This window comes from Glossina fuscipes, unplaced genomic scaffold (assembly GCF_014805625.2).
Source record: "Glossina fuscipes isolate IAEA_lab_2018 unplaced genomic scaffold, Yale_Gfus_2 2, whole genome shotgun sequence".
Taxonomy (NCBI): Eukaryota; Metazoa; Arthropoda; class Insecta; order Diptera; family Glossinidae; genus Glossina; species Glossina fuscipes.
In genome coordinates, this window is record NW_023998416.1 from 31,013,654 (window position 1) to 31,157,832 (window position 144,179).

Consider the following 144,179-nt stretch of genomic DNA (forward strand, 5'->3'; position numbering starts at 1 on the left):
AACTGTTTCGCGGGAAAAAATACGCCCTTATTTTTGTATATATTATTGTTGTTATTATGATCATCACAACTGACGTATAAGAGAGATAAATTCTAGTACTACAACTAGGATGAATGAAAGCAATCAAGACTGTCGGCTCAATTCACACAGACAGACTGGATGGTCAGTTTAGCCGTTTTATCCAAGTTGAATATTTTATTGATATTACGTTCTCCAGACGCTTTACAGATGTCACAGGCTTGGTAGCTTCAAAAGCGAACTGTCGAATATTGGCAAGATTTTGACATTTCCAGAAGATGTGTTTAGACTTCTTAGGGATATATTCGTGCGTTGCAATAGCACGACTAAAGAGAATTCTTGCAAAGATTTTGATTTTGATTTTCTCAATGTTGATTAGACAGAGAGAAGGCACGAGAGTTGAATTAACTTGCAAGAAGTGTGGATAATAGTACTGTCGATGTTTCTCATCAATTTTCTCTTTTATTTTTTTTAACATATTTTTGAAAAATATCGTTTTCAGTTTTGCTTTATATATAAACCTAGAAAAATTAACCCATTTTTAGTAAATAGAAGATGTGATCCACTTTTTTCTGTAATCAGTCAGACCCGTTCGTGCACATAGTGACGCTCAGAGTTTAATAAGTAGGCACAGAAGGAAAAACTTGGAGCAATATGGCCGCAATAGTAAGTGTTATGACTTTATCGATAAAGCATTCGCTATATATACCGCTTCATACCAATCGTATTTAAAGTATTTTACGGGCCAAATATGCCGACTTGATAATTATTAATATTTACTCTCAGAGAGCAATAATTGGCAACGAAACTAAAACTTCTTCTTGGCGTCTTCTTACACTTATTGATAGGAGCTAGATGCAAATAGGTTTGGGAATATCTGATTATGTAGAGATTTTCGATCTTTCACTGGCTGACCCGGCGCTGGAACTGAGACAAATGTAGGGATGCACTATAAACTCACCTATATGTGTAGTATAGATACGTGAAAAAGGAGACAATAATTGTTTGGTAGTCACAAAGATACATCTGACTGTTAATACAATTCGCTTCTTTTTTTTTTGTTAAATAAATTTTTTTTAGATACGATTCGTTTTTTTCTCTTTTTTTTTTTTTTTTTGTAAACGAAGCTTTTGTGGTTTCCCTGTACAAAGGCCAGACAAATATCTGAGATCACTTTTGTTTTTCCTTTTTTGAGTGTAATGCTCTGACTGCTGGCGGGACTTATGGTGCTTGATCGTCGCTTAAAGATCATCTCATTAAGTTTAACACTGAAATTGCAGTGTTGCATGCAACACAGTTTCACAGCTAAAGCAAGATATAGCCGTGTGTGTGCGTGTATGTACGTGAACGAAACAAAGGCTTATTTTAAGAATCTCTGCATATTATTTCGTAAATACCTGAAAAGGGGGAAGAAAGGCGAGGTAGATGGTAAAGATCAAACATTGATTGGACAGACATACAAATACATACACACACACACACACACATATTTATATATATACTCAGGAGAATGGTTAGCATGCTTTGGCTATAGCTTACAATATATGTGTGTTTATGTATCCATTAAGAAGGTTATGTGATGACAAATATGTGCGCCACCGTTTTTTTTTTCTCAGTTTTCTCTTTTCATTGCTTATTTTCGGGGTACGTGACATCGCCAGGCATATACATATTTTGCATTATCTCTTAGTCGACAATGAGACATAAGCAACTTACAACTTATTTGCCTTCTGTGGAAGCTGAACAAACATTTTAAATAAGTTGTTGCAATGTTTTATTTTAATCCGGCTGTTATTGTTATTGTTGTTGTTGTGGTTGTTGTTGTGGTTGTTGTTTTTGTAGGCTATTTAATGTCTCATTACCTTAGTTGCAGATGAAGTGTTGCAGATTGCATGCCATTGTTCGATCAGTCGTTTTTTTTCTTTTTTGGGTTTTTCTCTTTGCTTTTGTTGTTTGTCTTCCAACATCGACGCCGTCGTGGTCAGTATGCTTGCGTTTGGTTACGCACGATAAGAGTATTTAATAGTCATTTAATGCCTTTATTGTTAACTGATGCTTCAACTATACCACTGATTTGGTTGTTATCTTATGGCAACGAGAAGAAAAAAACGCCACAAAATTTCCCCAAAAAAAAATATTATTTTTATTTAATGACTTTTTCAGATAAATTTCTTTTATCGTTGTATCGCTTCGATATATTTTTTCTCCATATTTGGCTCTCTTACATTTATCAATAGGAATGATGGCGCATAACAAGTTTGCTAAATATCATTTAATTGCTTTTAGATTTTAGATCTTTCCGTTTGCACGACTCTGCCGGAATAGCTGTGTCTCGTTCAGAACTCATTGCAATGTTGTGTTCTGCATGTGTGTTTCACTTGTTAAAGAAATTCATATTCATACCATGATCGACAAACACGACCCAAACAGTCTGTAGAGTATTTCATATTCGCACTGAGTCAAATATGCCGTCATTTTTAGCGTCATTTTACATTTATGAGAAAGTCGAGCATACTTCTTCCGGCCTTAGCATACACTACACATAAGTTTACTTCACTTCATCTAAGCTTCTCAATGCTCTACAGCCTACACATAAATTCGTCATTTTTGTGGATCTTTTTTTGCATAACCACGCTTCGTAAATACCACGTCATAGTGAATGGGTTAATTTCGAGGCTAGGCCTTCTTATATGTGATATTAGATATAGCAATGGTAGAGAGAAAAGTTTCGAATGCAAAAAGTCTCCTCAATCAAATTTCAACATACAATTTTGCTCATCATATTTTTGTTGTACCACGTGTACAAGCACAATCTTACCTCAAGAAAACACTACAAGATATTTAAAGTATCGTGCTTGGCGTTTGTCTTTGAAATCTCTCTGGAAATTTGTTAAATCCCGCCCAGACAGAGGAATGCCCCGAAATGCTCTTTTTCTTCTTTTCTCTCTGCCTGCTGAGAATTTAATTGTATTCCGTAGATCTTATTTGTCTTTTTTTTTTAAAACATGAGCATAAATTTCGGCTGACAGCATTAAGTTCGGAATGGCATTCTATATATGACATACATACGACATTTGTCAGAGAGAAACTTCAACTACACGAGTTATTGAAATTTTTCTAAACAACATTGTAAGGACCAACTTTGCATTTGCTGAATGACCGTGAATGGCGAAATGGCATTAACGGTGCCTCTCTGCGCGTTTGTTTGCATATAATAGGATACTTTTGAATGTAAACTGTGCTACAATATACATGCGGGAATAGTCCTCCTATTACCATAAGGAATTAAAGTGGTATCTAAGAATTGCTAAGAGAAGTTGGTGTGGGGAATGGTAACATTCATGGTAAAGTCACAATAACTGCTTATGCTGGTTATGCTTGTAGCGGCTTGCTACCTAACGGACGTCTAAGGGAACATTTTGGTAGAATATGTATTATAGACAGGGTCCAAATGTAAAAAAGGTTTTAGGCTCGTGCTTATGTATGCAACATCTAGAATGAGTTGAGGTAAGATGAAGGTTTGGAAATCGATTTTTGAATCCATTTATCCCTTCACGTATATTTATGTTTTGGAGATATTTTGCTGAAATTTGCTATGCTGGCCTGATTACGGTCCAAGACGAAACCTATTCAAAACAACAACAATTTCTCAATTCCCTTTAACATCCTCAAGTGAACTCTGCTTTCACAATACAAACCGAAAGAGAACAATCCTTTTAATCTATTTAAACTTATCTGTCTGAATTTTTGCGATATTTTGCTGAAATTTACTACATTAGCTTTTTTAGTTTTTGAACATACACGAAATCCATTCAAAATGCGTTGATTCAGATAATTTTTCGACCACTTCTTTTATAATACGTTATTTTACAACACTTGGCACGAGTTGATATAAACCTCTCTTTTTTCTTGTACCAATGATTGCGAATCATTCTTTGAATCCATTTATCAATCCTGCTATCTTGTGTCCCGACACCAGAATTTCACGATTTTTTGCTAAAGTTTGCTACATTCAAAATGGGGTCATTTTTCGGACATTGCTCACATAACGGCGTAGCATGAATCAGTTATTCCAGATAATCGTCCTTTGAGCATGTTTAAAGGCAAAAAAATAGAAGAAGCAATTGTTGAATACCGAACGATTTGGTCTAAATCGAATATAATCACTTGATTATGTCTCTTGTAATTATGAAACATTTTTCCATTTCCCTCACGAATTTGTTACACAAGAATTATGTGTGCGCAAGTATGTGTGTAGTATATGGTCACCATGAAAATTCGGATAAATAATATTTTTTTTAAAAAAGACATTTTCGTGCAAACAAGAATTATATTAGCAGCGAAAGTCGTATGAAATCATTGCTGCTCTGTAGTTTTGCTATCTAAAAAAATTCATGTAAATCAAATGATCAAAGATAGGATGTAAATAAGTTCTGTAGTGAACTGTGATTCTATTGCTAAATATTAATTCTTGCAAAAAGTCTCGAGAGAATATTTCATAAGAGTGTTAAACAAATTCAAGAGATTGATTACTCACGCGTTACAACGTTACTGATAACTAATTAATCGAGTGTAAATAATGCTTAGACGACAACAGGTCATAAATCGATTAATTTGGGAAAAATTGTCTAAAGCATTCTCCTAATAATGACTTGAACTTGGCTGCAATCTATAGCATAATAATACCCGTGATTGCTGTGAAACGATTGAAAGTTAAATAAAGGTCGGTTGTAATTACACGATAGCAAGAATTTGCGTAAATAAAAACAGCATCAATAACATGCCACATGCGGTGGTATTAAAAAATAAAACGCATATTAATTTAAAGAACTATTAAAGACATCACTCAAATTCGTCAGTCGTGATTACAACTTAGCAGCAGCATCGCAACTCAACGAAATGAGAGAAGTTCAACTATAGGCAGAAATGGAACGAAATAAATATCTTGCTGGGTAAAGCGAAGCTGATAATGGCGAAGATTAGGCTGAGAGTGTAAGTTTTTTTATTTATTTATTTTTTTTATTTTTAATTTCTATAATAAAGCAAGCAATGGGTGGGAGCTAGAGCTTAGCATTGTAGGAGAGATCAACGACATTTAATATATTAATGCATTATCTTGTTTGAAGCTTCCTTAGCTTCTTTTAAATATAATTCGATTTAGTCGTTTCTACCTCTGTTTCTGTTCCTTATTTTTCTTTGCCTTTTTGCTGCCTCCTTTTGTATCCTAAACATAAAAGTTTTGTGCGGAACAAACGTTATAATTTAAATCAACAACATTTACGTGGCAATATATCACATTTATGTCAGCACTGATTTTGTTTGCATGCATTGCTTTTTTTCAGTTTCAGTTTCAGTTTCAGATTTAGTTTTAGTATTGTTTTTTTTTCATTTTCTGCGTTTATGTTTTTTTTTTTTTTTTTTTTTTTTTAAATTTTTTAAAAAAAATATGCTTGGCACATAATATGCATGTGTATCTAATAAGTACATAACATAGATGCATTCATTCTCTTTTAGGATAGCAAAAGTATACAAAATATTCGCAGCAGGTTGTCCCCTTGGTTGGGTGCGAGTGTGTTTGATGTGCGTGCCAATCGTTGTCTCAGCAAGCAATTGTACCGATTGTAAGTGCGTGCGCACGCGTACAACATCAAAACAAATTAATACCAAACTGATATTTAACTGATTATTTAATTTTGATTTTTTTTCCATTTACTCACACATAAACACCTAAACACTATAAACTACATACACAACACGCACATACACACAAACACACAATATATATATATATACACACTTGCCCATTACAAAGCTTATAGCATTAAAAATTTATTTTCAATTTCCAAGCACGCAAATCAATTACCTTTTTTTTTGTCCATTCTTTCCTTTGTGGCATTTTATCATTCGTTCTCGACAATTCTTTAACTTCGATTTGTGATGATAACATATCTCTGCTAAGCACGCAATATTTGTAACCTTGTCAAGCATTACGCATTAGTATGTAGCTGTGTACAAGAGTCCATATATGCCGGTACGGTTGTCACAGTTCTCAATTGATTGTGTGTAAAGGTTCCCGAAAGCATATGATTTTTTCTTGTTATTGTTGTTGCTGCTTTCCTCCCTGTTAGCTGCAACCCTTGCGACTTTTTTTTTTTTGCCAAATCATTTTCATGAACTCAGCTGCTGGCAAAAGGAAACCAAGACAAAAAAAAAGAGCACAAGTAAAACGTATTTAAAAAATTCTATATCAAATTTATTCATAAACTATATGTCAAAGAAAATTTACAAATCATGATGATGTATCACTTTGTACACATGCGGTGTAGCATTATTATCTAACTGTTAACGGTGAAATTACTTAATATTATCTTAGTGTAAAGGTACACGTCATGCAAGTATGCGAAGGGTTGTAAAGGGTTTTCATTCAAAAGATTTATATATTAATTCATTTGTAAATGTTTGCTGACATCAATTTATTAATTTGAAGTCTTTCACTAGATTTTTGAAAAAAGATTTGCAAACTTTAAACATTCCAAGATGCTTCATGTCGTGTTGTACCCTGTAAACAAAGATAGACTTCATACCTGAATCGAAAATACTGGAAACATTTATCTTGCTCTCGGTGTTCTAAATTGTTGTGAAAAGTTTGGGCCAACTGAGGCAACCTTTTGGACCCCTCTCCTATCACCGTTCCTATGAAAACCAAATTTTTACATGGTAAGAAGATCTAATTCCTAATATTTCATGGTGAAAGCCTTATGAAATTTGGAAGAGTTTAGGAGCAGAGCAACGCACTCTTACTTTCAGTCTAATTAAAATACGTATGTTATATGGAAAGTTAATCAACTCAACAGAGACGCATATGGATAAATCGACTCTCAGTTTCACTCTGATCGAAAATACGTATACTCCTCGAAGAGGTAGTCAGCAAAGAGACGCATGTATGCAAACCAACTCTTAAGGTTATCCCGGTTGAAAACGTGTTTACTATAAGAAAAGTTAATGAATAGAGGAACGCGTAGGGGTAAATCGACTCTTAGTTGTATTATGATTGAAAACATACTTTACGCGTATGCGTACGCGTCCGCATGGACAAATATACTTCTTGTCTTGCCTTGTACTTTGCCAAGTATCCGATACGTTTCCCATACGTGATAATAAAAAGATTATGATGAGCAATTCCGCTTTGGTGAAAGAAGAAGCAAAGACGTTAATATCACCTATGGCCAATCGAAAATGCTTACTAGCTTCAGCAAATATATTATAGACGGCCATAAATTTTGCTGGTTGTGTAGGAGTCGAGGAGAGGAAACGATTTAATAGATTTTGAGCCTGAATTTGCTTATAGTCCTGGTTATACAAAAGAAAAGATGCACTAACATTGTCAATCCAACTCAGTTCGCCACAACATCTGTCTGCTTATGAAAATTGCACAAATCCTTTTTTATAATCGAAGTAAAATTTTTATATTTACTCGAATAGAAAAAACAAAATCATTTGGATCTTTTCGAAATTGAATAGAAACGAATAAAAAAATTTGCCAGCATATTGAGCGGGAACAAAGGAAGGAACCAAAGTAATCGAAATGAAAACACAAAAGAAGTAACATATGCTGCTATCGAAGTTGTAACGATCGTTTAAAAAGCAACTAATACGCGCGGTCTACTTATAAAGCCAAAGAGACCAGGCAAGCGGATCAAAAAGGTTTCTCTTATTATTGCCATTCAAAATGCGTTATTAACGAATATTTTTTTTTTTTTTTCAGTTGATTTGTGTGGTTAACGGACTCCCTTTTTATATTGCGTAACATTTGCTCAAGTAAGGCTTGTTGTTCCTGCTTTTTTGTGCTCCTTTCTAAATCACGTCTTATGTAATATTTGAGCACCTGACATCTATGCACTTATACACACGCAATGATAAGCATTCGTAGGTAATCTTAGCTATTGAGAAAATATTGAATTATTTGTATTATTATTAGTTTTGCCGTATGAGTGTATATAGCACACTCCCACTGGGATCGCAAAAGAATTGATTGTCTAGATAGGTACGTGAGTTTGTTTGTGTGTGTGTGTTGTGTGTCTATGTTTGACTATATAAAAAATAATCAACCATAAATCGTTTGTCCGTCTGTCCAAAACGTATCATTGCATCGTTGTCTAAGGCAGCAAAACGCAATTAAACGCCGTCTTCCTCTGCTAAACAATTTGTTATTGTTTGCGGTTGCTACTGCTACGGCTGGATCTATTTTTGCTTTGCTTTGCTTTGTGGCAATTACAATTAATCGCCGTACATTGATATTTCTTTGATTGCAGACAATCGTTAAACACAATACGTAATATTTAAACATTTTTTTTTTCTCTTCTTCTGAGTTGCATGGATAGATGTAGGTGTGTGCGGTTTTGCCGGTATAACTTTAATAGCAATCTCTTGCTGCCGTTACTAAATGACTGACTGACTGACTGACTGACTGACTGACTGACTTAGTTAATAACTAACAAACTGACCAACTAACTAACCAACTAACCGGTGATCACATTGCAAGAAATCTATGAAAACAAAAAAAACAAATATTTACACAAAACCCTCAGCCGAAATGCAAGAAAGAAAACAGCAAAAAAAAAAAAAAGCCAACAAAATAATAGAAAAACTTTCAATTAATGTTAAGCTGCATTAACAATTTATCGCCAACATTTGCACCGGCATGCACCTGAACACCATCCACACATGCCTAGTAACTCTTTGCTGTCTATGCTTTTAGGCAAGCAAGCAAGCAACGCTTACTTACGCAGTACTGTAATCACATTTCAGATGGGGCGTGTCACAGAAATCATCGTTATATGAAATTAATTTAAAATCATTGTTATCAACAACAAATATTGCAATTCTCCAGTTATTTGCACATCCACATTTAATTCTTTTTCTATTCCCGGTATTTTCATCTGTTAATGCGCAACAATTGAGAAGAGGTAGCCTTTTAAATTGCGTGCCATGTCCCATTTGTTTTACCAACATTTGTGTGGGTTTCTCTCTCATTCTCTCTCTCTTTCCCGTTTCCTTTGTTTTTGTTCTCTACGCTGGTATTTTCTCACTTTTATTTCTACCTCGTACTGATTGTAAACGTAATTTGTAATATTTTGGCATTTCTATCTATTCTCGGTAAAATTTGTAGCGGTACGCTATACGCTATACGTTTAAATCACTTAGGTTTAGTGCGCTTGCAATAGTGTTTCTAAGCCTTACAGACATCCAGTTATAATAGATAAGATTCGAAAACTTGATTATCGGATCCATTATTTCCAATGTGCCATGTGAGAGAATGAGCCATTTTTTGCTACAGATGGTGTTTTGACGATACCTTAGCGCATTTAGAACTGTTTTCTTTTGCAGGTTTATAATCGGTCCGTTAGTAATTAATATTCGGGTACTATTGGTTGTTAGGTTCATGCGGTCAAGGCCAAAAATTTAATTCTTTATGAATATATTATATGAAGGTATTAAGTTATTAAACGGTAAGTCGAGGCTAAAAGGACCTCGAAAATAATACGAACTTTGCAAAGCGAGTAAATATTGAGAATAACCAGGAAAATTTCTTAGACAATACCGAGCGGATTTCCTTGCGTAGCCTCCAACGAATTTTGAAAGTAGTCGTTGAGAAAAAAGAATGCCCAATATTCTGTTGATTTAAAGCAGGTGTGGGTTCTCCATACCAGGCTAAGCAATCGAGTACAACGGCACGAGTTGGAGCCAAAGAAATCTGCGGAATTCTCATTAGCATTGTGTTGTAGTAATCACTAATGTCAGGACCGGGAAATGAATTGTTCCATTGTCGAGTACATGGAAACGGAAGCTTCCCAATACTTACGTCCCCTTCATACCAGGACTACATTATGTTGAAGTTAATTTAACCAAAAAATAGCGACAACTGCAAAGGCTCCCGAATATGAACCGACCAAAAGAAAAGCAAAATGATCGGAAAGAAAAGTAAAGTATTTAACATTCAATGTCCTTTATACACGGAATGGTTCACATGTTATATGTGTACGTTCTTTTCTACAGCACGAGAGTAGCACCGCTTTAGTGTTAAGTCTTCAGCTTAGCTACAACGCTTCATGATAGTCAAAAATTGAAATTTTTACAAAATCTGGCATCACTTAAGAACGGGTTCTAGCTAAGCTGGAGCCCTAACATCATTTTCGGCGAGAAAAAGTTGTGAAAGAAAGTCGTTTATAAGTTATTATTATTATTTGGTAGGGCATTGTCTAAGTCGTATATACGAAAAGATCATTTCATTATTTGAAAATAATTTTATTCTAGTATTTGTTTGCATTGCTATGTTTGGCTTTAAACGCCTATTTTTAATAAATTGTTAATTTAATTTTTTTTTCTTTAGTTTAAATGTAATTGAATTTCTTCAGCGCAAATGTAGTAAAATCCGTTGGCGAAAAGAAAAGAAAACTGCATAAAAACTGTTAATGCCTTCTTACTTGCTTACTAGTTTCGTTATCTTATCTTTTCTCTAATATGTCTGTTTGGTATGTGTGTTCGTCGAATGCTATTTTCTATGAAGAGAGGAAAAAACTCCTATTTAGGAACTTTGCTTAAAGAGCATATATAGATGCGTGCGGCACATATCTGGATTAATAAAGTGATCAGTAACTTTTATGACCAAGCGAGGTGTGGAAGACAAGAAATAGGTAGAGAGGAAAGTTAAGAAACCTATTGAAACTATTTTAAACAGTAATTAGTTTTTTATTTTTTTCAAGCATAGAATATCCCTCTTGATTGGTCTAACATACACATGCGCATATGGCCGCATATAAACAATATGGAGAAAAGTTTGGAAAGTTTTACATAGAATTTTTTTCTGGTCTAATGTCCGCATACCGTGGATCACCTCAGCCAGTTCTTACATAACTCTACCTGTTGAACATTGCAAATGTTCACTTGCTTCAGTAAACCCATACGCAGCCGCTTATCGTTGCACAAAGTTGATTTTCTTCTTTCTCCTTCGATTTTTTTTTGTTTTATCCGAATTTTTTTCGGTCATTGCAAATTTTTTTTAGTCATAGGATATAAAATGATAGTCTTTGGTTTGTTTTTTCGAAATCGTTTACCGATAACAAAACCATAGCTTGTCCCTGTCAGCAAATAGCAAAAAGAAAATCAATTCTCCAACATTGTCCATCGAACATTATTGTGTCCTATATTTACCTTATGAAAGGATATCCTTACGTGTTACTGCACTAGTGATACATATTACATTAAGTTTGAACTGTACATGGAAGCCAGAAGGAGCTCAGACCATCTGTCTGTCTGACCCTACGTGGTTGTTTTCAACATACAGGTCCCAATTGTTGAGATGTGTTGACGAGATCGGATACATCTGGAAAATGCGTTAAATACGATTATTTTTACGAATGTTCCTCTTAGTCCCTTACTATACAAGTTAGGAGTACGATAGCAAGTTTTGTGTACTTTATAATATCGATATGGTTATGATCGCATGCCAGTAAGTATATACTAGCAAGACTTGCAGTGGTAAGCCTTTGCAATAAGGTGCGTACGATGACATGAGCGCGAACAAGTTAAAGTGGTGGGTGTCTTAGGTTTCACCTTTCGCCTTAAATTAAATTAATAAGGGCAGCTCCCGTTAGCATGACATTGCCGTCTTACCAATAATATCGAAAACTGTGGTACATATTATGCAACCAAAAACGACTAATGTGATATTGCTTGTGTGTATTTTATTCACATAACAGTAAAAGCCGGCGCATACCAAATATTAAATCAAGTGAAATTGCAACGAAGTACTTCGCCCATTCCTACAGTGGAGATGCAATGTAAATGAACAACTTTTACGGTTACCCTGCTATTTGCCATGTAAATGTGCCGACCAAAGTTCGAAACAAAGAATTTCTTCACAAGCTAAAGACGTTACACGATATTCACAAAGTATATGAAATAATATAAATTTGATACTTTTCTTCAATGATTGAATTTTAATAATAATTTGAAGACGAAACAAAAGAAAAAAAAAGAATAAAAATAAGTTTTGCAAGAATCCGAAATTTTATAAAGCAGGGAATAAAAATTTTCTTGTTTTTTTTTTTTTTTTTGGAATTGCAATACGATATTTAATGATTATTAGTATATACATATTCACATGTATGCTTTCTTTCTATGTATTAGTAAAAGATAAAGAATTTAAAAAAAAAAAATATTTTTTTTTTTATTTTATAGATAACATGAACATAAGAAGCAACAATGAAATATGAAAGAGCCATTACATGCTTATAGTAACCTCTGTGTGTGTGCGTGTGTGTGTGTGTGTGCTTAAGAATTTAGTGTAAAGAAAATAATTCATAGTAAAGGTTTTATTATATTATATATAAAAATATGGCTATAAGGGAATCTAAAGATAAAATGCTTGCATATACACACATACATGTCAAACTCATATATACGAATAAATATTTATGTACATATATTGTATGCATACGTGTATGTGTAAAGTAAAGCTATAACAAACTACGCTCGTATAGTATAACTGCGGGCCATAAGTGATACGTATGATGATGAGATCAATGCCTCGGTTGGTTTGCTGGTATGGTTACTATTTATGCATGTACTACTAAAGATGTGTATGCATATACATTACATAATACGGTTGCGATATTTTATGTTACTGCTGCTGCCGTTGCTGTAGTTGTTGCTGCCGTTTTTCAATAGCCATAGTTCCAGCTTCTGTGCGAAGGGTGAAGAGTAAGAGGGTGAACAAATTTACTGCATATGATTATAATATTTCACCGTTACTATTATAAATAACAATTCTATTTTCACATACGAACATACATGCACGCACACATTTTTATATACATCATAGAAGCATATATCGTTTGTCTTGTGCTATGTCTTTCTCTCTATCTCTCTGCTCAAACCTAAGAGAAAATATTTTTTCTATGAAAGCGTGCAAAGTGGGAGAAGTCTTTTATGTTCTATAAACAAACCAAAGGTAAAAGGATTTGCTAATATTAATGAATTAATTGCTCGTGGAAACTAATATTATTTTATTCCCTTTTTTTAATAAAAAGCTTTAAAATGATTGCAAATCCTTTGAAGAGTTTTGTGAACACATAAGAATTAAATTGACTATCGATTATCTAAAATTCGTCTTCTGCCGTTATCAGTAGAGAAGAGATACCTTTTTATGTCTTTCTTTTTTTTGTTGTTTGCCTTTTTTTTTTTTTTTTGGTTGTTTTACTTTTTCACATATACTGTGGGTGACAATCGACCGCACATTATGCTTAAAATTGCAGTGATTTACTGTTTTGCCGCTCTCTCACTCTCTCTCCTTTCCTCCTCGCCCCTTTAATATTTTTTTTCTTTTCCAAATTGTCTTTCTTGCATGTATTTGCCATTGTTATCTTCTTTTTTGGTTCAATTTTGCATAATTTTATGAAAATTACTCTTTTGTTGGTCACTTGTTACAGACGCCAGGCAAAAGCCTGATGACAGGTGACAACAGATGTCATTGAAATATAGCCTCTCATGTGAAGGCAGCAAAGTTCTTGTAAAATACATTCGATGGGAGTTTGGTGGCAGCTGGTAAGCAAAGTATTGTTCTGAAAATTATTGCAGTAATTGTGAGATACGTGAGAAAAACTGGAGTTTTTAAGTTTAACATAAAAAAAAAAAAAGTTATAATCGATTTAAGAGTTAAATCTTTTGATACTCAATGCATCGTTTTTTTTTTTTTTACTCATCTCATAAACAAGCCTCTGAGAACTGCTGAAATTTAAAGGTAACGAGCTCTCTAAACTTAACTAAAAGAGACTATGCACATTAGCCCAGATCTTTCAATTATAAGTTATCCTGTGTAACTAACTTCTACTATATTAGATACAAAAGCACTTTGTTCATGCAAGCGAGAAGTAAGCTACTTAACAGAAATAGTAACTTAATGGAAAGATTCTTTCAGACGGACCGGTAGACTTTTACTTTTTAAGTTCTTTTTACATAACAACGTCCTCTCCAGTTTACGTGGTAGCTGTGCTTACACGCATTAAGCGCCTGTTTGGTTGGCTTTTGAATCTACGTATAACGGTGTAAAAAGAAGAAATTCAGTTTACGCCCGATATTCTAGACAGATAGATAGATCTAAGATTCCAATAGATAAACAACCACAGAGAAGGCTTAATTGATTTTGTTGACATTCTAGTGAGAAGATTTTTCATTTTAAATATTTTCCTAATTGTAAACCGCACAAAAAATTAATTTGACTCATTTCTCTCCCTAAGTTGGCTGTGATAAAATCCGCTATTTTGCTTGCAATGTGTTATTTCAATCAACGCTTAGACTTACCCAAATTGATTATATATTATTACTGCTGTTGTTTTCTATTATTATTCTTTTTATTCTATTTCTATTAGTCCTCTCGTTAATTTCAAATTAATGTGCCAGTTGAAAAACTAACTTATCACCGATTTAATAACGAAAAAAGCAAGAAATCTCTGTCTGGCTCTCTCTCTCCCTCTCTCTCTCTCGGTCTCTGTCTCTGTCTGTCTGTCTGTCTGTCTCTCTCTCTCTCTCTCTCTCTCTCTCTCTCTCACTCCCTCTCTCTCTCTCTCTCTCTCTCTCTCTCTCTCTCACTCTCTCTCTCTCTCCTTCTCTCGCTCTCTGTCTGGAAAGCTTAAGAGATTCACTCTTCATGTAAGTGTCAGTTTCACATATGTTCACGCAAAACGAAACCACCCATCCTCTGGAAAAAAAGGTTAGGGAATCTCTTGAATAACTATGTCTGTGCACTGCAAATGCATATAGCTATATGCTTGGCTGTACCTCTAAGATAGGAATGAAATCGTGGTATGAAGTTATAGTAAAAATTGCGTTTAACCTTACAGTCTCTAAAAGAAAGTTTTATTGAATTCTCAATATTTTCATATATTTTGAATATTGTTTTTTTAAATGAAATGTTAGTTCCGTTTTGAAATTATTCCGAAAAATCCGACTACCGCTCTTTAATTTAACATAAAGATTGTATCAAACTTTTAATAAATATATAAAATATCCCTGAGAGGATTAGTTTTGCTTTGTATATTTCAACGCTTATTAATATTATCATCGATCAAAGTTGACAAAATATAAAAAAAAAAAAAATGAATATATTCGAATTAATAACAATTTCTACAAATTGTATGCAAATAATATAAATAATTTTCAACCCCTTACTGTACCCTAGAAAATATACAGTAAAACCTTGATCATGATACGTTACTATTCACATCAGCAAAATATGTACTTTTATAGCAAGCACGGTCAGACTAAGCTGAAGTCTGTTCTTATGGCAAATACTATTTGATCGTTGCTCTGTGATATTTGCAATGACGCTTCCACTTCGTTTAAAAAAAAAAAAAATTTGATTAATTGCCTAATAAACATCTTATTCGTATCTGAATATAAAAGCTATCTATCTCATAGAGGTACGTGAAACCACAAACACACTTCTTTCTGGTTTATCGTCCTGACTAGATCCTGAATATATATTTTTCCTTATTATTTCTTTTGTTGACTAAGATCTCTTCAAATTCCTGAGGAAGTTTGCCAGGAACTACCGTTAAGTACTATACGTCGGAATGTTAAGTACACGTGCACTTCAAAAAATTAAGAGATTGCAGAAAAAGCCAAAGACTTTTATCGTCTTTCACTAAAAACTTCCACCCTCCCAAAAGTAACTCCGAAAGTTACCTTGTATGTAATTTATGTATGTAATTTGAATCGACCTACATATAAAAGTTGGTTTGGCTCATTTTTGACGACAAGATACCTACAATCTTACGGAGAGTGCATTTTCGATAACCTTACCACATTGCTTGTGTCTATTTTGCTACAGCAATTATTCACGGCTTAAGTCCTACAGCTCGCCCGGTAAAGACATAAAGCGACGCACATCACGTAGGCTACGACCCATTTCCTATCCATTTCTCTTCATCACCTGGCCATCACAGTAATATGCGCACAGGGGACATCTCCTTAGCGATTGATCTAAGCATATATCTACATATGTAGGTTTAGCAACACTTATCGAGATCAGACTCTAAAGAGCAGCCTTTATAAATTTTCTGAAGAAACCAAGGTTTGACTTTCAAAGTTCTTTCGCCAAATCGCTATGCAACCATCCAGGAGTTTAAAACGTTGTCTAGCGAAAAACAATTTCTTTTTATATGTCAGGTTTTACTGTCATCATCTAAGCCATGTGCTACATGAAGAAAGAAAATTTTTTATTGATATGAAATGTATAGAAAAAAGTCCGAAAAACAAAATCTCGAAAGATGGATCACTTTGCATGACTTCTTAAAAAGTAATCCGCAACGTACGCAGGCATACACTTCCAATATATATAACAAGAAGACTTAGAAAAAAAAAACGTAGAGTGAGAGAAAATTGTGTATAGCAAACTATGATGCGAGAAAAAAACGAATCGATGAGATGGGCTTCAAGTAGCAGTAGTTATTCAGCTATTGTTTATTATTGACAAATTGATAGAATGAAAGAAAAGTATTGAGTCAGCGTGAAGTGCTTCAGATATATTCAAATATCAGTGTGTCTATCCATGAAATGCACGGGCGGAACATTTTCAACTCTTCGTCCTCTTCCTCTAAACTTCTCACATGTAACTGATTTGATTGTGTTCACTGAGTTCAATTGCTTTATAGACTGGGTATACATGTGTTAATTTTGAGAAAGCCATTAAACGGCTGCTCTTTAAAAGCCAATTCATATGGTTCATAGGTCATGACACTGCAGTTTATATTGTCTGGTTTTAAACATATAACATGCAAAGAAAAACATTTCATTTCATTTTACTTTTCTTTCTTTTTTTTTTTTTTCTTTTTTTTTTTGAAATATTAACGATTGGCATGTCACTCAGTGTGGATTTCCTTTCATCAACTCTCTTGTCAGATAATAGTTTCTATGCTTAATCTTAGAGAACATTACGCCGCTAAAATAGCAGTCACTTGGAAAAGGCATAAAAAGAGTTTACAAGATTTAAAGAAAAAAAAAAAAAAAAAAAAAATGAAAAAAACTTTAAAAGAAAGAAGCAAAAAATGAAAAGAAAAGCTATTAATGAATGGCGGATGACAGTGATGATTTGTTCAAAATGGAAATAAGAAAAACGAAAACTTCATTTACAATAAAAAATTATCAAGGAAAACCGGAAATTGATTTCCATGTAATACTTAATGAAACCGAAATAAGGCTAATAGAGAGACAGAGAGATTGAATGAATGAAAATGTAGTCAATGAAAGATGAATTCTTAGTCATGGCGCCATGATTGGTTAATCCTTTCGTTGTTAAGGAAAACAAAAATTTTTTTATTTATTTTTTTTTTCATTAATATAAATGTATATGTGATCATCTTTTTTATACAAATCCATCATCCAAGGATGCGGGGAATATTCATTTTATCAAAACGTTTGTAAAATCCAAAAGGATGTTTCAGAGACCACACAAAGTATATATATATACTTGATCAAGGTCAAATTCAGAACCGATTTAAGCACGTCCGTTTGTCCGGTTGTCCGGTTGCGTAATATTTGTTCTCCTCCCCGCAAAAAGCTATCGACTTTAAATTGGCAGAAATTTTGGAAGTTCCCTGCATTTGGAACAAACCTAAACGCCTAAACGCATTCTGTTCGCCTGTCCATCTGTCCGTCCACACAACAGTCTAGTATCTGTGATGAAAAACCGATTTGGAAGGGATCTAAACATTTCAAGGACAAGGTCTGCAAAGACCAAACGGTCAAGAAATACTTTCAGTTCGCAAAAAGACCAAATCAGCCGCGTCCAATCAATATTATACAGCGCGAAAATTGAGCCTTTTTACTTGCTTTACCGTGTTTAGGATGACGGGGATTGGTATAAAAGATTCGGCCACGAGCGAATGTAGTCTTCTTCACTTCGTATATTTAGAGACTTCTTTTAAGAAAGTTTAAAATCATTCAATACACACACACACATAAATCATTTTTACTTTTCTCATAGTTAATTCCTTTTATAGGCAGCATTTGAGAATAAGGCAGCGTTTAGTAGAATTTTCGATAAAATTGCAATGATTAGCCTAAGTACTTTTGCTTATGCAATTATCATCGTTCATTGTAAAATAAATACATCTTTTCAAGCATACATCCGCATTTGAAGGATTTCTTCCTTTAATATGCGTTCACGAGACTTTAGAGAATTCACTAAACAACACAACAATAGCGAGATAACTCTCGTCAGTCAATTGTATCTTTTACATAATTTAAAAAGAAAGAAAATGCTAAAGTGAAACCACAACTTGGGCACGTTTCACTTCTACCATAGTAGAGTAGCATATAAAGTACAAAAATCAGCATTACATCATGTATGAGTGTAGATTATTGTATGTTTCATACTTTCTCTAATTCTCTTCAAAAATTCCTTCACAAGTTCTTCTAAAAAACACCGCCTACGATAGTGCATACAGAAATCTTGCTACGCAAAAATGTCTTTCAGGTGTTGATGTTATTACGTAATTAGGGAAGAAGGTTATATTCCGCTGGATCGACTGATTTTTCTATACCCACTCTCGATCATCTTATCATAATGCTGTCGTTTATTTCCATTTTTGTGATAGCAAAGGTACCCTAGATATAATGACCTTGATACATATTCCAATGCAATAGCGTGACCGCATTTAGTTAACGTAGTTAAACTATGTAATAAGAACTTCTAGCAGTAAGTAAAAAGAGTCATTAATAATTACTTGACCGATCGTTAACGTACATGTAACAAATGAAAGTTAGTGGATTTTTAAAACAACATCGTGCAACGATCTTTCCATTGCAACTTCAACATGATGAGTAAAAGAATATGAAAAGCTAAACCAATTTAATTTTTGTATTTTATAATAATTAGGGGGCGTGTTCAATTTTTTTTTTTCTTGACAATTAAAGGTCAACGTACCTTCAGATGTAGAATCTACAAAACAATTTTCAAAAATCTCTCTGATTTACCTCTGGAGTAATAAGTAGAAAAAGTGAAAATATGTGAAAAAGAAAAATTTGAGTATATAAATCTTTGCGTGGGCGTGGTTAATTTGTTCTTTTTAAAATAAGTTTGGCAAACTTCAGCCTTCAAACTTTGATGAAATACTTTACGCTTCATTGTGGGCTTGCCTTTCGCCCAATTCGCCCTTTTTCAAGAACTTCCAATATTTCTGCCAGCAGAGCGTTAAAAACATACATCCACACAAACGCATTGGCAGACAGATGCACGGACATGGTTGGTCAGTTCAGCGTTTAACGTTGATCGCGCTTACATATACTTGATAAGATCTCTGAAGATCCTTTTCGGGTGTTGCAAAAGTTATGGTAAAGTGAGTGTACGTCCCTTCTTCGGTAATTAGGCTCTTATTTTTCAAAATGTATTTAAAAGCAGAATTACCAAGAAGTTGTAAGGAACACTCGTTAAAAATTTTGCTACAAGAGCTCGTTTAAAACTCCTTGTCCGTCTATCGTACAAACTACTTTTTGTAACATACCAGAAATGTATTAAAAAAAAATTTTTAACCTTTTTATGGAAAAGTTTACTCTAACTTGATTGTTTAATAAAAATGTTATTTCATTTTCTTATTTATTAAAAAATTTCCAATAAGGAATAAGGAAAATATTTTTTTTAAACAAATTTTATTTAAAGAACTTCTATATGGCTGTGGTGAAGTCAGTTTAGGTATAGTTATACTTTTATAACTATCGATCATAGTTCACTGCATAGTTTATATCAAACAAAATGAAAAACATAAGCCATACAAATAATTGTAAGCCGACGTAGTTTGTATCATGTTTGTTTTTATATTTTTCATCGTTCAGCGTAGAGCAGCATCATCCCATCAATCGAATACAACCCCTTGCCTTTAGTTTGAGATGTTTCGCTGCTACAGAGGTCATACGTTCTTATCTCAATCTATCATATTTCCGAGATACTTATCCTTTTAGAGAGAAGGAAGATGATTCGTTTATGAATTTATTAAGTTGAAAGAAATTTCTTATGGGTATGGGGACTACGCTCTTTACAACTGTTAGCAAACTTCTTTCCTAGCATAAAATGGGAAGACGTAGGTTGATATAATTTTGATTTCGAATCATCAGCCGTTCAGTTACCAGAAATATTTTTTGGTGAACCTGCTTCTCAACGCTCGGCTAACACAGCCTCACACAACAGCCAGTTTACTAGATCACACTAAGTTTTTCTTAGGCTTCTGACAGAATGAAGTCGCGCCTTTTTTCCCGGCCCAGCAGTAACAGGTTAACACATGGTAAATGCTGTAAACAAGCGGACTGAGAAAAAAGGCGCCCCCTCGTTGTTTTTAGGCACTTAGGGCTTTGAGAACGTTTACAAGAAACCCCTTGTTACCGTCATTTTACAAAACTCATCGACAATAATTAGCTGCGATGTCTGCATGTATGTGAATTTAAATAAAACCACTTGCGCACTGTTTATTAGCGATGCTACTGACATCTCTTATATTTGGAAACATATCCTTTGCGGCCTGAAATAAACAAATAATGGGGCTAGCTATAAAATCGTAATATATGTAATTATTAAGTCTGAGGGAGGAAACGTAGTTATCTAAATATAAAAAAGAGAACTTTCACAAATCTTACTAAAGATGAGAGAGTTTCCCAGGAAACCATTTACATAAAAACGTTATGCCTAAGCGACTAAGCCTGTAAAGGATGTCATTATTTTCTCGCACTTTATTAATGCATTAAAATTTGAAAAGTTTGATTCTTTGCTCGACGCTTTTACAATTTTAGAAATAACATAATTCTACGACCTTGTATTATCTTGTAACACATCACTCAATAAGCCTGCAATACGACCCATATATGACAACACTTTTGGCAGATCCATACGATCTCTAAATAGTACCGATATTCAAAGTTTCATTTACAGCGGTTACAATCGTTCGTGACCCCGCTTATGAAATTTTCAAAGCAATGGATAAAAATAAATTTATTTTTTGATAAGGAAACAATAAGATGTCGGCTTCAAGTTACGCGTAAAAATTGATATTGAAAATGGACCAAACCGGTCAAGCGACAAGCCCACAGTGCAACGTAAAATGAGAACAACTAGCTTTAAAAAAAAAAAAAAAAATAGGTTTTTAGTCCTTACTTAAAAACCATAATTGATAGAGAAATAAAAGTTTGCACGTATGGTGTATAACAGATCCTTTTTAAACAGGAAAATCAAAAATGAAACACATTTGTTCTTGTTATCTAAACTTACATCTTTTAGTGGAATAAACACCACAGAAAAAAAAAAAAAAAAAACGGGTTTAATCTATAGTCCAATGTCATCATAATAATTAACGTTTTATATAAACACCTCATAAAACACTTTAACCGCAAGTTATCTAAATATTTAGTGTTTTATTTAAAAGAGAATAAAAAAAAGGAAAACAAAATTATGATAAACAAGAACAATTAACATAATTTTATGGAAAATTTTTGTACTAAAATATAAAAAGCTGCTAAACCATGAAGGTGTTTGTTGTTCGCTTAGATATGCAAAACTTAGCGGCAATTCAAACAACGAATTCCTAAAATAATAACAAACTAACGAAAAAAATATATAAATAACTTAAAAATTTTTAATTTTCGTAAGCGCCATCATTTCGCTATCGTTCGGTTACGAAGAAACAATAAACATACAAAAAGGAAAACCTATTGCGACGAGCAGCGAACGAGAGAGATATAAATCATATAAATAAATTTGTTTAGAAAATCGGGAAAAATATTTGCGATGCAAATAAATGTTGTCGTAACTCTATGGAAAATATATGCGAAATATAGACCTCACAGCATTATTTATGCGCAACACACATTAATATCGTCGAGATTATTAGCCTTGCGGTCCAAGCAACAAATGTTTAGCTTGTATTTTAATGATTTTTCTTCTTCATTTTAACCCTATACATATGCGCGTATATGAGTATATGCGGGAACAATTTCACAATGTATTGTATAATATATCACATCTCATGGATAAATGGTTGTTTAACATCGTCAAGTTCTTAATGCATTCGAATGTTTTCATTTCGCTGTTAATGCTGAACTTAATTAAAAGAGAGCAATAAATATTAAATAAGAAAATTGTATTCGGTCGTGACCGAGTCTTTTATACCCATCATCGTTACTCTAAAAAATACAAAAAAAGCAAAAAATGCATTTTCATGCTCTGTAGTAGTGAGTGGAGGCGACTGATTTTTTCTATTTTTAAAATGAACGCTTTCTTGCACAAGCTTATCGGCGTTTGAGGCGTGTCCTTTTAAAAGGTTTAGGTCACCTTCATATTCCATATTTTGCAAATTTGTAGGCGATATTTTCCTTTTCGCTAAAAGCAGAATGTTCATCACAGATACTATACGCTATAATATTGGGTAGCTGTGGTCAACTCTTTCCATTTTTGTACAGGTGCTACAGCATGGGCCATAGAATATGCGTTCAAATTTTTCTACATTTATCGGCTGGAATTTATAAGTTGTGTCATGATCAAAAAGTCAATTTTTTATTTTCTTTTGAAAAACAGAAGTGTTCGCATTTTACGTGATATTGTGGGCGTGCTCGGCGATAGATTTGGGTCATTTTCAATACCGACATGCATGCAGGGAACTTCCAATGTTTCTGCCAAATTGCAAGTTGATAACTTCATTTTTGCCAGGAGAATGTTTAGAACAGACATTACACAGACGGAGAGGTGATCTAACAGACAAACGCGGACAGATTGTCTAAACCAATTTATCATTTGAGGTTGATCCAGATTCTATATGCTTTGTGGGGCCTCTGCAGTTTCCTTCCTTTTTACAAAATGAATATACCTCTCATCCTTCGGGGATTGTTTCAAAAAAAAGCAACTAAAGGCATTATAGTCAGGCAAGGCCGGCTATTAGGTACTGTTCACCACTTCACCTAGTCGTTTTGGTAATAATACATCCAAAAATTACACATTATTCTCATACAAAGACACACTTTTCATGAAAGCCCGCATGGTGGAGGATGCCCGAAACCTCACTTGACGTGCTTTAAATTTAGGCAATTTGCTCTGATGAACCAATTTTGACCACGAAATATTGAAAGTAAGATCTTTCTGTCATATAACGGTTCAGTTTTCGTAGGAATGATTATATGAAAGAGTGTTTCAAAAATTTGCCCCTGCCGAACCAAATTTTTTGTAACCATTTGATAGAACGGCGTTTTAAAATACGGCAAAAGTGGACCGATTCGAACAGTATTCGTGCTGTGATCAAAGCAAAAGTTCCGAATAGTAGGTTGAACAAAAAAGTACGTGGATGCTCGTTAGATGGACAGACAAGCTTGAATCGGAAAGTGGGTCTACTATGAACATTTCTGAGTGTTACATACGTCCGCACAAACTTAATAAGGCATAAAGAAGAAACTGTTTTAAAACATCAATTAAAACTAATTTATAGTCCCTTTATGGAAAAGGAGGAACGTAAAGGGAAAGCGTATGAATTCTGAAGCAACCAATATAAGATTATTCGCCCACCCATCTTCACGGGTGTTAAATTTATTTGTTTACTACATTTTTCTTGTTATCATTATTGCGATTGCCGCACATTAAAATCATTTTGTCTACACTCAAAATAAACAAATCGAAATGATGTTTCTATTCAAGGCATTTGTCGTATTCGTCGTCATTCTGGATGATGTTTGTTCGCATTGCTTTATAGATCTTCGCTCTTACAAGAGATAACACTATACAAACACGCATAAAACGGTTATTACAACTCTTAAAATTTTCAATAAAAATGTTTATACCCTACACCGTTTGTGGTACAAGGGTGTATTAAGTTGGTGCGGATATATGCAGCATCCAGGAGGGCTTGAGGTAAACTCACTTTTTATGATACCGCTCGTCCGTCTGTCTCTGCTGTTCCCTTGTGTGCAACCTATAAATCGCAATTTGTGAGATATTTTGATGATATTTGGTACAGTGAGACATTCTGGATCAAGAACGGACACTTTTCGGATCGGAACAGATATTTATACGACCAGTTCTATTTAACGAAGTGATGTAGAGCTTTTGATGTACTATAGTGTCCAGTATAGTGCTTTTATTCACTTTATTGCGCATTTGCTAGCAGAAAAACAAAATTAATTTATTCGACTAAAATTTTCAACGAATCTCACAAATGTTACTGTAAATAAGTAAAATATGTCAAATAACATCTTTGGAAAGCCGTTGATATCCACTTCCTAAACAATTTATGACACTAAGCGAAGCTCCGCTATTGAGTTGAAATCCGATTTCAAGTTTACTCCACCGTTTTGCATATAATTTCGTAGATAATTTCGATCTGTTGATAGAGTACGCTATGCTTAGGGGAATGCAAAGCTAGAAAGAATATAAGAACACGCAAGAAAAATAAATAAAAATTATATAAAAATTTGACTCTCATACCCCTATTCCCCGCATCGTCGTTGTTGTAAAAAAAAGATATCTATTGATGCTTTTATTATCTGATATGCTCGTAATCAACCCATAAAGTTCGCTAACTTCAAAAGCTTGAAAATTTGTGTTTAATTAAAAAAGAATAGGAATTAAAGAAAAAGATTCCGACTTCCCTTCGCCCCTAAATATCCTAAGCTTTAGTTTCAGTTTTACAACTTCTTATAACGCTGTCAACCACAGTTAACCACAGTGGAGGTTAAAACAGGGTCCCTAAGAGTTAGACAGGCTTTGGATTAGCCGTCCGAATCGGAGAACAGCAAACAGTTCAACTCAGTCAACTTCTGCGTTTAGAGTCAAAGAAGAGAAGAGACGATTGGCTGCATGTCGTAGCAAGGGAAACATATAAGAATTTCAGGGTATTTTCGTACGTTACAAAGTAGAGTCATCAGAATGTACGGAAATTCTGACTTCGTCGAAATTTTGATTACCTGGCTAAGATTACAAAAAAAAAGAACATGTTGACTTAATAAAGCGTGTAATGCGTAAATAGAAAAATTTTGAAATTTTCTCGGGCTTTGTTTTCATTCTTGAGCATTCATTAAAGTGCTTGCAAAAACATTATAACTATTGTCAAGTTTTTTAATATGATTAAACCAATAATAGACACGAAAAGTCAGTTTTTATTGCTTTGGAAATTTCTATAACAGACCATTTACCAGCAGGCTAATGGATGATGAAATGAGTGACGAAGAGAACGCTGAACGAAGTGTTAGAGGAGACAGAAGCGCATTGCTAAATCTCGGACTCTTCTTTAACATTTGAGCCCCTCTTGTTCTTTATTATTCTGAAAATCGAATATGGATTGATTACGTCTGCAGAGCTCTATCAACTAAGTTAATAAATACTAGAAATAAAAGACATACTGCACAAACTCATAGGTGCTCTATCCTATTGTTGTACATATGTACATATACACATTTACGTGCATATATATATGTATATGTATTTTATAAATACGACGGCGACGTCGATTAAAATGATGATAAGGTTGTGTGAACCAATTGAGTTAAAAATAAAAATAAAAAAATACCCTATAATCTAATGCCGTTTGTTCACAAATTCGAAACTAAGCAAAAAAAACTTAAATACAAACCAAAAGCATTCCTTTGAAATTGGACCAAAAATGTTCACCTCAACACTTTTACTATAAAAATATAAGAAAGAAAGAAAATACAAAAAAAAAAAAAAAAAATGCAAAAAAAAAACCCATGAAATGAAATAAAATTAAAAGCTGAAACGTGTTTCATATCTTAAGAGTATTGTTTCTGTCTGCAACTAAGTGGACGAACTCACAAATACGTACAAGTCCGCTATGAGGAGAAGAAGCCAAGGAGAGAGGAGAAAATACACATAAAATGAAAACCAATAATAAACTTAAATCGATAATTGAGGTCAATTTTTTTCTGCCTTTCTTTCTTATTCAGCTCCATTCATCTCTTTTAGCAAAGGTTATAATTTCATTTATATTGTTGAAAAATATCTAATATATATAGATATGATCGAGCGTCGTCCTTCAGCTCTCCTCTTAAGTTCTTTTTCTACTTTTTCAACTCAGTTATATCGCGAATGCGTTAAAACGTTTTGTGTACGTGATCGTTTAACTGTAAATTAAATATAATTTCAACAATAATTATAATCAAAACTCAATCAAAGAATAAAAAGAAAAAGAAAAGAAATAAAAAAACTGATTTCTGATTTCTTTCTTATGCAAGAAAGAAACCCAAAAAATTCTTATTTGATTTGATTTTGAGGGAGTAATGGGAAAACAAATCTCTTGGAATTGTTGTGGCAAACGTTCATATACTCTCATATGCTCTCGGGTTTGAAAAGATTCCATAAATCATTCTACCTTAAATAATAAATAAAAAAGATCGATTTGCTTCAATCTGCGTTTAAAGTTCGAGGGAATTATCAAAACTCCGCTTAAAGGATTAATTTAGTTTACTTTTCTTTTCTTTTCGTCTTGCATACACAATAGAAAAGAAGAAAGAAAATTTAATTCGTCCTCAATTTTAATATAAAATCGTTTAAGACGGTTTATATGTAAATTTGTTAGCCATGAAATTGAGATCTGCTTAAAGGTATGTCTGTTAGGTTTGATCTTGAGGCAAAATATCATGTGATGCTCTTTTTTCCCGTAGATATGCAGAAATTTTTGATTTTGCAAATTGGTGAAGAGCCCTTTGGCATTAGGTGTACAGATTGCCATTACATAGATTGGCGTCATAAATCTGATTAAAGAACTCATTGATCATATTCGACGGTCTAGCGTGTTGACAATTTTGTAACATTTTTGCTAAGTGGAAATTGCTTGGTTGCGACAATCAAGTTAACATAACATAACATAGGATGTAAAAAAAGTTTTTCGTGCAAAAGAGCAAAGATTAAACCTCTGAACATATACCGTGAAGGCCCTGAAGAGCAGACAAACTATTCTGAGTCTTTATCGATCAAAACTTTATTAAAAAAAAACAAGAAAAGAATAGAAAATTGTGGAGAGCCCGCCCCCTCACAATAGGCTTTGTAGGTTACGATTCAAGACTCTTCGTCTTGGGAATGGCTTCACCTCCTGTCATATACTATGGTGCAGATTACTCATTCACAGGTCTGAAGATATTTTCTCAAGCCAGCATTGATTTTGATAGAACCAAATAAATGATACTTCGGCTTAGCCATCTTATCAATTAAAGAAAAGAAGAATATTTTATAGCACGTGCTAATAAGAAACCTATTTCGAATCTAAGCTTTTAAAGTCAGGGTTTTCGAATAATATTAGGGGAAGAAGAGAAATGTCATTTTATTCTTGTTCAGATTTTCTAAATGGAACATAAAGTCCTAATCAGTACTCAATGGTAGACACCGCTCTTATCATATTTTACGGCAAACAAGCAAGCTTTGCTCAGAACTTTTCCATTCGCTGTAGGAGGTGTGTTAAGTTCGTCAAGCGATTGTAACGCAAACAAATACGCTTTGAAGACAAGACAAACAGCATATTTTGAAAGGGATGGTGTCATTATTGTTCATCCGTTCGCCTGTCTGTAATTCTAATTAAATCTATTTGTTCGAATATCCATGTCCGTCCGTCCGTCAATTGAGCTGTACTTTAATCTATTTTTGCGAAAGTTTATTTGCCTTTGGCTTTTCTTTTCTAAATGTTCCTCTCTCTCTCTTTCTCTCTCTCTCTCTCTCTCTCTCGATCTGTCGACCGTCTTTTGTATTTATTACAAGATTCTTATTAAGATTATGAAGAGAATTCAAGGAAACAGGCATCAAAGACACATAAGCTTATACAGGTGAAATGGTCGTGGATATGCAGTGGGCCATGATTATCCGTGCTTTTGGCCACATTCACGCCGCCTGTACGTCCATCTAATTTCCTTTCCTTTCCTAAAGGAATTTCTTAAGCCTACAGCTTCTAACGAGAGAAATGCTTTCCATTGCTTTTACTCACTTTTGTAAGTTCTTCTTCTTTTTCTTCTCATAAGCCGTCTTTTGATGTAGGGTTTGTAGAGACGTGTACACTAACTATCAAAGCAAGCATTAATTAGACAGATCAATAGGGCCGTATTCGAGAAATGTGTTTGTTAAAAAGTTAATGATGCGGTGTGGCTTCGGATTAAGTCACATGTAATTCCTTTCTTACTTTTCGTTAATGAAAACTAAATTTTTATTTCTTGTTACCCACACTGCACTCAAGATATTTATTTCAAGTTCGACACAATCGATACAATTATATGAGCCTTTCTCTCCAGGAAAAGTGGGTATGAATTTAATTTTTTTATCAATAACTATTGAAAAAGAAATTGAAATCTACATATGTTATTTTGTAATGTAAATATTTTCGAAGGAAACTCGCAAACAATCAACATATTCGAGGGTATGCAAGTTAAAACTTAGGTTCAGATAGATTTCTCGGACAATGAAAGGTACAAAAAAACCGCCTTAATCGGTCATAAATGATCTCATATTTTATTTTTTAACCTGTGTTATAAATCAGTTCTGTTTCTCATTAGTTTTTGTTGTTGTATAGTCTTCTATATATATATATTTTATAGATTGTAACAAATGTAAGCGAGACGCACGTTTTCCTCTAATATGGAAGAAAGACCATATATAAACATTTACTAGCAGCGTCGTCACCACCGTCATCATCACCATCGTCATCATTATCGAAGCATAATAACAAATATAATAAAAATAATAATAATAATAACAAAAACAACAACAAGAGCAAACATGCTGATCATAGAACATTTGTAAGCACATGTTACAAGAGTGAAGTGTGCTTAGGCGCGCACAACATATACTAAAATTTATAGAATTTTGTAAGAAAGACACAACATACAGATCGCGTGTAAGAACTCTTTCTCATGCATACATATAAACAAAATGAAGCTTTACCCTCTTATAAAGTGCACATACAAACCTTTCATGACAACAATAACATCAACAGCTACATACATATATAATACAATTTACTTAAAAGATCTCTTTGGTAATCCTTTGAATTATTATTATATTTTTCTGCGCTTTTTTTTTTTTTTTTTTTTTGTATTTTGTTTTCTTGACGCTCGCTTTACTTTTGTGCATTATTCTCTAGCACTATAGCATGCGTTTTTAGTGTGTTCGCGATATTTATTTTTCCTTTACTTCTTTAATGCTATTGTTTGCACAATTCTTAAAGTTTTGCTTATTGTTTTTCAAGCGTCACCATGTGGCAGTGTTTGTGCCTGCTGTTGCCACTTTTCTTGCAATTTTACATCACTTGAAATTGAATACACATTCAAACTCATGTATAACTGATATGTTGTAATTGTAAGCTTGCTTATCAATAAGAAAAGAAGCACTTAAGCCAGGTATATGTTTAATTACGACCACCGCCAGAAGCCCATGTAGTAATTATAAACATTAGTAGTGAGTAACAACAAATTACAAAATTGCTGCAGAGAGTATTAAGGTTACACAAAACCAGGCAAGCCCTTTAAGCATGAATGCTAAAGTAATCAAAAGAAACACGACTCTAATCGAATTTATCTTTCTATCCGGTAAACTCTTGCTGGGATAGTGCAAACTGTATATGCATTTGAAAAAAAATTTTGCATAAAAAAATACTTAGAAAATCAGAAAAAACTTTATTCTGTTACTCTAAGTGAATTATAAAAAAAAAAAAATATCCTTATATCAGTTAATACAACAAAGTTTAATTTTTAAACAAGCAAAAGTACTATAGTGGGCTCCGGGCCATCATTAAATACTTCACTCCATCCCGCAGATATTCACATAAAGGCTTTTCGAGACGAGGCGTTTTATGCAAAACGGACGAAAAAGTGAAAATTTCATCGAAATGTAAGTTGAATACAAGAAAACAATACTGACAAACAGACAGACACGCTTAAATCCGTTCAGAAAATGATCTTCGATCAATCAGTATAACAAAAGGTGACACTATAAATACAGTAAAGGTTGCTACGGTACTTGCCATAATAATGCGCAAGAGTGACGTCGCTTTCGAATCAAGTTGTTTCGGGCATTCCTAGCTTACGTCGTACCTCACTAAATTCGCTTTGATGTAAACTCAACAGTCAGTGTGCATTCTAATCACGATCAAACAAAACTTGACTTCCTTCGATCGATAAAAAGCTGACCAGAAATTTCTTAACTGAAACGGAATTGAATTTTTTGACACTTAATAGGAAGGATGGGATATAATAAATTTTTCGATTCATTCGTAAACATGGTAGGTTCGTATTATTGATTCTATAAGCTACGATTTTAAATCAATAACGTAAACCTATAAAGTAAGATTGTAATAAGGAGAGATCCCTTGTCCATCCATCCATCTATACTCCGTTATTGGAATCCGTTATACAAAATTTGAAAAACCCTATTAAGCAAGACTTTGGATAGATTCACACTGATTGATCCATTTGTCCATCTTTTTCTATTGTTGGAATTCGGCCTGACGTCGAGTAGGTATTAAATCGTTTCATCGGCTTGTAGTTCTTTAGAAAACTCGTGTATAAAAACTTTCAATGGATTAACTCTACTCATTGGTCCATCCGTCCACTCGTCTATCCATCCGTCTACATACTTATACCTATGCAATGACCGTGGATTAAGTTCAGAAATGGTGATGGTACGCTGACGGCCATCCAAGTAATGAACAAAAATACATCATCTGCAGTTTTTATTGATCCGATGCTTTATAAAACTATTTACGGGTATCATCTACAATGTTAACGGAAGTTTGAACGCGATCAGCCTACAACCATATCCTCGATAGGATAAAACCGGTAATTCGTTGCTTGCAAGAGATACTCAACCAATGAGACCAATGGGAAAATGGTTCAACTCGACCAGCTGATAGACACAGCTGATGCAATATTTCGCAATTCCAATATGTTGGTTTGAGTGGCTGGCAAAATTCGCAAAATTATGGTCAACTTTTCTGCTTTTCTTTCTCTGTATTAGTAGCTCCAGTCTTTTTATATGGTCAAACGTTGCAACAGTTAAAAACAAGATAAAGCGCTTTAAGAAACCAAAACAACGCGACGGAAGAACAGACGAAACGCATATAGTTCTCGAAGAAGAAAACGTAAAAGGCACATCTCGGCAAACTTTCGCCCGAGGGAGAGATTAAGCAAATTTTGCATTAGCATCACTAACCAACAGCAAAATTGCTGCGAATTCGTATGATATGCCGAACTGAGTGTTTTGAATAATGGACTTTTAAGATGTGCTCTGAGAACAAAGTGCAGCCAGCCAACGAGAAAATGCCGGTTTTCGTGCTCTTACCCATTGCTCAGGTTATTCAGTCTTTTGGCCACAAAAGCCAAGAACATCATGCTAGAATTAAAAACTCTCCTCTGTAGTGGAAATATGGGTTTGTTTTGCAGCGCGACTTTTAAAGAGACCGATTCAGATATTATTAAAAAAAAAAAAAAAATGTTCTCAAACTAAATTAAAAAAACATCAACTTTTGTTCTGTTTACATTTTAAATATTAATAATTTATTTATTTCATATTATTTTCCTTTAATATATTATATGTATATATGTGTAATATTATAATTAAGTATGTATTTTGTGTTGTTTATATGTGTAATGGTAGTATATATATCATTAGATTAATTACGGTAGTAAACTTAATTATAATTATAATCATTACTATGTTATTGTTTGAGTTTCAGTTTTTTTTTTTGCGCTTTTGTTTATTAAGCGTAGCTTTTTTTTTATTATTATTATCGATAGAAAGCGTTTAACTATTTTTGTTTTTTTACATTTATGTACGATCTCTGCCTAATTGTTTTTTGTTTTCCATGATTGTGATGGTGAATTGGTGTTACGGCTGCTGCTTAAATTATAAGTCATCTCTTTTTCATTACCCACCACCAACGACGAATGAACGAACATTTTTATGTAGTCGCGGACAATAGCTTGAACTTTTTTCTAAAGAAGGAAAAAGAAGACAAGATATTTGCCTCTACACATACGTTTCGGACAAAGTTATCTGCGATAAAATCATTTACAAGACAACACATTCGCCAACAGTAGAGGCCGGTTTATTGTCGACCGTAATTTGAGTATCTTCCTCGGCAACAATTTTACAATCAAAAGAATTTTCATTCAATGATATGAAAAAGGCGCATTTTATCGACAGCCGGAAACTTTTCGTTTCTTAACCCACAACTATCGAGAGACATCGATAATCCTTAAACCGGCCTCTGGTTCCAATTTGTCTTTTAGGAATTAAGGATGGATACGGGTTTTATGTGATTAAAATTAGACTTGAGATGAACCACCCAACAAATATATAACCCGTCCATACATTGTTGCCTACTATTATTCATGTTCTCAAACGTAAACAGAATTGAGATGGAAAGTGTTGAATCACGGTACCTATGTAGCTTACTTAGGTTCACAAATCTATTTCGTCTAAGATACCAAGCCAAGCATCCGAAAGTAGAGCGAAGAGAAAAGTAAAGGAAGCTTCAAGATGTGTAGATAATTAATGTTAGTGACCTGGTAGCCTCGAACAAATATGGATCTTGGATTTGATAGAATATCTTCGGTCAAATAAAATGCTGTCTATTTGTAAAATGCTGTATATATCCGTTGGCTTGAGGTGATAGTGGGTATTCGATGTTCGCTCCAAGAGCGAGCACAACTAACTTTGTTGCATGTAGTTTTAATTACTTTTGTGATTGTTGCTGCTATTGTTTTATATTTTATTGTTTAGCTATTAAAATTTTACAATTATTTTAAAATGTGTTTTTTTTTTTTTTTTTTTGTTATTATTTAGTATTTATTTATGATCGATTTAATTAAGAAAGCTATTCATACAAATGATTGAATGAATGAATTTTATACAAATATATATATACAAATATATATACAAAAGTATATATATATGTATGTTATTTAAATATTAAAAACCGTTCTAATTATAATAAATATTTAGGCGAACAAGCCTAGCGTTTATTATCATCATACTTCGTTTGGGCGAAGAAGAGGGAAACTATAATCTTATTATTTGTTAATTTAAGTGTAATAAAAACCATTTTATTATTAAAATGCTAAAATTCTAAATTATCTAAAGGCTAAAAAATATATATTTATCGGCTGCTAAAATTTCATGATTTAAGCTTAACTTTCTTCTTCTTGCTCTTTTTTTTTGTTTTTCCTTTGATAATACTTATATATTACCATAGTAATTAATAGTTAGGCCATTGAAGGGTGTTTTGCGGCATACATGCCTCTATATACATATAATAAAATAAATAAATAATAATATAGTATTTATTAAATAATAAAATCGTTAATAATAATAAGCATTTCTTTTTTTTGTTTTAATATTTTAACTTAACCTTAATATTTACAAATATTTTTAAAGAAAACATATCTCTACTTAAGCTGTTTAATCATCTCAACTTATTCTCTCTGTATATACAGTAGGGATTTTTGCGTTTTGTTCCTTATTATTATTGTTATTCGAATTTCACAAATTTTGTATGAATCCATAAAAAAAATGTAATAATAATGATAAGAATTAATATTTACATCATCTGTTCCCTTTTTACACCCACCACTGTAAGATGGGGGTACACTCATTTTGCTCTTTTCCCTAGTGTATGCAGCTGCCAAAAGGTAGCTTCAGAGACTCTATAAAGTACATATATATTCTTAATCAGCGTGAAATTCTGAATTGATTTAGCCATGCCTATCCGTTTGTATGCCTGTGTGGTTTTTGTTGAAATGAAGATATCGACTCGAAGTTTGATAGCAGGTTTGAGCAGGTGGGTTTTAAAAATGGGCCGAATTGGTCAGAGCAAAAGCGCGCAGTAGAGCGCAAAATGAACGTAACTCCGCTTTTCTTAACAAAAATTATAGGCAAACAAGACAAGGCAGGACAGAATGTTTAAATCGAATATGTTATCCACCTCTAAAATGAAAATGGCAGACGCCGCGATCAATTTTTTCTGAATAATACCAGTGATGTGGCTATCAAATAAAAGAACTTGGAGAGCAGAATGCAAAAAGCGTAGTGGTGGGTATGCGAGATTCGGCCCGTACCGAATATAACTTTCTTACTTCTTTTTATTTTGTTTTGAAAAAGATTTTCTGAAATTTACTTGAATTTTCCCAACTGCTACAGCTGCCTTTCTTTTCAGCAATTACACTTTGAGATCCGATTTCATATTTCTTTTCTAAAATTTTTCATCTTTTATTCGTCTTTCTTCTTCTTCCTCTTAATATTGATTTCTCCATCGTCCTAATTGCATTTATTCACTTAAGCCAGTTGTTGTTTACTTTGTTTATTACTTTTTCGTTTTGATATTTTTCGCAGTTTGTCTCCCCACATATCGTTTATTATTAAATCACAAGTTTATTCGTATTTGTAAGGATGCGCTTTTAATTCGCGCTACCAAAAAGTACGGAGTTCTTATAATAGGCTGTCGGATGCTCAGCCAAAGGACTTTTGACATCGCGTTCAGCATTCGCGCTACGCGTTTTACGTTCCAGTTCGATTTCTTGAGCTAAAGATTCTGCAAAAAAAAGAAGAGCACATAAAGAGAAAAGCAAATAAGCTACGTAAGAGTTTTCTACATTCGACTTTTATCAGATCATTTTTTAAGGGCAACGAGATAAGATAAATCGAAGAATAGTTTAACGAAGGAAGCCATTGTGAATTTTTTTTCAGGGTAATAGAAGCTTTGAACCCTTTGGAATCTTGTGAAAAATATTGAATACTTCAAAAAAATTTTTCGCTGTTAGCTCCAAAAAAAGTCTCTGTTATGTAGTCACAGCTTAATCCCCGATCTGTTGATTTCGAATATCTTTAATGCACTAACAAAGGTCTTTGAAAGGAGTTTATCTTCATTTAAAAACATTTCCAAGCAACAATGCACATATTCGCACAAAACGGATTCGTATAACATGGCGGGAAAATTACGGCCATGCCCTCATCACATACTAAAATGTTTAATCCGGTGAAATAATACCACGGTTTTAATACGTTTTAGATCCAATAACTAATATAACGTTCAAAGTCCATAAAAGAAAAGGTAAACAATATCTGTTCACAAATTTTTATACACTTCTTCATTCATCAGCGCAGAATATCCCTTTAATTTTTTTCTTTTTTTTCATTAATTAAATTACTACATGTGCGAAAATAAGTTGCAAGATAAGTGAGTGTACCAGTAAGCTAGATAGATAGAAATGTAATCACCTTGCTTCTTAAGCTCTGCAATCATGACTTCCTATCAGCAACAAACTATGAATTATGAGTTTAGCAGTGCGGTCAACTTTTTTCTAAACGCCTTCAATTAGTCATTTTGTCAAAGCGTTTTCAACGTTCAGGAACACGCCTCAGAGACCATATGAAGCAGAAGCATTCTTCATCAATATCAAAAGCTCACTCGATATAGGCATGTCCTACCGTTCATTTGTCTCTCTGTCTTTGTTTACTAAACCGCCTGCGTAGCGAAAGTTTTTGTACTCAGTTAAGCGTTGAATATGGCCCAAATCGATCAGAGAACACGCCCACGATATGACATAAGCCCAGAACACTTTTGCATTAAAAGGAATGCATTTTTTCCTCATTACCCCCGAACTGCACCAATAAAAATATGTAAGCACTACGGGCTTTCCACAATATCTTCCCAAAAAGGTGAGGATATATAGAAGAGACGGTCATAACGTATAATTTTTTGCTTTTTTTTAACACTTGATGAACTACTCTACAGATGTGTAACGTTTTATGGACTTAACTTAATTATGAAAAATTTATAAATATTTTCTAAGTGAATGAATATGTAAATTAACAAAGGCTTGGCTGGTTGTCTTTATATTTTTTATCAAAAGTAAGCCAGCATTTCGGATGAGATCTTTGCTTTTCTTTCAAACTTACCGGAATAATTTTGCCAAAATGCTCCAGTGGCCATTAAATCAATGCCCGGATAATTCCACTGGCCTTTACTATTAGCGGCAGCAGCCGCAGCGGCTGCAGCAGCTACTGCCAGGCTGTTTTCAGCCTGAGACGTAGGTGGATGATTAGATTCCCGATCGATGGAGTTACGTCGTTCGTTGCGTTCATCTCTATCGTCCAAAGAGCGCCGTTCGTGATCGTTGTGCTGGTCGGAAAGTTGCTGTGATTGTTGTTGCTGGTGTTGGGTGAGACCGTGATGATGAAGATGTTGTATGTGATGATGACGCAGATTATTATCGGCACTGTGACGGCCACCATTTGAACCGCTCTCATGATCGGACGTCGGTTCACGTTTGAAATTCGGACTTTCCGAACTTTCACGTAAATGTTGACGATGCTGATGGTGTAATTGTTGTTGATGGTGATTCTTGTTGTTATTGTTATTGTTGCTATTGTTGTTGTTGTTGTTATTGTTATTGTTGTTGTTGATGTTGTTATTATTATTATTATTGTAATTATGTTGTTGATCGTCTTGTGTATTTAGGGAGGAGGATATGGTAGATGATGATTTATCAGACTTTTCACTTTCTTTACAATCAGTATCTATGGGGGTAAAGGGAAAGCAGAAGAAACAGAGGACGCTGTGTTGGTTAAAAAGGAGGATTCAAAATAAATGGAACACGCATTAGGGCGTATTTTTTTACATAACAAAAAAAGTTTTAAAATAAATTATATTTTTATTTTTTTTTTTTAATGCCAACAGTAAAACAACAAATAATTTTGAATGAAATATTTAATGGGTATATTAATTAGTTATTTGGAAATTTTAAGATTTTTTGTTTTTTTTTTTTTTTCTTTTTGATGTTGTTCTAGATAGATGTTGATGTTGTTTTTGCAGTTGTTGTTAAATAAAATACACACCTTGTTCGGATTTGCGTGCCAAATCCGAAACACTGCCACTGTGTTTACTGTGCAATGAATCGGAACCCGATGAACGCACCTCATCGTTGACCAGATTAGTGGAACAATTAAGATTCGTTGAAGGACCACCACCATTGCCGCCGCCATTATTGCTATTGTTGTTATTATTATTATTATTATTACTGCTACCATTACCCGAACTACTGGTCGTTGAGCCATTAGATGATTTACTTTTGCCACCGCCCTCCAGTTGCTGTTGAAAACGTATGCGCAATTTACGTTCACGCCGATAACGCTTCTGATATAAAACTGTATGAGCAAATAAACAGAAAAGAAATTCAATATTTATTAATAGAGCAACAGCATAATTTTTTTTTTTTGTTCTCTGTGTTTGTTTCTAAAGGCTGATCAAGTTACACAAATGCCAGCATTTGGATTTTAAAGAAACAATTGCATGTAAAGGTTTAAATGATTGTGTGCAGTAGGTGAGCCTGACAGGCAGACTCTGACACATGCGTGTGTGTGGTCAGTTAAGATAATTTGAAGCAAAAAACAGGGGAGAATTTTTTCTGTTGATGTCTGTTAATCTTTCAATTGGATTGTTTTAGATTTAATGGTTAGTTATCGACGCTCAATGATATCTTATTTTTTCTGTGATGTAAATTCCTAAAGAGGGATTTTTCAATCTATGAAAAGAAATAGTTTTGCGTTTTTGTTCTTCTCTTTTTTACAAAAATAAAAAAAAATTTCTTTATGAATAATCTGCTAGAGGTAAATTCAAATTGCTGGTGACACTCCCAATCAGCCGTAGTCAGTCAAGTGTGAATAATTCCGAACGAACCGCACCGCACGTTTCTGTTATTCTTTAAAAAAACCAGCCTCTCTCTCTATGTTTTCAAAACAAAACTGCATTTAATTTTATTCATTTAGAACCTTGTATACAAACAAGGCTCCATGCATATATATATATATATATATATATATATTTAGTTCAATTTGAACATGCACAAGTAGATGTGCATGTGCACACACAATCGTTCAGTGTCTCCTTTGCGTCATTGCTACACACATGTCTTTCCATGTTTATCTGTCTATATGCCATTAACTGCAATTAGTTGATTCGGTTCGTTTTCTATTTTAGTTGCATTTCTCCACCCAATTCATATGTGATTGTGTGTGCCTAACTTTAAATGTTCGTTTGCAATTTTTATGCGGCAGAATCGCATTTTTTGTGGTTGGTTGATTCGCCGTCACTGAAACCACACTATATCTGTGGGTGTCTAAGTGAGCGTGTGTATGCTTTCATGATGAATATTATTCTTTTGGTTCCTCCGACAAATTTTGCCATAATAAACATTTGTTTCTATTTATTTGAATGCGTCCGTATGTGGCACAATTGTTGTAATGTTACAGTTTTCAGTTTTGTTAATATTATAAAATATAATTTATAATGATTACATGGTTGGATTTACGTTTATATTTGTTTATTTATTTTTTTTTTTGTTCTGAGTATATATTGCAAACATTCTTTGCGTGCTTGTATACATGCACCCAATTTAATGAGAATCAAATTATAGGTCTAAGCATGAAATGCTGCAAGATGACTAAACTCTACAGTTATGACATTTATTTCGAATTTGAAAGCAATGTTGAAGGAAAAACGAACAGTTATATAGGAGCTTGTAGTAGTTCATAAAGTCAAATTGATTAGAATCAAATTAGAAGAATGCTGAGCGAAAGAGGCTCGAGTGATATATGTGCAAGCACGTGCTTATAATTTCTTAAAATTGGACTTTGCAGCAAATGATTTAGAATCGTATCATCGAAACGAATACCATACAGTACAGTGGCAAGTATTTTACCACAATTTTGGTCTGGAAGCCCAACCACTTTTCGAATCAACTGAATTATATGTATAAATAAATGAAATTCGCATATATGAAGGGTCCGCAAACATTAGCCGAAATTCCTTTAAGCGCCCATTATCATGGAAATCAAACATAATTTTTTCCTAGCCCTACAGCTTGGATTATGTAGGCGAGAGAAAAAAAAAAAAACCTTAGTTAAGCCACTCACTACACATTATCTGAATCTAAGTGTATTTTTGCGTCGCTACGTTGCGATGTATTCCGCTCAACGGGTTATAATCCAAATTAATTTATTCAATATATCTTTTACAACCACTTACGTTAACACGTCACTTAAAAATATTTTAACACAAAAACTTCAAGCCCATAATTAATCTTGAAATTTCTTGGGTAAATATGATAGCCTAAGAGATAATAACAACTATCAAGCGGATATCAATAAGGGATAATAATTTATACAAAGTACTAGTCATCGTTGGCTGCATATTCTTCTTATCCATTCAAAAATACATGAATTCTCTAAGAAAATGAACAACTGATCCTTTGAGACTGTGATAATAGAGTGTAAGCGCTCAGATAGACGATATATGGTCGGTTAAAAAAGTTTTTCATCTGAAAAAGGAATCTGTGGCAAATCCCACTTCAGTCCCGGTAGCATCACCTGGACAAGTTTAGCGATATGAGGCCGAATTTACAATGAATTTGCTTTTTCGGTCACTAAGGCCTGATAGCTTTCTCGAAGGATAGTTGGACAGCAGACCATGACAAATTACATGATGTTGATTGACCCATCTTTCGTCATGGGTTAGAAATCCATGCAGCGCTTCCCATCAAATTAAGCAGATATAATAATGTTTCCCGTATCTAGCGTATTGTTTGGTGCAAAATTATTAAAAGGTTCCAAAAGCTATGTAGTGCACATTAGTCTGATACTATCGCATAAAGTCCATCGAAGAAGAAACCATGGGAAACCAGATGCTCGCAGACACAGCAAACTCATCTTTTAAGAAAACGATGTAACGACGCTTTTTGCACATACAGCATAGCTACATTAATTATATAACACTTTAGTTCGACCAAAAAGTAACGGAAATTCGTAAATCGCGCCTGCCGAACCTTTACGTTTTATTTATGTGGCGGTAGCACTTTCCGCAACATCCATGACAAGTTGCGGGCACATTTTATTTTAGATAGTCTTTTGCCAGTGAATGTATTAGAGACTCGGCATGCTAACCTATTTAACAGAGATTGAGTAGAAAGTCCACATTTTTTAACCACGGGCGGTGAGTCACTAGCAAATATTCAGCGAAAAGTCATATTGTATTAAATTTACAAAAGATGACTTGATCACATATTCGCAGAAGACGTGAAAGATGAGAAGAAGCCATCTGTGTCTGCAAATTCAACGCTAAGAAAGATGTAAAAAAAGTTAAGAGCTTCAGAGGAGTCAGAGATTTACGAGGACTTAGTTGATCGCCTTTTTTCCCCAATTCATAAGCGATTGCTTATAAAAGTTTATCCAGAAATTGGCTCGAATGGTGTCGTAATCTCCCTGTTACTACCGATTACTTAAATCCTGCTTTATTCTGACTTGGCTTAATTTCTCACACGGACGAAGACACAGTTTTTAAATATTCGTGGCGAAAGGCAAAAGGCAGATAGCTTGCGATCAAGAACTACGCAGTACAACATTTGCCAGACTGTACGGATCCAGGGCTAGAAGCGCTCCAAGAAAGTACTCGATGGTCATACCAATTCACTGCTTCATTAAGTATTGAGAAAATAAAAAGAAAGTCCAATTCAATAGACTTCCCCGACGTTATTTTGAAGCCATAATCTACAGTGATACTTCACGAGCGGAAGGCGAAGCATAGGTGGTTTTAGAGGATTAGAGTACTGTCCGAACGACGGCTGGTGGGTTTTCAACGTGTTTCCAAAACAACACTTTGCTCTATTTCGCAAACTTGGAACGACATCGTTTTGAGAAGCTAATGTACATCCAAAGAAGATTTCTTTCCAGAATTTTTCTAAACAAATCGTCAAAATGCACTTTTAAACAGAGAGAAAGAGTGAGAAGAAGTTATTGAAAAATTAATTTTTAAAAAAATCACAAATTTTCTCTGTCTTCATATACGTTATCAGCAATGATTCCTTTACCGAATCGAAGACGCTCTTATATTGTGAGCACTGTAGAAAATCAATCCTATTCATGTGTTATTAACTAATCAAATGATATTAAATTTATTTGAATTATAATTTCTGTTGAAAAATAACACAAAAACGTTGTGTACCGTGTGTTTACTGAATCGAATCAATGGCAGAACATTTAAAGATATTAAATTATATTTAAAAAAAAAAAGAGTACTAAGAAAGAAAAAAACTTTTCTTTTTCATTCTTCTTCTTCATTTTTTATACGTATATCTGTCTACATATTACTATAAGGTCCCCCTTTCAAATCATTATCAGAGATATCAGGTGTCGTTTTGGGACAACATTTGAGTCAATACGAATTATAAACACTTGAACGAAGAGACAACAAACATTAAGACATATATGTATGTATATACAAATGTATGCATAATTGATTGGATAGATTGACTGTTATTCCATAAAGACACCGACTAGGCAAACGAAAGATTAACAAAAAGAAAAAAAAAATGTAGAAATAAATAAAACAAATTTATTTATCGATCGCTTTATCGATCTTTTTGCTTTTTATTCTTCCTAATCCGGTGTTGCTGCCATAAGTTATACCGAAATGTAGTGCACTTACCTCTTAGTTTTCGTTCATCTACTAATTGTCTTTCTAGCGAATCCTTGACTTCACGTTCACGTAATACATCCATTTTTAACTCAGCTAAGTAAAGCAAAAGAGGAAATATAGAGAAAAGGTTTTTTTTTTTTTTTTTTTAATATATTTGTAAAAAATACCAAAGCAGAGTCGAGATGATATAAATAAAAAGTTGACAAAGCAAAATTTCTCACTTACCTTTTTCATAGGTTATTTGTCTCTCTTGTTGCCTAGCATTATCCGCCGCTACCTTAAGTAAGCTTTGTATATTTCTTAAGAGCGTTTCAGTTGATGAGGGTACACCCGGATCCATGGCTAAGGGACCTAAGGTTATGGTACCGACAGCTAAAGCAGCTGCTGCCGAAGAGGCATCACCGGCAGATAATAAAGCTTCGCTTGGTGTCATAGGCACAGCGCCGCCACCACTAACTGGAACCGCAACGGGACCATTAGGACCAGCGGCCCCATTTGCTACAGCAGCTGCCGCCGCTAAAGTTGAATAATTCAAAGCCCTTTGATGTTGTAAAGCCGCCACAGCAGCATTATGCGAAGGTGAACCATGCGTTAAGCTGGGTAAAGCAGAGTCACGATCATTTAAACCACCGCTACCCACACATTCAACGCCGCCTCCGCTCACCCCAGCGCCATGATGAGACATATTGTGCGGCAGACTAAGACGTTGTGTTGATGATGAGGAAAGATTATCGCGTTCATTATCACTTAAATCTAAGAAAAGAAAGAAAAGAAAAAAAAAAAAACGATTCATAACAAAAAATATGCTTACAAGTAATATCAACAAAGTGGTAATCAAAAATTGGAAAAAAACGCACTCCTCCCCCTAATTACCTTCTTCATCTTTGCCTAAACGATCTTCGACATCGGAAACGTTATCTTCACTTAAATTTTCATCATCATCGTCGTCAACACCTATAATACCACTGCCGCCGTGACCGCTGCCCATGCCACCACCACCACCGCCGCCGCCGCCGCCAATACTGCGTCGACTGTTGCGCTCCACACTGTCGTCACGTATTGTATGCGATGGAGAATGCATATCACTACGTTCACTACGTTCATCACAATTACTGCCTTGATCTGTATTGCCGCCGGACTTTGATAAATTCAATACAGGACTTTGACGATTAGGAGAACCTGTTAACGTAAAGCGTAAAATAAAAATAAAAATAAAAATACTCATGCGATAGAGTAAAAAATGCAAAAGAAAATTTAAATTAAACTTACAATTACGTGAGCTTAAATCTCGTGGCTTTTGTTCGCCGCCAACGCCGCCGACACCGCTACCTCCCAGTTGTTGCCGTTCATCCGTGCGTTCCTCACGCAATCTGTGAAGGAACCAATCGAAAATACAAAATGTAGTTGCGTTTAAAGCCTTTGTTTTCGTTCGTACACAAAGTAAAAGGAATACCTTTCCAGATGTTTGACTATATCCTCGTAGGCCGCACGACAATTTTCCCAAATACCGGATCTTGCTAAAGCATCCATATTTGCCGCTGACATACCACTTTGAGCGGCGGCCTTAAGCATTTGTGAATCGGGACGTGCATGTAAGCCATGCGGCGGCATACCCGGTGACATTAATGCCGAACCGGGATGATGATTAATTTGCATAAAGGCCATATGATTAATAGGCGGGGGATTGTAACCGTTCGCCAGCAAAGGTGATTTCTCTAAACGATTCATATCTAGAATATACAAATAAGTTATATGAAACGAAGTGAGGAAAAGGTCAAGCCATTGGTAACTGCTTTCATTGCTTATCAGTAGAAAAATATTCTATGTAAGAAGAAGAACTGTTTTGCAACTCTTGCTAAAGATTTCATTTAATTTTCAATGGCATGAGACAAGCAAACAATATGCTTTAAGGTTTTCTTTCTAATTGAACTCTCGTTTAAATTTATTAAGTGAATAACGATCCAACGACCATTAGTATTATAATTACATGGCTGCATGCTTGCGTTTATGTTCGCTTCATATTTATTAAAATTTCATTTTCTCTTTGTGTGTGTGTGTGTGTGTGTGTGTGTATATACAAATTATATTTTCTAAATGATATTATAATTCTATAACATTTGCGGCGCCTCCTCTTCTTTCTCATTTTGTAAATACAGAAGAGAAAACGCACCTGTACGAAAGGACATTTTATAGTCGCTTCTATCATAGATATCTCTTCTTACTCATACAAAAAACCAGAAAGAAAAAGTGCAATAATTTTTTATATGTACGTGCATGTGTACACGTACATGAAAAACGTTTGTATAGGGCATTCTTGCCGGCTTTACATAATCTGACATACGTTTTCCAGACGCTTGACTTGAGGGGAACAAAATCCCCCTAATGCAAAAACTAAACAAGTACTTAGCTGCAATTTCAGTGTACATAGGTCAATATGTCTTAATTTCAATTGCGGTATGGACTCCTGCAACATTGGTTGGTTATTATAATCTGAAGCACTTGTGGTACAAGAGTATATTAAGTTCGGCCAAATGTATGCAACGCCCAGATAGATAGATAGAAACACCTCCCATTGTCTAAAGTTATTTTTTTGTTCGTTCATTCGTCGGCCTGATGTCCTTGCTTGTGTTTTGTATTCAACATACATGTCACAATATTTGATGAACGCTATTGGAAATGGATCGGACTTCTTATCTTGAAAAGTTGTTGTAGTCATTTTACTCATTTTAATAATAAAAACAAAATATATTTCAGTTTCATAAAAATGTTTATTCATTTGGTATAACTATCGCACCAGGGATACGCGAGTAATTGATTTTCCAAAATTGCATTCGCTTGTAGATGAATTTGTGATCAATGGTAATTAGTTCATCGTCGCTGGACTGAGCAATTTTTATTCACATTAAGGCCAAGTTTGTTAATATTCTGGTCAATGCACACATCACTAGGTTTGTCGCATTCTGTAAACTTTCCTTTCGATCCTTTCGACACTACGGTTTCATCGCTAACATGCAGGTTAGCTTGCTCTTACCGCAATAAGGACCCATTCCTCTTATTACGTTCAGTTGATACCGTTAGCTTAAGACAAGTGCCGTTTGTAAATCCAAGGAGAAATCAAAATATTTCGTCGGATTTTTTACAGCCACAACCCTCTGTCTTCTTTTAACGGTAGTCAGTTCGGCATGCATCAAGTGAATTTCAAGTGAATAAGATCGACTTGAATCACTCTTTAATATAAGCATATGCAGCTAAAACTTCCATCTTCGACATTTTAGGGAACTTGAATTTTTTTGACTATAAACTGTTTCCAAATAAAACGGTCTTGTTAAGCTCTATCTATAAATATCGTTATCTCCATTTTTTTCAAAAATGGGCTTGCCCGACATAGGAAATGAACTGCTCCTGCACTCTTAATTGGTATTAAATTGCTAATCGATTGAAATATGTGACTCTGTTGGTCCGTCCCTCTGTCCACTTGTAAGAAATAATTTCCTGATCAAAAAACTAAAAATATCGCCTTCGAACTTGGCGAAAGCATGGGAAGTTCTTACACGCAGATTGATCTTGAAAATGGGGCAAATCGGTCAAAGCAGAAGCTCACAATACAACAACAAACTGAGAACAGACCTATCTGTAAAAGCAAAAATAATTTGATTTTTTTCTCTTAATTTTTACTTATAAACTGCACAAATGCAGTCAGGAACATTTGCAAATATATGCTATAGGTTACTTTGCAGTATCTGTACAAAAATGGAAAAGATGTGCCAATTCCATCCAACGTCATCGAGTAACAAAAATTCATTTCCTTCAAGGTTTTTTTAAGGTAAATCTGGTGATTGCAGTCGATACGGCTGAATATAATTTCCTTACTTGCTGATAAGCTGATTATTTTGATTTCAACAAGAAGTACGCACTACATTTTTGAAACTAAAACGCGTTCCAATTGCTTTTCGAAAGTAGTAGTGAGTGACTATCCATTATATTTTCGGAATTTCCAAAGGCGTCTCTCTAATTTGCTGCATATATGGTACTTATGCTTATTGTATTAGCTATATAAAAAGAAATGAATTTCAAGACTAAACACAATGTCAATAAAATTAAAATTGGTTTGGGCGTCATTCACATATAAGCAGTCGACAGTTATTATAAACTCAAGCTCTTAGACGAACTCCATGACAAATGCTAACATTAAATCTCATCAAAAGAAGAAAGAATGACACTTATCCCTCTCTTTAGAGATCTTAGAAATGCTACAGCCGATGAGATATATTACTTATTAAGAACACAAATAAAGGTAGTCTTCTTTCTTCTGCCTATTGCTGGCATCTTCACAAGCAGCTCACAACTTTACCAACCAGACTAAAAAACTACATGAGGGATTTCAATCTCTCATCACTTGAATCATTCGCCGCTAATTCCCCTAAATTCCACAATAATTGAATAATGATTTTATCACGAAAACGAGAAAAGACTGCCTATCGATCATTGTGACGCATATTTAATTTAACAAATTTTATTTAAAAGGCAAGAAAAACTTTTTGTGTTTATTTTGATGAAAAAACGCCACGAAATTTTCCTTATCTCATATCAAAGGGAGGAATAGTTTGAAAATTCAATTGTAAAAGCCTTCAGCTTTTTCCGTCTTAGCAAATCTGCATATAAAATGATTACATTGGATGATTTCTTTCACTTGGAAAAAAATTACGGGATATATGAAGTTTTATGCGAATGATTTTAAGAAATGTTAACAACTATCTTACAGATAGCTGTCGGTTTCAGAGCGGAAAATGATAGAAATATTTCGATATGACAACGTCATAGCAAAAGAGTAGCAAAAGAGAGTTTGGCTCTTAATTTAAAGGATTAAGAGGGTTCTGAGAGGTCAGACGGGTGATGACGAGCGGCCAAATCAACACGGGTTTCGCAGAAAGCATTTGATAAGGTCTCCATCGACTGTCTGTCTGACACAAACAAGTCACCTTAGAATATCCTAATGATATAATGGTAGATCTTAAAAAAATCTCATGGAAGTGAGTTCATTTTATCAACATGCTTGCAATATCCAGAAAGAAACTTCAAAGACTCTATGAGGGATATATATATATATATATATATTGTTGAACAGCAACAAATTCTGATTCGATCCAAGAATGTCCGTATGTCCGTTTAACTGTCCGAGTAATGGCGATGGTAAATATTTTCGTGAGCGTAAAAGTGAAAACATCGGAACAAAAATTGGAACCTGTTGCGAACCGGTTGACTGGTTGGTATTGACAATGAACTAACTCGGTAAAAGTGTACACCATGGGGCAACTTAGACTGAGAAAGTAAAAATGATTGAAATTTTCGCTCAGAATCAAGAAACTATAACATATACAGAGCCAAAAATTTGCACATAGACGAACCTTTAATATCTGTGGAAAAGTTGGAAAAAGTCGTTCACTCTCCTCTAATATTAAAGGATATGAAATTTTCATTTTTACAATTTTTTTTTTTTCCTTTTTTTTTTAAGATGACAGCGATGGATATAGAAGATTTGGCTGCATCTGAATGCAATTTCCTTGCTTATCACAGTTGTTACCCATTCTGCTTTTCATATTTATCGGCGACATGTTACTATACAAGACCTATTTTGGATATTATTTCTGTGGGCGATTCCCTATGCTTCAAATAGTAATAAAGAGTTGCTTTCCTATCCTCTACTTTATATTGAGGAAAATTTGTCCGTGACGTTGTCTGTGCGCATTTCTCTATTCTTCAAACTGCATACCTTGCCTTTGTAATATTTTTTTGTGTATTTAAAAAATTTTCAATTACTTTTTAATACGATTTGATTTAAAACAATAAAATCTAATCAATTAATCAATTATATATGAAATATTTTCAAAATGAATTAAAACTAATATGAAAAATTTAATTGTGTCTGCTGTGATTGCTCTTTGTTTTGTTTTAAAGAAACGAGCCAACAATAATTATCTCTCTTATTACAAATTATATTACAATAGGAAATCATTAAATTAAACTGCTATTATTATTAAGTGTAAAGCGACATTAGTTATTATCCAGTATAATGATAATGAAGTGTAATTAAAAAAAAAAAAAAAATTATTTTTTGTTTCATGTAACTGTCGGTTCAAAGAAGATTTTCGAGGTTTTTGGTTAGAAATAAATCCCCATTTACCAATTGAAGCAAAAATTTCAACATGTTTCACCATTAATTTATAAGACTCTCATTGAAAGTGAAGGAAAAAGTATTTTTTCCGATGTTTACTATGTCTGTGAATTAATGAGTTCTGAATATGCGGACGTCATAAAACGCATTATCATCCGTAATTAGACTTGGATGTACGCATACGACCCGGAAATCACCGGTCAATTGTTCGAATCGAGGTGCGAGAGGTGAGCCAAGACCGAAAAACCACCTTAAAGTCCCTCAAAATTCAACGTGATGTTAAAAGTATTCTCCGATTATCGTGGAGTTGTACGCTATGAAGTGCCAAATTGTTAACAAGGAATTTTTTTTGAGTGTCAAGCGTTGTTTGCCTGAAATTACTCACAAAAAACGGCCGGAATAGATTTGAAAAAAAAAAAAAAATTAAATTGGTCTTACTTTCTGGACTTAGTAGTAAACCATATTATTGGATCGATCCACCTGAATGCGAACTAAAGGAGATGGATGAACGAATTGTGTTGATTCCTTCTTTTTACATCTATCACTCAATTCAGGTTTGAATGGTGCCAATAAATTTGTTACGGAGAACATGATTTTTTGTTTTTGTTTTAAACAAAAAATTTTATTTAAATGTCATTATTTTATTTGCTTTTTATAATTCTTGAGAATGTTTTTCGCTTATTTTAGATTTCGAAAAAGAAATAATTCTGCATATCACCGAACCTTCAACGCCCATAACATACTGACATTGCTTTCGTGAAGAAAAGTCTTTTAAAGACGATCAACTGTTACAAGAAAGAAAGAAAACAAAGACAGGAGAAAAAGAAGCCGCTTATGGAAGATGTGAGAATAAGTTAAGATAGCGCCACACAAATCAAATGGAATGTGCAGTATTGTGTAAGATTGCTGCTGATCTGTTAAGCCGACAAATTGAACGGTGAGTAAGCAGAAAATTTCTTAAAAGTCGATTATATCTACATCTGATTGCAAGCATTAGCGGGTATTTATGATATTTTTCTCTTTTTGCCTTTAATTGAAAGAATTGATACTTCATGATATATATATATATATATATATATATATATAAAGAGAGAAATCAACAAATCATTCAACACATTCAACGCATTAAAGGTTAAAGAATTATTTATAAAAATATATTTTCTTTAAAGTCTGGAAAGCGTTAAAACCGGTAGGTGGAGTTGAAATGTCAAAAGAAACACAAGTCTCTCGTCGTGTAGACCTGTGTGCTAAGTAATGAAAATCAATTAATTTTAAAAAGTTTTTCTCTGTATGTCTTATAGTTTTCTTGCTCAAGTCATAATTGAAGACTTCCTATAAAAGAAAATCTGGTTTTAAGTATGTATGCGTACGCCTATATAGTCTTGTATATATATTTATATATACATATGGACACAAAAATGACTGCACATTGAAGATACCTATAACCATCAATTGTGTGTTTGCAAGAAAACAAAAAAACGAAATAAAACCAACAACAACAACAACAATAATAAAGAAAAGGCAAAACGAAATAATAAAAAGAAATTACATATAAACCTAATGAAACTGCAAATCATTTCTTAGCCACCACTAAACATCAACATCAATAACCATGTCTTTGATACAATGCCAGGCAGCAATTGAAACCAGCACGATTGTTGATTTCTGCCAGGCTTAAAATAATTTCAGTTGTTTTTATATATGCATAAACATCCAAGCATGCATGTATGTATATGCCGTTCATACATTCATTTGTACCGACAATTCCGTTGCAATTGCTCAAGACGATTGTACATTCATTCATATGTACATTCGTATATAACCTCATATTAAATGGTCATATTTCAACAACTCTCGCAACTCTCGCAAACTCTCTCGACAAGATTATATAGTAAAAGCAACATTTAAAATTGTAATTACGGAAAAAGATACAACAATGTATGTAGATATGTTGCATATTTGTGTTAACGTGTGTTCTGAATATTGCTTTTCAACAGTAACAACAACAACAACAACAACAACAGCAACGCTAATAATAGTAAAAGTTCAATATAACTGAAAAATGATTTTTAATTTATTTCTTCTTTTTTGTTTTTTTCCTTTTTTTTTTTTTGCTTTCGTTACGAGTTTTTTTTTTTTAATATAAAAATTGCTTACCGGTTATGTGACCGTTCTCGTAGGCATAATCACCGTTATCCAGGCGATGTTTTTTAAGTTGAGGATGTTGCGTTAGATGCGTTGGTGGTAGCGAGAGGCCCACAGGTCCACGTTTAGGCGGTCTACCCGGCCTGGAACTGCGGAATTGCAGAGAGTTACTGTTTGGATTAAATTAATTGGATTAATTAAGCTGTTATTAGCAACGCAATCTGCCAGCCCAACCATACATAAGAACACATCTGTACACACAAAATTTATGTTACTTTAATTTTCAAGTTCATATACATTTATATATATACATATATATATTTTTCTTTTTTTACTTGTATATTATATATATATATAAACATATATATATACATATATATTACATTGCGTTGCTTATCATTTCACTAAATTAAAGAGCTTTTAGAGCCAATCGTTAATTGCTATTCCATCTTATTATCTTCAGATTTTCCCTAGGGTTCGAACAAAATATTAAAAGTCCTTTTTTTGCTTTTAAATTCATGACCAAGCAATGAGGGAAAATCTGCTTGCTGTACATCAGAAAGAAGTAGGAAAATGGAGAGAAAGAGAGAGAGAGTTGGGGAGACGCTTGCAAGCACCCACCAATCGTGATCAAAGTGTGGTCTACCATACTGAGAATTTAATCTAGGTGTGATGACATGATAGTAGCACTTTGGCTACTGGAATTTCGCCTTTTTGTAAGCGCGCCTGTGAAAGCATTATGGAAGCCTTCGAACGTGGGGTCTGTAATTGGAGCAATATGCACGTGTAACGAAGTTCGACCTCGACGCTAGACAAAAATTCGCCCAAAATTACGGTTTTGTATAGGAAGTCTGCTCAACTGAGCCCGTAAACCACCATACTTTTCTTCTCTCTTTTTCTTTTCTCACTTTTTTGTAATTTTTACTGTTTTTCCCATAAATCCTTACGGGTACTGCTATATATATAATTCCTAAATTGAATATGCATAAGGTTAGCCCTGCGCCATTATACACTCCAATGTACATTAGATTTTGGGGGTCCCAGAACCCAACCGAAAACTTGTCGACCTGCGGGATTTAATTGGTTTTTTCCTTACACATAATAAATTCTTGCATGTGAATTCCAAAAGATTTGGTGTTAACCGAAAATTAAATTTATCTAATCTTCTGTTTAATTTTTGAAAATGAATATGAATTTAGCCAGAAAAATAAATTCAATGACTAAAGTTTTAAAGACTATCGGCTTTCTTAAATACTCTACCGCACTCGAGATTTGAATCTACGACATTTGAGTTGTTAGTCGAGATTATTTACCTACTCGATCACTCACACAAATCAAATTATAGTGTAAATGATTATTTTTGGTACATTTAAGGGGTATATCGGAATATCATAAAACCGGAAGAGAATCCTTCAAAATGCAAGCCGATGTGCCGAAGAGCCCCTTGCATTAAAGAATTTCCTGTTGAAAGATGCTGTTGAACAAGTACTTCACCGCAACCTAATGGGCGTACTTGCCCAATCGGTTGTGCCTTTACCGACTAAATATTCACTGCAGTTACCGCTAAAGTAAATTGTACCCGCGAACACTGACTTATTGGGTAACGTAGTAAAAGAAAAGCCTTTCAGAAAAAAAAACTCTAATATTTCTTCGACATATTTCATGTTCATTTACAATGACATAAGTAACTCTTTGGGGCTTAATATTTTCGAGATGCTCTAATACATAGATGCAAAGATGTCGTAGAACTCGTATATTCTTCCATTCTTCGGTGGAGATGACGCACGTTAAAGAACGGAAAAGGTCAAAAATGTAAACTGATGCATAAGACATCTATTTGTTTTTTTTTTTTTTTTTTTTTATTATATTTTATACAGAGATAATTGCCTTAAAAGTACTCAAATACATTCATTCACTTGTGATAAAAATGTCTCGCACACGAAATGTGTAAATAAAAACAATGAAATCTTAATATTAATTTAAATAAAGCCATTTCAGTCAAATATAAATATGCTACTGAATTATTTCCCTCCCCTCCCCTCCCTTTTTTTTTATTTACTTATTTATTTATATTTGTTTACTTAGTTCGTATGAAATATATTTTACGTCTGTCTCGTGTTATTATCTCAAAACGTTACTAAACTAAACATATGCTATTTATCTATGAGGGTAAATGAAAAACAAAAACTATTTGATTTAGACATAAAATTTATCGCTATGTAGAGTCTCCGTACAATGTTTATTATTGCCAAAGGCGATTTGATTAACGCCAGGTTAGTTTCGCTTTTCATTCTCTATTTTTTTATTTTCTATATTTTTGCATTTTTATTATTTACCACTTAACCCAGTTTCAATTATAGTTTTTCCGAATACAAATTAATTGTTGAAATTGAGATTTATTGGTTAGAAGTTTTTCTGCAACACTTTTAAGGTAACTTTAATACCCAGCGGCTGCCTAAGTAGAACAACACCGCCTTGCGTCGATTCTTTCAGAGCCGCAATATATAGGGACGCATATGTGAGAAGATTGGAACGTTTTCTGCGTCGATTTTTTAAGCAACTTGCAATTAAATTTCTGATTAATGCTTTTCGTAAGTCGTAAGCAACTGGCATCACATTATATTGTGCTTCTGTTTTACAACTTCCACGTATATGGGAATAGTAAGTAGTTTGCCTTCCGCCAAAATAATGTCAAGACTCAAAAATGAAAATATGAAAAATCCCAAAAACAAACGAAGAAATGGACAGACTAATGCTAAACATATTTCATCATAAATTTTAAATTTCTTTGAGAAAACATTAAAACTACATCTTCCGTAAATTGCAGGCCATTAAGTGAAATACATTTTAATTTTCAACTTCAGTACTAAGGTTACTTTAGCTTAATAGTTTATATATATATATATATATGCAATATATATGTACATATTTTTTTTATTTTTAAATTTAATTTGTAGAATTGATTTCCACAAAATTCAGCTTTGCATTGCAGTTTCTGCGAGTAAGACACTTTTCAACGCGAACGGACGGATTGATACCTAAAAGTATATCACTGCGAAAAGAATTCGCACAAGGTGGAAATTATTCACAGGACTCTTAGAGTTTTTGTTGCGGTTAATTTTTTACAGGCTCGACCGCAACTATTTCTTCAAAACATTTACAACGCGCGGAACGAATGTTCCGATACCCTATAAAGTACAAGTTCCCGATCAGTCTTCTATCCTGAAACGAAATGGGCACGCCCGTTCGCCTGTTTGTTCGTTTGTCGTGACGTAGGGTATTTAATGGTGAGCCGCGACCCATTACAGTGTTTTTACTTGTTTTTAATTACTTTTCTTTTATTTGTTTATTTATTTATTTGCAAGTACCTCAGAGCAATGAAGATTCAGCTGAATTACGTAATCCGCACAATTGAAGGCGTAACCTATTCACAGTTAAAATACAAAAAATCTTAAAATCACGGCAATTTATATGTAGCACTGATCTTAGCACTGAACTTTTCTTTTTTTTCTTCTTCAAGTCCCAAATTATTTTGCGGTTTATATGAGTCTACTTAAGGCAAGTCGAAAGGAAAAATATCACATGATCTGGGCAACCGACGCACATTGCTTGAAAGCGTAAGAATATTTTAAGCACGCGTCTGCGGCATATTTATTATTCATTTTCAATCTCACCATTTCGGAGAATACTATACAATAGTGAATTCATCATAACGTCATAAACATGTTCTGAACTAGTCCTCTTTCCCGCTCTTAATTAACTCAACTGATTTGCTTCGCCACAGAAATTACACTTTTCTTTGTTTATACTAGCAACAATGTCAAAAAATAGGTTTAAGGTTTAAAAATTCTACTTTGAAAGTCCATAGCGTCTATGATTTAAGGAAAAGCAAAAGTACGCCCTCAAGCAGACAGACTTTATTCAATCAATTTGGCATCTTTTTTAGTTCTAGTTAAACTTTCCAAAGCGAATAAAAAATGTTTGCAAGCTCATAAAAAAAACCGCTATGTAAATTGAATTTGAAAAATCAGGGCCCATACCCTCGAAGAAACGCATTTTGTATATAGTGCGGTCCTGAACGATTGAAATCTGAACGACTCTGCTTAATTTGCATATTGTTACAATTGTCGCTACTTCACTTACTTACTCGCATAATCAATTAATTGTTACTCAGGCTCGTTTTAAAAAACTAATCATTTTTTTCTTCGGTTTCTTGATTTTTGTTTTTTTTTTTTTGTTCCTTATTTGCCTTAGGCGGCAGAAAAACTAATAAACTAAGACTTTGATTGTATAACTTACGGACAGACGTACATAAGTTAAACAGTTACTAGTTAAATAATTATATCACAAATATGTACACATGTATAAATATATGCATATCTATGCATTTTTTAATGTATGAATGGGTGTGAGTGGTATAAAGTCAAGTAATTTATAAAAACAAAAACCTGTTAGCAGCTGTTTTGTAAAATTTTGCATTTAAATAAAAACAAAAATATGTACAAAGCGCTCAAGTGCATAACAAAACATGTGGTTGCACATAGCTAAACAAATACACGCATATATATGTGTATATATATGTATATTATATCTGTATTTATGTTCAATATAAAGGTGCAAAATATGTATGCAATTTTAATACAACAGCATAGCACACATACTTAGGTTGAAAGACCTGAGCCACCAAAGAAACCAAAAAACAAAAAAAAAAAAAGGTTCACAACAGGAATTGTATTAAAATTATTATTAATTATGTTTTGATTGTTGATGACATACAAAATGTTGAAATAACATAAACAACTTGTAACAGATATCTTACTTGAAAGCGTTAATGATAACAAATTAAAACAATTGGTCGACTTGTTATGAGGATCGGTTTAGGCTTACAATAAAAGATTCCCTTTAATGGCTTTTTTTTCTTTGTATACTATTTCACGAAATTGTTCCGTTTTCATGTGAAGATGAGGGGGGGGGGGGGGAATTCCACTGGCAAGCATAGGCAATGCATAATTTTTTTAATTTCTTTTAATGGCTACTTGTAAACATAAATTGCTTTAACTCGTTACATCGATCATATTGAAGGCATATTAAGATTATCGAATGCGCTGGAGCACAGATAAGAGGCCAATTAAAAAATATAGATGTGCTTGATTAAAGGGTAACCAGTTCGGCACTACCCACTCGCCCTTACGTTTCTAATAACCAGTGTTACAAGCATTCCTTTCCTCTAAAAAGCAGACTGAAACTCAAAGCGTTGTTCAAATAAAAAATCAGTAGAATCGGTCAATAGATCTTTTGGTGAAAATCTGAAACTGCTCCAACTTGGCTTATGTAATAATCCTGTCATTGGGTCATAATGCTAGCTGTCAGGTTATTTCATTATACCATGCTCATGTTTGATCCTGCTTACGCCAAGCTTACAGAATACTATGAGCAACGACCGTTGGATATGTTATGCTTCAGTAGTACTTATACATATAAGTATAAGGTGGTGCAACTAAGAATAAGTCCTATTGCGGTAATATGCTCCGGCAAGTGTAGAAGAAGTCGTTTGATTTGAGTTTGTCGTAGTTTGTAGGGTAGGATATTGGCAGCCCGAGAAGAAAAAAGGTTTAAGAGCCTGTAGTTCGGGCTTTTTAGAGACCAAGAACAAGGCGTTTTCATTGTTGAACAACATTTAGAAAAATAATGAAAGTTTAACGGTCACAGTTCGTAATTTCGGACAAAATACGGTCGGAATAATAAATTTCGTCAACCGGTAGGAGAGTAGTATGAAACAAGCCATCCAAAGGTTGATATCGAAATATTGCGTAGGAGTGTTTATAAAGTTCCAGGAACCCCAATTCAGCATGTTGGACAAGAATTGCAAATGTCAAGAACCTCTCTACAATTTAATGGACACTTCTTCGTTAAGCTTCTATATAATATTTCGTACTAACGAGTTGGTTTGTTCGGAATATTCATAGCGAATGTTTCTTATTTTTTGTGGCCGGGCTCTTAGCAGATTATTTTCACCTGTTATTGCCTACAGATCTCAAAAATTCATTACGAAAATGTATTCGACTAATGACTGTACTGCAATCGATTAGATAGATTGTTGATTAATGTGACATTGATGCCGTAGAGTAGAAAACACTTTCATTGTCTTTCTTTCATAAGAAAGGCGGAAGTAACTGAAGAAATTAGTTCCTTACCAGTTCCCTTAAAAGAGGAGAAAAATCTACTCTATACACAGGCAGATCAGCTTAAGGTATATACGCTGTGCCGAAACCAGGTAATCAGCCTGAATTCTAAGCAACAAATGAAGGAAAAGCAGACGCCACACATCAGGTTCTTTTCCTATCCTTTACAATTCAAAATTCCAAGAAAAACTTTGTCTAGATAAGTGTTTAGTGCGCCACATCGGACATCGAACAAGTAATTTCCAAAGCATAGTAAACCGTCGGCATTAGCTAAAGTTTTCCGGCAAGTAAAACTTGAAAAATTCAAATCCAAAAATATTCGACGCAAGCCAAGTTACTTACTCGCTTACATAAATGTTTTTTTTTTTTTAATTTATTTAATACATGCATGTTCCTAACACAGTAGTTAATAGAACCGGTAGCCTCATACATATGTACGTATGTACTTAAGACTATGTTTATTTTATGATTACTTTTTATTTATTTATTTATTTTTGGTTTTTGTTTTCTTTTTTCTCTCAATGTTATTTTTGTTATTACATGCAGTGATTTTTATCTAAATATGTATAATAATATTTTCGTAATGTTGCAAACAAGAGAACTTTCGAGTATTTGATTTTCTTCTCCTCATCTATATTTGTTTATATTCATAGATAATTATTATTCAGATTCTATGTTGTGTTGAAAAAGTCATGAATTTTTTATGAATAAAAATGAATTATTATAGCACATGTTTGTTATAATTATTTAAGATCTTTCACACACACCCACGGATGGCATGTCGTACAAATATAAATGCACAAAAACACAGCAAGAAAAATGCTTCATTACGGCAAACTGATGAAGAAATTTTCACAATTCCTTTCGCGGATTGAAATGAACTTACGTTAGGGACGACAACTACAAGTGCAAGAGTATTTTTAAAACTTTTTAGTTTTCGTTTTTCCTTATGTTGTCCAACCACATCCATATCTTGATAATCGTAACTGTGACTATGCTTTTTACAAGTTTTCTGCCGTAGTTAATATGAGAATATGTCATGTTATTCCTGGAGGAGAAATCCCGACCAATAAAGTTCATAGGTCCTGGAAAACACCCCGATTTCCACCGACGTTTCACGGGCTGAGATAGCTTTTGAAACCGTCCGATTTTCTTGTAAAGGATAACATTCTCAACAACAACTCGAAGCCAAAGATTTTGTTGTAGCATATACGATTAATTTTATATATACAAAGTTCAAAGTTGCCTCGAAACATTCATAAATGCTCCTCCTCCTGACACCTCTTAAAAGTAATATAGTTTTGAGCAGCAAATATTTGAATCAGAAACTACTTAGTGTTGTTGTTTTGCTATTCAGCATTTTAAGGGATACTCTCTGTGATAGAGTAGGAATCAAAGAGAAGAGAATATCGAGTGGGGATACTTCACATACATTGCACGCTTAATAGGCACTTTTATTGAAAGATCGGAACTTAAAATGATGCCAGCTTGACACGCCTCACAGGTAATCCGGGTCCTGGTATGGCTGAAGGTCTAGCATTAAAAATCTATAGACCTTATCTGGTTTTTGATTCTTAACAACAACATTAGATTCTCATGTACTTGTACTAAAAATGCAGTTCTATGAGTTATTTAACACTTATTTGTGTTTGTTCCCCCTCAAGCTTCCAAAGAAATCTTCATTGGAATTGGTGTTGAAAGAAAACTCTCTGACTTCTTGTTTATGTTTGCACCGTATATGATAAAATACATAATTGAATCTGGCGTGTTAATAACTCATTTAATCATATGCACACACATAATGCAGACACAAATACTAGCATAAATCGCATAAATGTATTTACGTACGAATCGTGGATAGACTACGCAGACACAAATACAAATTAAATTCATGCACAATTTGACGTGAAGCGAACAATTCCTAATACAAATTGAAATTGAATATAATGGAATGGTTAGTATCAAGTTAGTCTGCTAGTTAGTTATTTAGTTATAGATGGTGAAAAGTTTGGGAATGCATTTTTTTCTCTCTATTTGTTGCTGTTGGTTTTTGTTTTGGAAAAAAACCAAATCTTCGACTATATCAGTTCAGAGTTATTAATATATTTTTTATTATTTCAAATAATAGGTTTTATAAGCAATTTTGTGCTTTTCTTTAAATAATTAATTGTAAATAATTACCGCGTTGAAAAACTAAATAATATATATATGCAACAATAATAATAAGAAAAAAAAATTTCTCAATTTCTAAGCAATTTCTAGGTTATGCTCAATTAAATCGAAGCTAGTGTAAAAATCACACCCCAGTCACTGTCATAATTATCATCATTAGCATAATCTTGTGAGAGCGATTAAAAAACATGGAGCCTTTCTTATTTTATTTTAATTTTTTGTTTTTTTTTTTTTTGTTTGCCTCCGTTCCTTTGCAAAATCCTCACTTTGCTAGTTTACCCCCTAGATTTCCATTTGTTGCATTGTTTTCTTTTAGTGTTTAATTAAAATTTTAATGAACAAATCTTTTGCCATAACATTTGTTAGCACAAATGCTTGCAGTTCCTTGCAAAATTTCATAGGAGCATTTTAATAAATATATATATGTATATATATATATATAAATTTTTGTTGTTGTATTGTTTGTGTCTCAATAATAATTGTGTCGCTCGAGGTCTATAATTATTTTCTAATACAAAAAAGCTACTTGTGTTTATTTGCGTTCGCTTTACACGTAATCAGCGCGTTTTCCCATATCTGCATCCATATAAATATTATTTGAGTTATAATAAATCTCTAAATTATAAATCAAAAAATTCGATTATTTTGTTGAGCGAAAATTCTACCTAAGGTAACTATAACGGCATACATATGTAGCTCTTTTAAAGTATGTTTGCAAAAAAACAACTGCACTAAGAAAAGGCCAACTGGAGCATCTAAGGCAAGGATCTAAATGCATTTATTTATCTCTGTTACGAAACTTTTGAAACTGCCTTCAATTCAAAATTAATGCGACTACTTTTCTTCTCTTTCTCCTACCGCTTTTGACACTGATTACCCAGGAATGTAGGTATAAAACATTTGTGGTTTTGTTATTAAAGCTCTTTGCAGATCCTATATAACATATACACTCTTAATCAAGGTAAAATTTTTTAAGTTAATCCCATATGCTATTAGAACAATTACATCCCTAGAAAAACGAAACTGAGCTTATAGTCTCAGTGGAGGCGAGCCAAAGGTAGAAAAAAAAGTATAGGCAGCAATGAGCGGCGCTTTAAATATTCGTAAGTACGCACCAATAAAAAGGTAATTGCGTAAATGAATGAATCGATTAAAGGAAGTGTCTTGAGCATTTCACCCGTGTTCCTGAACTATCTCCAAATGTAAAAAATTTCCACTATTTCAGCTCACTTGCCGTTCGTAGTGACATTAATTTGATAATTTTCTACTTTCTGACTGAAGAGAAATAATTTAGGGGAGGAGTTTTGCTTCGAAAAAACATTAGACAACTTTTCATACATCGCTCTGTACGAAGGATAGAGGAGCGATGAGACGACCGCCCATCTTTGGTAAATTGTAGAAAGTAAAACCGATAAAAGATCGCAAATTTTTAAGAGTTTCTCATTCGAGTTTCCACTTTGCGAAGGAGAAGAAGCTTAACGCCAATGTTGATTCACAAAATTACTTTACAATAATTTTGGCCTTCGGCAAAAAACAACCGATCATCTTCGTCCAAATCAACTCTATTCTTTCGGAGATTTCTGCAATCAATTGACAGCGGTTCACAAGTAGATTTTGGTTGGTAAATTACTGCAAAGATTCCTTAAATTGATAGGATGAATATCTTTATAGGTAAAGGAAGTTTTCTGATTATATTTCGAAGATGCGATGTTTTACAGTCTGCTCTGTAGTAAAACCAGCCCAAGCACATTGATCGGTTTCGCTAAACGCTTGCTCGCTTGATCACTTTACAAACTTTAATGGAGAAACTGTAAGGAGTGGGTAAGGAGTTTGCCAAGATATCTGTAGACATAGGCATTAAAACGATGAGAAGTATCTTAGCATTTTGCTACTTCCCTCGTGCATCCAGCACGGGCAATGCGATGCTCAAAGTATCAGTAAATTTATTCGCACAAATTTAAAGCAAACTATTATCCTTGAATGTACTTCGTAAGTAGTTACATATATAAAAAGAAAAAAAAAACTCCTTTTGTAAACCTTGAAATACCACAAGTGTCATGATAAATATCTTGTTAAAAAATCACATCATTTGTCAACTGAATTTTCGCTGCTCACTTATACATATACATGTACATATAAAATAAAAAGATTACTTTGAATAATTTGCAAATTATTTTGCCAGAATCAGTCAGTCTTGTGGTTTTAAAAATAAACTTTACAACAAAACTGAAACTCCCTTCCCTCTTGGGCTCCTTGTCACTGTCTCTCTCTCTCTCTCTCCCTCTCTGGAAAAAAACAGTACGGTAACGGCTGGCTGGCTGGCTGGCTGGCTGGCTGGGAGGGGGACAACGAATATATCAATACCGCAAAAACATTTAAGCCGGCATTTAAACAAACACCGAGTTAAACAATGCTGCCAGCATGCGACAACAAAGTTTATTGCGGTCGTGATAGTGTTGTTAATATTAGTGTGCTGATGGTGGTCCGACCATGTATATACAGCATACCTCAAGCCAACTGTCACTTGAGATCACTTGTGCAATGAGACATTTAAACGAGAGTTTTTGCATTAAAGCACGACAAGATATTGTGCGGTTTGTTTTTATTTTATTTTTATTTCATTAAAACATTTTTTTTTTTTTTTTTTTAATTCCTTTTAAATCACAAAGCAATGATAAGTAAGTAAATGACAACAGAAATACTACTAAGTGGACAAATTGAAATTATATTAAAAACAAATGATATTAAAAGAGAGAGAAACAACAAAAACAATAACAACGTCTCAATCATGAATTTAGTAAAATTTGATGCAATGATAAGGCAGCCAGTAAAAGGGGAAAAAAGCAAAAATACATAACGGAAAGTCTTGGCAACAACATCGAAAACATCGAAAAGGTAAAACATATAGTCTTTCTTTTTTTGAACAAAAACAAACTTTTTTTCTTATATTTGGCTAACATTGCGTATATAAAAGGCAGTACCAGCATTAATAAAGATTGTTATCACGATATTGAGTCTTATTTTCATGCTCTAATTATTTTTGTTATCCTTTATTTTCTCATTAATTTCTCATTTCTTATCACTAATTTCCCATCGGACGGTCTATATACCAACACCTCCTTCACACATCCCTGAAAATAAACCTTTTTATATTTACTTACACATATCCGCATGTCCTGTCTCTCTAACTGCGCGATACTTCCTTCTTAGTTATTAGCTTTTTTTTTTTTGCTCTTACTATTATTTAATATTTTGTAGCAATTATTTCTTCGCTCTAAAAACTCTTAAGTATTTCCTCAAATTTTTTGCATTGCATTTTGCGTTTATTTAATAATTAATATTTTATAGGTTACATGTGCATATGTATTTTGAAGTATTTTTACCTTTCTGGTGGCTTGATCGATAGACATCTGTAATTAGAATAAAAATAAAAAAATAAAACATAAAACAATTAGTTTCTCAATAGACTCCATAATAAATATTAGGTAATTAAAACAAGATAAAATTCATTCATTCACTCATTCATTCAACTCGTACGCATGCTTTGATACGAGAACTTAACCAACAGTTTTTTTTCTTTTTTTTTTTAGGAACTCATGGTAAAAATATTGTCATTGTGATGTTTAGGCGTTCGCATTGCTCCTGCTGCTCTTTAACAAAGAAAATGGAAAAAATTAAGTAATCGGGCACACCTCTCCTTATCTTACTGCACACATATGCAGAAAATTACAATCTATAATCTACCATATCAGGATTTGAAACCGGTCATATTGATTATATACCGGGTGTCCTAACAACTAGACGATATGATAGTGTAGAATTACTTATTAATTTTTTATATATATATATTTATATTATATTTATATTATGTATGATGTAGGTTTTTATAATTTGTGTCTACATATATAAATGTCGTTCCGTTTGCAAAAAGTTTCAACAAGTATGCGATTATTTGTTGACGCATCTTTGACTCTCGCTTTTTATCACTAAATGTGTACACATATTGACCGAGCAAACAAAGATGATTCATGTTGATATTAACTGAGACGCAATGGTTTACGCACAGCCACTGATAAAAGTCATTTATGTCACTGTATTTTGTATGGATATCAACAAGGAAGAAAGGCAGCCTGTAGAAATTTATTGAAAATTTTTGATGAAAGTACAATTGATGTAAGAGAGCGTGCAGAAGATTGTTCGAAAAAGACTAAAAAAGATAATTTCCACCTCTCTGATAAGCCGCGCTCTTGGCAAACATGTTTGATCGACGACAATACTATGAAGATCGTTTTAGAGCAAAATCTCTTTTCGACAACATCGGAAATTGCGGGAAGGCTTGTTTCAGCTCTACAGACTATTTTGGACAATATTCGTAAACTAGATTTCTAAAAACGGACAGAGCTAACCGATAAACCTAATATAAGTATATATAGATATTTGCTTATATATATGTTTATTGGATTCAACAATTTCTTGTAGCAAAGAAACAGAAAACTCAATTAATTACGGCATACTGCGATTGTAAATTTTCCAGAAGAAACCTTTTTTTTGTAGTCTTAGCGGATGCCTTAAGCTCTCTGGAATATGAGGAAAAAAATTCATTATCAAAAAGAAATTTTTTTCTCAGAAATTTCAGACTTTTCGTCCAAGCGCTCCTAAAAGATTAGCTGAGTAAAATAAATCACCGCTGGTAAGTTGTAGCCTAAAGTCTTAGCTGCGGATTTATGCGCTTCTATAATAGGCAATAAAAACTAAAAAGACCATAGTGTGAGGCAGCGTATCGTTAAAAACCCTACACCACTTCGCTTGATATAGTTATTCATTTTTCAAAATAAGCTGTTATGTGTAACGCAATCGAAGAATTTGTCCGATCCGAATCACTTCGAACAGCGCCTTTGGGCTAAAACATGTCAGTGTAACAAAATTCATCTAAATATATCAAAAGTTGCGAGCTGCATGTTGAATACAAGAAAAAAGACGGAGAGACGGACAGAAAAGCCTAGCTCGATGCAAAAAGTGCTTCCTAATCGATCGATATAATAAAAGATGCGTCTATCTCAAGTCCATTTGGCTGTTGCATACATCTGCCCACACTTAGTATACCATTCTACCACAAGTGGTGCAGTGCAGGGTATAAAAAAAAACTTATTTTTAGGATGCTACGGCGTCGTTACCTCTTGCGGAGTAATGACATCTTGTGCGCGCAGGATTATGCGTCGGATTTTTGAACTCAATCCTATTGGAACAAATTTTTTAATCAACTTTGTGCATTCAATCGAAAACTAAAATATCGGGAAGAACCAGATTAAAGTTGTAAGTAGAAGTAGCTTTACATATTTTCAAGTAGTGATTTTCCACCTGAAAAATCGACCAGCTTCTTCACCAGGCGTTTGAGCCATATAATGAATTGGAATTAGAATAACGCCTTTGGAATATTTTTCTTGAATTATTTAATTTGAAACGATAACGAAAGTTGTGACAAAAGAAAAGACTGTAGGGTAGCATTGTCGTTTAATAAATAAAAATTCATTCTTCTTCGGAAGTATATATGTATTCTTCATCAGCATCAAATCCTAAATCCATTTAAGCAAGACCGTCTGTCCGTCCCTGTAATGTCTGTCGTATCCAATCTTCTGGTCGCAAAAATGAAATCGACATTAAATTTGGTGGAAATATTGTAAGTTCTTGCTATAGACATTGGTACTGAAATTTGGCAGTAATACGTTTCATAAGACATGACAAAATATATTATCCCCCTTCGTAGATATAGGAAAGAAAAATTTGTGAATTTTTTAATAGCTTTTCGCAATTCCATAAAGAAAAAAGTAGATTTCTATAAGCCAGAAATAACATGCAATAAACAACCCACTGTACGTAGCGTATACAAATTAGACAAATCGTTTGGTTTTCGGCAACAATATTGCTAAGTGACAAGAAAAAAGGTTTTCTGAATGGAAACTATTTGGATTCCAGAGAATAAACCAAAACTGTGCTACGGGTATTAAGTCGAACCTTGCAACTCACCTACGACCAACAAATCATTCGGGTTGATGTAGTGAAGCGATAAAGTTATATGTAAAGGTTATCCGTCCATTATACCGTTCAATCGTCTATCAGGCCACAAGCTGATCTCTGGATATTTATACTTGTTATAAAAACAAATTCTTATGGGTCCTTATAAAGTGGCATTTGGTTCTGAAAATGAGTTATACGTATTTTTCCTATCAATGTCTACCAGTGAGCATTACTACGGCATGTTTACTTTTTCCTATTTATTCAAACGAAAGCAGAAGTGAACAGTCAACGTATTCAAAACCAAGTTGTTCGCTGTCAAACACAAACACCTTCAGAGAGCATCGAAAAAAGATTCCGTCGCACTATGAACAATAAGCGACGTTCATTTTTAACCAATGACGACCTGTGTTCACACCTAGTACATAGTAGGATTTTAAGACTAAATATTTGCAAAAGATTTCTCAATCAATGGATGGTGAACGTGTGAAGAAAACAAAATACTAAAACTGTCTTCAGGCTAACCCCTTACTGTGAATGCAATCACTGATAGTCCACTAACCATATGTTATTACGAGATGAAGACATATTTTTGATCATGAAGAGAAAATTTGTACAAATTGAAAGAAAAATGAAAGAAAAGTTTAAAGAAAAACGAAAGAAAATAATTTAAGTAGATTCGACATTTGGGTTAAGGACATTTCCACGACAAGGGAAAAACGCTGAAACTAAAGTTTAACAATCCACCTCTGGAATTGTAGTAACTGTCTATATAAGAAACAGTAAACGTAGATATCTAAGGCAAAGCTAATTATATTCAGTTCAGGTATTTGCATTGAGTTGAGCTCTAGCTTAGTTAAACTAAGTTCAATTATATTTGGTGCAATTAAGCTGAGTTAACTTATCTAATTTTACCTCAACTACCTTTAATTATCTTAAGTTCAATAAAGATGAGTTCAATTATCTAAGTTCACCTAAGCTACGTTTGGTTATCTTAAGTTCAATTATATTTAGTGCTGTCAAGCTAAGTTTGCTTATCTAAGTTCAGTTAGCCACCACTCGATGTTAATTGTCTTTGAAAGAATGCAAATTTGCAACAATTTACCAAAAAGAAAAGAATTCCTGAGGTAAAAAGAGAAAACACTTAAATTATTGTTTTTCGGATGAAATTGTTTGCGTTAAAGCTTCAAGAGAGTGTTTTTTTTCACTATGAACTCATTTCCCCTGGTAGTACGTATAACTAGCTTCACGTGTTGGCATACATGTCGTGAGGGAAAGAGGGAAAAAGTAAGAGAGAGAGAGAGAGAGGGAAAGAGAAAGAGAGAGAAAAAAAGAGAGAGAGATAGAGAGAGAGTAAAAGAGTAAGGGGAAGGGAAAGATATTAATTTGTAGGTAACACACCTTCAATAATGAAAATTGCGTGTTTAATGAAATTGCATTCTGGGCTGAATTCACATGTAATAATATTAACAGTAAATAATAAGTTTTTAAATCAATACTTAGATGTGCGTTAGAAAAGCGATGTGAAATAAAAATAAAACTCAATTTTTCTCATTTCCGTTTTCCGTTAAAATTTGAAAAAACGAACATTGAATTAAAAACTCGAAGAGAAACAAAAAAAAACTATTTTAAATAAATACAAGTAATGTGCATGGAAAAGTTTTTAAAGGTAACCACACTAACACACACACACACACACACACACATACACAAACACACGCACATACATCCACGTGAAGTGACCTCAATGAATGCCATAGAAAAATGTGTGTAACAACTACAGAACACAACAATAACAGCAACAATAGTAACTTTTGTGATTGGTTACGATGTTGAAATTGTGATGCGATGACATCGAACGGAAATACGCAATACAAACGTTTAATAGTACAACAACAACAACAACAACAGCAGCTACACTATAACGAAAATTATATGCAAGCAAACACCAAACTCTATATATATACTTAGTTTACTTTGCATTATATATATTTATATACATATATGTGATATAAATATATTTTGAAAAGTTTTCTTACAAGTTGCGTTTCGCAAATAAATGGAATTTCAAAACTACAACTAAACGAAAACTCAAACGGCAAATATAAGTGAAAGCTGTCAAGGCAGTGCATTAAGAATTTTTTGCAAAAAATATCCTTTTTATTTATTATTTATTAAGTTCTTCATGCCCGTTTAATTAAAGATAACGTAGAAACCACTTAATAATCTATTTAAACATTTAACATTTCCAACGAACATAATTCAATAATGCAAACTAAACTAAACTCACCAAGTGGACAGACATACAGGTCTGCTTATTTACATGCATGCATATATACATAAGTCATTTATGCTCGCTCAAGAAGATAAACATTAAAAAAGAGAAAAGGAACAAACGAATGAACTGCTGCTCAAACAATCAAACTGGAAACTGAAAATTTTTACAGAACGGATCATTAAGTTACCGCTCGGCATGAAATAAACCATAAAGCTTTCGCAGACATTGGTAGTAGTAATTGATGGTAAAATGCACACACACACACACAAACACACAAACACCAACCGACCAACCAACTAACTTTACTAGCATAACACAATAATAAAATTTTAACTTTGGTTATCCGCAACATTAGCCATTTTTTTTTTTTTTTTTTTTTTTTTTTGTGCAAAGCAAAAGCGTATCACAATATTTTAGCTTTTATGCCCGATGTTCATACCTTTTTTATGTATACAAGCCGTACGTACATACGTACGTACGTACAGACCAAGCGGATGAGGTAGTCTAAAAAATTCCGAGTTGAGGGCAATAGTGATAGTTTTGCTCAAGTTCAAAAAGCCAATCAATATATTGTCACAAAAGTAACGGGAATTTTTTATACAACAGTCCGCTTGTTTTATTATTTGTTTATTTATTCAATTATTGTACATATGCCACATACCATAGTGGCTTATAGTAGAAACACAAGTAATTTAACCTAAACTACATCTTAAAATAAGTTAAATACTGGTCTAAGCAAAAAGGAAGGCAAAGGAAAAACAACAGCAAACGACATACGTGTCACAAATTCACTTTTACCCGAAACAACGAATAAATGACGATTTTTATTAAGGTGTTTCTAGAGGGCCCGGTTAAATTTCATAATTTGCCCCGTAGCGCGATAACGGCAAGGAAAAGAAATGCCAAGCACTGTACACAGGATATTAAAACCAAGTTCATTCAGCAGCAATGACGAATCAGCTCCATTGTTCATAAATTTAACAATGAAACTTGAAGCAAGAGCTAGCCTTTCTTTTATCTAGAGATTGTAGACCGATTGGTGTTTTTTCTTGATTGTTGTTATTATTAATAGGTTTTTAGAACCAATTCCAAATCATCGGAGCTACCAGCGTCTTATAGAGTTTTAGTTGTTTTTAACACGAAATTATGCAAATTGTGTTCAGGTTTTAATGGCAAACTTCGCCAGGTATGAACAACATAAACAAAGAAGTTTCGTATGCGAAATTACAGAGTGAGAAATTACACTGAGTGACGTGAAAACATTGGTGCGTGATATGCTCAAGATATTCAAGAAGAGTTGTAAAAGGATCGCTTATATCCGTTTATTACGCATTCAACCAAAAGAAGCAACACTTTTTTAATATTAAAGGCTTAAACTACGAAATTATGAAGAAGAACATCGATCAGTAGCAATAGGCAATATTCAAACTAAACCGTTCAAAATAACCAGTTCTAACAATATTCTTAAGCTTAAAGTACTGACCAGCGAACATAAGTCTATGTAATAAAAAAAACAGAAAGATAAGAGTCGGCCACGGCCCACCATTAAATACTCCATACCACTTCAATTAACGCAGACATTTCAATATAAGGGGTTATATGGGATGCGCTCAGAAAAGTGGTCCGATCCGAACCATTATCCGCACTTGATTATATCAAACTTGCTCGAAATATCTCGAAGCTTGTGACCTGTAACTTGAAGACAAATTTACATGGACAGGCACAGACGGGCGGATGGGCAGACAAACTTCAGTGGACCCAGAATTACTTTCTGATCACTTATCGATCGGTATAATAAAAGTTGGGTCTATCTCAGGTCTTCCTGGGTATTGTATATGTCCGCACAAAGTGTGGTCGACCGCATTGACATCCGAGCTCGCAAACACCGACTTGCCAGACGCAAGTCTTATCTACTCGACTTAATAGGGATTTTGAAGCGTGAAATGGATGCGTTCGCGGTACCTGATTGATTGAAGTGCTAAATATACAACGTAAAGCAACTTTCCTTTCGAAAGAACTGAAATTCCCCTAAACAAATCTCTCCTTGTGCATAAATTTCAGAGTAAAACTCGTTTATATCCTTCGCAATGACGAAAGCTTCTAAGCACCTTTTCCGTTACTCAACAGTTTACATAATATTATCTAAACACAAAGGCAATCTCGCAAAAGTGCTTAAGCTGAAGCAGCTTGAAAAACTTGCTTTAAAAGAGAAACATATCTTAGGTAAGATATTTTACAAGTTTTGAAAATTAATGAAAAAATTTACTTATTCCTGATACTTTTATGACACCGCACTCTCATGAGCATGAGATAGATAAATGAAATGTACCCTTTTGAAGACTTGATACTTATTAGACTATCTAGTATGTGTTAACAACGCTTATTTTTCAAGAGCCAACTACGCCCTATACTAACGAAATATAATCACAAAAAGAAAATTTTGTGTGTGCGTTTAAAAATTAATTTAAATATTTTCCTTTCATTACTTCTTTCCTTTTCTAACTCTACCTACATACTCTACGTAGCAATGGTCTGGTCGCAATGACGACACTTGGAACTCATAGTTTTACTAAAATTCGTTTGCTATGTTGACTTCAGTCTTGCGAAAAATTTATAAAAAACATGATAATTACCCTTCTTCTCCACGTTACCACATATGGTCTTTATTACAATTATGGCAAAAAACTTTACTACAGTTAGTGCTGTGCGATAAAATTGTTTTCACATTGGTTTCTGATGTCCAAGGACGGGTGAGTTTTATGTAATAATGTTGTAGGGGGAGAGAAGAAAGAAATTAAACTCGAACTAAGATTTTGATCAGAACAGAATGCAAGCTTAACTAAAATTATCATTTATTTAAAGTGAATAATGAAAAACAAAAAAAAAAAAATGAATGCTATCCGCAGAAAGGTAACAAAAGACATTCCACTGAAAGATGAAATGGCTTCGGGATCTAAGTTTTCAATTACTTATGAACGTTACCCTGTACTAGTCACAAGTGTTATTGACATCTGTAGCGATGCTGTACGCTCTACGCGAAATTGAAGAAAGATTAATGACTTTCTGAACAACTTACGGTTTATGAGGGAAAACACAATTATTAAATGAAGTCAAAGCATTTTTGTTACGATTGTTAGACAACAGAGCAGGAAAGCTAATGATTCGAAATGATAACAATTGATAATAATTGATGATAAGACCAATAGTTATCCGAAAGCCTTTATGTCAATATCCCACTGATGGCTGATATTCATAAAAAAAATTTATTTATATTTAAAGCAGTTGTAAAAGTGCATTCGTTTCCAGTTTTGACTTTCAGCGACTACAAATGTTTTAACAGTACATGGAATGGAATAATGCAAGAAACTCTACTCGTATAGATTTCGAAGCGGCATCACTCTCCTCAAGTTTCAAGACAAATATTCAGTTGTCCCTCAAGTCCAAGATCAGATACTTCAATGACATTCTCATAAATTTGATTGCAATCACAAAAAACAGGCGGGTATATGAAGATCACGGGTTACCCATGACATCCGTGACATCAACAAATCCCTGGTAAGGCATTTTGACATAGATTTTGCAATAAGCGGAGAGCTCTATGGAGCCACACTTAGCATAAGTATACCACAAGTTGAGGTTCCGCTCGACATCACCACAGCAATTCCGTAATATTAAGCATTGGTTTGATCTTTCACGTTATTTGAAATGTGCGGGTCATTAGAAATAAAATGTCTTGCATAGGAGGCCAGGAAAAAAACAGTTAGGAAATTGCTTCGAATTTTATGTGGACGAGAATCGAGACGAACTTTTTCATAACGATCTAAAGAGATTTGCTACTACGTGCTAGTGATTTGTCTTTCACATTAAATAGGACCAACTGCAGTTGTGTGCTAACATCCTAATGAGATCGAGATATTATTAACGCATAGCATAGTTCTTAGATCAATGTAAGCAAAGTGAAGTCATTATAAACACAACTGTCGTCATAAAGAAACTCACATTTCTTGCCTTACTATTTTTGGCTAACAGCAAAACCTGAAGAAATGAAAGGAAAAGAAATCCACTTAACGCAAATAAAATCGAAAAATTAAATGCATAAATGCAGAATGGCACATGGCGGCAGAAGAGCGACGTTTTATCTGTTTTTACTTTAAACTGCCTTGAACTTTGTGACGAGTAAAGTGAAAATGCATCTGGACAGATGAAGGATGAACTTGAGCATAAAAGTGCCTTTAACGTAAACAAAAAAAAGCTTTTGTGATGGCATTCATTTGTTCATTTCTACTTCACACCTATTAACAGCAGCATTGATTCACTCAACATAGAGTGTTCTGACAGTGGCGCTTCATTTCCAGTTACATTTCTTGAGATTATATTCGAACATTCATATTAACTTCTTGTCATAGCCTAATATAACATTTCAAAAGGGTTTGCATCTTTTTCTACATTTTTCTTTTTTTCAATACTCGCCTTCGATCATAGAAACTATATGGTTGCTAGCTGACCTCAAGAATTGTTATAGTCTTCCCCAATAAGCATAGCTTACAGTTTTATTACAAAACAGTTGCAAATCCAATGAGAAAAGGAAGGAGTGGAGATGGTCAGCATTCTTGCTAATGTTGACAGAACGCATTAATTTATGTTTCATTCATCATTTACGTGCATGCATATGCTTTTATGGGCACATAATTCTCGTGGTAATTGTCACAGAACTTCATATATGTGTCACACTCGAGTTTGGCGGGTAGCGGATAGCGTCTACGTAAGCTATAGACGAAATGATGGAACTAACAAATTCACAAACAAATTCTATGGCCGGCTTATAGCCATAGATATCGATTTGTCCATCGTAATTTCAATATGTGACTCGACAGCAACACCATAAACAATCATAAAACTTTTGATTTGTTAGTAAGTAAAACGCATTCTTTGTCGAGTTAGGTGCAAACTTATTGCTTGTTGCAGCGTCCTGCCGAGCCGAACTTATTTGCTATCGCCATTGAACCATATTTTAATAGCCTGCAGTAATGAAGACGTTATTAGGCACATAAAGTACTTAGATGAATGCCAAAGATATTTTCTGAAAATTACGATAACAATTGTGATCAAATTGCAGACGATAGCGATCCTCAATTTGATAAATTTATATCTGTTAGGGGTTAGTGATGTAAATAAGGACTGGCGAAGAACGAATTGCAGATGTGATCGTAGAAGATATTGTATTTGTATATATACAGGTATGCGTGCAAACCATAACTTGACTTTCTTTTTATTTCTATTACTTTAAAAGGACCTTAACACTTCATCGTAGCAAGTTGAAAGAAATGCAGAAAGAAGTGCTTCTAACTGTGCAATAAACTGTACGGCTATATATGTATTGAATACTTTTACTTCAACAATGTTAGCTTTGCTTGCCCAAATTATTGTGAATGTGTATCTGTGCATGTATGAATTCTACTGAACTAAGTAAAATCACGATTCCTTCGTGCATATCATTTGGTTTTGGGTTTTACAAGAACTTTGAATTCATATCAAAGGCAAATATATGTTGCTTTTTTTCAAAACCGAACCCTAGGTAAGAGATCTGCAATCGATTGAACAAACTAGAAAAGTATAATGAAAATACCCTTAGATAAAACGAAATTGAAAATGCCAGTTAAAATTCTTGACACCTCTTGGTACCTCCCAGCGAATCTTCGATGTGTTTGTATAAAAATCGTCTACGATTGAAGGAAATGGAGAAAATCCTTAAAGAAAAACTAACCGAATTTCCTTGAATACTTTTCATTGACATGCAACCATGGCCACGTAAAAAGCACACTTCGTCATGAAGACAAACAGAAGGATTTCACGGAAGAAAGCCGTGTTTATGCAAAAGACATTTACACACACTTTTAAATATTGGAATAAATTTGAAGGACATTTATGCACCGAGCAAATGCAGCAAAGCGGAGATACGTAAGTCTTTAACAATTCCTAACCAACTACCTTCTAGCTCTAGAGGAGCTTCCTCATCAATTTCGTTCTCAATTGGCTTCGCAAACAATGACTGCCTATGACAACGTAAGCAGCTACCTTTTCTGCTTATCTGAGAGGTTTCTCTTGACTCTATTTCTCTACTTGTATTTTTCTAAATGACCTCACATTCCACTCAGTAATTTTCACAATTTCTCTATGAATCTGTGGCTGTATCCCATTAATACAGATCTCTAATTTTACACGAAGCTTGTATTAAGACAACTTGTGATAAAAATGATTTACTTCCCATGATTTCCACACAAAAGAAAACCATTCCATCAATTGCTAGCAGCGGTCATATAGCGAAAGTTTTAAAGTTTACTAAGAAAACAATATTTCTTTAGACTTAAGAATTTTATTTGATTTGTTTGCGCTTCTTTTAGTAACTAAAAGCAAATCCTCTGTGAATAACAAAGAAAAAAAAGTATTTTTTAAAATAATTTCACAAAATCCTTGCAACAAGATGGAGAACAAAAAAGTTCTTGAGAAGAAGTGCACTTTTAGGAAATTCACTCCACCGACCAACGAATTAAGTTAATGCACATGCCGTGGCCGCCGCCCGTCTTCTCGTAACTTAAAACGAAAGCCAATGGTGTTGATACAGAAACTTTGTAAAGCCACAAGGTAAGCTTTTTCAAACAAAAAGAAGAAGAAGAATTGTGAAAACACATTTAAAAAATGTGATTGTGGTGCCTAAGACAAATCGTCGATCGCATCATTGGTTGTCACAAGGATGAACAGTTGGGTCAGGTTGGAATCAATACAGAAATAATTAATCATTATTTAGATGGATTCTTTTCGACATATGAACACATCAAACACCCTGTATTACTCCTACTCACAGTTCGCGGTTTATTCCCTTAAAGTAAATGGATAGAAGCATTTAGAGCGCATTTACGTATACGCATGAAGTATCGTAGGTAAAGTACGTGTATTTTTTTTATTCAATATTTTGAAAGAACAGAATAAGGTATATATGCAAAACCTATCGTACAATATTTAAAATCTCTCTTGAACGAGATAACGGATTGAGATTACATACCTGGCAGTTGTGCAATCACGATATAGTACATCAAAGTCTTTGCACGAGAGAAGCTTACAGCGATTCACTCCTGGTTGTATGGCGCCTAGACCGCGTAATATACGCACTTGTTCAACATTGCAAACCAACGGCACAATGTCAAGACGCTTCAGTTTCGTGTATACCGTATGCAGGCCGCCAACCAAATGTTTTAAAAACAATTCGAAAGCCTGAGGCAAACACAACATTGTCTCCCCGCTTATAATAAAAGCGGCCACTTTTTGTCCCCGATATTCAACCAATTTACATTCATTGGCACTAGGATCTGAGGTGGAAATTGGAGGCGGGCTATTGTAAGTGCGTGGCGGTACGTGATGATGAGCAGCTGCCATCAGTTCCAAAGGCGAGGCATGATGCATCATTTGCAATGAGTTAAGCAAACCCAACGAATGCGGTGGCAGGCCGTGGGGCATGCGAGGTGGTAAACCGGCTGGCAGGCCGTTCGGTGTAGGTACACCACCTACATGCGGCGGAGGACTTATTTGATGGTGTTGTTGTTGCATTTGTTGCATCATTGAATGATTTAATGAAGTGACCGGACTTACCGCACTGGGATGGCGTGTAGGCGACGATGCGGGCGAACAACTTGATCCCCTACCGCCCGTATGTGAACCACGTCCGTTGGTACGGTCATCTAAACGATCTGATCCACCACGGTTTCCCGTACCGTCACGACCTCCGTTTTGTTGCTGTTGCTGCTGTTGTTGTTGTTGCTGCTGCTGTTGCTGATGATGCATCAGCATTGAGTTGGTGTTCATTGTATTACCGTTGTATTGCGTAGGAATGAATTTTTGATTATATAAGCTTTTGTTACTATGGCTGTTGTTGCTATTATTCAAAAATATATTACTATTGTTGCTGTTGTTGTTCATTGCCTTGTTGCTATTTTTTCTCTTTTTTGCGCACACTAAACAATCTTATAATAATTATTCACACATTTGCACTCACATTTCATTACATTAACTGCCTTAATTTTTTTTTATTATTTTGATTATTACTATTATTATTATTATTATTACGGGGATTGTTAAGCATATCACAGGTTATTAAAATATTTATTACAACTTTTTCTTATATATTTATTTATTTTTTTTTTTTTTTATATATATGTTTAACTAGTTCTATTCATAACAATAGTTTTCACTGATTGCTTCAGATAACATTTTCACTTCTGATGAAAAATTTTTCTATTTTAAAAAACAAAAATAAATTAATTGTAAAATTGAAAGAATTTTAATTTTAAATCAGCAATAAAAAGAAAATTGAAGAATTTTAATGAATTCGAAATAAGGTATTTGCGCTTTTGGTTCATTATTCAGTTTGGAATTTAAAGTCAACCCAGTTAAGTCCAACTTTAAAAAAAAAATAAAAAAATTCCAACATTATCCAAAATTAAACTAAAATTTCCTAATAATAGGAAAAAATGTGAGCATTAACTTTCTCTTTGATCCCTTTACGCAAATCATCATCTAAGACAAGTTTATAAAAAAAAAAATAAAAAATAAAAAATCCACTATGCGTAAATTTATGCTTAAGGGGGCAGAGTAAACTGTTTAGTATTTTAAAAACAATTCGTGATTTATATATATATATATACGTATGAGACAACCCTAAGAGTATTAACCTTTTCTCCAAGTTTAGTCTTATTTACATGAAGTCTTCTTGTGAGAGTTAGAGAGAAATGCTCGATAGAGTATATAACTTAATGTCAGTAACTTATAAAAAAAGTGAACAATAAATCAGGTAAATAGCTAACAAGGAGATTCGCTAAAAAATATTGAGCCTAAAAATTAAGACAATTTATTTAGCAGTAATGAAGTAAAGGGATATGTTGCATCCATCAACTGTGATTCTATGGGGATTTCATTATTCGACAATGCACTTCACATTATGTTTCCTTTACGGCCAGTTAACACTTTCAAAGGAAGCTAGCTATAAGTAAAAATAATTTGAATATAAGCTTCTCGTTCATAGCCACTGGTATTAAATACCTATTCAAACGATTGAGATTGTTATACCGGAAGGGGGCTTTTACAAGAGACATTTTGACACTAATATAATTATGTGATAATTCTCACAAGTGCACTTTCCAATAAACATAGCAGCTATTCCTATTAGTCCACCATAACTCTGATGGAATTTTCCATTATTTTGTTTAACGGTTGTTTAGGAATTTCGCACGATATCCCATGTAATGTACAATATGCAAATCACTATCTCAATTTATTCACATTTAAAGGTGATTGAGATTCTCTATGCAAAAAAAATTTTTTTGCAGCCAAAAAACTCGACGTATGCTACCTTTAATAGGATAGTCAATGAAGCTTTTACAGGAATGATTTGTTTGATATATTAAAATGAAATAATCGGATTCTCTTCTCGGCTTCTTCTCCTAATCTTTTCCTAACACTTTTTTTCTTCAATCCAAACTCATTAAATTGTTCTTTGACTTATCTGACGAAACTTTTTATATGGGAATAGTCATCAGATTATAGTTGAGAAGTACTATGCTATAGGAAATATATCCCAAGAGAGAAAACTAATTATGTGTTGTAAAGTGTAAAATGAAATCATCTTTCAAACGCCAGAATAGCTACGGTCAACTTAAATATATAAATCGTGTCTAGAACCCTCCTAGGTACCAAGAAAAAAAGGGATGTATATGCCTTAGAAAAACGCCGCATGTAACACAAGTCAAACAATTAATCAAATCGTAATTGGGATCTCCAAAGAGTTAAGCTAGAAGCAAGGTCTGAATCTTCTCCACACATAAAGAGTCCAATATAAAAAGCTACACTTTCATTATCATGTCTGTCATGAGTGTCATGCAATTCTAAAATTAGTCTGTTGTTCCTGTTGCCAATAGATCGATGGCTTTTTACTTCCAAGCGTAAGACTTGAATAAATATTGCATTTGATCTTCTTTAGCCTTCATTGCTATTTAGTACTCGTTGAAAATTTTCACTTCTTTACCTTTTCTGATCGAGTACTTAGGCAGATCACCTCCTTTTGCAAAACGCCTATAGGACGTGTGATATCAACCCAAGAATGCACCAGATTTCGATTTGTCCTCTAAACAATTATCTTATACACAATATCCACAAGAAAGGAGAATGGAGAGGCAGAGAGACGTGCCGGTCAATATTAGATACATTTTTATGGTGTTTCTGTGAGCTACATTGGCTTGGTGTCAGAGATACGATAATAAAATTTGGTAGTGGAAATGATGATAAGACCAAATTGATGATAAAATTTAAATTGCGTTAATATGCGATTTATTGAAAATAGCACAATTTATCTGAATTATTGCATGCAATAAACTTCTTTTGCAAACATTTCCTAAGTAATTGCTATTCGATCATTGAGATTACTACCTTTCTTTTCAAAGCCTTTTTAAAATGGCTTAAGAAATTCATTTACTAAAAAGTGTGCCTTGTCTTTCCTAAATCAGAAGATCGATCACTGAAACCTGAAAATCTGATGAGCTCCCATAGAATCCGTTTTTTATATTTAACTTTGGAATGTTATTTAATTGTTTTTCGTTTTTATTTTTTTAGTTTTAAGGTTGAACAAAAATTCCGTAAAAATTCGAAATAAAAAGAAGACAAAAACAATTTTGTTTTGTGCCAGATTTTATTCAAATGGCAGAAGCACACAAGAACCGATTACTTTTTTACTAAATTATTTAATGTAGACGTTTATGTAAATTTATTTATGTGTAATTATAAATAATTACTTTATTTTTTTTTTTTTTTTTTTTTTTGTAATTTCACGAAACATTTAATTTGCAATTATTCATAAATAAATGATTATCTGGTAATCAAATACGCAGTCAATTATTAATTGTCTTAACTGAAACGCGTTAAGTTGACGTACGACAATAATTAATAAACACAGAGCCATAGAGAGTGACACAACTGTTTACCGGCGGCGGGTCACACGACATATGAAATGTTGAAATGTTGAACAAATCGTTTAAACCGTAATGTAATCGTAATGCGAAAGAGAGAGTCACCGCCAAACGAATCGCACAATCACACAATTACAGAAAAATATGTCGAAATCTCGTACATTGTATAACAGGAGGCAACCACTGCCCGCTGTTGATGTTGATGTTGATATCCACGCATACAATAACATACGAATATACTGCAGGGCGATGATGGAGCACACACGCAAATTTGTTTCTTTTATTTATTTCTGCCACTATTTAGCTGTACTCGGTGATATTATTCGTTTGATTTTTATCTTTCTTTTTTTTTTCTCTAGTCCCTTGTTTCGTTTTATTTATTTTCAGCATTTGCAAAAGATTTTAATGATTAAAATTGTATTTAAAAAAACGTACGATATACGCGCGCGCGCCAGGAAATATATATATATATATATATATATATATATATATGTTCCTTTTCTGTTTGTAATGTTTTCGTTTTTTAAATTTTTATTTAATAATTTTTAACAAAGTTTAAGCGACAATGACTTTTTTCTTTCTTCACGCGCGTTATAGTTAACAAATAAATTTTTATTGCATTAAACTAACACAAGCACAAATACATACACACGAACGTATATGTAAGGCTGGCATTCACACGCATACACTGTAGTTAGAGATAACATATACAAACGTTACAACAAAACTACCTTCGCTTACGAATGACAAATTCGTAATGAAACCGAAACATTGAAATTGTATGAGTTGTGTGTACCCCGACGAACGACTCTGTGGACAAAACAACACTCAGCACTCGTTGAAATGAAATACAGAAGAAAAAAAGGAAAATACAACAAATATAATAAAAATGCAAACACATATTCATACACACATCAATGCCAGCCTTTGCTTGCTATATATATATATATACATAACATGCATACAAATAAACATACAATACAATCCGGTAAACGTAAGAGAGTACGATTGTTATGTGAATACAAATGTACGATGTTGTTGTTGCTATTATTGTGTGTCCTTCTTCTCCACCTCCTTTTTGCTTTTATACGATTTTCGTATTTCGTTTACAATTGTTGTGTTGGCAGGCTAACAGCTTATTGTTGTTATAGCTTATTGCCTGACGTCGACGGTGCTGCTGTTCAACGTCGTGTTGTTACTGCTGCTGCTGCTGGTGCTGCTGCTGCTGCTGCTATTCTCTGCCAATTCTGTTCATTTCTACTTTTACAGTCATATAAACAGTTTTTTTTCTTTCTTTTTTTTTTTTTAATATATTTTTTTGTTATTTGAGAAATCACATAAATATTACATTTGTATTGTGTTATATATATACGTCTGTATGTGTGGTATAGGGTTTGGGGGATGTTTATTTATAGTGTGCGTTCGTTCGTTTATTTATTTAACCATATGTACGAGGGTGTATGTATATGTATATGTATTATAAAATCAAACGACGAATACGAAACGATTGCAGTTTTTATTTACATTTCAATTTACTTATATACGTATGCATATATATACTCGTAAATGTTACTATGCATATATATGCATATAACCGCAAAACCACCACCGTTAGTGCATACACACTTGCTTATAAGGCTGAAGAGTTTATAAAAATGAAAAACAAACCGACAAATATATTATAATCACACTCACACAAAGCCTTATTATTATTGGAATTAATTCATTCTTGTTGACAACACGTTCATATATATTGTAATGTATTTGTGAAGTTTTCATTTTTCTATTTCTCTGCAAATTTGCGGATGATTGCTCATTGCATGGATGAATCCCACATTCATGCCTTACTCATTTACATGCATGTGCGTACAACACTTATACAAATTGTATGATGATAGCACAACCCCAACGGGTTTTGTTTTCTTTACACATTTCAGTTTAGTTATTATTATTACCGTTGTATTTGATTTGTATTTGTGCGACTGTATACTATTTACCAGAGATCTCCGCTCGCATGCGGTAACAAGAGTGCGCGCTCTTCGAATGGCAAACACACATTAACAATCAGACAAATCTACTTCATAACAAAACATATGTAACTCCCCCCTTTTTTTGTTTAATTCTTCTTCTCTATTTTCTGGTTTTCGACTTTGCCCATGCAGGGACACATTGACATAAGCACGAATAAAAACAAAAAACAAAAAAAAAACAATAATGTTCGCACAAAAATACATGCAGCAAAAACAAAAATTCGCTTTACTAGCCTTCCCAAATAAATAAAGAAAAGAAATGAAATGGGAATCCATTTAATTTCTCACAAATACAAATACCCGTTCATACGAAATAAAACTCCAGGTCTGTTATTATTTGTTCAATGCAGTAAAATACATTGAAACGAATTGAATGTGAAACGTAAAAACATTGTCACACAACCATTAGCACTTGATACATGCAACCATTTCTCTATCTTGCGTTCTCCCTCTCTCTTTCTCTCTCTGTCTCTCTTCTAGCGTGCTTTAAGAGAACGAAAACGTTTAACTACAACATCATATATCCATACAGGCAATCATTTTACAGAGTTGCCTCTCCCAAACAAGTGGATAATGATCCGCTAAAATCGTTTAATTTCGCTTTGCAAGAATTGTCTGAGATGATCTATTAAAGCAAGGATCAACTAGACGATTAAAAGGTTAGTATCTGCAAACAAATGTCTTTCCTCGATTACCGTCCACGCTGGCCATTATCATGCACTATTGAAATGTTTGTCAATAGTTGCTATGATCTCCAAATTCATTGGAACAGCAATTTAAAATGTTCGTTGTTGCGAATATTTTCAAGGTTACAATAGGTATTGCCATAAATCAGATGTCCTTTCTAAATTAATACCCAACTTATTTGAGTCAATCTTTTCCCATTTTCTCTTTTAATTGTTTTCAACGAAATAAAGCACATTTTTAGGTGGATTTGAAAGTAGTTTCAAAGAAATTGTCGAAGGTGTTCCAAACAACTTAAACAAATTTTACGAATTCAAGCGGAATCAAAAAAGTGAAGTAATGGGCATATATTTATAGGCGTGTGTACGTAATATAAGTAATCATATTCCATATTCATGGACATATGTATATAATTTGAAGGAAAAATTTGGGAGGAAGAATTGTAAACTTTTCCTGCTTAGCTGTAAATAGTGTCTAAGAAAGCTTTACATCACAAAGTTTTAATTGAGATACTTTCACTCTGTAAGACAAGTTGGCAACTCCGCTATTGCACGACTGCTCTTGTAATCGTATGATTTTATTTATTACATTAAATTCATTTTTCTTATTGCTTAAAAAGTCCACTATCCTTATGCTTGTGCATGTAAGTTTTGCACAACTGCATTGTTTTTCCTTTTTCTTATTTTTACTTTTTTTTTGTTTTCCTTGTTTTCACAGATTCTATTTAGTTTTCTCGTATGTGTTCTGTTTGAATGTTATTTCAAAATTTCATTTCGTTTCAATTGGCGGCTTTCCTCTTTACTAGTTACCCATATTGCAAAAGACAGAACGAACAGATTTTCCTATATAAAGCAAAATATACAGCCATTTCATTCGTTTAATGTCTTTGCATACAGCCACACCATTGCCTAATGGCTACAAACACACGCGTACTCAACGCTGCGGCCATTGCAGGTGGGCTGCGCCAATAACAAACACAGAACGATACGAAACCGAACCATACAATAGTTACATTTCATTTCGAATTCATCATTCGCATTCGTATATGTGAACATATATATATATTTGAATATATAAATATATCTACATATATTCATTTAGTGTACATATATATCTATATATATATATTTACAATTGTTTTTTTTATGCTTGTACACGCCAAGCAAATATGCATTCTCGTACTACTCTCGGCAATAATTTCCTCTCTTTCTCTCTCTGTCTCTCTCTGGTTATCTTATTTCTCTTTCATTTTAATATATGCAATTATACTCTCTTCGGTTCTCAATTTATATAATGATAAAATTCAGACAAAAAACATTTGTAGACTTTAGTTTAATTTACACTTATGTTACTCTACTACTCTGCTGAGGAAACGTTTGTGCGTTTAAATGTATGTGTGTTCGGATTTGTTTTGTTGTTCTTGTGCATTTGGTAGGAGGGAGCTACAATATTCGAATCTTTTATGTTTCATTTGTATGTACATTTCTTTTTCACAAAAATTTCTACATATATTCATATATTCTCTCTGCCAGCAATACAATGACAATTGCGGGAAATGATTTAAAAATATTAAATTGTGATTGAGAAAATGTACAAAAGAAATAGAGAAAAGTCTTATATTCCTTCACATATTCCATCTCTTTCTATTTATATACACAGCTGGCGACTGTTCCCACTCGTTTGTAGGAGACAACATTTTTTTAATTAAAAATTTTCTTTATTTTCTTTTTTCATTTTTCCTTGTTTCATTTCACATCATTTTATATAACGAATAATTTGTTTTTTTTTTTTTTTTGCTTATTTTTTTTCTTATATTTCGTCATATTCTGAATTTTTAAAAAGCAAAGAAAAAATTCACTATGTTAGACTTTTCTATTAGTTTCTTGCGAGAGAATCAGAAGGGCTTATGTGTTGAAGATAATACGAAGATATTAATACAACGTACTATATAGTTCTTAGATAGCTTTTTCTCGAATATGGAAGATTTACGATTGAATTTTTTTCGAATTTTTGTACCCAAAGAGATCGCATAATGGCATTCAAAAAAGCACACTACAAATCTTATATTTGGCTCTTTTTTCTCCGCTCTTAATCTTGCTCAAACCAAAAACCAAAAAGAGTCTAATATGTTTACAAAGATTTTCTTGGACCTGGATCATGGCGAATATTGTATTAATACTGCATTTACTAGAGATCTCGAGCAAGTTCGAGAGCAAGTATATTATTATAAGTCATTCTATTCTACTATCGATTCTATTATCGAAACGAGTCATTTAAGAATGAATTTAGCTTTGCTAGTTGTTTTCCCATTTTGACCGAATCATCCGATCATAAACTCATAGATTGAACGCCAAAATACGAAATCTTCCTTTTTAAATTCAAGTTCTAGTACATTTAATTCCCTTCTTCTAAGCATAACACAAGTTACGTAGGCCTATATAAATATTCTCAAGCAAATGCTTTTTTTAAATATTTTCCTACAAGACTCGGTTGTGATTAAAAACCATATTTGCTTTTGTTTTTGCAAACCAATGAATGAATATGTCCTTACGCTTATGAATACGTGCGCGTTTATATGCCTTTGTATACTCATGCTATTGATTTGCAATTTGTTTGTGGCATAGTTTGGGAACTTTGCATACATATGAGTTCCTTTTCCTTTTTTTTTTAAATTTCTTTTTGAAATTGTCGAAAATGCAATAAAATTTTTTTCTTTTAAAATTTTTTACTTTATTTCATTGTGAAACAATTCTTTATTCGTCAAATCTTTTATGCTAGATAAACATATAAATCCCTTTTTAAACTCAAAAAAAGGCTTTAAATATTAAATAGAATCAACGAGAAATTCACATTCGTCTTCCAGCTGATCTATGATGTCCATCACACGTAACCTTTGGTAAGATCGCTTAAATCGTTTTTACGTCGTCTCTCGAGAAAGTGAATTTGAAAGGTGTCATAAGTGCGTCCGCAGACGTGCAACAGCATTTTTGCCTTGGTGTCTCCCGGGAAAGCTCAACCCCACGATGTCCGATGGTGCGCAGAACGAAATGATGTCACATTCCGTAGGGAACAAGGAAGGCTACCCTTCAATTCCAGAGTAAGAACATGTGTATGGCATATCTTCCACTCGGAGCGCGGCGAAGACTTTCTAACACCGCAAATATGCAATGTTCCCATGATGTTTAGAGCAACCACAACTGTTACGAAACTCCGCAAGGAGCCGTTTCCATCAGTTAGGAGGGAGACGCTTATTTTCTTACTATGGGTGTTGCTACAGCAATAGCTATCTCACTCCCGTGCTTAATTATTTTAAAAGTGTAAGGCCCGACTCAAACTCAAAGTCAAGCGCGTCTACAATGGTCAAAAGCTTTTATTTATCATTTATAGCAAACATTAGTGTAAATATTTATCCGAATCATCCAAATAGGTTGTGTGGAAACGAGCTTTCAGGCTTTACAAAAACACGCCGGCCGTAGTCAAAAAACTTATTAATCTGAGGATCGATATAAATATGGGGTTGAGGTTGAAAATGTCCCGATCGAAACATTATATACAATAATTTATACGGGAGATGCCAAAGATTCGCTTCATAACCTATAAAGCACTTTCTCTCTTTTTATTGATATGATAGATATCGTACCTATTGACAATTTTGATATTGTCTTGAATCCATGTTGTTTTAAATTGTTTTACTTTTTGGGTTTTCTTGCTATGCATAATTACACATTTTTAGTTGGGTTATAGACAAGCTATTATTGACGAATGGCATTTCGATAATGATCTCAGCAATGAATGTTCCATGCTCCCGGAGCACTGGAAGATGGATTCAAGCAAGCATGTCTTTCTACAGGAGAGAGAGAGAATTGGAAAACGATAAATAATTGCCGCTACTATAGATCAAGATATAGTTTCGCATTTGAATATTGCTCGTCTCCCTTTTATCTTAAACTAATAGATGACTTAAACCATCTTAATACAGTCTTTCAACAATAAGGACACTAAACTATAAGTTTTCTAATTGTCAGAGAAAATTTCTATAAATGCTTTTTTTTTGCGAAAACGTTTATCAAGAAATAATTTTAATAGTTATCCAAAAAAGCTGATTACATAAAAATCTGTAGATATAAAGTGTGCTTTTCTTTTTTTTTTTTAATTTAATTTAGAAATAATTTTGTGGTTTTTGATAAGACCGAATTTCTTAAGAGTTTAAAATACTTTTTCTGAATGTAAGAATCAATTAAATTTTATCATTTTTACTTAAAACTTAAAGTTTTTTTTTAAGAATCTTTAAACGTTTTAAGAATTTTCTTCAAACTTAATTTCAATAAACAAATTCGATTTTTTTTTTGCGCTTTTTTGCAAAACAAAATAATAGGTATATGTGTATGTATGCATGCACGTAGGTATGTATGTATGTATGTATATATTAACATACATATAATGTATGTATTAATGTATATTTAATAGCGGTATAATATAGTTTTTAATGTACGAAATTGTAAATAAAAATTCAACTTGAAGACGTTTAACATGGAAATGTTTATTAAAATTCTTTAAATAATTTTTGCTTTAAATAAGTTAAAGTTTAAGCAAAAAGGAGAAAACAACATAAAGAAATAGTTTTGTATCGTTTGAGCTACACTCTTAACTTTACTTATAGGCTAAATTATTTACCGCTTAACGTTTAATATTAATTTAATACATACATTTTTTAACTAACTTTATATTAAAAAAAATTACCGACGATCATTTTTGAACCAATAAAGCTAAAAACTCTTTCGGTACCAAATCTTGAACGCAGTTCAAATATTATCCTGAATATATTATCCTGAAATTTACATGGCCCTCAGCATTTAATCTAACATTAGTTTTGAATCTAATAACATGAACTAACTCACTGTTCACTCCCAACCAATAAGATACGTGGTAAAGAATGCCTATCATGCTTAATGTTACAACTAAAGCTTTGGTTTCAAATGCCTTTATTAATAACCTATTCGTAGAGCAAAGCGATCTAAAGCTTTATAAATTCGCTGGGATAAGCCTTCTATTATTAAGCTATGCGCAACAAGTAGAGATGAGCAGTTGTGCTCATATGAATTTATGAAATTTCTAATCACGGCTTGTGGAACATCAGGATGGAAAATTTTCTATCCACCTGCAATTGTTCATTAAGCCTGTAGACTTTGTAGCCCGTGTGGTGTTTTCAGTTATCGCCAACTGTGGTAAATTTACAAATCATAGATTAAGCAATTTACATGTTAACTTTTCATAAGACGTTCCCGTCATTACTTTTAAGCAGTTGTACAAAAACTTTAGTCCATTTTCTTATTAAAAGTTAAGGAAGCTGAAAAGTTTGTCCGATCTTAGCTTCGCATGTAGCCAGGGCTCGGACAAAAACCATCAAATGCTATTTTTAAGTAATTATTTTACTAACCTCTTAAGGATCCAAATAACGTTGTTGGCTCGCAAAAGGCTCAGAAGGGTCGTATCTGTCTATATTTTCATAATAATCGTTTGAAAATTTTTGGCACTGCTTCAGAGTACGTTAATTGTAATAAGTAAGTGTTGAAATTTAATATGATTTCGCAAGCCGTTTTACCGACGGCTAAATATCGATACACTTTTGTTAGAATAAAATAAATTTTCTATTATGCAGAAATACGCACCTACATCATAGCAGATAAGGAAGATATGATTGTTAAGAAAAGCAGTTCTAAGGCGTGTACATAATAATTATGTGTACACATGTATACAAAGCACGACAGAAATACATATTCTGTTCGCTTCGTTCGAATTATAGACATTAGACCTTAGGAAAATGTAGGCTTTTTTAGTTTAGATTCAAAAGCAAAAATTTACAATTTCCGGGAAGAATCATCTAAGGTCAAAACCTGCTTAATAATATATGAGTTTGCTTATTTAATTCTTTCCAACTTGAATAGTCAACAATATTATTGGTCCTTATCAAAGGTAATTAATTGCCTCCATACTTAGGGAAACATTAGTTTCCACCCCAATTGGGCTAATAGTAGCAAATCTGTACATAGGCACATGCATATCATTGTACAATTGCATTCAACGCCATAGGGCACTAGCATTAATCATGTACTTAAATAATTCAAGCATAAAATTTCCGATTTGAATGAATGAACCCTTTATAAAAATACATTTACTTTGCAATATTTTTATAAATATTCGATAATAATGGCGTAAATTATGAATAGAAAATACCGAAAAGCAACTTGTACACACGTATATGCGCACATACAAAAATGTAAGTGGATTATAAAAAGTATAAAAATAGCCCGCCAGACATTAATAATTATAGGGATACGTAGGTATTTATAGTCATTATTGTTTCTTTTTTTTTTTTTTTTTTAAATAACAGTTTCTTGCTTAGAAATGAAAGCAATATGAAAACAGCTGGCAAATTTGTCTTAAGTACATATACCTTTTGCGAAACTATACAACGAATGCAATTGAAAAAGTTCTTAGGGTGTTAGGCTAGAGTGCATCATATACAATTATAAGTAGAGTAAAGGAAGAAAAGAGAAAACCAAAATTTTATATTACAATACTCAGATATATGTCTATATATATATATATATATAAGCGCACTAATGGGTTTGGCAAATATCTATTCTGAGTTTCTGTTACCAGGAAAAAACAGAAAAGTATTTTTTTTATTATTGCAAACTATATAGCCTTTGTGCAGAAGGACAAGAACTTGTGCACGTCGATATAAAATAAAAAAAGAAAGCATAGTTCTTTTATTAAAAATTCAAATTTAATGCAATTATTTTTGCATTCGCCATCTCTTTCGTACTCTTAGACCTGCCCAGCAATGACAATTCCTTCCTTGAGACCTACCAAAAACAGAAACAACAAACACAATTACGATAAATGAAGAAAAAAAAAAGTAATAATAATAGTAATGATAACTATAGTAATTCCTCTGCATGTATTCCATTGGTATGAGTGCAAAAGAAAATTTAACAGTTGTACTTTTTTTTCTCTTCTTATTTTTATTTACAATTGAAATCAAATGATATATATCTTGTATTATTTTCTCACTTGCCACCATTATTGCTGCATGAGTGGCGTTAGTTAGAAGAGTGCAGCAAGAATTAATTCTTTAGTGTTTGTGCACGTTTGCAGAGAGAATGCGGAGAATGTGTATATATAGTTTTTTCTTTAAAAAATGAGAGCGAGAAAAATAAGAAACGGAATGGAAACGTAACAAAAAATAAATAAACATTCCATTTACACAGAGAGACAGAGAAATAAAGTTAAAGAAATAAAATAAAAAAACACAAACATAAAAATAAACAAATCAAATAATAACTGCCTTTCAGTTGACACAAGGTGAACGCCTTTATATGTTGGTTGATAAAAAAAGAGAAATACATAAATATTTCTATATACATATAAGTATTTACTTAGATACGATTACTGAATTTATATAAGATACACTCAATAAAATAAAGAAATAAAAGGATATTGCAAGTATGACCGTATTCGTATAAAGGCAAAAATAAATCAAATTAAAATAACAACTAATATATATATATATATATATATATATATATATATATATACATATACAAGCATTCACATTCACAGCTTACCTTAAAAATAGTTGCAAAGGTTTGGAAATATAACAATATTCTCTTTACCGGCGGCACTTTAAATTTTCCATCTGATAAGTTGCATGTATTTGAAGTACATAAGTAGAAGAGAATAAATAGATAAAGGAGATAGTAAAGAAAAAAGCACATATTTGGCGAGGAGTCATCCACTAGCAATGTTTCTCTTGACATTTTTTTTAAGCTTATTATAGCGTAGCCTGCATTCCTTTACATATCCGTTTATTAAGTGTCTTAAGAGTTACCTATCAAGGAAGAAGACATTGTCTTTAGTTATTAACCTAGCCGGAGAAATAGCAGTTTTGGAATCGTAAATTGTAGTCAGTAGAAAGTTCTTTTTCGTAATTATGTCATGCCATCGGCCTTAACGGATGATCTGGATTCGTCGATTTTCTCATATCAATTGCAACCGAAGTATTTCACGCACTGAGTTCTGTTCAGCGGTCAGCGAACTGTACTTAGAACTATTGATGATTGAAAAATTGATATAGAAAGGAAAAACTTAATCAATTTAAACAGATTTTCAACAGATTTATATATTTTACATGAAAGTATACAAAACGTTTTTGAGAAAAAAAAAAAACTTTGTTTTCTAGATTACATAGCTACACATGTAGCTTATCTTTCGCATTGTGAGTAGTGATAATGAGAAAAGCAGACATTAAAACGTATTTGTTATAAATAATTAAAAGATATGAATTTCCCGTAAATATAATGTTCTATAAGCAATACTTTGATTAAACAAAAAAAAAAACGAGAACAAACGTAATTGAATTGCAAAGAAAATCTTCATCAATTTTTTAACCGAATTTTGCTCCAAATTAATTTTGTCAGTAGCAGTTTATTCTAATATAAATACTACAAAATAAACATTATCCATTAAGACACACCTCTTTTTTTCATCATAATTTTAGAAATTTTGTTTTGCATTTCGATAGATTGCTCAGAGTAATTGTTTGTAGACTGCTCTTTCAGTTTGATACAGCATGGAATTGAAACATCTTTCTCTTAAGTGGCCATTAAGTATGTTTTATGAGACTGTAGTCGGGAAATTCTTTAAGAATTCAGCCTAATGTTAATTTTACATATGTATTTTGGTGCTGTAAGCTGGTTACGTGTGTTGTTGTTGTTGTTGTTGTTTCAAATTCTAATATTTGTTCACATTTCAAAAGACCTTGTTTAATTCGTTGTTGTGAAAGTAGTACTGTGTGCATTTTGTTGTTGTATTCTGCTCAAATGTTTATTTGTTTATCTTCTTTACAACTCGTTAGAATTGTTGCCACTTGGTTTATTTATCATTAATTTATATATATATGTAACTGCTAGTAGTAGTATTATTATTATTAATCTTTAAAATCTTTAAATAAAGAATTCACTTTTTCTAAATTAAATTAATTTAAATTAAATTACTTTTATTTTTTAAAGAACTTCCCAAGGGGAACTTAGCGAATTTACGTAGCCTGTTTGTCTATTGGTTCATCAGGACACCCAGGACATTCATTATGTTGAAAAAGAATCCTGGACTACAAAAGAATGCTTGACTTGATGGTTTACAGCGAATGGACAAAAGGAAAAACGATATCATATGAAATACGTTATAAAACCAATTTTATATATTCTTTATTTCCTTCTTCTTAACTCCATAATCATGCGGAAGAAAAAAAACGACGAATTTCCGAATTTCATATAATAAATTTTGCGTGCATTAGAGCAAATTATCCTTTTCTTAACATTTGTAATCTGATCAGATCAGACGTCCCGGAACGTTTTCTACACTTGGACGTTATTAATATAAATAGAGTTGAGCCACTTTCAAAATAAACAGCTCAAAGACGCGTTTAATTGTCAGGGCAGTTAAAACCAGTTGAACCTTCTCTGACGCGTGACGCATTCATAAAGCGAATTTCTCCCGCATATAATGTAGAGCGCGAATTAGGCCAGTTCTCCAGGGAAGTGTTTCTCATATTGCAATTATTAAACAATTTGAAAAATTGATCTATGTCATATTAATCGATTATTTCCAACTGCATTTGTCAGAGAGTTGCAGTAAAAATGCGTAAACAATTCAATAATAAAATATATATAATAGTAATTAACTTAATTCGTATTAATTCTGAGTTTCTTCCTGATATATGGAATATAATAATCTAATATTATATAATTTGCCTTAATTCTAATTTTGTTTTAAAGCAGCCTCCACGAAACGCATACTCTGTGGTGAGTTAATTCCGAGTAACTGCTTTATAGTCGACTTGCCTCTATGTAATTGAACTAAACCGGTTGTATAAATAAATCTAATTTAATTAATAAAATTTTTATTATTATTAGGTTATTCGGAAAAGCATTTCGTTGTTTTCCAACCAACGACTTAATTGTAGTTTTTCACACCCAACTTCATACTTTAGCGATTTAGTGAATATATATCTTGACAGTTGATATAGCAGGGCTTGCTTGTGAAAAAGTTTGATTGATTCTCTACAGCAGTTGGTGGCTGCACTTTCAAATAGGGAAAGTGGGAAGCAGCACTTTCGGCATGTATTGCTCGTTTATTATCGAAAGTTAAAAATGTTGCCGAGGCAAAAATAAATTATCCGAAGTGTATGGAGAAGATGTATAGACAGAATGCGAGCGCCAAAATTGTGTTGCACAATTTCGATTGGGCAATTTTGATCTTGAACGTGGATGACGTCGTGGAAGATCGGTGCAACTTGATGAAGTCAAAATAAAAGGATTAGCTGATGTAAACCGACGATCAACAATTCGTGCGATCACTGAGAGATTGCATTTTACCGAATGCCGCTCTTGCTCCACTTCATTCTCTCTAGGTCTCTCTAGGGTCTTTTGTGAAAATTAAAGATTTATACATATTGTAAGTTGAAAAACCAACAAGATCAAGTGAATGGAGCTTCGCTCTACTTTATGATCAAGTAAATATATTTTACAGGTCATCATCATCAGATGTGTCGAAACTATTTTTAAAATCATTGGATAATCAATTAGCTGAACACTATCTGCCTTGCATTCTAATTCTGTCAAGGCAGAGAAAAGTTATTCAAAAATCTGTAATTATGTTACAATATACTTAATGTAAACTCCAAATTTAGCAAATATCACAAATTTATTTACATAAAGAAGAATGTGAGCGTGTGTGTGTACATTTACGAATCAAATAATTTCTAGAATGTAATTTATGTTATCATTAAATGAAATAAGTAAATAAATAAATTGATATTTGTTACATTTTATATAATATATATTTAAATATAAATAGCTTTATTTATATAATAGCTTTATTATATACTTAAAATAGTAAGTAAAAGTTCGTGTGTGTATTGGAAAGATGAATTATATTACAAATTTTTCAATGAGAAAAATTTTTGTAGAAATTCGAGAAAACAAAACAAAAAATTCTCAAAGTCTTAAAAATATTTTAAAAAAATTATATTTTTGAATTTAAATGAAATTTTTCATTTTGCAATGCCGACAGATTATGAGAAACTTAAAGCTCTTTTAACAGATTATGAGAAACAAATGCCGACGGCAATGAATTTTAACAGTTTATGAGAAACTTAAAGCTCTTTTAACAGATTATGAGAAACTTAAAGCTGGCGTTTTTGCAAATTAACTTGTTAGTTGGGCAGTTTATTATAAGCGACTCTGTGCTTTGCCTTTCAACAGGGAATTTAGCGAGGGCGTTGTTTAATTTGATAATAAAAAATTATGCCGGTCTAGGCTAACTTGTAAAATAAAATAAATTAAGAAATTTTATAATCGCGTTTGCTCTGTAAATAGCAGAAAATTTAGCTACTGTTTTGTTTAATTTGATAATAACAAAAAAAATTATGCCTGTCTACTTTTAGGCTAACTTGTAAACCTAAATAAGTTTAGTTCGCGTATTTTCCAAAACGTTGGTCCCAACGCTCTCAAACTGTAACGCATATAGTTACGATCTCGTCTTTTTGGAATCCGTCATGTTATGCGTTTTAAAAATGACGATTTTTCCACGCGTTAAAGTTAACATTCGGTATTTAATGTTATGGGCTAGGCATTTATCAAGGGTATAATGGATTTCAATATTTATTTATTATTTATTGCACTCAATCTAGTAAGAAATTTTTTACGATTTTGATTCTAATGATCTAACACTTCATTAGAATAGAGAATATATTATCAAATCATTAACTTCTTTTTTTCCCACCAGCAAAGTATGCTACGGTTTTAGTGCCTTTTCCGCGGAATGCTGAAATGCTTTTTGTTATTCACTTAACTAAATGAACAAATTTCAAAAAATTGTATTTGGAGATTGTAGTTAATACTATCCTAGACGCACACCATGCAAATAGCAGTAAATTTTGTAAGTTGGAATTTGAAAAAATAGCGAGAGCGACAACCGGTAGAAATAATTACACAGAAAATAGATAAAGTTTTCTCATCAGTGAAACTTTCTTCTCACCAACAAAGAAAACGCAAACTTCATGTTAATATGGGAACAATTATTTTGATTTTGAAGCATATTACAGTAGACCACTCTATAACATGCTCATGCCTCCCTTGATATGTGAATCCATGTTGCAGAAGTCGCTTAGATTACAAGAATAGATGAGCCGCCCATAGCCCAATCGCTGTGTTATGTTTAAAAGGTGATGCTTGTTGGTTGTGGAATAATAAAAGCTGGCGAGAGAGAGATAGAGATAGATAGATAGATAGATACAGAAAGAGGGAGAGAGGCACTTATGAAAATTTATCAATACTCATTTCTGTCCCATTCTTTCACCGTGTTATACGAGTCTCTTTTAACATGTGTTATACGAATCAAACTTATATGAACACGTGTTACTGAAAGGTCCAAGTTGGGAACAAATATTGTTGAAAGGTGGTAAAGTGTTTTAGGCGAAGCTTCTTTAGCCAGTATCTTCATCTTCGAAAGGAATTCGAAGAAAACGAAATTTTGATACCATAGAACGTAAAGAGGGCATCGGCGAGTTTTCGCATCTTTGTGCAGAAGTATATGAAAGTCCATGCAATGTATGGGAAAATCTTCTTCTTTAGAATGCTTTACTGATCAAGAGGACGAGTGGGTCTGTTGAAATATTCCAAAGAAAAAATTAAATTTTAATACTCTACAACATCGGATGGGAGTGGCCATTTTGCCAATTCCATACAGGTATTGTAGTTTATGTGTAGCGAATAAAAAAATTATTTTTCCCACTTTGGAAACGGAGACGTTGTACTGTGGGCCTGCAGTTCGACCGAGTCGCCCTGTTTTCGATACCAATCTGGTTACAAGACTTTCTAATGTTTCTTCTAGAGGGGTGCAAGTTTACGGCAGAAAAGTACAGAATAGATGTGTCGTAAACGTCTTAACAAACCGAATATAATTCATAACTCTTGGGGCATATAAAAGGGTTTCAATTTACTTATGTAGGGTAAGGTTATGTGCTTGCATCAAATAATCTGAATATTTCTTAGATTCAAATTTAAATATAGATAGAACGTACTGGTTGTCCCTGAGGACGTAATGCAAGTAATTGCTCCATATGTCGTCAAGCATTTAATGCAATTCAATTATGGAAAAAAAATTGTTTTCTTTGTATATACAGCGTACGTTTATTTGCTTTCGTTTTGTGCAGCATTCAAGCATGTTGTACAGAAATAAATTGAAAAATAAAACTAAAAACGCTTTCATGTTATTTTATAATATATTTTACAAAAAATCAAATATACATACAAGAACACTTATTTCTCACATACTCTATACGAAAAAGTCTCATTTGATCCGTATGGTTATTGGAGTACCGCCTAAAGGACCATGGCCGAAATGTAAAGCATCGGGTTGTGGAGCTCCGGAACGTGTGCGAGCTTCTGTTAAACTCTGCGAATGCTGTTGACTGCTTATATAGCCCAGAGAACCCGAGCCTAAATAAACATTACCGTTGGCCAGACGTATAAAACCTAAGCCGCCTGAGCCTAAGGCAACCGCATCACCCGGATTAGAGACGGCTATTGAAGAGCGTTGTTGCTGCTGGCGTGACAAAAGCGGATCGAATTGACGAGCTCGGTAGCCATCGAAGAACGGTGCATGGGCAAAGGGGAGCTGAGAATTTTGCTCAATATCATTATCAATTATTTCCACGACAGCATACTGTTTCAACTGGCGACCATTAACTTCGTAGAAATCCACATCCCCTGTAGGGCTAACACCGCTGCCACCTGACGGTAGTTGAGGGAAACTAATAACAGCCGTTTTACCGAAAGGTATACGCAAAGGTGGAGCGGCTGCGGTTGACGGTGCTTGCGCAGCGAAATTGGTAGGTGCGGTCGGGGTAAACGTTTGCGGCGCCCGATTAGCTGGGCCTGAGTATATCGGGGCTGCCGATAGAGCAGATGGCGCTGTTGGGGCAGAGGGCGCTAAGGAATGCAGCGGAGGAAATATTGATGGCGGCAACAAATTTGGTGCTTGATAATTTTGTTCCACTCGAGGATAACTCGCTCTGGGAGGCAAGTATTGCGTAGTTATTAGTTTCGCCGGAGATGCTGCCGGATGCAATTGCAATAAGCTTTGTGTTATTATTTTTGAGGTGGGACCTGGTGTAGGCTTAGGAGAGAAAAATTTCTTTAAAAAAATCATCCGTGGTATTGATATAAAAATAAACGACAATCGGTGGCGGTTTCAAAAATTGTGTCGTGCCTTCCATTTAGCGAATTTTAAAAACTAATAATAGACTCTGATATTGAAATCCCGTGCCGGCGTAGTGCATCTATATTTCTATGCTCTAATGTAGAACTGGAGTCAAGTCAAATTTCATTTCCGCAACAGCCAGCCTTAATTCCGCCACCAACTATCGTATTGCAACAATAAAACTCACCAAAGCTGGTAAATCAGGTACAGGCGGCAGAGGTCGTACAGTAGGTAATGTTGCAAAGTGATGACCTCCAGAACCTGAAGACGCTGGCTTTTGATAAGAATAACCATTACCGAAACCAGCTTCAGTAAATGGGGCAATATATGTCACTGTTAGCGTGGCGAAGGTTAAGAACGTCAATAGTAATGGCGACATGCTGTAATGAGGAAATGAAAACTTTTTTCTTTTAATTTATTTTATATTTATTTATGCATTTTTTCAAGATTTATTATTAATTATTTCCTAAAGTTCTTTCGTGAACTTTTTGCTTTATTTTTTTCTCATTACACTACTTGTGATAAAGGGTGTATAAAGCTTGTAAGTATGTACGTAATACCCAGAGAATATTAAGCTGAGTCCATCAGCCGATTGTTTCTGGATCGACTTAATTATATCTGCCTGTCTGTCTGTTGCCTGCCCATATAACTTTGTGCTCAATGCACAGGTCGCACGTTTTGAGACTACTTTCTATACCGACATATTTTGAGGCAAAATGAAACCCTATTGAAAATCGATTAAATCGAACCGCTTTTGTGACCACTGAAAAAGTAACAAATTTGGACCACGTTGGCCTATCTTTTGTTTTACGTGCCATATCGGCGTTCTCACGAAAAGTAAGCCTGTATGTCGGAAAAAAATCGAATTTCCATAATTCTACGATGAGAATAGCAGTTTGACTTAGAAACAAATTTGGATCATTTAAGGCTACTTTTTGACACGCATCTCTATACGACGTCCATATTTTATCGTCGAACATCAAGAATATGCTTTTATATGAGCACAGAGAATACTTTTGTCAAGAAAAATAAATAAAGAATTGTATCAAGATATATGACGTACGGTATTTGAAGGTTCGGCTTGGCCTTTTTTAATATTTTTATGGGTTTTTTGAATTGATTTTCTTCCGTATGCATAATGTGTTTATGTTATTAATGACTTTATTTTTACACAAAAAGTATTTTTTGCAAATGCGTCTGAAAGCTCGCTTGAACGTTGAGTTTGAAAAGTTTGTTGCTTAAGTCTTTTATTTTATAAATATTCATATAAGAAAATATATCATCGTGCATTCGTTGTTAATTAGTAGTAAATTATCCAATAACCTCAAAAACATATCAACACAAACATGCGCACACACGAACGAATTTTTTTATTATTCGTGCATGCAAAAAAGAAAAAAAAAAAGAAAAAAGCATTTCATTGAAAGCGACTCGATCTCTTCAGTGTGTATGTCTAACAATGTCATGGATAAAAATCTATACGTATTTACATGCATTTGTGTATGTAAGCATTTGTTTTCCTTATTGATTTGTACGCTCATAATTATAGAAAAATAACGTTTTATAATGTAAAGCAAATGACAATTATTCGCGTACACGCTTAATGCTTATGAAAAAAGGCAACTAGCACTGGTGGCTTAACTGACTTAGTTTAATAAGATCAGCAGTAGCCGCAGCTTCCACTCCTTAACGCAAATGTTAAACGTTACGTTAGCTATTTTAGTTAAGAAATGGTCTACTTATAATCTAATATATGTATATATATATATATATATATAACCGTACACACATTCCAACTTATACAACAAATGTCAATCAAGTCAAGTTCAATGAGCCAATAAAATGAAACTGAAAACTTGGCCATATAAGGCACAAGCGATCGTTTAACCATTAACTGCGGATATATGAAAGATATTTAATTTAAATAAAAAACAAATATTCATATTATTAAAGTCATGATAGCTAGAGCAAATGAATAGAATTAATGTGAGAGATAAAACATTGTATTCAAGTATTCTTGTGTCTTTAACATTTGTAGTCAATTAATTTTATTTAAAGCTTCAATTGTTTTACTTTTAATATTTTGCTAATATTTATTATTATTATTATTATTATTATTATCGTCATTATGAAATTCATTCATAAAGGTTTTCAGTTTATATATTTCCAATGAGCAAATGCATTCGATGTAATAAGTACGCTTCGATATTGTTAAACAAAATGTAATGTTTCATTACCTCTCTTTCCCTCTCTATCTCTCTCTCTCTCTCTCTCTCTCTCTCTCTCTCTCTCTCTCTCTGATTCTCTCTCTGTCTATGTTTCCTTCCCTGTCCTTCTTTCTGTCCATTGATAATTTTCGACAATTTATTTCAATTACATGCATTAACGATCAGTAATCGTTATAAACCTCACCTTAACACTTGATAATGCATATGTGTGTGTGTGTGTGTGTGTGAATGATTGTAGCTTATGATTATTAACAATTCGTTGATAGGTTAATTTGTTAATTTGCTGAAACCAAAAAAAAAGAAACAAAACTCAACACAGAAGCGCGTAATTGATGCTATTAAGCATATTAAAGAATATCATTAAAAATGTCAAAGCAGAGTAAGCAGAAATGAAAGAAAAAAAAAATTTGTATATATATTTTGTTTTTGTTTTTTTTTTTTTGTTTTGATCTTATCTACACTTGTGACAATATCTTATTTATATAATCTCATTTATATATATACGAGCGAGTATTTAATGAAAAGTAAATACTTTAGAGTCAGGAACCGGTTCACTAAATCACAGCCACCCTATCTATGGAGCGCGAAACATTCGAAAGCATTCGAAAGCATGTCACGACAATAATAAAATAACAATTGTTACCTCATTTCTTTCTGAAGTTTAAAGCAAAAAAGCAAAAGAAGAAAAAAATTCATTAAAAAAACAAGATAAATAAATGAAATAAATTAAAATTAAATAAAGTAACGTAAAACATGTAGAAATTAAGTAAGTAAGGAAATTATATTCAGGTATGATCGACTCTTTTATGCACATGTCCAGAATAAAGTGTAGAGTCTACGTGACAATTCTTATTGTGCCTGTGCACAAGAGCTTGCAACGCTTTCAAGAATGTTTGCTATAGATATTGCAAAGACGAACAGACGAACAGACGGACAGAGGGACAGACGAAAATGCTTAAATCGATTGAGAATTTGATTCTGATCAAAGATGTTTAAGGCTTCTTTCTGGGTGTTGCAAACGTTTTGACAAACTTAATATACCTCCATTCTAAGGTGATGGATATAAAAAAATATTTGCCTTCGAGCGAGCTAATCTTAACTACTAAACCGCACATGAAATGTATTAAGCATGTCAAACGGCAATAAATGAACAGCAAAATCGATTTAACTGCCTGCCTGCCTGTTTGTCTACCTTTTTGTCTGTCAATCGAGTTACGCTTACAATTGTATAAAGACGTATAAAAAATAATAAACTATGCCTTTATAAGCTCAACTGGTTCATGAGTTTGCCAACAATCGCCAAAATAAGAGAAGCTTTCTATGTCCGTGTAAATCTGTTTATATGTCTGTTGTATGTCGCTTAATGCCGAGATCCATAAAGTTTTAGACATAACAACAAAGTCTATTTTTTAATTCATACCTTTCGTTTTGATCCAAAATAAGTTCCGTAACCAGATCAATTATTACGTAGGAGTGTCTACGTTTAACAAGCATATAAAACATAAACGCTACGCCTATCTGCCTATCTATCTAACTGTTCGTCTATCTCAATGACTGCGTGCCAATCTGTCTGCCTGTTTGCATAGCTACTCCTTGGGATGAGGTGTATTAGAATCTTTTTAATATATTGGTAAGATCTTGATTTCATGTTAGTTAGCTCCAGTGCGTACATAATAAGTTTCGTGTATTGAAATTAATTGTTTTACGAAACGTCTATGAGGAATTGCTTTTTTCCAAGATTTTCGGTACATATAACTTAAACGTTGGCGTTTGTGATTACTTCACATCTGAACCATGAAGTTTCTACATAAAGGACATCCGCAGAATATCCAACTAATTAGACTATAGAGAGTGATGGAGAATAGTTTGATTATTAATCCTTGGAACAAGTTTAAATTTTATCAAAAAATGCACAAAATGTATTTGAATGCCTCGTACCACAAGTCCAGTGGAACTTTATTTAATAGTTCGAATATCATATCCATTGTAGTATTAAGTCGAAGAGCGCTGAGACCTATTAGAAATGCTTTGAGTTTTGATACGAATTAGGATTCCGTGCAAAACCCCGGCATTCTATATTTCGTTATGCCCTAGCACTTCGGGAATTTCTACAAGTCTCAATTTTGACGATATTTCAATGAAATTTCATACGCATTGATATATTTTGCCCTAAAAGCCAACCTTAGTGAAAACGTAATTGATACCGCCATTCTTCTATTAGACCACATATTGAAATACTCTTTCGCGTAGCGCAACGAGTTTCTAATGAATTTTTAATAAAATTTAACGAACTCTTTTTATTTGATTTAAAATATTGCTCTCATCACAAGCCACTACTGCCACTACAGGCATGATATGAGTTCCGTGTGGACAGCAGGAATGGTCTTTTGCAACTATCCATAGAAAAGCCCAACTGTCGAATATTGTCATAAGAATAGCAACTCTGACCGAACATGCAATGAATCATGAATCGAGTTCAGTATTAAGCAGAATGCCTGGTAAATACTGTTGAGAGTGTAACATCATCCGGTTTCCAGGGGTGGGAACGTTTCTACAAGCGATGGCTACATCACATGCGGCCAAACCTTATCAGAAACAGTTTTGGCTAAGTTGTTGCTGACAGCGTTCATTAACGGCTGTTGCTTTTGTTTGGTGCAAATCATATGACGCTACACCTCCTCAAACATACATTGTTTTGCCTACCCTGCATCATGATCATTTATATGCGCACTATTCGTAACGAGTCACGATTTAGCAGCATCATGCTTCGAATTAATTGAAGGCCTACTAGTTGACCAATCGGTATAGCTTTCATTAGTAATTGAATTACATACAAAATCGACACATGGTTTGTTACTACTGTAGACCAGAGAAAGTTAAGCTCATCAAAAAGATTATTGAAAATAATTCTATTTATAGAGATTAAGTCAAATAATTTCATTTCAACCTTAACTTTAGAGACTCTTTGGAGGTTATGTTGAATAATTAATTCATCGCTTGAATTTGTTTTTACATTAATCTATTTTATAATATCAGGGAAATGTTTTATTCAAAGTTTCGCGCCTTTCCGAAAATACTTCCCCTTTCCCTTTTTAGTTTATCATTTTTGCCCGTAGAAGACGCTAATCTAAACTTTTGCAAACCTCTAGTATATGAAAAAGATGATTTTGTCAAAAAATCTGTTGATAAGAAGGATTTGCGATAGAGTCAACGTTCTGAAACACTCTAAGCTTGTCCGTTCGTCTGTCCGTCTTGTTTTCTTGCGCTCAACTTATAGACCACAATTTTCGAGTTATTTTGATGAAATTCGGTGCACCGATATGCTTTGGCCCAAAAGCGACCGCCATTGATAATGATACGGACTGCTGCACTTTTTCCCCCATTTTCCATATGGCAGGTTATTTTCAAAAAATCGTTTGTGTGAATAACTGTTGCAAGCTAAATAATGGAGGATATATAATGGTGCGCCATATACCATAGCGTTTTTGCTTATTCAGTAAAAAATTTAATTTTTTGGCTAATTTAAAATTTATTACTTAATAAAAGGTTTGCATATTTCTTATTCAAATGTCAAAATGATATATTTATAATGAAGATATTTTCAAAAAAAAAAAAAAAAAAAAAAAAACGAAAAAAAAAAAACCTTAAAGTATGCACGCGGAATGCAATGCTAAATAAATTACTTAAATCATTTATTGACATATAAATCATCGGGCGAATAAGAAGAATTAATTGCAACAAACAAAAATATCTTCTTTACGCGAAAGAACAACAACAAAGTCAACAAGTTTAAGGTTAACATGAAATATGCCACGAACACCACCTGCGAGTGCATAGATACGTTTCTTATTTACATAGACCATTAATGTTCTTTTAATTGTAACAACAATCATTAAAGTTCTTCGCGAACGTCGACAAATACTTTTATTTTGGTTTCTATTTCTTCTATTTGTCTTTAATCCTTCATCATGTCTTCAAAGACCAGCGTGGTATGATATTTTTTTTCATTTTCTCTTTTATAAAATTAAAATTTTGAAAAAATGCAACAAAACTTCTTGAAAATGATTTTTTTTTTTTTTTTAATGTCTGCTGTTTGACAAAAATCAGGTCAGATTCTTAAAACAAAGTAGAAATGTCAAGTCAATAACATATAATTTGAAGGCCTTCATAAAACAATCTAATAAAAATGTACATACAATTCCATATATACATGCATTTGTGTATGCAATAGATATGTAAAAGTGTTTATGTATCTATCTATATAAGAACTACAAACACTCACTCTCCAATGCATGCATGTTTACTTAAAGCAGCATATTAACGCACAATTTATGTTATGTAACTTCGTAGCGTGGTCTGATATGATTTCTGTACAAGAGAGCGAACACACAGACACGGGTGCCTGGCTGTTAAGCGTTGAATTTATGAAATTGTCTTTTCTGTTACTGTTTAATGGATGTATTGCAAGTCTCGGCGTTTCACTTTAACTTTAACTTCCCCCATATAAGGCCGCGCAAATCAAAACCAATTCATTTTATTTTTTTTTTTTGCTATCGAATAATTGAACTCTATGTGCGTACTGACGCATACCCATGTAATGCTTAAATGAAATACTTATTGAAAATTTTTGACAAATACGAATTAATCTAAAATTTGTAGTAAACAAAAAAGAAAAAAAATTAAAAAAAAAAAAAATTGCATAAATTTTTTAGAAAGGTACAAATTGGCAACATTGGAAGCTGCTGCTCCAGGCAACAGATAAAACAAGGAATTATTTCTGGTCAACTGATTTAGTAAACAATTTTTGTTAAACATAGTCCAATGCAAGAAGGAAAAGAAAAGTGTAAAGAGGTCGCGGGTTTGCAGTTACTAATTAGAAGTCCATCTATGTTTCATTTCCCTTCACTTTTCGTGATGTTAGATTATGATGTCTCCAAATTTTGGTTCAATTGGTTAATAACTATCTTTTAATTGTGGAAAAACACCAGACCTGTAACACTCTCATCTATTTTCTTGAAAAATTTGTTGCTCTTTTACTTCTAAGGTTCCATGTTAAACCTTTGCTTAGCATATCAAAAAGTACGATTTAAACTGGGAATAGCCTTTGGCTCGTTGTGACAGCGTTCGTCAAAAGAAAAAAAAAACCAAGGGGTTGTAGTTTTGTATATGGTAAGACTTTTAAAAGATATGTAGCTTGAGGGATGTTTGAGTAAGTCCAACCTTGTGGGAAATCTAAAGATTCGCTCGAATTTATTGAAATACCTCAACTTTATTCCCTTATGGGTAATCTAATGTTAATCATAATGATATCGAAAAATGTCAATCGAGAGTGCGATGACAACTGACGATGGACGGAGTTGTATTTTAGGAAATTATACTGCTCCCATTATCCGAGGATGGGGACACATTCCTTCCTCGAATCCATTAAGGCCTCCTATAATTAATTGCTATGCTTGTCGTAGATGCAAAAATAAAGGACGATAATATTATAGGAAATGTTCATAGACAATTCAAGAGAAAAGGAAATTGAGGATGAAGAAGGGGGAAGGAAGGCAACTGGACTAGTAAGAAAAGAAATTAAACATACCACACCCACATTTTCGTGTCAATAACAAATAACTAGCTAATCTTACTACTTGCTGCGAAAATTAAGAATTTACGTTAGACGCAGACGTAGAAAAGAGATGGAAACTATTGTAACTCCTCGGGTAAGCATTTTCAAATTCTCTCTTCCGTATGTCAAAACGATTGCAACACCCAAGAAAAAAAAAAAAATGCCTCAGAAACCTCAGAAAGCATATTAAATTCGAAGTCGATGTGGTCGTCTAAGTTGGTCAATCCACCTATCCCTTGGAGCATTTAATAATTTAGAAAGGAGAAGAAATAAAAAATTCGATTTTTCCTACACTGAAACAAAATCTATTTCCCATCTCTCTTAGTTCATTTCAATAAAAGCTACTTTTAAAAACATTTTTTTTGTATAATTTTTTACTTTTTACTCAAAATTATGTTGAAAAAATTCGTATTTTTTTACAAACTATTTTTTGCATTTTCGTCTATCACAACTCAAATTATTTATGGTCTGAAAGCTTTATTCAAATGATTTCTTTTAACGACTTATTACTTGTCCTGTTCTCATTTACCTTTGCACAGTCCATTCTACTCTTGAAGTCCTTCTACTTGATATCCATATCAAGAAGATTGTTAAGGGAAAAATGCAAAAAAAAAAAAAAAAAAATTTGACTGCACCACATGGCTTTGCCATCGGAATTAAATTCGTCAACACGATTGGGTATATCGAGATATGAAAAAGAAAAACAAGTTGATTAAAACATTATAAAATATAAAACTGAGTTACACTAATAATTGTCATCGCAACAATATTCTTAACAAATGCTAAAAGAAAAACACCAAACCCTGTACCTTATAATTGATGTATGTAGTTTTATTGTTTATAAACCATTTGGGCAATAATTTTGACACTTTGCTTTCGTAAATTTAATTACGGGTAATGAATAATAAATAAAAGGCTTAGAGATCATAATTTTTACATTCGGAAATATTATGAACAATAAAACTAATTTATAATGTTATTGATGGTAAATTACGTATTATATAGTGTAAAAGTGTGCTTTCACTCGCATTTTATTATTCAAGCGCGAATGTACGAACATTTCAACAAAAAGCAATAAATATCGCATGGTTTTGTATTTGTATTTGTATTTCCTCAAATCAAATTCATGAGCTTCTTCTAATCATGCTTGTCCATTACTGCTATCTTGAGGGCACTCGTTTGGTTAATGAACAATCTCTAGCATTCTCTTCCGTATGTTGCATAAATAGTTGACATATTTCGGTTACCAATAAAAAAAAATCCCATCGGAGAATCAATTTATTCGTTTACATTAAGTGGGATAACTCAATGAAATGAGATAAGTACTTTTTACCTCTTTGGGTATATGTATATAATCCTAGTATCCGTTGCTTAAAGACCTTAACGTTCGCATTCAAAAATCCTCTCTTAGTTTTCAACATGAAGCTCCTTATCTGAATAGAGTTTATTTCATTTACAATTACAGTTTCATTAAGTGTACAAGTCATTGAACCATTGCTCCTCTATAGGACGTCTGCCAAGCCATTGCTTAACTCATGCTAGCGGCAAAATTGCGACTGAAGCTGGGCCATAACTACTGTGAGAACCAAAATCATTCTTCGTTCAGGGAACCACACTTATACCTGCATTCGTATGCAGACTTAGCACAAGTTAACCAGATCTGCCACCTAACAAACCATACGATGTACACCAGGGATGGTTGTGATATCTACTTTGAGTCAGAATCTCGGGAAATTCAATTCTGCTTTCTTCTCCTATTTTTGGCAGACGGAGCGCTGACAACGCTCTATTATAGTAAAGGTTTTAACATAAGCGAATAGAAGCGAAATTCTGAGTTCCAAAGAGATGTTAGGAAATCAGGAACAAAATGAATCGCATGAGTGTAGTTAAGATTGTTACCCTTATTTACATGGATGGAACATAGTTACCCGGAGAAATAATTTGTAGCTGGGACGCAATATTAATGGAGGTCCGGAAAATACCAATTTTCTTGTAAAAAGAGCCATCTGGTTACATAAGTCACTTTCCTAGCGAATAATGCGAATTAATGGAAGCAAAATTCAAAGATGTTCGCATGAGGGTAACGGTTTTCATTTAACCCTTTTTTCTTTGTCCAGACACTAAGGGTAGGCGATTGCAGACCAGTAAAGTGGTCAGCAAGAGTGAGAATTTATATATGAGCGATATTTTTTCCGATAATTAACATCGATGCTACAGCACAGTAGGATAAATTTAGCGAAGTAAGACTGTAGGCAAGCATAAAAAACTGATAGGTCTGATGAAGGAAATCAAACTCTTAGTAAATTCCACGTTAGATCGTCGTTGTACAAAAAAAAGGGTTTTCCAGGCTTTTTCATGATCTCTTTTGAATAGTTCCAGCCTATCACTTTTCAAACTCATGCAAATTGATTTAGGGAACAACTAGCTCAGCTTCTATTAAAGCCTTCGTCATTATTCTTGTTATAGGTTAAAGCAAACGATATCTGCTTACATACTTACACCAATACAAAAGAACAATTGCACACCCTCATCTAATCAGACTGATACGCGTAGGTTTCTTTATATATTTTATTTTATAAAAAAAAAAAAAAAAAAAAAAATAAAAAATTGCATAACTACTTAAAAATATAATTTCGTAAATCGATTAAGCGCAGGAAATATAAAATCATTGACATGATAAGCAATGTTCACTTAACGGTTATAGGCTTAATTAAAACGCTGACACATATCTACAAACACTACACATGTATGAATAACTTTGTATGCATCAGTCTATATATGTCAGCATTATTTTTAGGTTACTTTTCAATTCCAATAAATTTATCTCCGAAATATCTCCAAAGCGAAAAATTGTTATTAAACAATAACAGAAATAAGTGAAATATTTTTTTAACCAAACGAACTAGTTTTTAATTACATGTCATTTATATAGAAAAGGTAAACATTGAACGATTGCGAGAGAATTGGAGAAGAGAGGGAGAGAGAGAGAGAGATGGGGAGGGGGAAGTTACGTATAGAGGCAGGGAGACGAGCGTATAAAATCACAAACTTTCAATTGCAAAATAATTTTTTTTGTTTTTTTTTTTGTTTTATAAAAAAGGAGATAAACACGCATTTCACACGAGATCCATGTGCTGCTACCGACTGTTTATTATTACTTTTAACACCACTTAGTGAATGTGAATAGAGGGACAGACGCATGCATGTGCCGTGTGCTGTTGTTTGTGTATGTATGTATGTGTGTTAATAGGTAAGCTTGATTTGAATAAATGTCTGCAAAGAATGCTCATAGGCTTTTAGCGTAAAGTTTGGGTCCTATGCATGCATATATATGCATATATTTATATATACATATATATGTGTTTGTGTGTATATGTTTTTTTATTCAGAGCAGTTAATTATCAAATGTTAACACACATCTTAAAGACCAAACAAAAAATACTATAGGTGTGGTTAAACACATACACATATAAACACACACACACACACACATACACACCTATATAAATATATTTTGAAAAATTGTTTATATGCGTAAGTCCATAAAGTCCTTCAATTTACAGAGCAAATCAAACACACCAAATTACATTTTTAAATAACAGGCCTAAGTATTCGTAAGGCAACAGCAACCGCAGCAGCAGCAACAGCAAGAGCAAATGCAATGAAAAGTGTCTTTGGCCATTATGTATATTTTGCACTGACACGGTTGCTGCACTTTTGACATACACTCCCAAAACGCTTGCCTAGAAAACAGTATGCATGCTGCGTTACCAATTCCTTAATGCATTGAGACCAAAAAAATACATTTCAGCAGTTTAACCAGATATTACGCATTTTGTCTTACGAATATAAGCGAATATGTTATTAACGATAATAGTTCGTTTTTTGTTTTTGTTTTTGTTTTCGCCTTTTCTATATGCATTTTTCAATTTACTGATAGTTTTGCCATTTATTTAAAGACTTGTTTCACTATGATCAGAGCGCAGCTCTTTATCAAGTTAAAGTGTTTCTTTTAATTTAGTTTTTTGTTTTGATCACGAATTAACGCTAACATCAAATTATTGACATAGATTTGTACAAAAAGAAAAATCAAAGTCTATGAAAAAAAATTGCAAAAATTTTTCAATTAAAAAAAATAAAACTAAACAATTAAAAAGAAAGACACGCAAGTTTTTTGCTTAAGTCGCTTTGGGAAACATTTTTTTAACCAAAAACAGAAAATTTCTCACCAGCTGTGTATAAAAAAAAACAAAAAAAGAAAAAAAAGGAAAAAAAGTACAAATCGATATAAAAGGCGTTTTATTTACTTTTAAAACTACACTACCAACTAAAGTACTAAGTAACTAAATCATACCTCGGCTAGTGCCTACAGGCTTAGGTATGTATGTCATTATCAGTTGCTTAAATCAAAAGCACAAAAGTTAAACTTAACGGTAGCTAACAAACTAAACAAAATTGATATCTATCGGATTTAATGCTAAAGCAAATATGCCGTTAGTTCATGAAAACCTTTCAATAAAAACTCTGCGCACAAATGTTGTTAAAAAGGTTGCAGCAATAGTTGCTCTTGTTGTTCGCTTGTTATGGTTAATTGTGTAGGTGTTGTTCCGCAGAAATAGCAAAACACTTTTGATGTTTTACTCCAATCATCAATCATTTTTATCAAAGATCATCATCATCGTCATCGTCGTCGTCAGTAGGAAAACAAACGAAAAAACCAAAAAAAAAGGAAAAGAAAACAAATCGAAACATATTAACATTAACGCGGTGTCAAAAGCTGTGTTTTTTATTTATTTATTTATTTTTTTTTTTTTTTTTTTTTTAAAGTCAATGACATATAAACCCTCTTCGGCTTTGGGTTTTCTTTGTTTTTGCCTGAATTGCATAAAATATGTTATAATCATTGTGTTACGTGTGAATCTTACAAAACTGACCGTTTTCAAGCAACTCAATCAAATTTTTTTTCTTTTTTTTTCATATTAAAACAATGATTAATGCTAACAACATATTATCTAACGGAAGAGCCATTAATGACTTACTCATCTCATTATACTTTCGTTTTAAAAAAAGTAAAAAATAAAAAAAAAACAACAGCAAGCCAACGCCCATCATTAAACACCCTTCACCACTTTACTTGAAAAAGTTGTTATTATATAACGGCATTATATGGGAAATGGTTGATAAAGTAGTTCGATCCGAACAATTTTTGATAGCATTCGCTCTTGAACGAAAACCTGTCGGTGCTCCAAATTTCATGAATGTATCTCAAAAATTGCGACCTGTAGATCGGATACAAGGATACATGACGGATGGACAGCCAAGTTCAGATCGATTGAGAATGGGATCTTGAATCGACTGGTATAGTAACGCATGACTCTATCTCAATTCCGTTTGGGTGTTGCATACATCCGCACAAATTTAATATACCCGTGCACCTTACAAGTGGCGTAGGGTATGAAAAAAACTTTCGGAAATTCGACGAGCGAATGAATATAAGGTAGACTAACGATGACCTAAGACTCGTCAACATTTTTTTTTTTTTAACTTTTTTCAACTTTTACATCTTTCTTGATGTGTGATATATTTACCTAACTACGCTTTAAGCTTGTCTTGGCCACTCCGCATTAGACCAGACGACTTGGTCAGCTTTTGGTTATATAATTTGAATTCATTCGGATAACATTCGCTCTAGTGACATAGTATTTATTGCATTATTATTTCTTTTCATTTATTTATTTACTTTTCATGTTATTTTTCATTTTTTTATTTGCGTTTTTTTTTTTTGTGTTTTTTATTTATTGACTTGACTTGAATTTTATTGCGTTTCACGCAGAATAACTTGAACAACAAAAATCCTTAATAAATACTTTTTATCTATTTTTGAAGTCAATGCAAATTATTTCTACGCTCGAGGATTTTAGAAGAAAACTTGTTTTTTCTTCTACTAAACGCTGCGTATGTATTACTGATTATGCTTTTAAAGCCACACTCTACATATAACTAATGTTGCTAAGCGTTGTTGTGTGCGTGTCTATTTTTTTTTTTTTTTTTTTTTTTTTGTCTGTGTTTTGTCGCTGTAGGCCAATCTTTTTTTCGCAAATATTTAATTCGATCTCTTGTTGATTACATCACAAATACTTCTTTGGCGGGATTATGATTTAATATGGCTTAGAGAGAGAGAGAGAGAAGTCAGTTAGACGAAAAGATATATAAATGCTTACACATACGAGTACATTTTTTTTGTTTTGCTGTTTTTCTTACTTAATTAAAGTTTGTTTTCGCTAATAGCAACTAAGTGAGAGTTAAGCGTGCGTTTGAACTCGTATTGCACAACTTAACTTTGAATTATTGAAAACGAATCGTGTGGGTTTTTAATGATTTGGGTGAAGACTTGTTTTTACATTTCTTTATGTTTCTCTTTTTTACAGCTTTGCTTTAAATAAAATTCCTACGAGGTGACCTTTCTTGTCTTCTGAACAATCACTTGACACTATTGTAGATTCCTAACAAGAATCCTAAATAAACAGATATCACAAATCCAGGACGATCACCAACCAGAACGAATATGGTTTTCCTTACAAAGTCTTTACCTGTTTAATGGCAGAAGCGCTTACGCCAAAGTCAATTTAGTTATAGGTCTCATTACACTGTTTATATTTAGGATTGGAAAATGTCTAGACATTCGTTGCGGAACATTTAACTATATTTTGGATATCAAGTATTCGGAATCAGATATGCTATTCAAAAGCTTACGAACGAAAAACGTATTTACCGTAACTCGTTTGTTTTCAGGAATGGCCAACTATATAAGCACTAAACGATTCCTATACGGTGCAAAGCGGATGTTAGAATTCCAGGGCAAACACAGCAAGCAAAACCGTATGAAATGCTTTTGCAAGGACTCGATCTGCTTACGGTACTGATAGTAAAAATACTGACTTAAAATTTTACCATTTGGCAGTGACTCGATTTTCTAACCCTAGTCTATTTTATATTATCATATGTATGACCGAGTAATCAAAGATCACGAAGGCAGTGTTCACAGGTTCAAATCGCAGTGCGATAGAATACACTTGTCGTAGGCGTAGAGAGTGTTCAATTGGTAAAACCGCAAGACTGCGGTCATTTTTGATCTTTTCACCTTTCCTCACTTCTTTCTGACTGTCACCGCATTACACATAAGGAGGAAATCGCCTGAGGAATTATTAAAGAAAAAAGTGTCGAATGAAAGTACTTTTCAATAAAAATACATATTTTGCGGCCATATTTGTTGTTTACACCTATACATTATTAAATTTTCATTATGAATTTATTTGATCGAACGTTTTATTAAATGTAAAAACTAACAACGTGTTAATAACCTAAGAGCGAAATGAAGGGGAACGAAATATTAGCTATTCTATTTTTAAACCTGTTAGCAAGGTTGCCATATTTGCATACATAACGATTAGGGAACACGGCTTGCTTTCTTATAAAGTGTTTTGTTTTATCGCGTTCTATACAAAAATGTTACTAGAAATTTCATATTCTACATTGATTTGAAAGAGTTCTCTATAGCTTCTTCAAAATTTAAAAGTGATGCCAAGTTTTTTCTTTATGGGTAAAAAGAAAAAAAGATGTTACTAGTGGTTTCGTTGTTGTACTCTATTTAGAATACGGATAACGAATGTGACAGAAACCCTGGTTTCACTTATATAAAGTTTACGAACAAACCCGTAGTCCTTCTTTACGATTAGCTTTTTTGACTTTTGCCTAAAGCAAAAACTTGGCATCGTTTGCTCAGCTGCAGAGCTGCAGCAATTCTATTTGGAATGGACTAAAGTCTATATACAAATTCATTTTTTGTACTGTGCATTTTATATAGAATGCGATAAAGAATAACAATTCATGGAAAACAAGTCCTTCAAAACAGAGAAAGGCTTGCATTGTTATGTTAGCTTAGTCTCCTTGTTTGTTATTAAGCGTTTTCAATAAGGCCGATAGCCTTCGAGAGCTTCAGTGTTTAGTGCTTTAAGATTTTAGTCTCGAAAATTTAGTCTCCTGACTAAATTAATAAAAAGAGTAATAATAACGAGATTTTCTTGAGAATGGTTTTATTGAACTTTGCTTTTATTGACATTCAAGAAATCATATGTTTTGAAGCAGAGATATCAAGTTAGACATGCCGGTTTAATAGAACTTCCATTTCTGTGAGATTTGTATTGAGAATGTGAATAAGTTTTGCTAAGTTTTCTGTAAACTTAAATGCATTTTATAAAAAAAACAAAACAAAATATTTTATTCAATTTCTTCTTCTATCCTATTTTTACCATCTCTCAGCCAGAATATGGATTCCATGCAGAAAGCTTACTTAATCTTTTGAGGTTTTGAGGAAGGGAGTCAATTTTTGATTATCGTCACAAAAATAGATAGCACTGATGATAAGATGTTGCTTGGTATTGCCTAAACCTTGAAGACAGTGGGAATAGTCACAATTTTATTTACTTCTTTCTATTATACCAGTTAAAGTCTTTCTCAGAAAATAGCGGGAACTTATTCAATATCCCAACAGAAAGAAGACGGCAAAAACACCACTGTTACGAATTACTTATTCCACCTAAGTGATAGCCATTGAAAAGCTGACGGTATATATCGGAATATCTCGTCGCTTTTACCAAGCGATCGTATTGCGAATGCGAAACATGTCTCTACCACCTTTGCGAAATGCGGCGAAATAATGTTTGGAAAGTTTCTTCTTCATGATCGTCCTTCGTTTCGTAGCTGAGCGATGTATGTAATGCTGGTACAATGCTTGGCCCAATAAAGAAATAAAGACAAGCGTAAGAATCTACTTGAATATTTAATAATGGTGCCACTAGGATGAGGAATAGCAGCACAGGTGATCTTGGATGTGTTTGACTTGCGCACTCCGACTTGAAATTCTGCCCCCTAACGCAAGGAACCAAAAGACTAAATGTGTATAGAAATACAATGTATTAGTGTATATGTATGTATCATGTACGTACGTACACATGTCAGTATGTATGTATATGTATATAGAAAATACTTTCTTGGCAATTTCATATATAATTTATTAGATAACAACCGGAAACACAAGATTGAATATAACTTAATGCTTTTATTTTTATAAATCCAGTAATGACTGATGATAACAACTCTTTTTAAAACGAAAATTCATTTATGCAAAAGACTTAAGCGACAAACTTGACTTTCCTACTTAAATATGCAAGTAAACCCTTTAGTGTTAGATACAAAAAATCGCCTTATGAGAGTAAAGAATTTTCATTAAGCGTAAATGAACAAGTTTTTTTTTTCTTTTTTTTTTTTTAAATATTTCAAACCTTGATATGAAATTTACGTTTCCTAGTGAGTAGGAGTAAGAATGGAAAGATAATAAACAGTTGCTTGTATGCGTCGCTTCCCTTCATTTTCATTTTGATTTTCTTTTTCTTCGTTTTCTTTTCGTATTATTATTATCTTTAGATATACATTGACAGATTATTATTGTACGCTTTTTGTCCCGAGAGCGTAAATGGTTTTACGGTAACTTTGCTAGACCTGCTGCCACCTATAAATTTGAATAATGCATGTATTCTCTATGAACAGAGCAAAGCTGGCTGATCACGACTTTTTCTCCTTACGATCGGTTTAACATTTTTTGTTTTTTTTTTTTTTAGTATTTTTTCTTGCTATTATTGGTAATATGTTGGTATAGATCGGTTTGATAGCTGAAACTGAGTTTTTGTTTATAACACAACTTACAAGTTTTTTTTTTTTTGTTTGCTGATTTTTGGATATAATTTTGTTTTTCATTTTTTCTTTGTGTCTGATGCGTGATGTTTTCACCTCATTGTCTACGATTTCTATGAAATAGTGAAGGGTATGAATGGTGCGGCGTTTTGAAAAGTATGATTTGTGTGATTTGCAACATTAATACATACATAAATGCATTAAATGGTTAAAGGGGATCTCATTTTGTATATATCGTTGTAACCTATAACCATGCATTGCTTGCAGTTTATTAAAAATTGCGAAAAAAAAGAACGACTCATAATAATCAAAACATCAAACATCTTTTAATAATAAATAACTTCTTACAATTTTTAGCGTTTTGTTGATTAGAAAAATAAATGGAAAAATGTAATTGATATTGTTGCACTTATGAAAAAGCCGAGCCTCTCTCTACTTTTACATTAACTTAATAGACCACACATTATAATATGTAATCGAAAATGCTTAGTTCCATGACCTAATTAAAATAAGTGTTAAAACAATCACATCAACATTAGTATGAGAAGGTGTTCACACTAACATACGAACAAAGATTGCTTAACACTAAACGAAATCTTAAGTTTATCTTTTCGCAAACTTTCGTGGTTTAATTAAATGTCGCTAATACAATAAACAAAACAAAAAAAAAAAAAAAAAAATGGAAAAATTTTAAACAAATTCAATTTGAATCACAACAAACAACAAACGAATTGTTGCACAAAAGAGAGAAGAAAAAAACTCATTCATTTTTATTTTCTTAATTAAGCTTTGTTTGCTTTAAAAGAGAGACACAACGTTACACATAAAGTGCTAATTAACGCCTCTGTAACTAATCACTGACTATAAATGTTCCAATATTCGTCAGCATGGCTAACAAAATATTTCTTTAATGCAAGTTAATCAAGTATAATAAGAAAATTACATTCATTTTAAGGTAAATTTTAGATACCTGTCAGCTCAAGTAAAAATCGCAGAAATTTCTACGGACTATTTCGTCAATCGAGCCATAAGCGTCACTTTTATAACGGACTGCAATGCAATGTACAAAGCACTTAGAAACAATTACTCATCGAGAAGTTGTCATGCATTAGAAATTTTAGAGCAGGCTTTGTCTTAACTAACTTGAAATTAATCCTCAATTGATAAGAGATTGTGGAAAACAGGTTTCACTTTTTTTTCCTCTAAAAATTCTCACAAATAATTAACAAAATTTAAAAAAAATTCTAATATGTAAACACACTTGCTTGTAAATAAAATTATGCTTTCAACGGCTTTATGTCGGTTTGAGTGTGTCGTTATCCAGAGTTTGTCCTTATCCAAGCTGAGTGTGACTTTTTTGCAATTAATTATGTACACATGGTCTCGGAACAAATGCGAGCGAAGCCAGAAATCGATTACATTGATTTTCTATTTTTATCAAGTTTATCATTTTAAGCAATAGATTCGTTACTTCACAAAAAATATCAATATTTTGTTATTTGGAAGCGGAGAGTTCCAGCTGCTTGTCACGTCTAGTCTAATGTCAATTGATTGAAATGGATTATCGCAGGCTGAGCGATGAAAGTGTAATCAGGATGCTATCAGCCACGCATAGAAAAACAGGCAGTAGAGTTACAACAGTAACAACTAGGGGAACGCCATCTTCAAGAGAGTTCTACGCAAGTCACAATCCTAAATGTTAAGCCATGGTTAGAAAGAAAACAATAGGAGATGGACATATAGATATGCTCAGGTACATATAAAGTTGGTTCTTACTAAGTAAATGTGTCCTTCATCTTCTGCAGTAGATACAAAAATAGATAGCACATAGTGCACATGCACCCAAATCGACAAACAGAAGAATCGCTTATCTTTACTTATCACTTACAAGTAGCCATCGTGTAGTAAAAAAAATTTATAGAATTGTCGAGGCATACTTGTATGCGCTATAAAATACATCCTCGAGGGTACAAAATTGTTAAACATCTGCACAGAACCTACCAAATTAGTTTGTATATGACAGATAAAGAACTTCAGAATTCTATTTTAGTGCGTTCCAGTTTTTAAAGTAGTTTCATAAACTATCAAAAACTTGTCCCGCAATTTTTGTTGCTTTTCACAAGTCTTTTTAGTTTTCTGCTAACGAAATGGAATTGAATAATGAATAAATATTTAAAAAAACAATTATAATAAATTTAAACATATCGAAGAACCAGTTGAAGGCTTATTAACGAAGAAGAAGCGACTTCAACTGCTCGAAAGTGCAGAAGGAGGGCATTCAATACCCGATTTGCAATCATTTAACAGAAATTTCGGGCTATAAATATTTTAGTTTCTCGTTTGAGAATTACTTTTAAATTCTACAAATAGAATAAGTGAAATAAGTGAAATATTCTGGGAAAAACATCACCATAAATAATGGAATATTTCAATAATAATTTCCGGTGATTGTTATTTTAAAATTGTCAGGCTCGTTTTTAACATATGAAATAACATTGGTCCAGCCGTAAGACGGGTTGATGAACGTGAGATTGTGCATTATGTCAAGACAACTAAGCTTTTCGGCTAATTTTATTTCTTTCTTATTTCTACACGTTCGCCGATCTACACGTTAGCTTTTCCGTGTATCCCAACTTCCCCCTCCTCTCTCTCTGTCTCACTGTCCGCCCATCTATTTGTCCACACATCTGTTCGTCCGCCCAATCATCAGTCCGTTTATCTATCCGCCCTTCTATCCCATCAGCGTGTGATTACTCAACAAATTATCAAAATAGGTTTCACTTTTCTAGTTTCAATAATATAATGAACACACCTTCAAAGTCATGGAACCATTATGGATTTTATAAAGAGCCTGATAATCAATTTATTTTCTTTCGCCGGTGACTTCTCTTTCTTAAGCAATACTAAGAAAATTTTCCTTACACTGCAGCAAAGTAAGTGATTTGGTGGAAAACACTTCATTAACATAAGCTCGGAGTTCCTAACAGAATCTTCGCATAACAAGTGTTAATATTATGCGTGCTGCAAAGCCTTCTTATTTTTATTTTTATATTTGTATTGACTGCAAAAAAAGTTTGTGTTCGATTTCATTGTTATTTCAGTTTTAATGTCAACGAAGTAAAAAAGCTGTTCATATGACATTTAAGAAGTTTATTGTTTTAAATATAAAACCTTAACCGATTTATTGAGTTTTTTTTTTTCAAATCAATAAGGACGTGAATTATTTCAATTTCTATCTAAAATTCTATTTGCTATCTATGAGCAGGTTTCATATTTTTATTATTTTCAAAACAAGAAAAAGAAAGATTAACGTTTTTTTTTTTTTTTTTTATTATCTCAGAGAGAGTGAAAGGTTGAAGTTTCCTGAATTCTTAGTCAACCTTGAGAAAGATGATAAGAGCGTGCAGTGAATGACTGAAAGATTTAGATGCATTAAGACACTGTTTGCATCCTTACCCTAGTCATCAGCAAATACACCAACGCAATGTGATCAACTGTAGTTAATTTCAAGAAATACAAAATGATGAACATAAGTGAATCTATTTGAAAACCTAAAACTCATCTGCCAAATACCTCGTCTTTAGTAAGTTGCGGCGGGGCAATATTAATAACTTCTTCCATCTTTTTAATGAAATTTTGTTAAACAATTTTGTTATTTTTTTTAGGCATAAGAACACAAAGTAATTTTATTCATTTCATAGACAAGTAAGGAAAGAATGTGATCCACGGATAAATCGAGATATAGTTTTAAAAATTACTGCCTTGACAACCATAACAAAACCTAAAGCAGCTGCTGTGATACTAAGAATCGCATTCAGAGCAAGATCGCAGCGAGGCCTGTCACATAGCAAAGTAGTTAAAAAGTGATTCTATCAAGTCCACATACTCGGATGGAGTTCTCCCGCAACCGCACTCTCAATTTACGATTTATAACAGTGAAGCCATCCAAAAGCTTCTAGCAAAAAAGTTTGCTGAACCAGTAGCTGATTCTTCTTTAAATCGACATAAATATTATCATTTTTGTGTATAGTCATGTTGTGTCACAAATTCGTTTCTCGGCTCATTAATTTCTTAGCTGTTATGTGTATTACTCTTAGGTAAGTTATAAAAAAAAAAAATTGTCATGAAAATTAATGCATATGAAGCTTGCATAAAAATCTTGCAATTTCATGTGAAAACTATATGTTACACCTGAAAACACGTAACCAAAAACCAGTAAGTGCAAGGTAGAAAAATGAATTGGTAGACAGATGGATGCTTAGACGGAAAATCGCGTAAATTGACAGACATATCGGTGGATGAGTAGAAGGAGTGGCACGCGGATAAATTGATAGATAGTTAAGTCGCCACGCGGATCGGCGGGTGTTTCAACCAGTGAAAGTAAGGATACATGGATTGGAAAACGAATGAGGAAACAGGTGAACAGATAAAAATACGGATACACAGACGTGATAATGCAACATGTCGACGTAGGTATATGTACACGAACAGCGAATCGTCTAGAAGAGGAGAAAACGAATTCAACGGAAGGATGGACTGGTGGTCTTGGCGATGCACACGTTCACCAATGGACCTTAAAGATTGTTACGTACAAACGTTTCAAGCGCAGTGATAAAACTAATATACATCCACACATGAGTGTAATGTCTCCGTGGGCTAAACGTGGGTACGTGAAGGCTTAACCACAAAATGTGCGAGAACAGGCGGAATTTGCAAAAAAAACACACTCAACACCTCGAGGATGATTATTCTCCGAGTGCTAGATAGAGATACGTACATGGACATATCCCACCGCTCTAGTGAAAGCGAAAGCTACCTTAAAAGCTCCGCGTTTGTAAGCATCAGGCATCCGAGCATGGAAGCAAGCCCATCCGGGGATTTTGGCTAAGCCGCAACCACCACGAAACAGCCACCGTGGATCAAATATAATAGCATAGTTATTCTGAATCGTAACTAATTCGAATAGCAGCGATGTCGTTTATATAACGTCGCACAAATCTTTATTGTAATTCTTCCGCCACCCACGCTATGGCAGCCAAGCGTCTAAGAGAGATCGTAAATTGAAAGAAGCGCATCATGACGATGATATGCCCTTTTTTATTTACTTATTTATTTATTTATTTCTTTTTATCTACTCAGCCTTTTATTTTGCATAGTGACATGTGCTGATAAAAATTTATTTGTGTCCACCTTTTTATTTTTTTTTAATTTTGTTTATTTATTCGCTTTTTATTATTCATAAATCATTTCTTACCTTTAATTTTCGTTTTTTGTTGTTGCTTTAAATATTGTACGAAAACAATGGTTACTTTATTCCAATAGTTTGTTTTTGCTTTATTTTCTAATTTATTTTTAATAATTTTTTCTTAATTATAAAAAGCACACAATTTCATTTTAATAAATTATTTATTTTTTTGTATATATCTCTTATTTTACATTCGGTTAGAGAGACGCACACGTTTTCAGTTCGCCAATGTCTTCGCATGCACTGAATCCGTTTTGATGCATTGCACTCTAGATGTAGTCTAAGCTAAGCCAACACATAGCAAACTCGTAGTTGTTACTGGTTTCGATTTGTTTTATTTTTGCGATTTTTTTTTTTTTTTGCTATTCGCACAACATCGCGAGAGATTTACGTAAAGAGATTGAAAGTAAAACTTGCTCAACTTATATTATTTATTAAACTTTTGTTTGTTTGTTTAAAAAGCAGGAAGAGACTTAAGAATTAAAGCAATACATATATAGATATTGTCCTTCAATATTACAAAAGAAAGTTTTTATTAATTTATTCTTTTTTTCTTAAAAATTCCTTAATTCGGTTTAAACCTTCTAAAGCTTTGAATTTAAAATTCGTTTTGATATTTTCTATTCTTGATGCTTGTGATGGTACAGAGACATTTTCCTTTTGATACAATAAACGACGACTCGTTAATCTGTGAGGTAATTTCTGCACATATGGAGAATCTTTTAGAGAATCGAGGTTGCAACAGAATATAAAGCCAAAGTTGGCATAATGAAATGTAGAACGAACATCCTTCAGCCAATCGATCTCATCGCAAATATCACGACAGAAGGCTACGTCATTGTAGTTGAAAAACTACACAAAGATAGAAAAATTAAAAATTTATTAACAAAAAACTAGAAGCAAAGTTGGCTTACCTCTGCATAAGGCGAGTTATATCCGAAAACGTACAAATCGGGATTTTTGTCATCGCTTGATTCTAAGTAGGTCCATACGTATTGCGGCGCTGTACCGTTGACAAAACCATTCTAGATTAGAATAAACAAAATACAAACACTATAACACAGTCCATCATTAAACACCCTACACTTCCTCGCGAATCATTTCCCCCCACCCTCGTCCTTGAGCCTAAGCACCGTCAATATTTAGTCGGACAGACGGACATACAAGCAGTATAATAATAGATGGATTTATCTCAAGTTCTTCTGGGTGTTGCACACATTCACCCAAGGGTGTTATAACCTTGTACTACAACAGTATAGGATATAACAACGTCAGATACCTCCGCTCCTTATTACATGATCCCATTCAAAACGCGATTCTAAATCGATTAAATACCTTACATAACTCTACCGTTAATTATCGAAAAAGTGGTCCGATCCGAATCATTTTCAAAAGCATTCGTCCTTGGCCCACGGTACATCGATTATCATTAAAATATCTCAAAAATTGCAAACACAAGAACATGGATGGACAGATAGACGGGCAGATGAGCTTAGAAAGTAATTCTGAATCGATCAGTATAACAGAAGGTGGGCCTTTCCAAAGTCCTTTTGGGTACTGTACACATCCGCAAAACTTGTACCACGAGCGGTGTAAGGTACAAATGTTTGTTTAAATTTTTTTTTTAATACCACAACGTGATTATGAGATTGAGAGCATACTAAATGATTGTTGTCTTTGTAACATCCGCAAAACTCATGACTTTTTTTTAAAGTGCCCTGTATTCATATCATTGTATTAAATTTAATATATTATCAATTTACTGTAATTAATGAATACATCGCAATTATTTTTTATGAATGCACCATAAAAGTCTTCAAATTAAAAGATAATCAGTCTCTTCTGTAGTTCCTTCCGGAGTTGGATTTGATGCGCTCACAAAGATTGCAATAGAAAGGCTAAGCTTGAAAAAGGTGAGTATTCACGTACAATTTTATGTCCGTGGAAGGTCTCTGGCAGCTTTTTAGAAAAAGGCAGCGGAAAACGTCAAAAGTCAATAGAAAAGTCAATAAATATTCAGAGTATGGAATGACGTGATGCGACGCATATTTTTGAGAGGAAATTTAAATAGATCAACTTTTAAGATTCGCCTTAGGATGAATATGCTTTTATTAGTTGTTTGTACCTCAAGCTCCAAGTATTCCATTTCATTTGGATTTGACCACGACGGTATCTTCACCACATCTAAAGTGCCCATATAAACATCATAAGTGTTTTCAGTTTTTGTATGCTCTTCGAAGGCGTTTAGAAATCGCTGCCAATTAGTTATACGTAGATTATGCCACCACAATATATCCAAGAGTTCGTTATATTGTTTAAAGTAACGCAAATAAGGACCGCTTTGAATAATGCTTCCGTATTCATAATTTGCCAATTTTAGCCAGGCATTTGCATCACTTATATATTCCAGTTGGTCTTGTAATAACTCATTTCTAAAATGGGAAAATCAAAGCATTCCTCCGTCAGGTTCAATAGACACAACAATAGATAGAACGTAAGTTAAGAAACGTACTGAATATGAAGAAAACTTGGATTCAAAAATTTCACTTCGTTGGATAAGGGGCTTGTTGCTGGTAAGCTGCTTAATGTAATCGGCATTAGCTGTAAATGCACAGTCGCCAGCAAAATAATTGCAATTTATTTCATAGTATAATGTAATAATTTTCTCTTTTATTCTTCACTTACTTTTGTGTTCCAATTGTTTACCTGATGATGAACGGTTTTATATTTTACGGCTTGCAAAGAAAATTCATTCAAATCGTAACAGATATAAGCTAAAGTACGATTCGGTTTTAAATTTTTCGTGCTCAACGTAAATATTTGATGTTTGTCTCTGCACCAACTTTCACTTTCGCTTATTTCCATCGTCTCCCATTGACTTATAGACCATTCCACATCATTGCACCTTAGAGTGGTATGTGGCGAAATGATATTGTTATTGTATCCTAACAAACCGCCATCGCATGTAACGGTTAAAGTTTCGATATCGGATGGGGAGCTTGTTTCGCTACAATCGTCAAACTCAGTGGAATAAGAGCATCTAGGGTTTTCCTCAAAACTACGCAATCAAAAGAGTCCAATGAAACTTTTCATTTTTTATATTTCAACTGAGTGTTTTTACTTGAATTTAGTAGGACAATGGCCTTCGAATGTTTCACCCTCTTTCATTAAAAGTCCTCGGGTAATATATGGAATTTTAAACCAACGTTTGCCAATTTCTGTTTTCCATTCGGGTACGTACTCCATGTTATGTGGAAATTGTAAGATACAGTCAGACCATACCATCGGTAGAAGATAACAAAAAATCCATAAAATTTTAAATTTAAACATTTCGTTTTTTTTTTCTTTTCCAAATAGCCAATAAATGTTATTACACTCTTAGACAGTCACGAGGTAACTGAAAGAAATATTGTCGACTGACTGAAAATTTATTATTATATATATGACTATATACCTATTATTTTAGTGGTAAGTAGAAAAATGGAATAAAAAATTTATCAATTTTCTGTTGTTTTATTTTCCAACATTTATGTTAAATGCCTTTCTTCATGAGAGAGAACACTACGAGCGAAGAATATTGTTTAACGATAAGAAAGTTTTAGGCAAATTTAAATTTTTTAAAATATTTTTGGTGTATTCATCTACCATGATAACTGCAAAACTTCACATCAAAATCGTCTTGTCGATGAGAATCTGTTGAAATAGGAATCATTCCCTACACTAAGGACCGTAACTCGGATGAGACTATAGTGAGTAGCCTTTCTGAATACATTGAAAATTTTTTCTGCCGCTTATCTTTTGAGATGCTTCGAACTCTTATTTCCCCGTTTTCTTACTTGGTTTACTGAATGAATTCTTTAAGGAAAACTTGTAACTTCTCGATATATGCTTTTACGCGTTTCTTTTGTCGCCTTTCCGCCTTGCTTATAAAAACTTGAACGACTTTTATACGCAAGTTTCATTTTCTTCTAAAAGAGAATTTCTAAGCATGAACTGATGTATTAGTTGCTAGTTTTGTACCCATATATATGCATATATATGCATATATACAAACAGATTTGTACGGTTGGAGGACTAGTTGCATATATTAACAATAGGGTTAAGGTTGGGAAAGCATCTGCGTTTTTGACACCGTGTCGGTCATCTTAGTTATGCGTTAGCTAATCACTTTTTTATTTCTCTTTTTTTTACTCTGCTTTAGATTAGCCAATGATATTTAGTAAATAAACAAATATGCTCAGTGCCATTTACAGTATGTAAGCGATTTCATTCAACACATACCGTAGTTGCTTAAAACAATGTTCAGATTACAATTGCAAAGGGTTTTGTCCGTCCGTCTAGCCTTTTATAATAATGAATTGCAAAGTCGGAACTTGATATACATCCAACTGCATCAGGCCTTTTCCAGATCTATCTGAAAACTTAACGGAAAAAGCGTCAACAGCTCACCTGAAAATCAACAGAACGCTTTGCTATCAAACATTTTTTTTGGTGTTATTTTTAACATTTTTTACAGTGTACCTTATCAGAAGTCGTGATTCGAACTATTTGTTTTTTCTAATATTAGGGTTTTGCGATTATTGTAAGTAGATACAAGAACTGCGGTGAGAGTTCAGTTTAAATAGGGAAAGAGAAAGGAGGAAAGGAGGGACCGAGAGACATGTTGTATAAACTGAGTTAAAGTTTTTGTTAGTTCTATTCAATAACAGTCCACATATTCGCAGACGTCCTATCATCACATAACGCGATCCAAATTTTGCAAACTTAATTTACTTCCTAAAAATTGGTTTATTTTTCATTATATGCGATGGTATCCAAAAAACAGACCTACATAGCCTAAATTCGGGTAGGCTGAACTCCTTGTCCATTTACTCTTACGAAGCAATTTTTACCATAAAATATTGGAAATATTTTTTTACGATAAAAATCTTTGTTGAGACTGGTAGGCAATACATTGAAGACATATATATATGGACAGACATCGGATTGATACATAAATAGATAAGCTTAGATCAATACGAAAAAGCTTCCGAGTGGATCGGTGTAATAAAAGGTGAGTCATTCAGGATATTACATACGCCTTGACAAACCCAATATTACTTCACCCATAAGTGGTGTAGGACATAAAAAGTGGGAATTCATATACTGATAAATAAAAATTTTCAATAAGTCATCCCATTCGCCTATGAGACTGCAAGAGATTTTTCATCGCATTTAAAGCATCCGCACATTCGGACTGGAGATCTCACAAGACGTACAAGTTTTTAGCAAACTTTCGTCTGGACGTCTTGTAAGGTATTTTAATTTTTATTGCGGTAAAAATTCTGAAAGAAACTTGAAACTTTAAAACTTAGCTTCGTTGCAATTATTTTGTTACTTTTATAGAAAAACACTTGTGTACTTTTCCACTCGTCAAACTGAACAAATTTCAGTCGGTGCACGTATTCTATTTCTTGGCCGCGTCTTATTTCCAAATTTTTGTCGCATTGGACTTCTCTTTTTATATAGCCAGTCACTCAGCGAAAGTCGCCTATTTGTGCAATAGAGTAATGGTCAGAAAGAAGTGCATAAAGGAATAAAGATGAGTATGTAATGGCCGCAGCCTGGTGCTCCCAATCATTATAACTAGGACTTAAGTAAACTCGACGGCACTTGATATTTGAATCCGCGAACAGTGACTTGAAAGTCGCGATTCTTACCTACTCTGGCAATCGGGCGGATAATCTGAGGCGGTTAGCCAATGCAGTTAGCTAAAAATGTGAGAATAAGCGTTTGGTTTTATTCGGCTGCTTGAGACCCAAAAGTAGATTAGATAGATTTCGCTGGCAGCAAATCTTTTTTTTTTTGTCATACATGTTTGCTTAGCAACATCACAATTGTGCTGGTCCAGTTGCAATCAATACACCAAGCTTTAGCATCTCGATTGGTCGGTTATTAGTGTTTATTTTTCTTGATATTAATCAGAATCCATTAGTACTAATATTAATACTCCTGGACGAGCTTAACGTACCATTTGCTGCGAGTGACCTAGTGAAGTAGAGTAATAACGACAGCAGAGTGAACAAAAGCAGGCAAACACGTACAGGACACTCTTCTGGTATATTAATCGTAACGTCTTATGCCTCCACTAGTTAATAAATCAAATTTCATTATTTATTAAGAGATTACTATAATGATTTATCTTTACAGAAAACGTGTGAAAACTTATTCTGAAGCTTTAGGGAAGACCTAAGATTAAATTGGAAACATAATTTTCAGTTGTCGTTGGTACAATTTCCTCTGAATAATTCGATTCTTCTTCAGTTTCATCTGGCATTTCTGTGGTAGTAATATGCGGGAGTTTCTGTGCGTAGGCAAACTTTATAAATGAACTCGGTGAACAGCAGAATATAATGCCAAAATTAGCATAACCGAAGGTAGAACGAACATTTTCCAACCAATAAAACTGATCGCATATATCCGGGCAGAATTTCACATCGCTCAGCTCAAAAAACTGTGTAATAGAAGTTCAATGCACTTAGATGCATTCAATTTTCAAACATCATTATATACCTCAGCGTAAGGTGAATTGTAACCGAATACATATAAATCAGAATTGTCGTCGACGATTGATTCCAAATAAATCCATACGTATCGTGGTGCTGTCCCATTCACAAAACCATTCTGGATAGAGAACAAAATTGAATTTTATAACACATGTCAAAGTCAAGAAACCATGTATTTCTGTACTTGAACTTCCAAATATTCAAACTTTTGAGGATTTGCCCATAATGGGACCTGCACTTCATCCAGTGTACCCATGTACATCTCATAGCTATTATTAGTTGTATGCTGTTCTAAAGCGTTCAAGAAACGTTGCCAGTTGATTATACGTAAATTTTTCCACCATAATATATCCAACAGTTCATGATATTGATTGAAATAACGCATAAATGGACCGCTTGAAATAATGTTGCTGTACTCATAGTGAACCAATCTTAACCAGGGATTGCTTCTTCTTATTGCGTTTAAGTGAAGAAGTAGAGCTTCATTTCTACGACGAAAACAAAAAAAGACAAATTTTTTTCATTTCAACACGTTTACCAAAATCGGCGTTCAAATTAGTTGTCATCAGCGGTCTTCCTTACGCCATGTAATAAATTTCTTCAGAATGTCGTAACAATTACAGTTTGTATGTTGAACACAAATTTCTTGAGCAAATATCCGACAGACAGACAGACAGAGGTGGAGGTTAAGCTTACAGCTAAGAATAGCGACTTCCAAGTCTCAAGTGTGGTGCAGTTTACATTCGTCGTAGCTATAGCGAGTGCTCAGTCGGTGTATGTATAACTCTTAGTACCAGTTAGGCATACACACACTAGCCTGCGCCTGGCACGTCCCTCTCTCTTTCTCTTTCCTTCATTTTTTCTGACCGTCACTGTGTTACGCGGACAGAAGATGACCCTGAGTAAAAAAAACAGAGAAAAAATATCCCTTTCTAAGATCTTCAATAGACCTTCGAAACCGAAACATCTTAACATAATACTTGAAAATACTTTTTTAGTAATCGCTTTTTTTTTTTGATGACCCGCTATTCACAAGGGTGTAAGCACGATGACGGTCATTAAGAGAAAAATAGAGAAAGAGATTTGCTTTCTTATGATTAAACAATTGTGTTCACTTACCCGATATGAAGAGGTACTGTATTTAAAATTTTCACCTCACTAGAGAGAGTTTTTGGTTCAGGCAAATCATTTATAAGGAGAGGCAAAAACTGTAAAGAAACAAATTTATATAAGCTGAATATGTATTTTGTAGTTAAGGCGCGACAAGCCAAGTAATGTAATATATTATGGCAACTTTTCCATTTCATTATGTTGAAAGGAAGAAAAATACTTGAGGACCGTGCAATGTTCATCAACCATCTAGCAGGAAACTTCATAGGTACGCCTACAAAGTATACACGTTCTTGATCATAGAATAAATATAAAATCTCAATTCATTTAAGCATATCCGTCTGACCGTACATATAATATTAATGGTATTAAATAGGATATCGGGTTCGCATGCGGCAAACAACACGTTGGAAGTCTTTGCGTGAATTTTTGCGGTCGAAATAATAGGAATTGCTGAAAAGAAACGCCCACCGTACAGCGTTAACTGTTTGCCTTTTTTGAGAGGCAAAGAAATCGGATTTTTTGCTCATTACTCAGATATTGCGGTAAAAATTTTCAAGACTATTGAAATTTTCCGCTTTTCTTTGTGTTGCTTTTAGAGAAAAGGTTGTGGATGTAAAAGATTTTGTCGCAGGCGAATATAATTGTTGATGTCGTTTAATTTTTTCCCATTTTTATAAATTTTTTTCAGTTTTAAAAACTTGTCGCTACATTTTGTTGCTACATTTTCTTCAAAAATTTATTATATCTGCCCAAACTACTCACCCTATTCACTTTCCATTCGTCAGGTTTCCGTTTAATTGTTTGATATTTTATGGATTGCAATGAAAATTTTTTCAAATCATAGCAAACATGGGCTAAGGTACGATTTATATTCAGATTATTGGTGGACAATTCAAATATTTGATGTTCTTCTCTGCACCAAGAAGTTTTTCCTTCACTAGTTTGCACGGATTCCACTTTTATTGTCCATTCAATGTTATTGCACTCCACTGCGCCTTCCGTTAGGAGAGTTAATGCACTTCCTTCATGCAAGTACTCTAGTAAATCGTTCACACATAAAATCGTTAAATTTCTGCTATCCACATATTTTATTTGTGTAATCAGTGGGGAGATTTGACATTCATAATCCCAAGACTCACAGTTTATTTTGACTTTTACACCGATATTTCTAGAAAACAAGAAATACTTTGTCACACAAGAGATTTACATCGCATGCCAATGCAATATTTTTACTTAAATTTTGCGGCACAGTATCCATAGATTATTTCTCCTTCTTGCAGTTTTAAGCGATTGCTTATATGAGGAATTTTAAACCAGCGATCCCCTATCCGTTTTTCCAATGAAGGAGCATTTTCCTTATTATCTGGGATATGTAAAATGCACTCACTCCACACGCGTGCAACAAAGCAGGATATAAACCATAGAATCAAAAGCTTCAGCATTTTATATTTCTCTTCTATTTAGTAGTTCTTCACTTCTAAACGTCTTTTCAAAGACTAAATTAATCCGTGCACCTTAACAAGCATATGAAGTGAAATTATGAACGCGCACTTCCACACATAACGATGCACAAAGTAAAGTAAGCAATGCGCCGACAGCAGGTGTGAACAACTCAAGGATCGCAACGAACATCAAAGCCAATATGAGCGCTTTTTTACGATTTTTTAAAAAAAATTGCAAATTAACCCTTTCGGGACGATGCGCCAATGCCATATTTTGCCGTATCCGGTCTGATGCGTGTGCTACCATATCTGCGAACATATAAATAACTACCGCATGTGGACGGCGTCAGCCTAGATGAACCCACATGTAATGTATGCAGACGGTGGGTACGAGGCTTTGCTCGCAATAATGTCATAAGTATGAGTAGCCGAACAGGCTAAAATCGCAACTACTAGGTGTTCGCAGATTCGAAGTGGTAGCGTTTGCTTTGTCCGATTGAACGCATGCCCGCTACTCTCAAAAGTTCTTAGGTTCTATTTCTGATCCTCACCCAACAAAATTGAAAAATATCAAAGAGGAAACTTTATCTGTTTATACATATATTTTAGTAAGGTCCGGTTTGATAGTCGTTCAAACCTAAAAGAATTGCGTCAAGTTCATTTTCCAGCCCGATCTTCAAGTCGAACTAATATGAAATAAGTAGATATTGAAAAGTGAAGTAAACATTTCTTACGTTAGTATATTTTCCCAAATGTATCTAATGTTGCAATGGTGTGAGTGCAAAGTGAAGTTTTTTTGCTAGATATTGTATTGCTAGATAATGTAAATCGTAGTGTGGTTGCATTTTGAGGATCAAATTTTGGAATTTCTTCATAATTGTTTATAGATTGGATGTTTAAAGTATACAGTAATGAAATATCTAAACCATACAGTAATAATAGTCCCGTAAATATTGTACACATGAGTTGTCCTTAAGTTAATTAAATGTTATTGCAATTTAAATAACAGTAGAGCAAAAGAAGAGAGAAATGGGACTTGAGACGAAACCCCGATTTTTATTTATTTTGAAAATAAGTCGTGGTGCTGTGGGCGTGCCCTCCAACCGATTTGGCCGATTTTCAATACCAACCCCCGTATAAGAACTTTCGATATTTTTGCCCAATTTGAAGTCGATGGCTTAATTTTTACGGCCAGGAGAATGTATACGGACGGACGGACTGACAGACATGGCTTAATCAATTCAGAATTTCATGCCGATCGCATATGCACACTTTGTGGCGTTGTTGGGCGTTGCAAACACTTTAACAAATTAATATGCCTCTCATCCTTCGCTGATGGGTAGAAAAATATCATGAAAGTAAAATAAAATTATTATGAAAGTAAAATAAAAGTATCGTGAAAGTAAAATAAAACTATCATGAAAGTAATTTCTGAGAATCTTTTTGTAGGAATTTGAAAATTGCTTTTCATAACATAGGCTGCTGCAGAAATAATGCTCACAATCAAAGTCGAGAATTTCGAAATGATTCTCTCTCATTGCTCAGTGCATTGTACTCTTGCGTGGATTTCTGCGTAAACGAACGTAAATAGGAGGATTTTTTGCTCTTAAAAATATTAAATAGCTTTTTTTCTTCTTCTATACATGCTACTCTAGTCTTTATTTTTAAGGAATTGGGTGAGAGAGGGAGAAACAGAGAATGCGTAAAAAATTTGCGTGAAAAATTTAAATTAGGAAATTACGTTGTTTGCTGCGTTTTCTACTAATTTATATAATAATGGGCAAGAAAATTACATTCAGCTGTAGCCGAGTCTTTTAAGCCTTCTGTGAGCATTTAATAATTAATGTTTAATAATTAAATGATAGTTTCTTTTATACCAAAATGCATTTCTCTTCAAGTTGACTACCGACTCTACTGAAATTTTTTATTTTTCATTTTCAACAAAATATTTTAGTTCTAATCTCTTAAAAATTAATACAAAAATGATAAAAGAAAATATAACACAAAAACACTAAAATTAATTACTTGTATATTACATTATATTATGGTCCCTATATCAATCTCCCTTCTAGAAAAAGGACTGATGCGGTAGCAAGTGAAACCTGATTGCTTTCGCAGATTTGTATGTGTTTTGAATTGTTGATGTGTTGTTCTATGTTGTTACGTAATAACTTTCAATTCAACCTCGTATATGATTTCGTGAATCAGAGAATCTGAATATCTGAAATCCTAAAATCTATTTTTTTATGCATTTTTTACCCAAGTTAGTTAAAAAAAGAGATATTAGACAATTTTACAAAACCCTTACCGCCCTTTGTATTATTTAAAATTATTATTATTATGGAGTTAGCGGTAGGCAAAAAAAGAGCACAATTCCGACGTGTAAAGGTTTAAAATTTCTATCACAAATCCTAGTTAGTGACCGCCTGGCCTTTAAAGTGTGCGGCGTTAATTTTGATGATGAAAATTAGTGTTTATTGTAGATGGCAAAAATTCTGAGAATAAATACGCAATCAAACCTAACTTTTAATGAAATTGAATAAATGTGAATGGACAAAAATATATTTTTGAAAGCAGTATCGTTAAGTCGTTCTATATTTCCCGTACACTTCGCATTACAGCACAGAAACATGGCCATTCCGTGGCAAATTTCATGTATACGCTTGGAATTTATATAAGAACATCATCACATCACTTGGGCGGCTACTACCTGCATTTAAACTTTAGAGTTTTGAAACTGTAATGGGTTACGTTTTAAGATGTCTGCAATTTGATGTGATGACCTTGTTTGGCAAGCCTTTGAAACGTGAAGAGATTAAAAGAAAAACTTACTCCATAAAAAAATCCGGTAAAGTTCAAGGTTTTTTTCGAAAATTTTACACAAAAAAAGTTAATTTGAGAAAAAAAAATTTAAAAAAAAGTAAACAAAAGTGTTTTCTTCGTTTCTAATAACGATACCTTCAGTGACTCAATCAATAGAATAGACTCAGTTAAAAGCCATAAGCAGATAAGTAATCTTACAACATATAATCGAAAAAGCTTAAATCTTTTCTTTCGCCAGTAACAACCAGCATCTAAATAAAATACTTGGTTCAATGAGAATGAATAAAAGACTTATCAATATGGATTGACTACTTATGGAAGTAGTCATCCCTTTCAGACCGTAAATGTCACCATGAAGGTTAGATGCGAATAATAGTCGCCTAGATAATGCGATGATACTCTTATCTAAATTTCAAGCCTATACTTTGAATCAACAACGAAAAGCCCATGTTTATGTGCTAGGATGCGAAGTGTACGAGAAGTGTACTATGACTTAATAATATTGCTTTCAAAAATATAATTGTGTACATTCACATTTATTTAATCTGATTAAAAGTAAGACTTGGTTACCTATTTATTCGCAGAATTTTTGCCACCTACAATAAACACACATTTTAACATCAAAGTTAATGCCGCACTTTTCAGAAGCCACTTGGTTACTAATCAGGAAAGGCTTTTCTTCGCTTTCGGTGACTCAATTAATAGGAATGAAAACCATAAGCAAAGAAATAATCTTACAACACATAGTCGAGAAAGCCATGGTCTTTTCTTACGCGAAAAGTATTCAGAGTCTCTCGAAGTACGAAGCTATGAGGTTTGTTGGCGACGGAGCCAACCCACAGATACTTTTGTTGGGATCGCAAAAGCTTATAGCTGACGAGTAAAAAGTACAACATGTACTGATTAGTGTTGGTGAGTGCCGTAAAATCAATTAGTGACGTGTTAATTTCTGAGTCGTCTCTTTTTTGGTGCGCGTCTTTTGTATTTGAACTCTTACGAAGCGGCGCGTGCATCAGTCACTTTTTTTTTAGAAGGGAGTAACAACAAATTAAAATGTTAAAGACACATGTATGGATGTACATCTAAATATGTTGGGACAACGCTTATCTTGTATATATCATAGCTTAAAAACTATTGAAAGGAAGAAAGTTTGATAAAAATAAAATATTGTGTTTGATGATAAAAAAAACTTTAAAATACGTATCAATATGTGATTTCTTGACTTAGCTGTTTTCGGATCGATACACATACATATTTTGCTTTCGCTTTCGTTTGCCAGGTGGTGTCGTCCTTTATATACGTCGCAGCTTCGCTTGACTTCGATATCTCCCGTTTGCTTTGTTTTAGGAAATGCAATCTTTTTGGGCACTAGAAATACTTTCTCACCGGTCAACTTGCAACTCGCAGGAACTCTTGCAAGCAAAAAACAAACCAGCAATTAGTCATTCCCCATTATTGTCAAACTTCTTAATTGTATCGAAGTTTTGATTATAATTATTTGTCTTCGTGTGTTTATGTGCTTATCTGTAATCGTAGCGATTCCTTTTAGGTTGGTACACATGTACTTTTAAATGTAAACATGAATTGGCAGGGTACGTAGATTAGATGATGCATTAACCTTCTACTGTCAACACTTGTTCAACACCTTGAAGTTGTTGGACGTAGACGCTTTCGAAAATTGAACTTTAATCTCGATACTTTATATAATGGTGATGGAAAAAAGATGTTTACGAAATTATAAACTGATGAAGATGTTTAACGAAATGTTTGGTTGCAATCGCTAGCTTCCTAGGTGTTGTGATCTCGGAGGTTGTGACAATGCTATTGATTGATATCAACGGTCACCAATTTCGCGACGCTATCGAATTCCTCTTTAGTAGGGTTAGTGGATGGCGTTATTGTAAATGTTCTTGAATTTAACAATTAATTTAATTTTTATTGCTCCTTATTTGAGGACATTTCCATTAATTTCACTGATTAATTGAATCTTTTTATGTTTTTTGGAAACTTATAGTTTTCTTGCCAACCAGTCTAAATTGTCGGTAATTTATTTAACTGCTATGGTTACACGCAAAATGGTACGATATTTTTCGATTAAATTTGACTAATGTTGCAAATTTTTTACTTTTACGTTTTTTTTTCTTTACAATTTTTTTTCTTTTTCTCATTTTGATAGAAATTTTTCATACGATGGGTTTTTCAATAATTTTACTTATGACGTGGCCAAAATATATTTTTCTGACAAAAATGACAAACACAATATAAATGACAACCAAACGAAAACATCATAGTCGAACTAGGCCGACTGTTAAACATCCTACACCACATTGTCTAACACAATTCTTATTTTTGCTATAAAACACAAACAATTGTACACGGTTTTTGTAGGAACTTCCTATTATGCGACTGTATATTAACAATTAGATCTCTTTGCAAGAGGCTTACTTTCCGTGGGAATGGTTGTGCCCAACAGGAGAGGCAGGATATGTAATACATTTGCTGCTGGTAGGGACAAACTGGGTTCAGCGAAAAGTTACAAATGTGTCATCATTTTAGAGGTAAATCAAATATAATAGAAATATGTTAATAGATTCGTAACTTACATTCTAACTTGTTTCTTTAGATTGAAGAAGACCGAAGGCAAAACCTAAACTATATTACGTTACCAGTTTCTACCTTTATATGCTCAGTGGTGGGTACGTCAAAACTCGCCCAATACCTTTGCTTTACTTCTCTTTCTCCACATAACGCTGTTCAATGTAAATCGTCAGGGGAAAAACAAACATTCAGCAGTGGGCAGGCGGAAAAGACGGCAGAATTTATTACGATAGCTTTAAAACAAAAATTGCAACTCATATGCCGCCAGATGAGCGTAAACGAACAGAAGGTGAAAGTTTAGCGGATAAACTATTCAAGTACATATACGGCGTGCGTTTGAATGAGTGATCAAGATTTATTGGAGATCTTCGAAAGCGAAATCAATTACTTAAGATTTTTAAAACAAATGACTGATTACTGCAAAACCTTGATTAATTTTCATACATATACCAGAAATTATAAATCAAAATTGATTAATGCGGTGGCTATTTTATGCGCTGTAAGGATTTAAGCAAAGCAAACCCAAATCGCTTGAAAGACTATTTTGACGTGTTGAAAGTTTTCGAATTAGAAAAACTGCAACGATTTGTTAAATTTATATGCTGAGAACATAAATTGCAAAGAACTGTTCACACGGGAGCAGCCTAGCTTTACTATTTCCTGCTAGTTTTTACAATGGAACGCTTAGCAGAATTGCAACAAGCGGTGGAATGCAAGGAATTTATTAAAAAAAAAATGTTACAACTTTTATCAAGAACTTCATGAAAAACTTCCTCAAGATCTAAGGAATTTGGAGCAATTGGAGGCTGCCTTCTATAGATTTCTGATAATAAATCATCCCTATCTTAATTATATGGATGAAAAGTGTGTTGCTTGCTTCTTTTCAACGGAGTGGAACACGAATAAACCACGTATTAAATTGGCCCGTTATGATTTGCTGAAAGAGTGCCTTCATCCCTACCTATCTTCACAGCAATTGGAAAGAAAAGAATTAATGTATCCTCTCCTAGAAGAAGCAATTGAGAAAAATTTAACACTGGACTTGGAAATATTACAAAAAGTGTATTTGACTTTTAAAGGGGGTTCTATGCGTGCTATTGAAAAGCCTTCTAAAGCCGCCCAGATATATAAGGAGTATGTTAAGATTAGCAACAAATTGATAGAATCGGGCATGCCTGCTACGGAATGTCGTGATTTCTGTCGAAAACAATTCAAATTTCACGGCGTCGAAAGTTATCAATTGCAGCTGATAGATGCCATTTACACGAAGACCTTCGAAACGTTAACTGAGCTCCCCGAACAATCCCCAATTGTTGTCAACTTTATTTCTCTAATGATTTCAAAGTCTTTAGACGCTTCAAACATGCAAAACTTAACGTATGAAAAATTACAACTTAACGGTTTTCTGTTGCAAAAATGGATGAGGGTTTCTCAGGAACTAACTAAGATTCTAATAAAATCGTGAAATCCACACAATGGCAGCAATTTTATGAAATTTGTTTAAAACAAGGCATCGAGCTTAATGAAACAGAAGCCTCGGATAATGAACTACTTAAGGCCTTACTCCTTCAACTTTTATCGTGCTTATGTGACTACCTACCGAAAGATAATCAAGAAGCTCTAGGTTCCATAGAATTTTCGCAACTATTTTCAACGATTTTTGAGCATTCAAAATTTCAAGCAATTATTTTAAGCTCGATTAATGTAGAGCGAAGAGCAGTTATGGTATGTATTGGCCAAAGAATGCCACGCAGGACTTGAAGCGCACCAAGTTACATTAATACTGTCTGCTTATCACGGCCGTCTGTCCAAAAGTGATCGTTTCGCTTTGGCTTTATTAAATCTCTATGAAAGTCATTTACCCCAAGAAATCCAGCAGTTTAAACCGTTTGTTTGGGGTGAGACGGAAGGAAGATCATTGAAAGCTGCAACAAGCAGAGACAACAATAAGTCTAATGATGTCTTTAATTGATCCGCAGGTATGCGAATATACTTTAGAAAATTTTCTAAATATGGCGTAAATTGAACTCTTTGCAACAATTACCAGGGTTAATGTTTGAAAATCCTTTAAATCGCTTATGGTCTTTCGAAGGCGGTACTCATGTGGAGAAGAAAATTGAAAAAGGAGATGCCGAGTTTTCTGCTTTTCACGTTTCGCCAAACCGCGCTTTTAGTATGCGCGGAGAAATATTTTGATAAATTAGTTTTACCCTTAGTACGGCGGCCAAGGCTGTTCTAAAATTCAGGAATATGATAAAGAACTGCTGGATTCAAGGCAAGTCGATAGTGATAGCTGTTTGGCTTTAAGAAGTTTAATCACAATGATTCAGAGTATTCCCGTTTTCATTGTACTCTTGTTTACGTACATTTATTGTAAGCAGAGATGAGCTTATGAAAATTTGTATGACATACTACTGTTAATAGCAGAGTAAATAAGCGATTTAAAAGAGAACAATTTTGGATGAGCTACGGTTAGTAATGGAGATAGAATATTTTACTAGGAGAGGAACAAGAATTTTTTTTTTTTTTAAGGATCATCTGTGACTGGTTGGGAATCGAGATACTATGCTTTTAAGCATTTATTTCTCACGTTCTTCGTTTCATAAGAAGTAAAGTAGTAAAGAGGCCTGAAAATAAGCGAACGCAAACGAAAAAAATCGTGGTTTCACGCTTAATATATGCAACAATGTGTTTATTATTTATTTAATTTTAACGAGTATTTTATTTATTTTTAATGAAAATTTCTTACTTAGTTGATGATATGTTACGGTTACGGCTAAAAAATAATTTTTTAAACAAATCATAAAATATCAAGGATTGGTCAAGAACGTAAATACTGAAAACGCGATTTTACTTTTACATTCCGGAAGGCAATACCCATCGGTTGCACGTTTACATTCCATTCAAAGGCACCACATGACATGATGATTTGAGTCAAAATATCCGATTTATACACTAATGAACCTTGAACACATTCAACCGTTATATTTCTCCCTTGTACGTATCGTTTTTCTTTCCGTCTTCGATGATTTGTACAATGATCGTCCTTAGGCTTGCATGTAGTTCCGACATCGACCATATAACTGATATTCCTAACAAAAATATAAACCCAATTTTTTATAAACCGAACACAAATGTGCATTGGCTTTTTGACAAAATATCATTACCTGTGTTTCGTTTTGCAATAACCGCTGACAACTTCGCCTTCAAGCAGTTTCAAACGATTGGCTATATAGGGAACTTTAAACCAACGTTTACCAACTCTTTTCTCCCACACAGGAGCGTTTTCCCTATTGCCGGGGATTTGCAAATAGCAAACACATCGAACATTCGAAATTATAAAGAAAATAATCAATAGAATAATAAATTTAATCATTTTTCTATATTTTTTTATAATGCGTTCTCTTCTTCCGAACGTTTTCTTAATGACTGAATGAATTTCTTCGCATTGTTAAGTTTATGAAGCAAAATTATGAACATATGCCGCCGTATACGAACTTGTACAAGGCGAAGCAGGTGTGGCTGACTCGTTCCATCGAAACCATCACAGACTCTTCTTTACAATCTTCATTCGGCTTACAAGTGATACACTTGGAAAAATCATATTGAACAAAATTAAGATAAATTAATTACATTTATTGTGCAAGTGCGTGCAATTATTTCTTATTATTATTATTATTATTTTAATTTTAGACTAATGAAATGAATTCTTAGACTAAAAAAAGACATTGAGCACTAGCAACACAGGCTATCGGCTCAATAATTATTTCTTATTATTATATTTCTTGTACAATTCAATTCTCCCGCAAGTTTTAAATCAATGTAGGCATGCCGGTCCCTCTGTTAAATTTTTTTTTTTTTTCAAAGAATGACAATACACGAAATTTTTTAATAAAACTTTATACAATGACATTTTCCGGCCAAAATGAATTCCATCGCAGACCATTCTTTACATAACGCCCTATCCTCAGAAAAATCGTGTTATGAATGTGGACAACAGGCACGGAACGGGGTTATTTCTTGCAGAAAATTCTGGCCTTTCGATCTTATTGATGAAAATCGGCCCAGCACTTTTATAAGACATAAAAATTTGCGAAGTTAAACTTGGATTGCATTGACATGTCTTTCTTACCCTCGCCCAGAGGATAGTTCTCAATGCAGATGAGTGGTAAGCCCTTATATAGTCCAACTTTTAACGCAAATAGGTGAAGAATGAAAAAAAAAAATGTTTCATAAATGTGAGCAAACCCGGTTCATTTTTTCTCTGTAACACTCGATAGAATGTTTTCACTAATTTTATAAATTTTTACTTAACATCGTTGTACAAAACTTACAATTTTTATGAAATTCTTCTCTTTGGATTGTAGTAAGCGAAAGGAATGAAACATTCGAATGAAAACTCGTCCTTGCGGGCTTTTAAAAAGCTCAGTCTACTTTCTTTAATACTACTAATAACTACGTAGCTGAAAGACAATTTTTATGAATTTATTACGTGGAAAAGATAGCTCCTACCGGGAATTAAACTTCATTTGATTTAGGAGTGTTTTCTATTACGGCATTTAATCATAAGCGCATGCACGGACGTTATCCCGAAGTACTCTCTGTAGTAATTAGAAATGGATAGGTTTTCTAACACTAAAAGAAGATTGTTTTCTAGAGAGATTATTTTCCAAGTGTAGATAATTGTGACAGTAGCACTTGACTTAGTATTTTAGTACAGGCACCTGCAGTCCGATTTATCGTGCAAACGGGTGCTGAAAATCTGTGTCTGTGATCATTTTGTAATTGTTTGTCAAAGTATTGAATATCTAAAGTATAAAGCATATGGGAACTGTAGCCCCTTAAGACAAAGCCTGTATAGCGGCACACTTAAGATAACATACATAATTAAACAACAAAACGTAAGTAACAACATTACAGTCGAGCAAGGCCGACCGATATATACCTTATACCAGTTCGTCTGATATAACTAATCATTTGTTTTCGTAATCATGGACCATAACACATATACATTGGCCAATGCTTTCAATGTGGTCCAAATTCATTAAGCCCTACTATCGTTGTAAAGACTTTATCATTCTTCACCTATTTCTGTCATAGACCACTATATGTTACATCTAGTTCCCGTATTAAAGCTTACTTTTTATAAAGACTCTTGTATAAAGCAGGGTCTAAAAAATGGATTTATGTGATCCATACTTACTGCAGTTCATTTTTTTGTCAAATTACCATTTCGGACAAACTTTTATCATTAGATTTTTTATCCATATGAATGTTTCGTTTTCGTAGGAATAGTTTTATATACATGGGTATACATGATAGTCCCAAAAAATTATCATATCCGATCCAAATTTTTTACATTAATTCAGAATGGCGAAATACTAATATTGAGCGTTTTTTAATCGCCTATTGCAATTTTTTTTATAATAAAGTTTTTCAAAATAAGGCATTATATGGCGAAAGGTCACAAACTTGGCACGATCGAAACCATTTTCTATAAGGCAATAAGTCTTAAGACAAAACACGTTTCGTTTCAAATATCTCAAAAATTGCGGTTGAACACAAATTTTCATGGACAGAGCGACAAATTTGCTCAAATCGCGTGGGAAAATTTTTTCTAAATTGACCCGTATAATTAGAGATAGGTCTATCTTAACTACTTATGTCACATACATCCGCACCAACTTAGTATACTCTGCATCATAAGTGGTACATGGTATAAAAAGACAATTATTTTAGTTTCAAACTCAATGTAAACGGAAATGGGGAAAGTTTATATGGGTCATGTCAATCGGCAGATGAAAATTTTTCTCATCATAGAAAATTTTAGATAATATTTGCTGCAAAATCCAGTTAGAGAAACTTTTCCTTTACTCTCTACAAAAGACCACGAGATCAAGGAAACCGTCAACATCGATGATAAAACCACATTCTCAAGAAGCTAAGCTTACGATGTATATTTGTTGGAATTATCAACTGCTAGTATGTTATGAGCAAAGAGTGATCACTAATGGTCGAGAGGATCTTACGCCAACATATTTAAAAGTATTATATTTCATCATGGCCGTCCTCATTCTTCGCATGATGATCAATGTGCTCAGTAACTATTAGAAGCGTTAAAATGGGGGGTTGGTGGAGGGGGACATTCATTCGTCCATATACGTTGCTACCTCTGGTCACCACTTTTTTCAAGCTAAGAACCGCCCGAGCAACGCTTCTATATTTTGCTTGCCCCGCACTATATCCTCTAGATGCAGTTAATGAACAAGTTGGGAGATTATAGTCAAGCAAACCGAACATTTAATAGGCTACATCACTTCGAAACGACCCTTCCATTATATAGGCAATTGTCGTAAATATTGTTCGATCATATCTTTCTTCAATAAGACTCCTTGGGTCCAAACATATCAGTCTATCATATATCATCAAAATATCTCAAAATAGATTGGCAGTCCAAAGCAGTTATACACTTCAGACAAACAATTGAGAAATCGTTCGCGATTGTGTCGGGAAACACCCGATAGAAGAGTTTATCGCTACTGTACTGTGCCGCCAACCGATAGTTACTCTTTATGCGGGTGGGCGCGCATTTGTCCCTCTTTATAAATTGATTACAGTTTTGAAAGAACTTCTTGGAACACTGTTGTAAAGAACTTATCGCTCCACCATCGCTTGAAGCTGAGTGCGATTGAACTCACGGGACGACAATCGGGACAAAGCTTGATAGTCCTTATTTCAGCTCCATTTAAACAGCATTAAAAAACAAAATTCTCAAACCATTTCCGCGAAATGACAGTGGCTCTACGTCTTGTAGCGTAGCTGACGCGAATTTGGGTATAAAGTAAACTACCGGTATAGCTACCCCTAACGACGGTCGTGAGGATTTGCAAAATGTTGCTATTTACGTAATCGGCGGGGAATTGAATGAAAAAATTCAATGTTTAAGTTAACGCTTAAATGTCACTCTTAAAGTGATTGCAACAAATCCGTAAAACATTCTTGCTGTTAGTCTGCAATTCCAAGGTCGTAGGATTGCTTCTTGATATTCAAGTTTTCCTTTCCTGTACGTTCTCTTTCTCCGAAAATGTTGCAGCAGAGCTTGAGGCTTTTGCTGAGCAACTATAATATTTACCTCTCAGATTGAAGTCATTCTCGATATCTCTGTTTCATCTTCTTAACCGTATAGGCATAGGCCGTAAAGCATCGCGCAAGTCGTAAATCATATAAAAAAAAAAAAAACAGAATCACACTTTGTAAGGTGATAGTGAACACTACCTCCCTTATTTCTTTCTTTCTCTTGCCTCATCTGTTTCTGACCGCCACCGCGTTACGCGAATTAGGGAACGTTGCCTGAGTGATTAGTCAATATATCAAAAAAAAAAAATATTCTTGACAGGACCACTGCCATCTTTCGAATGGCTCTCTGTCTTGTGTTCAATGATACGATAGATAATGGTTTTCTTTCTATATATTCGGAAAAATGCAAAGCATCGGCAAAGGAAAAATTTCTTTTTTCCGAAATATTTACAATAGCTTGCTTTCTTAAAGTAAAGACTATTTGACCAGCAATTTTTTTGTGCCAGTTGCGATATCTCCCTAACAAGAAAATGTATCGCCTTTAAGAAATGTTTTCGATTAGGTGAAGAAGATTAAATGAAATTTGTGTGGTATGTTTATTGAACTAATAAAAAAGCAATACAATGATATAATGAAAAATTTCCATTTACATGCTTTTTCAAGGGAATAATGAAAATTTTGTTTACAATTTAATAACCAGAGTTCCCTTCAGTAAAATCCGTATCGCTGTCGCGATTGGAGTAGACAAGACTTTCGAGTGTATTTAATTTTCTGAGTTCTTCTGTCATTTTTGGCCTCTCTGCTTTCATTATGAATTCGTTTGGTTTTTGTTCAAATGCATTTGTCATAACATGCTGTGCATTATGTAACATATCCTTGTTCGGAAAATCTTGTTTATTTCCTGCCACTACTTCTTCGGACTTTACTTCATTTTTTATCGCTTCGACTGGAATAGCAATGTTTTTGTCTGCTTGTGTATCCATGGCCCGACTTATCGATATGTTTGGTAACTTCGTAGCATATGCAGATTGCTTTACTGCGTCAGGTGTACAACAGAATATAATACCACAATTCGCATAACCGAACGAAAAATGAGCACTCTCCAGCCAATTAATTTTGCTACAGACATCTGAGCAAAATTTCACTTTTGGCTCGAAAAACTATGCAAAAAGAAGAAGAATATAATTATTTAATAATATCACAGTTATCGTAAGGATTATGTTAGATACCGAAGCATAAGGTGAATTATAGGCGAACACATATAAATCAGGGTTTTTGCCATTAGTTGATCCTAAATACATCCAAATGTATTGAGGCACGGTAGTGTTCGCGATACCATTCTATTGTAATTAGAGAAGAAAATTAAATTTCAGTATAATTTCAAAATTGGAATTCATAGAAATAAGTACCTGAACTTCTAAATACTCAGACTCCTTTGGATTTGACCATAACGGTATCTGCACCACGTCGAATGTACCCATGTAGACATCATAACTATTATTAGCTGTATGCTGCTGTAAAGCATCCAGGAAACGTCGCCAGTTGGTTAAGCGTAAGTTTTGCCACCATAAAATATCTAACAGTTGATTGTATTGATTGAAATAATTTATAAATGGATCATTTTGAATAATGCTTCCGTATGCATAGTTAGCCAAATGTAACCAATAATTTTTCTGATGCAATACTTTAAAATTGCGTTGCAAAGCTTCGTTTCTAAGGAAAAATATTAATTAATAAAAATATTTCTAAAATCATATTTTATATCATGGGATATAATAATATGAAAATATTTCCGAACCCGGACTTTGTATCGTGGGATAGATTTTGAATACTTTTTTTAAATAAATTGAGCATATATTTAAAAATTAATTACGAGCAGTTGGTTCCAAAAATATTTCTTAATTTTTTTTTTTTTTTTTTCATTTGATAAAGAGACTGTAAGTAACTGAAAGTTCTAATGAATCAAAATATATTCGCCAGCTAGAGGAAAAGAACCGAAAAGTCCTTCGTTCACCACACTAAAATTGAGTCTAACGGACAGTTTAAAAATCGTTTAATTGTAGAAGGAGACATTTGTGTATCAGCAACTTTGCTCACGTACCCGATATGAAGAATCGTGGTATTTAGAAATTTCACTTCGCTAGATACTTTTGCCGCTTCCGGCAAGTCATTCACTGCAACAGGCGAAAACTGCAACGAGACATAAATTTAATTAACTGTTACCAGCATTAAGTGTGTTAAGAACTTGATACTCTCCCTTAATAGTCTACCTTCATCAAAAAAAAAAAGGTGAAATAGTTTCAACAATTTACCTTTTATGTGATATGTCTCATGTGGTGGAGGCGTATGTTAATCCTTTGCGGATGAAAATGGCTTACTTTTGATTTACTTTTTGAGTTTCTTTTTTCTGTCCGTCTATATCTTTTAAATCAATCTCGAAATATTTTGAATAAAGCTTGGTATGACATTTCTTGACGCAATGTCCAAAGACCTATTGATAATGAATTGGATTACACCTTATCGTCATTACATGAACATATACTTCATAATGAAAATTAAACACGTTACCATACCAATACCCTCAAAAAGATGTGTTTTGTAGATTGAACATAAATGTATGTCACACAGGCGCACTTCAGGTAGACAGACTAGCAAACAACGTCGATTCAGAAAATAATTCTGAAAAGGTAGATTTGTCCTAATTCCTTTATACTGAGATTATTAGACATACACCACAAGATCTAATTTATAGTTTTTTTATGATGAAAATTAGTGAAGACAGAATAACTCGATATAAAAATTTAAAATAATATGATTTAGACCAGAGAGATTTATTATTTAGGTCTTCTCATGAAACCAAACCTATATACGCCCACAAAGGGTTAATTTGACAGATAAGTAAAGTCGACTTACATTTTGGCTCCCATTGAGTACAAGACTTTTTCAAAAAGTGACCCTTAGAAATTTTTAATTTGTGTTATAGAAACGATGTGATTGATAGGTTTAACTTTTGATTAGTTTACTTTACGATCAATAAAAAGAACAACGCTTTTTAAAGCTCATTTTACATTCCATCCAAGTCTGATAAAAAAAAAAAATCTTGTATTGTATAACATTCAAGGCTTTTGCTCGTTGGAAAAGCATTTCTTAAGTACGAAGCTCGTTTCTCCCATATCTAATACGATAAAATTGCTAAATGTTTGAAGAAGTTTGGATATATCACCGAATCGTTGGACAAGAATGTGTGTGTGTTCTATAGATTTTTACTTGTTTTTTTTTTTTTTTTTTTTTTTTTGGTTCTATAATTTGAAATTGGATATTCACTTACTTTCTTTTCATTCCATATTTTCGTTTTGCGTTCAATTGTTTTATATTTTATCGATCGTAATGAAACGTCAAAGCAGATTTTAGCTAAAATGCGATTTTGATCCAAATTGTTGGTGGATAAATCAAATGTTTGATAATCTTCTTTGCACCAAGACTTTTTACTCTCTTCATCACGATTTAATTCCATAATTATTGACCATTTAACGTCGTTGCATGACATCGTATCCTCGCCCAAAAGGTTTGAATTGTATTTCAATGAACTTCCGTCACAGACAAGGGTTACATTTCTTTCATTTATACTCAAGTATTTCGTTTCCGTGCGTATCCGAGAACGTTGGCATTCGCGATCGTAATGCGTGCAATAAACTGCAACCTTGACATTATAACCGATATCTCTATTATAAAATTGGTGTGAAAATTGGAAAAGAGATTTAAGTAAAAGATTGACAGAGCATTTCTACCTAAATTTAGTAGCACAATATCCGTTAATGACTTCACCGTCTTGCAGTCTTAAGCGATGGCTTATATAAGGAATTTTGAACCCAAGATCTCCGACCTTCTTTTGCCACAACGGAGCATTTTCTTTATTTTCCGGAATTCGTAAGAAACAATCGCTCCAGACATTTCGCACAAGATAACAAGTAATCCACAAAGTAAAAAGTTTAATCATAATTTTCGTATACGCTCTCCAGTAAATTCTTTACTCCCAGGCCTGTGGTGCTGAACTAAATCAATTCTTCAATATCACTGAACATCTTATACAGACTTATCAACAAACGTCGGCATTCGTATGAATACACTGAGCAAAGAGAAATTATATACAGCAGGCATAACCACTTCTCAGGCCCTCAGGTACTTTTATCTAACAAGCAGATACATTTTTTTTGAGTATATTAACGTCTTATCAGAGACTTGTATGTTGGGCTCACCTAACTTTGGATAAGTAAGTTATAAGTGAATACTTTACTGCTTGATCACTTTTATGTAGCAAAGCGCAAAAGTAAATTCAAGTCCCTTCGACTTCGTAACTCTTCTCACCTATGTATTTGGCTTTTAATTTAATTCTCTTAATCGACTGAGGACTTGCTTGAAAACAATAGCCCAGAATATAGTTATGTTAACATTTGATTTCTCGTTTAATAGGTTTTTATCATTTGTATTAACATATAAATCAGGTGAGATTCGATTCCACATTTCACGATATGCAAAAATGCAGGAAGAAATCTTTCTTTCCATTTAGACAATTTTTCCAAGTGTACGTATGTACATATGCATTGATATGAATACGGGGCACAATATCGTCTTTAACTGATTTTATTAAACTGTATTGTTATTTAATCGTGTGCTACACAAGGATCTAATTTTTTTCTTCATAAATGTTTTTATGAGTAATTGATATTGAAATCTGCACAGAGTTGTTTATGCAATTTGCGCTTACGCTTAAGTTTTATATAATTCCGGAAAAAAAATGTAAGTTAAACTAAAGTTTGAACGAATAGTGGACAAGCATTACCTTACGAATAGCGGCACGTTTTCGAGCTGATTGGCCGATAGATTGCCACCAAGCAAAAGCGGGAATAGTCACGATATGGTTGTGACACATACAAACAGATCCAAAGCATAGTACAGAATAGAACGCTATGAAGGAAATTGACTAATGAGCAAAACTCTTTTGTGTTCGCGGGGCTAATGCCATGCCGGTGTCAACACATAAGCATAGCACAGTCCACGTTATGTCGCTTAGCTTTCCTAGCGCTTGGATCAAGTGGAACAACTGATGACAGACGAAAGCACGAACGATGAGATAGTAGATACTAAAAGTATTTTACAGCAGACTTAATGCG

General features: G+C 33.5%; 4 protein-coding genes across 7 annotated transcripts; all 4 read right to left on the reverse strand.

Annotated features, from left to right (window-relative positions):
• Nucleotides 1-33,835: 33,835 nt before the first annotated feature.
• Nucleotides 33,836-74,493, reverse strand: LOC119633315. 2 transcript variants are annotated; one of them, XM_038026809.1, is made up of 11 exons: nt 73,583-74,493; nt 61,616-61,642; nt 49,891-50,048; nt 43,015-43,291; nt 42,831-42,931; nt 42,435-42,740; nt 41,787-42,314; nt 41,571-41,654; nt 36,929-37,237; nt 35,990-36,610; nt 33,836-34,622 (listed from the first exon to the last, which is right to left on the reverse strand). In XM_038026809.1, the coding sequence occupies exons 1-11, from the start codon at nt 74,491-74,493 to the stop codon at nt 34,489-34,491; spliced, it is 3,456 nt and encodes a 1,151-aa protein (XP_037882737.1). In that variant the 3' UTR covers nt 33,836-34,488. The 2 variants fall into 2 exon arrangements, with proteins under 2 accessions (XP_037882737.1, XP_037882738.1); XM_038026810.1 differs by lacking the exon at nt 33,836-34,622 and having other exon boundaries at nt 36,572-36,648.
• An 18,988-nt stretch (nt 74,494-93,481) lies between these two features.
• On the reverse strand, nt 93,482-117,812 carry LOC119633055 (COPII coat assembly protein sec16). Of its 3 annotated transcripts, XM_038026257.1 has the most exons (4): nt 117,420-117,812; nt 94,761-94,953; nt 93,623-94,507; nt 93,482-93,564 (listed from the first exon to the last, which is right to left on the reverse strand). In XM_038026257.1, the coding sequence occupies exons 2-3, from the start codon at nt 94,950-94,952 to the stop codon at nt 93,662-93,664; spliced, it is 1,038 nt and encodes a 345-aa protein (XP_037882185.1). In that variant the 5' UTR covers nt 94,953; nt 117,420-117,812; the 3' UTR covers nt 93,482-93,564; nt 93,623-93,661. The 3 variants fall into 3 exon arrangements, with proteins under 3 accessions (XP_037882185.1, XP_037882186.1, XP_037882187.1); XM_038026258.1 differs by lacking the exons at nt 93,482-93,564; nt 117,420-117,812 and adding an exon at nt 106,770-108,118 and having other exon boundaries at nt 93,591-94,507; XM_038026259.1 differs by lacking the exon at nt 93,482-93,564 and having other exon boundaries at nt 93,603-94,489.
• A 95-nt stretch (nt 117,813-117,907) lies between these two features.
• LOC119633054 lies at nt 117,908-120,838 on the reverse strand. The gene is made up of 6 exons (XM_038026256.1): nt 120,532-120,838; nt 120,096-120,468; nt 119,923-120,011; nt 119,536-119,842; nt 118,325-118,435; nt 117,908-118,262 (listed from the first exon to the last, which is right to left on the reverse strand). Exons 1-6 carry the CDS (start codon nt 120,738-120,740, stop codon nt 117,951-117,953), a joined length of 1,401 nt encoding a protein of 466 aa, XP_037882184.1. The 5' UTR covers nt 120,741-120,838; the 3' UTR covers nt 117,908-117,950.
• An 18,859-nt stretch (nt 120,839-139,697) lies between these two features.
• Nucleotides 139,698-143,005, reverse strand: LOC119633586. Its single transcript, XM_038027202.1, has 6 exons — nt 142,797-143,005; nt 142,337-142,730; nt 141,110-141,198; nt 140,418-140,721; nt 140,238-140,348; nt 139,698-140,168 (listed from the first exon to the last, which is right to left on the reverse strand). Exons 1-6 carry the CDS (start codon nt 143,003-143,005, stop codon nt 139,698-139,700), a joined length of 1,578 nt encoding a protein of 525 aa, XP_037883130.1.
• Nucleotides 143,006-144,179: the final 1,174 nt, after the last annotated feature.

What these genes read in the sequence shown, in the direction of transcription:
- LOC119633055 (XM_038026257.1), bottom strand. Translation starts at nt 94,952, where the DNA reads ATGTCGCCATTACTATTGACGTTCTTAACCTTCGCCACGCTAACAGTG. An exon ending in TACCTGATTTACCAGCTTTG is followed by an intron (nt 94,508 to 94,760) that starts GTGAGTTTTATT and finishes ATTTTTTTAAAG; the next exon opens with AAATTTTTCTCTCCTAAGCC.
- LOC119633586 (XM_038027202.1), bottom strand. Translation starts at nt 143,005, where the DNA reads ATGATTAAACTTTTTACTTTGTGGATTACTTGTTATCTTGTGCGAAAT. An exon ending in TATTGTGCTACTAAATTTAG is followed by an intron (nt 142,731 to 142,796) that starts GTAGAAATGCTC and finishes ATTTTATAATAG; the next exon opens with AGATATCGGTTATAATGTCA. An exon ending in AAATATGGAATGAAAAGAAA is followed by an intron (nt 141,199 to 142,336) that starts GTAAGTGAATAT and finishes GTCTCGTTGCAG; the next exon opens with TTTTCGCCTGTTGCAGTGAA.
- LOC119633315 (XM_038026809.1), bottom strand. Translation starts at nt 74,493, where the DNA reads ATGAACAACAACAGCAACAATAGTAATATATTTTTGAATAATAGCAAC. An exon ending in TTTAGGCAAAGATGAAGAAG is followed by an intron (nt 42,315 to 42,434) that starts GTAATTAGGGGG and finishes TTCTTTTCTTAG; the next exon opens with ATTTAAGTGATAATGAACGC. An exon ending in ACAAATAACCTATGAAAAAG is followed by an intron (nt 41,655 to 41,786) that starts GTAAGTGAGAAA and finishes TGCTTTACTTAG; the next exon opens with CTGAGTTAAAAATGGATGTA.
- LOC119633054 (XM_038026256.1), bottom strand. Translation starts at nt 120,740, where the DNA reads ATGTTTAAATTTAAAATTTTATGGATTTTTTGTTATCTTCTACCGATG. An exon ending in CCAAGTTTTCTTCATATTCA is followed by an intron (nt 119,843 to 119,922) that starts GTACGTTTCTTA and finishes TTCCCATTTTAG; the next exon opens with AAATGAGTTATTACAAGACC. An exon ending in ATAACTCGCCTTATGCAGAG is followed by an intron (nt 118,263 to 118,324) that starts GTAAGCCAACTT and finishes ATCTTTGTGTAG; the next exon opens with TTTTTCAACTACAATGACGT.